General features: G+C 44.1%; 3 protein-coding genes and 3 long non-coding RNA genes across 22 annotated transcripts; 3 read left to right on the top strand and 3 right to left on the bottom strand.

Annotated features, from left to right (window-relative positions):
• Nucleotides 1-758: 758 nt before the first annotated feature.
• On the top strand, nt 759-31488 carry LOC146175293 (uncharacterized). The gene is made up of 5 exons (XM_084584722.1): nt 759-884; nt 1270-1373; nt 2097-2182; nt 21996-22125; nt 31307-31488. The coding sequence occupies exons 2-5, from the start codon at nt 1271-1273 to the stop codon at nt 31486-31488; spliced, it is 501 nt and encodes a 166-aa protein (XP_084440848.1). The 5' UTR covers nt 759-884; nt 1270.
• LOC146175294 (uncharacterized) lies at nt 2214-30496 on the bottom strand. Of its 9 annotated transcripts, none has more exons than XR_014702191.1 (4): nt 30023-30488; nt 28898-29048; nt 28108-28208; nt 18903-19284 (listed from the first exon to the last, which is right to left on the bottom strand). It is a non-coding gene; the product is annotated as an uncharacterized LOC146175294 (long non-coding RNA). The 9 variants fall into 9 exon arrangements; XR_014702192.1 differs by lacking the exon at nt 18903-19284 and adding an exon at nt 24254-26458; XR_014702187.1 differs by lacking the exon at nt 18903-19284 and adding an exon at nt 26537-27172 and having other exon boundaries at nt 30023-30490.
• Nucleotides 30971-68772, bottom strand: LOC146175291 (uncharacterized). 4 transcript variants are annotated; one of them, XR_014702197.1, is made up of 5 exons: nt 68587-68772; nt 68090-68193; nt 48910-48942; nt 31357-32514; nt 30971-31320 (listed from the first exon to the last, which is right to left on the bottom strand). It is a non-coding gene; the product is annotated as an uncharacterized LOC146175291 (long non-coding RNA). The 4 variants fall into 4 exon arrangements; XR_014702198.1 differs by lacking the exons at nt 30971-31320; nt 31357-32514 and adding exons at nt 42368-42987; nt 47180-47242; XR_014702196.1 differs by lacking the exons at nt 30971-31320; nt 31357-32514 and adding an exon at nt 50299-50356.
• Nucleotides 46614-55192, top strand: LOC146175292 (uncharacterized). The gene is made up of 3 exons (XM_084584723.1): nt 46614-46924; nt 48923-49574; nt 53708-55192. Exons 1-2 carry the CDS (start codon nt 46709-46711, stop codon nt 49337-49339), a joined length of 633 nt encoding a protein of 210 aa, XP_084440849.1. The 5' UTR covers nt 46614-46708; the 3' UTR covers nt 49340-49574; nt 53708-55192.
• On the top strand, nt 68765-79644 carry LOC146175290 (uncharacterized). 6 transcript variants are annotated; one of them, XM_084584717.1, is made up of 3 exons: nt 68765-69064; nt 69844-69992; nt 75325-76788. In XM_084584717.1, exons 1-3 carry the CDS (start codon nt 68914-68916, stop codon nt 75703-75705), a joined length of 681 nt encoding a protein of 226 aa, XP_084440843.1. In that variant the 5' UTR covers nt 68765-68913; the 3' UTR covers nt 75706-76788. The 6 variants fall into 6 exon arrangements, 5 of the variants coding, with proteins under 5 accessions (XP_084440843.1, XP_084440844.1, XP_084440845.1 ...); XM_084584718.1 differs by lacking the exon at nt 75325-76788 and adding an exon at nt 79379-79644 and having other exon boundaries at nt 68793-69064; XM_084584719.1 differs by lacking the exon at nt 75325-76788 and adding an exon at nt 70987-73125 and having other exon boundaries at nt 68844-69064; nt 69870-69992.
• A 30393-nt stretch (nt 79645-110037) lies between these two features.
• On the bottom strand, nt 110038-113795 carry LOC146175289 (uncharacterized). Its single transcript, XR_014702185.1, has 3 exons — nt 113583-113795; nt 113088-113152; nt 110038-112190 (listed from the first exon to the last, which is right to left on the bottom strand). It is a non-coding gene; the product is annotated as an uncharacterized LOC146175289 (long non-coding RNA).
• Between the last annotated feature and the right edge of the window lie 8101 nt (nt 113796-121896).

Below are 121896 nucleotides of genomic sequence, written 5' to 3'. Positions count from 1 at the left end.
AGGTTGGCGTTCTAGCGCTAGCGTTAGTTATTCCGTTCGTTTGTTTTTGTTGTTATTTGGCACTGATATGTACTTTGTTTGTTAGCAAGATCTTTTACCCTTTTATAATCTCACCGTGTATCGTTTGGAGGCCTACGCTCAGGTCAATTTGTTATCACGAGGATTTCATGAAGACCGTGACGAATGAGCGGTGGTCGCTTTCCTACACTTGAAGCGTCTATGTAAGTAATCGTGAATTAATAAAGCCTGGCTTTCTATGCAGCACAGCTTCACTCATTTATGCCCTTAGTGAAATGCCTCAAGCCATGCGATTCTATCCATGTGCTTGCCGAATTCACTTGAAGGCCTTTGTTCACAAACGTGCCCGAAGAAATGAGCCCCAGAATGCGTTTACATGACGCGCGACGAAAGACTAGCCTAACGACGACGGAGGCAGAACGATGCTATGATAAGGTGGTTAAAGATGCCATAACATATCAGTGAACGTAAAACTTGACAGTAGAAATCCATGTCAAGTAAAGTTGGCTGAACAGTTACGGTGTCCATTTTTCTGCCTTACCCGAGCATCGTTCTGCCTCCGTCGTTGTTGGCCTTGTTTTACGTTCAGAAGTAGAAAAACAATTTTCCCGCAAAAAGTACGTCACTGTGACGTCACAAGCAACGTCACGTGTTTGTTGTGCCTCACAGTTCGCAGGGGGCGCCGGGAAACTAAAGCCTCGCGTCGACACGCAGGCTTCTATGGGAGTTACGCTACCATTTGTTGTTCTACCATGGTTTGGGCGCGCGCGCAGCGATGGAGGCGGTTGGTTCGTCCCGCGTTGTTTCAGGTCGACCGGACTGGAATGGATTTTGCAACCAATCCCTCTAGTTCCCTTCAGACTTTAGTAAGTACTGCGAATATGCAGCGCAAAGCGGTGTTTCGTACTGGCCTCGCAAACCCCTAGACGATCTTATACTGACGCTCTCCTTGCCATTACAGCTTGTTTTGAAGAGCTTTTCTGCACAAATGCGCTGTTATTTAGTGCTCACAGTTGTTTCTGCGGCATCACGCTGTATTCGCTGACTTCAAGTGAAGGTCCAAAGAAACCATGGACCGTCACTGCGCGCTTGGATGCACCCCCTTGATTGATAACCCGACCTGTGCTTCGATCGGAGACCGGCGGCTCGCAAGAAATAGCTTTCTTGTTCTATTTCAGCTTCGTGTATGTCCCTATTTCTCGCCATACAAGCCCTTTTTCAGCAAGAGCAATTATTCTCATGTCTTTTCAGAATGTGCCGAAATTTTGCTGCACAAGCGACTGTGGAACCTTGCTTCGTCGCAGCTGCTGCTCATGTAATACCCTGCACCATTGATACCTCGTGCTTCACGAAAGGTGGGGAGCGTTTGCTTGAGTTGACCGCTACTATATATGTGTTAGCGAAAACCGGTTGCTCTACAAGGGACCCACAATGTAAAATGAAACTGGCCTTCTTTATAACCCTCCTCCATGGGGTTTTCTCACTGAGCATGAATTTTGCATTAGATCGTCACAGTCAAAGCAATAATTGGCTATTGCCAGCTGATGCGGCGGGTAAGTCTAAGTAATTACTAGCCCAGACCCACACTTTAACATGTAACTTTACCACCAGTTGTATAACCTTTCAGGTGGAGAAGGAACAAAGATGAGCCAGCTTTTTCCCTTGGGATGGTACTGCCCATGTTGCAGGCCTTTCATAGGAAAGAGAAGTGCATGACTTCCCTGAGTGCTTTCCAGTAGCACTTTTTTGGTATAGCTAGTAAGTGCATAGGTGCCATGTGTGGCTCGGCTGTGTGAACTGTCACAAGGAACGGACACTGAGGCACAAAGTTTATTTTATGTATTTTTTTTATCACTGTTTCTTCAGTTTGCACTGCCAAATGCTTTGCAAGCAGGAAATCCACCGCCGACTGTAGGACAAGTTTCCATGCTCATTTCAGTCGTCACCAGTTTGTTAAACTGATACATTTGATCTTTGTATGTCTGCCAAGTAACAGCTATCATAGTCATACTTTTGTGCAGCAGCAGCATCTTTCACCCTTTCCGGGAGTGGGCATTTAACATTCCTATGAATTCCAGGTCCCGTTGGTGTATGTGGTGAAATAAGGATCCCTTGGAGGCGATTTGCAGCTTTTCTACATTATCTTCGTCCCATCTTCACACAGGTAATCCCTGTCACGGTGGCTCATGATTATGGTTCTGGACTGCCGAGCTGAAAGGTGTGAGATCAAATCCTCGCTGTGGCAGCCATTTTTTCATGGAGGTGAAAAGCAACGTTAAAACAGAAGCTTGGGCATGTTGGTAATTCATTGTGTAGAACAGCGCGAAAAACACGACAGGGACGAACGAAGACAACAAGACGAGCGTTGTCTTTCAACTGACAAGTTTATTGCATGCCTGCATCCATATATATGAACACGTTCACACAATAAAAGAAACTAGAACAACTAACCAGACACCGAAAAGTGTAAGAATGCAATCGAACCATGTGTCATCCAGATTTTCACAACGCATCATTTTCTCGTGTTCATAAATCTTACTTCACGTTCCGATAAAGCTATAGACGGGCTGCTGATACAAGTTTCCTTTATCCTGTTGATTTCTTTTGCTTCTAAAATCTCCCGTACTGTCTGGTCATTATGCCGATTGATTATTTTTGCTTCCTGTAGAAACCAGACAGACCAGACAGTACGGGAGATTTTAGAAGCAAAAGAAATCAACAGGATAAAGGAAACTTGTATCAGCAGCCCGTCTATAGCTTTATCGGAACGTGAAGTAAGATTTATGAACACGAGAAAATGATGCGTTGTGAAAATCTGGATGACACATGGTTCGATTGCATTCTTACACTTTTCGGTGTCTGTTTAGTTGTTCTAGTTTCTTTTATTGTGTGAACGTGTTCATATATATGGATGCAGGCATGCAATAAACTTGTCAGTTGAAAGACAGCGCTCGTCTTGTTGTCTTCGTTCGTCCCTGTCGTGTTTTTCGCGCTGTTCTACACAATGAAAAGCAACGTGCCTGTAAATTGTGTGTGGTAACGCATGTTAAATAACCGCAGGTAGTTAAGATTTCCAGGAATCTGCACTACAGCGTCCTTAGTCTCAGTTGATTTTGGACGCTAAACCCTGTAAACTAAACCCTCCACTACTGCGTTTCTCATAGCTAGAATCGCTATCGGACATTACGGCAACTCTAACCAGGCCATCGCATAGTTAATGGTACCATGCCGTTGTAACTCGGTGGTTAGGCAGTGCTGAACTTCTGCACCCAAGGGTGTGGAATCGATCCCAACCACGGTGGCCACTTTCCGATGTAGGCAAAAAAGAAGACGCTCATGTACTGTGCGATGTCTGTGCACGCTAAATGACTCCAGGTGGTCAAAATTTCTTGAGTCTTTCACTATGGCGTCTCTCATAGCCTTAACCGCTTTGGGATGTTAAACCCTCTAAACCAAACCAAGCATACTGAAATGTATACTGAACAAATATTCACGATTATTAAGAAAGCACCACAATTACATTCTTAAGACACGATTGCACTAGTACAGACACATAATTCGGGTTAGTTTTGATTAGGTGGCTGTATTTTTTACGTTTTCTGAGCAGCTGCCTGGTCAGAGGCAGCGCGCTCCCGACTGTGAGCCTACATATATTTGGTGAGGCTACCCAAAAATAATATAAAATAATATGCCTCTGCCCATGCACTGTGAGCCGACAGGTGTGACATCACATTTGCCCTCGGCAATGTCATGGCCCCGAGATCCCGCCGGCCCCACACCTGAAGCTGTTTGACCGGTTACACGCACTGTCGGTTCCCCCACGTCGCACCATGCATAATGCTGCGAAGTGTGGAATGCTGCATACGAGGGAGGTCGAGGGGGACACGTACAGAGGGCGCATATTACGGACGATTGTTTGCGCGCTGGGAGGGAACGATAAATTGTGTGCAGTAACACGAGCAGCACAAAAAAAAAAAATGTCCATCCGTGCGCTTTGTAAATGCCACAGGGGAAAGGAAGAATGAACAGGTGCGACCGCTCACGATGGGGGTGGCTAAGGAAGCATGAGAGGCAGGTAAATGTGTGACGCCATATCCGGTTTTGTCAGAGCTTTCACAGGAGCCCGCTAGGTGCGGTGATTTGAGAAATATTCATTAAAATACTTACTTTCCACTCATTTCTGTTCATAAGTGGCTTATTCTAGTCAGTCCCAATGTGATAGCTACCATCTGCACTGGGAATCTCTGCAGCAATCTTTTTATTCAGTATACCCTTAATAGTGGATAGCTGTGACTGTTATGTGCATATGCATTCCGTACGCTACTGACCCAGCTTTGGTGTGTATACCTGTTGCACTTTTGCTGGGGCAAGGCAGTGCAGTTTTTTTTATATTGTAAGACCGCTTACACTTTATGTTCTCATTCTTATTTGGGCTCAACTGTAGGGGAAGCGGTGCTGAGATGCCGCACGTGGAGAACGCCGCAGAGACCATGTCTGTTGGTAGTCCATACAAGGCATCGTTGACCCATTGAGCCACTTCGCCCAAAGTAGCTCGCTTCAGCCTCCCTGTTGGTGTCTTTGGGTTTTCTTGCAGGAGCCACTCGTTGTAGAATGCACCGATGCGGTCTTTGAATGGCTTGTTCAGCGCCACATCCAGTGGCTGAAGAATAGGTGTCAATCCGCCCGTAATGATGATTAGGTTGCATGCTGCGGGGCTTCAGCAGTGCCCCCGGATGCCTGCACCACACGAGACGAAACCATTTGAGGACCATTTCATCATTAAAAAACCCCTTCTCATTCACCTGCACGATGACTTTTGGCGAGAACTTTCCTTCTTCGGGATCGTTTTCTCTTGAACAAAAGGAATGGCGGCAACTTGTGCCCATCTGCCTTACAGCGTAACATGACCGTGAAACGGTTGTGCGTGTTGCCCGTTTTCAGCAGGCGGACCTGGCGCTCCCCTTTTGCCGACACGGTCTTATTGCTAGGCAAATCAAACCAGACTGGAGTCTGGTCACCATTGCCTATTTGACCAAGCAGGAATGAATGTGTTGTCCGCAGGTCATTCACGTAGCGCAGAAAGACGCTCGGTTTTTCTTCATAGGCTTCAAGCAACCGTTGGCATACGGTCGTTCGTCACCTCAGGCTTAGGCCGTTCCTCTTCATGAAATTGCACATCTTCATGCACATCTCCGCGACAGTAACTGCATCTTTGGAATGAATCCTATAGTGGCTTTAATTGCAAATGCACAAGTAGGTAGCATTTTTAATTTTTTGCAAAATTTTAATAGGTAGAGGAAACATTTTCTTTATTCCGTCTGTAAGGAGCACTTCGAAAAATTATTAGGACATTATTGAAATTTATTTTTTTCTGATCGAAACATCAGTTCAGTCGTTCAGTCGTGTCCGACTCTTCGTGACCCTTTTGACCATGTCACGCCACGCTTTCCGGTCTCTCACTATCTTCCTAACATCACATAACTTCATCTGCAGTGCCTCGAGGATGCCATCTAACCGTTCGCTGCCTACCCCTTCTCCGGCGACCCTCAACCTTTCCCAACATCAAATCTTTCTCCAGCGACTCCTCTCTTCTCATCAGATGACCAAAGTAGCTGATCTTTAACTTTAGAATTTGACCCTCCAATGACCCTTCAGGCTACATTGAGCTAAGGGTATCGCGTATGAAATATGGTATAGCATGCAATGAGGGGTAACTTTCGTCACTTCATGGAGTTCCATAACTTTATTAGCAGGAAATTAATTTTCTGCATTCGAATGATTTTTCATATTTTTGCGAGGTCAAATTGCATTGTATGGCAGACCCGAAAGTGAGCTCCTGCACTTATACGACAGCCTTTGGTAGCCACAATGATAGTGTTCAAGAGTTCACTATACAGTGCACTGACTTTCAAGGAAAATGACTGCATTCCTTAGTTAGTTGGAGGAAGACAAAACTTGACGTTTTTAGAACAAAAGAAAAAGACGATCGAAGACAAAGAAGCTGAAAACGAATTATTTGTACCAACCTATTACCAGGTCATGTTTAGAGACAAACGGTTGAAGGAAATAATCTGCACGAAATAATTAAAAATAAGAGCGCTCCTTAAGGCGGGGGTCCCACTCCGGCAGCGTGAATGTGCCATTTTAGGCAATGTTTGCACGAGCATTCTGCACATTTTTATTTTTTTTTTAAACATTGCAATGTATGCATCATTCAAAAGCTTAATATACGGTCTTTTAAATGATGTACGCTGCTTTAACGTGCCAGCGTTATCAACTGCATTAGAGGTGGTATTGCAGATGACAAATTTGGTAGCGTCGTTGGTATAACCTGCTTCAGATAGGTTTTCTAAAAAACGTACTGCACTTATGGCAGTTTCTTTGGCCTACACATAGAATGGGTATTTATATTGTGCTTAATGGTGTCCAGCTGTTTTAATTTAATCAGTGTTTGATCGGCAGCCTGGCAAAATTTGGCTATTTTGGGCACGAATATCTGCTCTTAATCAAGGCGCACAGCAGGGAAATTTTTACAACTTCGGGCGCACATTATGCTAGTGCAGTGTGCGAAGTTTCAGCAAAATGTATTCGCTAGTTCGTTTTTTTATTGCCTTTTCAGTTTGAAGATTTCTGTAATACTGCCTCGCATCGAATAGCTTGACCAGAAAAACCGCTCACTCTACGGCCTAGGAATTATGCATGGCAAAACTAGAATAGTAGTTCTTATGCCATGTGCTTGTAAATTGCACTTTATAGAATTTTTCCTACACGACGTTCAATCGAGAAGGTCGCCATACTCAACAATGAGAGCCTTGTTTGAGTCTACTTCCTTTTAATATTGTATAACTGTAAAATAAAGTTGAAAGAAGCACAAATCATGGTGATAATTAGTATTTGCACCTGTAATCGCTCATTAAAGGTTTTTTACTTCAGCGCCATCTAGGTAAAAGCAGTAAAACTTCAGTTGTCAGTAGGGGCGCGCGTGACTATGCTCTTTCAAACTGTTTTGAAGCCAGTCGTCTCTCCGCGGTATAACTACTTTTGTGCTGTGAAGCCAAGGTAGGTTGCTCACGAAGATCCTGAACATGGTCACCGCATCGCCCTTTGCACCCCTGCATTGTGTGCGAACAGTGGACGCTCGCCTGCAGTGCTGAGTCGCTAACCTTCACGCCCAATCGCTGAGGGGCTTTGCGCTGTTTTGTGCTTTTCTGAATATACTTTTTGCCCTGTACTTTTTCCCTCACGCATTCATATTTCGCTAGACGCTTCAGGCTGGGATACACGGCTAGCAAAAACCGAACAAAATGCACAGAATCTTCCGGTAAATTTACATCATGTATCTCGGGCGTGCTTTTCGGCTGGCGACAAAAATGAAGACATGCCTTGACAGATTGCAGGTTGCTTGGACGAGGTTCTTCATCCGTGCGTGCGGTTGGTAGCCAGTAGTATTTCTCGCAAAATCTAGACATTATGTGTTTGACAGCGAGTACTACGGATGTCTCCACGTTATGCTGCATGGTGTGCTGGCAAAAGGCTCGCACGTGACATCACGATATGCCAGCTGGCGTACCACGCGAATGATCCACCGTTAGGATGTTATGTGTGCCATGCGACTCTCAAATATTGGTCCAAAAAGGAATAGGACAGTGGACCACAACAAATAGTTTCGGCCAGCGGTATCGAGAGGTTGTCTCTTTCACATCTTCGTTGGTGCATAGTCTGTTCCCTAGAGCTTTCAGTGGCACACGTGCGCCTGTAGCTGTCCTCTCGGAAAGCACCGTTTTGAATATAGCTTCGCAGCCGCTACAAGAGACAACTGCAAAACGGCCAACGTCGCATGCGGAGTACAGATGAAAAAAAATAAAAAATCTAAGGAATTCAACGCTGCTGAATTGAATGTCGAGCGTTAGCTGAAATGAGAATAGACACTGTATTGGTTCAGTGCTTTGCATGCTTATAAACATTGCAAATATGTACTCATAGATAATCAAAAACCAAACGTCATCACCGTAATGAAACGACAATGAAACGTAACCGCCGTTGTACGTCTGTCTAATTGTATTTGGTCACTTACGAAGCTTGTATGGACATCTTCGCAAAGGTGGGACAGTTGACCGCACTACGCTGCGGTGAAAGAGAGAAGTTTCGACTGCAGACAGCGTAACATAAACAAAGTGACGCCGAGAGGGCAGCTGGGCGCATTTCACTTTGACGAGAGAAAAGTGCTTGCCTACATGTAAACCGAATTACCGGATTCCTTCGGCGCACACGCAGTGGCATTAGTGGGGCCAAGTAGGGCTAATGCGCGTGCGCAGCCGCCACTCTCTACTTCTCTGTGCGTCTACGCTATGCTCAAAATAGTAGGCCTCGAAGCCGTAGATTCATGTTTCAAGGCCAGTGGTCTGTTTTATTATTATTATTATTTTGCAATGCACCGTAAACGCTTTCGCAGACATTTAGTGCATGTAGTGGGTTGACGGAATGAAGCGTGTGTCTGTATCGGGCGGTCGTGTTGAACAGAGTACTGATATCCATCGCGGCACACGCACATCGCCGCTGTTATTAGACTCCTGCAATGAAAATATCGGACGTATATATATATATTTTTTTTTGCGAAAAGTTTGCCACAAGGCATAGGACGTACTTATTAGCACAATGACAGCCTCCCTTTACAAGCGCACATGCATGTCATCCCCGATTAGTCATCGCAGTGAAATTGCGAGTTTTTTGGGTGTTTCTTGCGCCTCATTTTGGTTTTGTACCGAAAGAAAAAAATAAATAAACGTCGCGTTTGGTTTTGACTGCGTTTTTGACATAGGACATCGTTTTCTTCGTACCTTCAAACGCAAGTTGTTTTTTAGTAAAGTAAGTAGAAGAGGCTCAGAATTTTTGCCTCCGAATGGCTGAACGTCGATTGACACCACCGAAATGAAATATGCGACGATGTGTAGAGCGGAAATCGCATGGCAGTCTGACTCCGCGTGCAGTTTTGACGTCGAGGTCACCCGCGGCATTTTTCTTTCTTTACTGAAACCATATCCGATAACAAACATGAAAAGCAGCAAAAGTAAATAAAACCAAAGACTAACGCTACTTGTAATCCTTACTGCTTAGCATCAAGGAGCCACGTGGTCTTACTCAAAAAGATTCAGAAATATAAGCGTAGTTGCACAGCTAGCAGTGCGAAAGCAATTCCACCAAAGACTAACGCTACTTGTAATCCTTACTGCTTAGCATCAAGGAGCCACGTGGTCTTACTCAAAAAGATTCAGAAATATAAGCGTAGTTGCACAGCTAGCAGTGCGAAAGCAATTCCAAGCAAACACGCAGAAGACGCGCGGCAAGTTCTATCAAGGCAGCAGTTGTTGCTTCCTTCAGGAGATAGAAGCGTAAGTCTTGTGAAGGCATATTCACAAACTTGGCTGAACCTGTTCAATTCATTTCGAAAAGACTTGATAACAATACCACGTCAATTCGATGTAGACTGCTATATGTCGAGACCTTGCGGTGAAACCCACAGTTGACCGCGTCGAGTTATCGCTATAGCTTCGTTCCCACGTGTAGCGAACATCACCTGTTTTTGCTGTGCACAGATAACAAATGGCAACCACGCCTTGCAGACTACTTTTTTTTAGTGATAGGAAGGCAAATTTCCACCGCTTTGCAATGATAAAATCTGAAATAAATGGGAGAGAATGGAACCATAATGTTCAAAAAACAAAATGGTTTGAAACAGCATCGCCACAGAAGAAACTGCATAAATATTCAGGACGTCTGCCATTTTCATGGTTTCGACAAATTGCTTCAAGGGTCTATCAACTTGCATCTTGAACGTTCACGAGCATGCTTCAGCCGACTGATTGGAAAGTCATTCTAAGGAGTTCTTATGTGGACAAAAAAGCGGGAGGATAAGGGTTAGGTGCAGCTAGTGGCAGTGAACCAGCTCTGCCATTGTTCAACGCTAATCCTGCTGAAACGCTGCATGGCATACTGAGACAACAAAACATGAGGGTGAGGTCAACGAATTGCCACCATGATTGATCTCATGATAGAGGAAGAGAGGGACAGGGACTGGTCATTTTGGGCAAGGGCTAAAAATATACAGGCACGAGGGACAGGCAAAGCACTTTGTCCCATGTCTCTCGACCATCCCTGCCTCTTTTTTGCGCTTTCTCAAAATGAGCAAACTCCACCAACTAGCCCAAGAAACAGCATTGCAGAGACAGTGTGCCTAAAGTTCACAACCACTTTGTGTAAGCCTACAAAAGCTAGTAAATTCAGACTAGATTGACCAAGATTGACCACAATAATCTGGGCATGCACTGGGAAAATGTTTTGTCTAACATGAAAATGAACACATTCTGATGCCTGTGCTGCTTACCATTCTAGTCACGTTTTTTTCTCTCAGTGTAGCGATTGAAGAAAGTATTAAGGCATACCACTTCCCCAAAGTACATCCAAAATTGCGTTATGTTGGGGGTAAAGTGGCTTGGGGTGAAGGAGGAGGAGGAGGAAAAACATTTATTATATAAACTTACTTTTCTTTCTGAGTGGAGCCCTCAGTCGAGGGCTCCATGTGCCGCCTCAATCCTGCAGGCCCGCCAGAACAGCTGTCGCTGGTCTTGCGGGTTGTTGCGAATAAAATGGTCTGAGAAAGAATACAAATCGGTCCATAAGCCCATGGGCCACGGCAATCTTTTCGGCCCGCTTGATTAGCCGGCGTTGTTCGGCCAGCTCCGTGCGGGACAAGGCATCTTCCCAAGATGAGAGGGTGGGGTGAGATACAGGTGGAATGCCGCCGGGTGGCTTTGGGCAGGCCGAAACAGAATGGTATAGTGTAGGTCGGTGTTGTTGGCAGGTGGGACATTTATCTGGGTAGCGGGTGGGGAAGAACAAATGTTTGTGGTACAAATTTGTATACGTGTGAGTCTGCAGTTGTCGCCACGCCACAGCTTTGGCCTTGGTGAGTGTTGGGTGCGGCGGTGGCAGAGTTCTTCTTTGTGTACGGTAATATAGTGTAATGTGGGTGTAAGACTCTGGAACTGTGCTGGCGTCCTCTGTGTCTACTTCCCCCTCCGCTTCCGTCGACAGCGCCCGGAAGGTTGCTGCTCGGGCGAGCGCGTGTGCACTCTCGTTGCCAGGAAGGGAGGAGTGACCAGGAGTCCAAACAATTTTAACAATGGGAAAGGTATCATAGTTTATAGGTGAGAGCACGCGTGAAGCCTCGAAAGATAATGTATTCTTCGCGAAGGCGCGACACACAGCTTGTGAATCTGCGATTATTGTGTATGTCGGACTGGTGGGATGTTTGTAACATGTGTCCATGTGGTGTATGAAGGTGAGTGCTACCGCTATGGCAGTCTCCTCAGCCGTCGTGCTCGAGTTCCTGCCACGAACGGAGCCCGTAATCTTGAGTCGTTGGCGTCCGTAACAGCTAGTGCCATAGCGTCTGTGCCCGATGGATATCTCGGCGCGTCGACATATAAAACAGTTTGGACACCTCTGTACTGGCGCAGGAGTGCCTTGACTCTAGCGGTCCTACGACCAGTGTGGAGTGCAGGGTCCATATTCTTTGGGACTGGCGCAACCCTGATCTTAGCTGCCAGTTTGGGCGAGATGGCATGGTACCTCTGTTGCAGCGGTGTTGTCGGCTCCGGGTAGCCTAGTATACGGAGAACAGTCCGGCCCACTCTAGTGTCTCGAAGGCGCGTGAGTTGGCCATTCCTTTGGGCTTCTATCAGCTCTTCTGCGGTGTTGTGGAGGCCAAGCTGAAGCAGGCGATGCGTCGAGGTGTACGGGGGACGTCCGAGGGCTGTCTTTGCTGCCGATCGTAGAAAGATGTTCAGATGATGAGTTCAGTTCGATTGAACTTGTGATAAGGGGCGTGAAACGTCATACAGCTGATTAATAGTGCCTGCACAATTCGCATGGTATCCCTTTCCTTGAGCCCCCCACGTCTGTTGGAAATACGGCGGATCAAGTGCGCCACCTGCGCGAATTGCTTCTTCAGCAGCTGTATAGTGTAGGTCGCTCTGCCGTTGCTCTGCAGATACAGGCCCAGTACCCTTAGTCGATCCACTCTAGGGATGGGAATTCCTTCGAGATGCAAGTCGATTTCCCGGTCGACTACTTGGGTCCTCGCTCGTGCATGAATCACAATCACTGGAATACATAAGCCCCGACTCCAAACACACACGCGTCATGCACTGCCGCGCCAACGTCGTCGCACGCGTCAGCCAAAGCCGGTCTGCGCATGCGCGCAGCGCGACGCATGCATCGCGAGCGCTGATGCTGCGATCTGTCCCTTCCAGATATCTGGCGCATGACGCGCGCGCGCTACACGCGTCAGAAACTAGCCAGGGTTTTACAACAATAGGAAAGGACCGCGCGGCTGTCCCCTACTCTTTTCTTTTCGTCCTGAAGTCCACTTCGCTCCCCCTGCTTCTTTTCTTCACAGAATGGTTTTCTTCACGGTTTTCAAATTTTCTCAGTCCGCGCGAGAGGGTGAGCGAGCCAGCACCACGAACATACAGGTGCATTCCCCTTTTGTGACGCCTGCCGTGACACCGGCGGTGGCATCGCGTGGAAAGTGCTTTGGGGTACCCGCTTTATTTACGGCAGTTACGAGGGTTTACCTACAGAGGGAATGTGAGGATTGGCAGCCATGTTTGTCAGTTCTTCGATTTTCCGTACCGTTTCCTCGGGCTGTTTTTCTCTTTTTTTTTCATCAATGATGAAACAAACAGTCTGCCTTCACACATTCATGGGGACAATGTTTGCAAACAGTGTAGGTTCGCCAGTATGGAGCGATCCCCCCCCCCCCCCCCCCCTTCTTCCCCCATCTTCATTGGAACCGCTGATGAACCAAGAATATCTTATCGTACGATCCCCAGACGTAAAAAGAATTCCAGGGCTGGTAAATTTATGAAATCATTGTCAAGAAACACGTGCTAGTTGCAAAGCGGCACATATTGGGATAACTGCTCATGATGTCGCACTTTCTGGTCGTCTTATTGCTCAGAATATATTTATTTATTTTATTTACGTTACCCCTCAGGGAGGCATTACATATATTTTGCATATATTTCAGAAAAATCATGTTGTGCTCATGCTCTCGACTGCTGCTAGTATGGCAGTCCGCTTTCTCAACGTACCTTATAGCTAAAAATGTCGCAACAAGAGCGCGGGGGGGGGGGGGGGGGGGGGGGGGGGGGGGGCACGCAGCGGCGAATGGTGGCAGTAGCGCACGCTGCCCTGGCTGCGGAGCTGGTTACGAGAGACAACGCAGACGGCGACGCGAAACGCACGAACGGGCGCCAAAGAGCTGTGCTCTAAAACAAAACAAAAAAGAAGCTGTTCAGCACGCCAAATGGCAGCGCGAGGAAGTACATGTCCGGACAAATTCTAGGGGCAGTAAGTAACCGAAGTGACGTCTTGAATTTTTCTTTTGTTGCACATACAATGACAGAAATGAATCCTTTGACTCCAATGAATGCCTCAGTGGCAGCCAGTTATGCATTTTACCGTGGTTAGTGCGGGTGATTGCCGTTCTATGCTTGTTATGAAAGCAGGTGATGCTGGTAGTGAATAAATAAATAAGTAAATAAATATGTAGAAAGTACACTGGATTCTCAATGCAGCAAAGACGTACCTCTAACCAATGAAGAGGACAGAGGAGATTCAAAGGGGAAGGAGCGGTCTAACGCACTTGCGAAACTAACCAGCTTCTACTGGCGACGTTGCCTCATAACTGCCTGCTACCCTCCCCTCTCCGCTTCATTTCCCCAAAAATTTAGCCTGAATGCATTGCGGCAGCTGCGTGGTGCTTACCCTCTTGGTAGGTATTTCACACCCATTTCGCAATGCCGATTCTCTTCTCTAAGGTAAAATGAAATTGGCCATCACCCTTTTCTCAGCTCTCACTACGTTACCAACACCAGTTTCTATGGTTAGAAAAGCCCGAACTAAAAAAAAAGAAAGTTATTACTGTGGATTGAAACCGACTTTATTGCAATTTTATTATTTGCAATAACGTTTGATAAAAGCAGTTCTGCGCCAGAGAGCTCGCAAGAATATTGTGACTCCTACTATAATTGCTATAACTTCAACAGTGATAACAGCTCAAAAGATGGGTATCAAAGGAAAGACAACACAGGTGTCGGTTTCAGCCAGAGTTCATAATGAAATCACCAAAGATGGATACTTCATCTCACAAAAATGTTTATAGTACTGTGAAAGGCCGGGGCACCATGGACCAAGCGAAGCGCACTTGGACACTTGCGCGCCAACGAGGCTAGCGCGTTTTTCTTTTTTTTTTTTTTTTTTTTGCACTTTGTAAATAATGTACAAAGCTCCCCCTGCACTTTCTTGCCATTGCTCCTCTCTGCACTTCCCCTCGTTATCCTCTCCCCATCATTTTGCTTTCCCGCCGGCTGCAGCTCGGGTGCCAGATTTTAGATAGCAGTTGAAGCGGCCCGCAGCACTCTTTTTCTTCCTTTTCTTTGAATAACCACTACCCACACCACCTATAATAGGCAATTGTGCTCCCACTGTCGCCCTTGTCGATTCATTCGAGGGGTGCACAATTATCTATTACAGTGCGCATTTGAATGGGCCAGGGAGCCCCTGCCTTTCGCAGGGGTGTAAATCTGTTGTGAGTCAAAGTATAGTATACAAGGGCCACATAATTATTTTCCATCATATTGCACCTTTCCATTTTTGGTATATCCACTTCAGCTATCGTGAATGTATGTCGACAATGTATCATCAGCTTGCTCAAGCTTCCTATCAAGAACAGTGAACAACAACAAAACGAGGTGATCAACATACTTTTCATTTACCTTGCACACATATGTCGTCGCCGAATCGAACGGCGGCGGTGTGCGTCGCCGCTCAAGTTCAGCCATGGTAAGGCAAGCTAGCACTCCGCAGTCCTGCTATCAGCTGTAGCCAAGCTATGAATAGGTGAACGCTTCCCTGTGCACGGCGGGGGGGAAGAATGGGGCTTTGAAAACCCATCCTCCAACAAAAGAAAGCTTCTCTACAAAGCAGAGGTTGGGTCGCTCGGCCAACTGGGAGCAAGGCCGGTAGGCACATTCGCAGTCCTGAATCAGTGGCGTAGCCTGGTGGCAGAATTTGAACTAATACCAAGATGGCCACCATGGGACCCCCGCCTTAAGGCCAACACCATCGTGGCACCACAGTGTGCCACTGCGAAATTTTGATTGCGTCATGAAGGGAGCACACAAGTTTTTTGAGCAGCAAAAAAAAAAAATACAGCAAGCGGTCAAGTGGAAATTTGGGCGAACTGGAAAGCATTCAAAGTCATGTTTCTGAGTACTTATGAGTAGATAAGGGACAGAAAGAGCACATACGAACAGGACAGTTAGTCTTCAGTTGATGTTTATCGGAAAAAACATGGAGCCTTCTCAAAGTACTGAACTAGTATGCACTATTGTTTACTTACTGCTGATTTAGATTCCGTGAGGGGAAACAATATAGTATCAGCCATGTTCTATATGTAATGTCAGAAAAGGCGCTTACATGTCTCTCTTGTGAAATTTTCATAAACTCACTTACTGAATTCTCAAAATACTGTGCTCACATGAAGTCAATCGGAGACGCCTATTCTGCTGAGCTGCATGTGCATTTGGCATTAAGGTGTGGGACGAATAGCACTGTTCTGTGTCCTGCTGCAGTAGTAGCTTTGCGAATGTTTTTAATAGTTGATTCTGGCTTGAACGACACGTAAGATTTTGAAATAATGAGTGCGAAATAATTTCAAAGCAATGCAACATTACTTTTCTGGTAATCTCAATTCTTACGCTTGTGAAATAAGGTTTCATCTTTTTAGCGATCTCTTCGAATGATCTATTCTAGAGCTCATGGTGATGATACATTCCTTCTGTTATGCACCATAAGGGTGGTTTCTTGCCAACCATTGCAATAGCAGACGTTCTTGGCATAAAATAAAGATGTCATGTCAGCACAAGTAACATGCATACTTCTCTGCTGGTATCCATGTAAAGTTGTCGCTGGCTCTTGTGCCAAACTTGATGAGGAGATTGGGAGCCACCGGTCAAGCCACAAAACATGGAACCGACACTACAGGCATGAGAAATTGACGAGCAGTGTCAGAGAAGAAAGGTGTTTTTACGAAAGTCTCACTTGTCCGAAGTGCATACTAATTTGTGCACAAGAATGCAACGGGGATTGGCAAGAAAGTGCTTCTCCATGCCGGGCGCAACTCCACCTGCCAGTGTCGATGGCAGCCTGCCCACTGGCATGCATGCGCTCGCTTGCTAGATGCAGACTTCTTACATGTCGAACAAAATGCAATGAAACTAGACATTTTTGTAAAATATGTTTGCAGGCGCCGAAGGCATATAATCCATCAATAACTGCAAAGTGCGCACTTTGGCACGTATGATGTTTTAGGATGGGGACCAGAGGAGAAGTGGCTTGTCCACAGCAGCCCAACCACTGCCAATGTCAGGGACAGCCTGCCCGCCTGCTTGCAACAAGCCATATTGCAAACAAAGCAGTGAAAGGACACTTTTTTTCAAGTACTGTTTTTAAGCACAAAAGGCATTGCAGGGATCAATTATCCCAAAGCGCGTGCTTAGTTTGGCTTGTTGCCAGAAATTTTGCTTGGCCTGCTTATAATGACGCAGCTGTTTGGCGAAAGAACTTTGTTTGTCACTGTTGTGTTGCTGCCGTATGACTCTGCCTTAAATGCTCTCAAAAGTATACTTTCTGCTAGGTGATGTGATGGACATTCTGCTCTTGATGGTTCGGAAATATGTTAGCGGCAGTCAGTACTTTGGACCACTAAAGCCCTCCACTACCAGTGCCTCTTTCTTTCTTCTTTTACTCCCACTTTCTTCCTCTTCCTTACTGCTCGGTTAAGGTGTCCGTGCAGAATTGTGACAGATACTGCACCTTTTCTTTCCTGTAAACCGATTTGAAACGCCGCTGATGCCTGCTGCACTGCATCTGCTTGTATTCTGTGTGGTGCGGCATTCGAGGAAGCGCCAAATGAAAGGCACCACACGGATGTCTGGATCGGACGCCCGGCGAGGTCAGCTTCATTTGTGTGAATTGCTTGATGATGTCATCCGCTATGACCAGACGGGACATCATGACCGGATGTGAAGCCATGATGTCACATCCGGTCATGGTGTCACCAGGTGATGTCAGTCTCGCGAAGAAGTGATACTTCTTGCAGATGCACGCACATGCTGCAAAGTCATGAGCCTTAATAAAAATCAAGTAGCTGTTAAATATTCAGTAGTAGATTACAGAACCACGGCTGCTCAATGGAGGCCTGTCGCGTCGCCCAGAAGAGCCGTATTGCGCCTAGTTCTCATCGCCACAGCTGCGGCGCCACCGCTCCGGGACGAGTCCGGGCGGAGAACTGCGTGCAGCGGCCGTGGCTGTGCTTTCGTTTCGGCGTCCGCGTCGTCGGCGCTTGCTCAGTTTAAGATTATGAGCGGCGTTTCACACATTATGTGATGCTATGTGCAAGTTTGCTATTGATAAGGTGATAGCGGCAAGTCATCATCACTAGGCTTTTCCAAGTCATTCGTGGTCTTCCGTTTACAACGAGAACGAGGCAGTCGTGTGCTTCGCTGAGTGCGCACCCATTTAGTTGCGTTTCAACCACTGTAATAACGTATTAGATATTGCAATCTTGAAATCGGGACATGGTTTGGGGCCATTTGTTCCAGCATGCACCTTTCTGGAAACTTACAATTCAGGACGTAGCGTCCAACATTATTGTTCAGCCTGTTCCTCCGTTTTCAATGGAAATAATATTCAAGTGGGTACCACCACCAAAACATACTAGCTGACACAAACTGTTGCAAAAGAAACAACACAAGACGGCCAGTTCAACGACACGCCCGCAGGCTCAGGCAATTTTTTTCTCGTTTGATTATGAAGCCGCGTGATGCACAGAAGACACGCAAGCTTATTTTACACGCGAAGAACTTTTCTCGAAAAAGGTTTATGTGCAAGCGTGATTTTTTCCACTGTCTGATTGATGTTGCCTGTCCAGTTGATCAGCAGTGGTCGCATTAGTTTGGTTAAGTCCTTAGTGTGACTGCGGTCTTCTCTCTCGCAAATCAACTCCGGAAATTGCACAAAATAGGGAAGAAGGGATGAAATTAACATGTTGCATAGCTTGCTGCTTCTTATGACCTGCGGGCAGATCACCTTGCTAACAAAGGTGTATGGTGATTTTCAGATACCTTAGGCGTCCATCATCGAGAATTTTGACAAGTCCAGAGTTTTGCAGGAATCACAAGACACAAAGTTAATAAATGGATGGGGACTAATAAAATAAAATTATTGACACTCTAAAGTAAACACTAGAAGTTATTTAAACTTTGGTAATATATAAATAATGAAAACACTGGCAGGCACTGAAAACAGAATAAATAAAAATGTTTCACGAGATTCTGTAAAACTATTCATACTTTCTCTTCAAATGGACGTGCAAGGTAACCAGCCAAGAATGCAATCGGTGCTAACTCTATGTCAGCTGCTGGTTCACACCACACACGAATGAATCCAAGCTGACTCGAAAACTCTCTCGCAGCAGACGTGATATGGCAGTTGGCAAGGTACGACTTTCATAATCACGAATGCCAAGTTTTATAGCTGCCTATTGTTGATAGGTGCATTTGCAGACTGATGCTTGCAAGATGCCAACCTGCACAAAATATGGCAAAATGTGTATAACATTAGTCGATATATATTTTTTTTCGCTAGTGGTACCTTCAGTATTTTCTCCGAGGTGAAAACTGCAGCCCTTGCGTCAACTTTGTCGTTCCCGCCTTTGAATTGCCTTAGGCTGCTAAAAAGCGATGCTATAGACCCGCTTTCAGAGCCTGCTTTAGGGCGTATCGGAAGCTGAAAATAAGATTCGGTTAAATTCAATGCACTAGTAAGGCATACAGAAGACATTGTTGTAAGATACTTGATGTGATCAAGAAGGTACTTTATTTGCGCCACTGTGGATCTGGTTGTCATGATTGTTGCTTCGTACGTTTGTTTGGTTAGCCTTTGCTTCGACGTGCCTCTTTGGACCTGAATGTCTTCGATGTGGCTCCTCTTGGTGTCTCCATGGCTTCACTTATGCGATGTTGGGCAAAGCATACCATTTTGATATCATCGTCATAAAAGTGATCGTGGCGCAGCTATCTTGAAACACACATGCTTCAGGATGACACGGGGGGTTGTCCAGGAGGAAATGAAGTGTAGCTATAACAAGTGGGGAAAATAAAGCTATTGACCAGCGCACATTAAGTTTTTCAAAGTTGTTTGGCTCAACATGAGCCCGCGTGAGTAACTTAACTTGTAATGTGGGCAGTTCGGGAACACGGAGGGGACAGCTGAAGGAAGCAGGATCTTCAGTTTTATGTTCTTCCTGTAATCGTCATCTGTGAAGTATAGTGAGTATACCAGCGACTTGTCACTCGGCTCCCACCGGCTTCCTTTTCCATCCTAACCCTCCCGAGATATGTTTTTCAGCCATGCTGCTCGACGTTGTGAATCGCACGGGAACTCATGGTAACCGATCTTTTCTGCTTTCGTGGTGCACAGCGGCATCCAGCAGTTGCCTAGCACAGTGCTGCATATGCTTAGGACGCTGTTATGCTGAGTAGTCAAAACGATAACACGCGCCAACCCAGCCAGTGCGCTCCTTCCGCGTCGTCTGCTCGTCCGTGCCGGCGGCGCCTTGTCCTGGAGTGGTGGCGCCCTCGCGGAGAATGACGGTGGAAACTGTAACTTCTCCCAATACGCGCTTCCCCAGCCATTGAGGCACGACGCGACGGGCCGCACCAAGTGCGCCTCCATTGAGCGGCCGTGACAGAACTGAGCTCAACCAGCCTGTTTTGTGCAGCTGAGCCAGTCCATAGTGTAGGCCTGCCTCCAGTGCTTTCAAGCAACAATTTATAATGGACTAGCTGGTACAGCCCTTGTTGACAGCCTAAGCGGTTTGCTTCTGTCTAGTACGACTTCCTGCAAATTTCGTAGTCCAAAGCTTTGGAGGATTGGGAACACAAAGTTATTCTGTTTTTGATATAAAGAGAAAAAACTTTATTTGCCAGCGATTTAGATGGTTTTTGCGCTCTTGCACTCTTGCCGAGGTCCGGGCGAGAACAGCTTCCCAGTGTCCAGCGAGGGAGTGGTACTAGATCTGCCGGAGGCAGATCCTTTGTGCAGTCCCAGATTATATGGTCTAAGGTGGCAGGCTCGCCGCATAGTTGGGAGTACAAATTTACTATGTCAGGGAAATATTTTGGCATACGTCCAGGGGGGTTCGGCTGCGACCGCGTTTGCCGCCGGCACGTGATAGTCTGTTCTCGGCTGAGCGAAGCGTGCGGAGGAGGCAGGCTCGCCCTGAGCTCCTTGTAATAAGTGGTAATGTTCAGATACGTATCCATTGACTCACCCCGTCGGGCAGCCACGTCCGAGATCCCTTCACCAGCTCAGCTGACAAAACCTCGAGCATACTGATGAGCGGCCTCGTTCTCTGGGACGCGGGACCCATACAAGATCCACTACGTTCCTATGTTTTGGCAATGCGCTAAGAATTTTGAATGCAGTGGCGGAGATACGACCCCTGGTGAAGTTGTGAAGGGTCGTTTTGGAATCACTGAGAATGGTGCTGGTTCCGTTTGAAACAATTGCTGGGGCTATTGCGGCCTCTTCTGCCTCTTCTATCCGGCCCGTGACCACCGTAGCTGCTGCTCTGCAGGAGATGCTCACAGCGAAAGCCTCCTTTTCTGTAATGTTGTATTTTGCCGCATCAACATACGCGGCACTATCATCCCCTTGATACCTTTTGCCTAACGTCTTCGCCCTGGCCTTCCTCCGACTTTCGTGGCGATCCGCTTGCATGTTCTTGGGGAGTGGTTTGACCTGAATGCGTTCACACATCTCTGCCGGCAAAATCACCTGGCTTGAAGGGTCCCCCCCCCCTTATACCTAAGCCTCTCAGGATACACAGCCTCGCCTCAGTATGCAAGAGCCGCTGCCCTTGCGATGTGAATTGTGCCTCTATGAGCTCTTCGAGGGTGTCGTGGACCCCTAGTGAAGTCTCGCGCGATGGACATGTTTGTGGGGAGACTTAGAGCTACTTTGTAGGCTTGCCTTATCAGGCAATTCAATTTTTCACTATTGGCCTTTGTGAGGTCCAGGTAGGGGGTGGCATACACGAGCCGACTGAGGACAAAAGCCTGAACGAGCCGACATGCGTCGCGCTCTCCTATACCTTCTCGCCTAGTCGCCATGCACTTAATCAGTCGTATGGTCTGTTGGATCGAGGTTGACAACCATTCCAGCGTTACCTTGTTTCACCTGTTGGATTGTATAAACATCGCAAGCATCCATATCGTTTCCATCTCCAGTATTTCGTTTCCCTGGATTTCTAGCTGTATCTTGTTCGGCTTTGTTTTGCAAGCCCTTCCATTATTATGGATGACCAACAATTCAGACTTCTGAGGGGAGCATTCCTGTCCTGCCCACGGGCGTGGGCTGTTTTTGAGAGATTGTGGATGCCGAATGAGGCACACCAAGAGACTAGGAAGCAGATCCCTTAGGCTGCATACTTTTGATGGAGCCTGTACATATTTAGAAAGTGGTCAAGGACAAAGAACAAGAAATGGGCAAGGAGGTGCTTTATCTATTCATCCCTGCGTCTCTGCAACCTGCACAGCCAAATCATATTCATGTTTTCCTGCATTGTACCTTGCAAGCAGCAACAAATTTTCTACACTGTATTTATTTATTGCTAATTAATTATCTTCTGCTTCGGCATTAGACACTGCATGTCTTTGCCAAGCTAGAGCTGCTAGCATTGTATCTTCCTTTTGCAGCAGCATCCGTCACATCTTACCCTTTTTGGGGTGGGCATTTGTTTGATTTGTCTGTTTTTAGTGCTCTCTCTCTCTTTGGTGCATTTGCAGATGCCAGGATTTCTCAGGGGTGCGGGCAGCTTTCCCTCATCGTCACTATTCTATCTACACCTCGTTAACAGTGGACAGCTACGGCCAGCAACACCAAATGGTACTGCACAGGCTAGTGGCTTGGTATTCGGTGCGTATACCTTACTGCTTTTATAAAGTATGGTAGATATTATGCCCCTGCAGTTTAAAAAAAAAAATGGAAGGCACCTAAGCTCCGCCTTTCAAGGTATGATGCGATGATGTTTAAACCTGTCATCTGCGGCTTCTTTTGCAGTTCCTTGTTTATGTACGTGCAGTCTCTGCTCTTGTGGTTACAGCCCTTAAAGGTATACTGAATAAACAAATTGTCGCCGAGATTTCAAACGCAGATGGTAGCTATCGCATTGGGACTGACCAAAACAATCCACTTAATGAACAAAAATGAGCGGAAAGTATTTTATTGAATATTTCTGAAATCGCTGCGCCTAGCGGGCTGCTGTGAAAGCTCTGACAAAACCGAATATCACGTCACAACTACCCCCATCGCGGCCGGTCGCACTTGTTCATTTTTCCTTTCCCCCGTGGCATTCACAATGCGCAGGGACGGGCTCTCTTTTGCTGCTCGTATTTTTGCACACAATTCATCGTTTCCTCTCACCGCGCAAACAATTCTCCGCAATATGCGTCCTCCGTATGTGTCCCCCACCTCCCTCGTGTGCAGCATTCCACACTTCGCAGCATTGTGCACAGTGCGACGCGAGGGAACCAACACTGCGTGTAGCCGGTCATTCAACTTCAGGTGCGGGGGCGGCGGCGAGATCGCAGGGCCATGACGTTGTTGAGGGTAGTTGTGACGTCGCACCTGCCGGCTCACAGTCAGGAGCGCGCTGCCTTTGATCCGGCGGCCGCTCTGAAAACGTCAAAAATACAGCCATCCGCTTAAAACTAACCCGAATTATGTGTTTGTACTATACTCCATTTCATACATCAAGTGCGACACTGCCAAAGCTATAGCTCTTGTTTGCGCTCTCCGCATTCGTGATGAAAAATAGTGCCTGCTCTTGACGAGAGGAAATACTATTTGTCTGCAAGCCTAATACATCTTACATTTGCCATCAACTTCATAAAGAGCACCTTTTTTCGGGAGAAAGGATCGAATTCGGTGAATTTGTATGTTTTTATGTCGTTTTCGTTCGTGTCGCGCTTTCAAAGCCCCACAACCTTGCCAGCTGTGCCACTAGATGGCGCAGGCTGTGCCCTCCGCGCTGCGCATCTCTTTTTGATTCTTCAGTGCGCATTTTTTCTTTAAGATCCGCACTGCGAAGATGTCTAGGCATGTGAAGCAAGTTATTGCAAACGTGTATGCTCGGAATAGAGCCTGTTTCTGCAGGAACCACTCGGCCACAAAACGAGCGCGTAGTGATACGCCTTTTTTTCCTTGCGGACTACTTGCATAGCTTTCGCTGCGTTGCACCTGATGTATGAAACAGAGTAATCGTGTCCTAAGAATGCAGTTGTGGTGCTTTCTGAATATTCTTGGATATTTGTTCAGTATACCTGTAATTTGAGCCCGTACTATCCCGCACATTCTTACCAGCATACAGCCCTAATCCATCATGTCAATATTTGCCAGCCCTCTCTCTTTACTTGGGAGGCTCCTGGTTATGACTTGTGATCACTGCCCTAAATCTTATGATAAATGGCCTCTTTTCGCACAGGAATGATTTTGGCAAAATCAACACCAAGAAACTTGCAGCAGCTTCGTAATCACCAGCATCATTGCTTAAGCAGCCGGCAAAGGCCAATTCAAACAAAAGCGAAAGTGAATCAAAAAGAAAAAAACTAAAAATGTGTGCGACTTGCTCCCCACAACACTGAAACTTTGAATGTGCTCTTTGACAAACGACAGTCAGTCACTGCAGTGGCTTCCCTGTGATACCTCAGCGCATAGGAGCAAAGCACAGAAAATATTTGGTATGAATTTAATATGGTTAAACTGAATTTGTAACTTGGTTTAATGCGAAGGGCCATGCTCCTTGCTCCATCTTAAACCTGACTGTCGATGTGGTCAATATCACTGATATGGTCAGTGTTAATGAAGCTAGCTTTTAAAATTTTTTACGTTGTGGACAGCATCGGTTTGATACTTACGTTTGAGTAAATAGCATTTCATGGGACCTTTAAAGGGACACTGCAGCACCTTCTGCAAAAATTGGGCTTTCAGCAGAAACCCACAGATTGAAATTAGGCAGAAGAAAGCAGAAATAGCCTTTTTTCAGCAGAAATATGCAGCCCGTGCGACGGGGCTCACCGCGGATTGCGCTGCCGCCTGTGATTACAAACGATGCAGCACTTCTGTTGTGGGGAGCATAAGTTTGGCATAAAAACTTGCTTTGGTTAGAGTAAGACATTTTTTAAAAAATTTGTGTCATTGATGTAAAAAAAATGGACCCAAGGCTTGGTGTACCATATCCTGTTTTGAGTGCCAGTCATCGAACGAAGAGTTTTATAGAAAGGGTGAAGCAGTAAACAGCTGCCACCATTGTCCATATCCTGAGTGCTTCCATACCTTGGTGGTCATCTTTATTTGCGCTGCAGTTGTGTGGAAGCAAAGTAACCAACTTGCCCAAAAGCTAGTTTCAGCTGCCACCAGACAAATCAACAATAAGCGAAGCGCGGTTGCCGAGCTCTGCAATGCACTGGCAATTGTGCTGGAGATCAAGTCAAATGCACGCAGGATGCTGCTCGAGTCATAGGAAATTTAGCAGACCTAGAGAACCTTTCCCTCTTATCCTACTCTCACAATACACATTCAGTGAATTGAGGGCTGACGTACGTTGAATGCCGAGCTGCAGCTCCTCTGCACCCATACCTTCATGAGAAAACAGTGTTATGAAATGTGTTTTCTTACAAGAGCCTCGTCGTTTTCATTTATATCGTAATTTGCATCCCCAAACAAGACTGGACTGTGTAAAATGACGAGGCAGCATGGGTGCAAAGCAAAAAAAGCATCAAAGGAAACCTAGCTCTGTATGCTCCTTACCTGAATGCGCCTATACCGAGCTGAGCGGTACACTCCTTATCTTCTAATAATGCTCCCGTAAAGGGTTCCACAAACATATCAGGCATGTGACGTGCTAAAAAGGATCTCGCAAAGCCTTCACAACCTAGCTGCGACACAGCAGTGGGCTCTTAATTATCTGCTAGTTCACAAAAATCATCAGTGCGTGCTGCTGATGAGTTTTCCATGTTTAGCACAGAAGCCGTTGCGCGGAGCTTTTGCGCACAAAAAAAGAACTGCGAATACAACCATGCGCCGATGCTGTCTGCCCGTCCCATCACGAGATTGCACTCCATGAACGGATCGCAATCAACGCTAAACGGGATGATTCACATACAGATGACACCTGAATAGTCAGAAAGTAATAGAACTACGAAATACGAGCCTTGCCTCCCTTTTTTTCCTTTAATAGCCGTGGTTCTAGGCAATGGTGACTGTCCTGAATCTTGTGTGCAAGGAAATCGAAGGAACCGCGTCATGGTTCAGCCGTGCCTTTTTCTCACAGCCCTATAGAAATCGCATTAGGAACAAACTGCATGTAGTCACAGTCACGAAAATGCTTTGAGTAGAAGTGTTTCCTTTGGTCGGCTGAAATTTATCTTTCTTCTCAGCAATGCCGCATTGCGCCGCGAGCTTTTAACACAATGGAAGATTACATCGCCGGGTCCACAGCTTAGTGCAAAACATATCAACACTGAGTTGACATGTTTTGTATGTCCGCAACGCACGCAAGACGAGGAGTAGCGCACGGCAAAAGCCACCTCCGTTGGCTCTGAAAGCCCCCAGCTCCTCACATATATTATGTTAAGGCTACCCAAAAAAAAAAATATAAAATAATGTGCCTCTGCCCGTGCCACTACCCAGCTCCTCACAGTGACGTCACGACGAACGAAGAAGCGAGGTTTCTCTCCGCTTTCCTCCTTTGTAGCAGTCACGCGGTTCGCGAGAAATTTGAATTGCGCGCTTTCTGTCGGCGATTGTGCAGGTGTTTTATGCATAATCGAAAAAATAACTTCAGACACATGATCAAAAAATTACTTCAAAAATCTACAGTATTGGCACATTTGAAAACCGCTGCAGTCTTTTTTTAAGGGGACAGGGTAGGCCCTATTTCTCCCAATCATTTTAACTTATGTTTGTGACCTTTTTTCTCGTGGTCTGCTTGGGGTTAGAGCCCCACAAACCAACCAACCAACCATTCATATTGGTATCATTTTTATCAGCAATCTGAGGTAGTCATACTGAACTAGGATTATTTTCTGAAGGTTGGATTTTTTGTTTCCATTTTTTTTTACTAGGGCTACCAAATTTTAACACCCAAAATCTGCTAAGTAGCCTTTAAATCAAAATTCCACCCATGAACGTTGATAATTCAAGTTCAGTAAACAGTTGTAAATTTGTATCCTCCTAGCTCCTGTAGTTTCTGAAAAACAAAAAAAATAAAAAATGGGTCAAATGCAGCAAAATTTTTTGTTTTCAGATAATTGCTTTTGAAGTTAAAGAAAAATATTTATTGCAATATAGCCTTGTATAATTGCATGCTGACATTTTTTTTTTTTTTTAATAGCCACCAGCCTGTCAGTCACCTACATTATCAATACTTCCTTTCTGTGCTAGCTGCCTTGCCCTCCAAACTTACTTAGTGACTAGTTGCGTAGCCTTCTCCAGGAAGTATAGTCGTCGTCAGTTAGCTTTGCATAAACAATGGACCGTGAACCACCCTGGAGAAATTCTAAATGACCTCAAATGTCAGCTAAAGCCATGTCGCTCAGTATTTTTCATTTAGATGTCTAGAACCGGTGCGCTGAGAACCTTTTTACACATTGCTGGGAGAACATGCAAGCAACTTATCAACTTATTGTGCAGCTTCTTCAGCGAGATGTGAATCCTCACCACATGCTTTACACGAACAGCTTTCGGCCGCAGCATACGAGAGAAGGTTAACGTCAATCAGGCCATTGCCACGGTAAAAAAAAATTGCCTTTATGGTCTCCATGCGTTCCGCCTAGCTTGAAAACTTCATGGAGGGTGACCGCGGAGATTCGGTGTCATTGCTGATCGATGCCGGTTGCCATGGGAGCAATGTCTTCTAATCCACTTCTTTGTCTTAGTCATTGGAAACACGCAAAATGTCCAGCTTCGAAATAAAAAAATGTCGCTAAATAAGAAACACCGTGAGCGAAAAACTGCAAGTCGTAATCCAGCTGCGTCTAAATATTTGTTTGGGTAAGCAAAATATGCTAGCTAGCTTTTCACTCTTGTCAGATGAGTTACAACCATTCCGCTAAACTTGAACAAAACAGGCGCTGAAAAAATATTATTTTTCAGCTTAGGAGAGGCATATCTCAAGCAGGTGTGAAAGGGGGATGGGGCTTGTTGCCGCCTAGGTTCCAAAAAAGGCAGATCTCGGAGTAAATATTTTGCGCTCGCATAATGAAAGACTGGACTATGTATAGGATGGAGTAGGGATTTTAAATTGCACAAAAAATAAAACATCAATTATTTTTTTTCCAGAAATTTTGCCTACTCTGTTCCCTTAAAGGGGACACTGACAGCTCGATCACATTTTTTATGTTACCAAAATCTAATCTTATGCCATTGCCTGTGCTTGTTGTTGCCTGTATGACAGCAAAAGACTTTAGTGGCGAAATATTTCAATTTCGAAGTTGAAAGGGATTTTTTTCCCACTGCTGTGGTTCAAACTCAATTTTCCTCTGACACTATAAGAAAAAAGCGATGTAAGCACGGATTCTGTGATTGCTGGTGGACGGTAAGTAGAAATTGAAGCTTCGTTTACACCAGCCCAAATGACTCCTGTTCCCAACTCGACAATGAAGCTGTCGCAGTGAATGGTGGTTCGCACTCCACCAACCTCAGCCCTATAGAGCCTGTGAAGCTTTTAGGCCTGAGGTGGCTAAAAATGTCTGCATGTTGACGAAGGACCACTCTCTGCAGAAGCAAAGCCACGGAGCCAATGATGGGTCGATATTGGTAAGCCATACTCATGGGTGAACCATGCATGTGGCAGAAGAAAAGGAGAAAACACAAGGCCTGCTTTCTGCAATTTCTTACATTTCCTTCACTGTTGTCACTGAGCTGCCCTTCATCAAATGCTTCCTTGGGTAAATGTTTACATCCGAATTGGCTTGCTGGAAGTCTTCAGTGTCATTGCTCTGCAGAGTACATGTGAACATTGTGAACTGATGCATCAAAACAGCTCTGTGTATAGTGCGAATTGTGCATACTGAAATGACACAACAGTAAACATTGAGAAATTAAAACACTCTTTGATACCTCTGGCAAATCCAATGCTTACTAAAGATTCAGTACATCGGTGTCGTAGTCCTATAACAAGCCAAAATAGTCAGCAAGCTAAAGGCAATTATTTAACGGCCGTGGGAGCAACTTCAGCACTTGGAAAAAAAAAAAAAAAATTCTGCAGCACTAGTACCTTTAGCACTAGCACAAGCTGTTGTATAAGGTATGCTGCTGGGGTAGTTGGTGGTGGTTATCAAACGTTATGGTATCACAGCGCTGGCAGACAAGGACAAAGGACTAGGGACACACAACTGCGCTGTTGCACGATGGGGCGAGGAGCACCGCACATCAGCTCTCCGTGTAGGCTTAGGTGACTGGAGCTAACAGAGGGGGGCCACATTTGACAGCATGCCAGCAATATGCAAGTGCTCACTTCAGAGTACAACACTGTACAACGCTGCCCGGTGACGGCGGCAACTGTGATACGTGCCTGTCTCTCACTGACTGCAGCTGTGCAGCTAGACGGTACCTTTAATATTTCCAGTTAAGCTACTGCAATATATATTATATGCTACCATATATTAATTCCATATGCACTGCTTACGCTAGGACTTGGAATGGTTCTCATTGAAGTCAGGTGCCAGGTAATGACAGCCATATTTCCAAGGTTGTATGTGTTATATCCTGCACTTTAGGTCTAACATCAAGGGATTTCTGACGCAGGTATCTGCCACAGTGCAGAATGGTTCATGGCACTGCAAAAAGAAGAGAGAAAAAAAAACGAGACCTGCTGCACCTGCCATGTCCTAGGAGCAAAGAATCGCAGCCAGATTAGCGTAAAGGGCAGGTGATCACGAACACTACCTAAAAATGCATGGGCTGTTGTCCAATTGAAGTTTGCTATATGGAGCACCGTGCTCCAGCACTGGACACGAGAGTGATAGCCTACAAGCAGTTAGTTGCATTTGCAAAAACGTAATTGCGTCTAGCCAATTGTGCACTTCGGCATACTTTCGCCCAATTTTTTTTTTTTTCGCAAACATTTTATGGAATGTTTTACATGGGGGCTCGTCTCTTGTCCTCGTCTGCCTCGCACTATATGCGAGGCATATAGGAATACATTACTCCAATGCATAGTGCAAACAGCGTTTTTTTTTTTTTTTTTTTTTTTTTTTTTTTTTTTTTTTTTTTTTTTCATTACTCCTTATCAGAGGGTCGAAGCACTAGACAGACACTTCACAAAGTGGGATTTAAAATTCGGTTATGTGGTAGTGTGTGAAAGAAACCGGTCAATTTTATAAAGATGCGGTACTAAAGACTTTTGACGGCTTCAGTAGAAAGAAAGTTTAAGAAGAAGAAAGTTTGTTTATTCATGAAAACAGGTATTACATAAATAATACAGAAGGTCCCAGAGCTCAAGGCTGTATCGGGACCTCCTTACTGCAGTGACAGTAGTGTTTTCCAGCGAACTTGAGGTTTTTTAGAACAATAAAAAAATATCAGGCAACAGCGCGCCTTTCAACTCGATCTCAGCAGCAGTTCGCAACATTCGCGTAGGCTCAAGCAGTAGGCACGCAATAACAAGTGTTATCCTCTATAAGTCAATTTACGAAACGAAACATGCTTAGTGCACTGTGGCTCAGGGCATATTCTGCCTTTGACACTGCGTCGTGCAGCAATGTATTTCCCCATAGCACGAAAGCAGCGATATAAATAGTAGCGAACTTACCGAGATGGTTCATTGCGCTTCTCGGTCTCGACTCGCAGACATTGCGTCAGTGATAAATTTTGGGCATAGACTTGTATATACTTGAGTTGCATTTATAATTTGCAGGAAAGCATTTTACGAGCGGGGCAATAGACTTGAAACACACTTCTGAACACGGCGTGACGGCAGTGGCGACGGCGCCATGAGGGGGAGAAAAAAAAAGAAAAAGAACACTGCACCCTCACAGCACATTTACAAGCGAAAGCATTTTTTTTTTTAACAAATAACGTTACGAGCGAAATATTATTCAGATAACATATAATGCGATCTTAATTGTGCTTTAATAGGTCAGTGTCGCCGTCTGCTGCATGCAAATACAACTACAACGGCGCCCTCTTTGAAGTCAACGTGTGGAGCTTTTTTCTTTTCCAATTCTACGCAAAAAAAAAAATAAATAAATAATTAAAAAAATTAAACACTCGGAGCAGCGGACGTAATTTAAAAACTGTTGAGAAAGGTTACTGCATGCATGACCACAGGTCGCGCGATTTCCAGAGTGCGGATTAGACCGGGTACCTTTTTTTTTTATTTTTTTTTTTAATACACAGCGCAACAAACATAGGACAAGCGAGTAGACGGGAACAGCGCTGACTATCAACTGCATGATTTATTGAAAGAACACGAATATATACAACAATGTTCTGACAACCAAGTGCGCATGTTCGCAGATAAAACATTTCACTTTAACCAGTTTCGTCATGATATGAGATTTCTCGGGGATGAATGATAACAGATGGGGTGCTTACGCATTTGTCAGAATTCTTGTGAATGAGATAGGCCTCTTAATTCTCGTTTTAATTTCTCTGTGTTTATACAACACTGTAGTTTCTTTGAACAGGGGAGTGCAAGGAGTGCATTTCGTGCAGTTGATAGTCAGCGCTGTTCCCGTCTACTCGCTTGTCCTATGTTTGTTGCGCTGTGTATTAAAAAAAAAAAAAATGATGCACCAACTAGGTCAGCTCAGTTCTTTTGCAACCGGGTACTTCATTTATACGTCACGTGCGCGCGTTTAAAAGAAAAAAGAAAAAAACGTTGAAAATGTTAACATTATGCTATTACAAAGTCCCTGCAGGTGTGAATAAGTGTAGCGAGGAAAGCAGGCAGCCTAATGCAAATCGGTTCTTGTTGAGCTGGTTCCTTTTTACACATGGCACTTTTGTTCACTGCAGTAAACAAAGGGGCCCGGCCAAGCAGAGATGAGAAGTGAGATAATTTGTATTTTTTTTTTTTATTTTTCTCTTACAGGTACAAGCACAGACCTAGGACTGTACGTGCAACTTAACGTGGAGATAGACCATTTGACCAAGGACCGAAATATTTACTCTCCTGGGGCATCAAGAAGTTATAAATCATCCTGGTATAACATATACCAGGCTGTGGCTATAAAATGTTCTTCCATGCAAGCGAATACTATTTCAATTGAATAAGCTTTATTTCTCCTCTCAGCGAGGGGAGGCTGGGACTAAAGGCACCAAGGGCCTGACAAAAGGTTCCAGCTCCCTGCAAAAACTATCAACAGCAGTGATATACATAAATGCAGAAGGTACATTCCTCTGCAAAGTACAAAACTTAGAAACAAAAAATGGTATACAATACACATGTGTGATTACATATTGCAAAGCCACACTACAGGCATAAGACAGCGGCACTGTATATATAATTTTTTCAACCCCCCCCCCACCCCTTCCCCGGCTGACAAACACCACTCCAGCGAACGCCGTGGTAGAGGAGGAAGAGGAAACTAGTTTTCCACAGCCTTCAGTATTGTGCATGACGTCATGCACAATACTGTGCAAGATGTCATGAGAAAGTTCCGGGCAAAAAAAAAATTACAAAAAAGAATATTTCAGAATATACGAAACCTGGTATGCCTTTTTTTTTTTCTTTTTCAGGACTGCAAGTAAAACAGGAGAGAGTGCCTTGAGGAAAATTTACATATCAGCTAGAACTAACATCAAGTACTATTTTTAGCCACACCATGAAGAAATACGGCAAACTTGAAACACTAAAAGTAAGAAAATGCTTATCAAAACAAAAGCCAAAAGTTATTTAAAAGAAAAGTTCATTACATTCGGACAAGTCACAAGTTGGTCAAAGCTATGGATGTCTGTGGGAAATCGTTGCATCGAAGTTTGACCGCTCCTGTCACAGCCCTTTTACTGATGCCGTTGCGGGACGGATCTCTTTCTGCATCTTAAAAAAAAACAAACGATGCCACCACATAATTTACAGGCTACTGGATCCTGGCTGAGACGACACCGAGGAAGAATGTTCGACACTCCAAATAAACAGCTTGACCTCGGTTCTTCCCTGGCACGGATGTGGTCAGAGCGGAGCCCCGTGAGAACCGCCACAATGCGTTATTGTCAAGAGTCCAGTATCTCGGAGGTGGCGATTGACTCCATTTCAACACTGCAGAATTGGTGCAGCATGCCAGAGAGAGGCTTGGCTTCCTAAAACGAGAATGAACAAGGAATGTTAGGAAGCAGCATTTATAGGAAAGGTGCAGTATATATCACTTCGTGCAAACCCTGCCCTAAAGGAAAGGAGGAAGGTGTAGTGGACGGCTGGGTAGTAATTTTGACCACCCGCACTGACACCGCAAGCACACCTCTCCATTCTGCCTTCATCGAAACGCAGCTACCGGAGGTAGGATTTGAACCTGCATACTCCAGTTCAGTAGCCAGGCGTCAAACTCCCAGCCAACGCAGCGGGGTTGAAAACAAAATGTGCAATAAGATCCCATAACTACTACTCTTTTAAAGTATTTTAAATTGATGAAGGTGACACACAAACCAGAAATGTGACAATCTACTATTGGCTTTCATTATTTAATCATTACCTTTAGCGTGGCAAAATATTTGGTGCATAACTTAAGCCGTGTGCTTGCCCTTCATGTTGTGGTACTGATGTAGATCTGTGAAAGCAGACTTTATATATATTGTTACGGTGCGCAGTGTTGAGACGACGCTCAGGCTAAGCTGGGTTCGTTCTGGTGGTGTGTGCGCCTAAGTGCGTTTACCGCTGTGTACTTTTCCTTAACATTTGGTGGGGAATAGATGGACAATTAGTAGGCATAATAGTAGTTATCTTCCCCACAAGGAACAAGAACGCTTAACTACCATCACCAAGTTTTCCTTTTCTCCACACACAGGCAGCTTTATATGATAATCACATTCTACTTACTTGCCCCTTTGCTGCAAGCGTCTCAAAAGAGTAGTGAGTTCACAGTTGCTTGTTTATTTTCGACCCCCTAAACTGTCACCATATCAGCAGTGCCTTGCAGCACTGCCAAAGCTGTGATGAGTGAAAAAGGTGCAGAATGCAGTGCAGGGGTGCGACAACTGCGCCATTTTGATAAAGCTGCATATTTCGGCACCATAAGCGTGAAATTTGTTAAATTTGCGCCACACAGCGCCAAAATGCGAAGTCACAAAAATTTGCCATACTCAGGGACAACTTTATGCGCCCGTTATATGGTCATTCACGACGTTTCAGACACTGCAGAGAGCGTCACTGGTATTTTAATTAGTTGTTCCAATGCCTATCCATAGTTTTCTCTATTGCATCCACGTGCTTCCTCCACTGTGAGTACGCTTAATCGTTGCGGTTTGAGGATGCTTCACCGCACGAGTACCGTCCTTGTCGTACGTGAAAGCGTCCCATAACGCAAAGGGGCCGTTTGTAATGAGGCGCCACTGCTAATGTGTCGCACTATGTTGTGGTACTGTTTTAGAATCATGCGGCTCTTGGAATTTTTCGGTATCTTTCCGGGCCATTCATGTAGAGTCATGAGCAATATGGGAAAGATCAAACTTTTTGCACAAAATTGCGAACACTCTCGGTATTTCTCTATTCAATATGATGGCGACCTACAGATGTTATGCATCCAAAGGAAACCTCTTCAAAGAAATAAATAATCTGTTCTTGTCAAACAAAATTATAGAGTAATCAATAAATGAATGCTTAAACTTTGCTATAGCTCATATTGCCCATGACTACATACAGCAAGGTTGTTTTTATGATGTCTTGTCGATAGGCTCACCTTCCCGTCGTCAGGTAGCGTAGGAGGTGCGTCAGTTATGATTTCTGTGTTAGTGGTAATATAACTTGAGGTGGTAATGTGAAATTTATTTCGGGCGTCAGCAGGTCGGGAAACGCGCAGCAGAATTGAATTCCATAATGCCGCAGTGTAGCCCTAGATTACCAAAATTAACATTTATGGATGCTGGAACGTCAAAATACTATAAAGTTTGCTCTGTTCAATATATAACCTAATATCCCGAGTCATCGCCTACCTTAATCAAAATATTGTGTCTAAAACCACCGATTCATCGCCAGCCCATAGAAAGCGCAAATCACGGGCTGAAGACACGCTCGCTCATCAGTTTTCTTTCCTTATGACTAGCTTTCTTACCTGCCCTTTCAATTTTTGGTTGCTTTTCTTCTTTTAATCTTTTTTCCTGCGTCTACTTTTGAATCAACATTTTGTTTTCGTACTCTCGCTAGATGCCCCCCCCCCCCCCCCCCCCCCCCCCTGGCCATTTTTTTCTTTAGTGTGCTAGATGCTTTACAAAAATAGTTACACGCGGTGCTGGTGAAAGGTGGGATCAAAATTCCCTCTGAGTCGAGCTGTGGCAGTATAGGTAATGAGCATCCATTGGCCAAATATAGTTTTAATGTGCACTAAACATGGCAATGTGCTTTGAAACAGTCTGGTGAAATAAAATGGAAGAGGCTGTTTTCTTCTGACTGAAGGACCCAGAACATCAGAACTAGATTCATGTCTCCTTGGATTGGCCCATCAGGTAGACACCGGTCGGTTCTTCCAGCGACCCCACGTGACCCGGTAATACATAAAGCAAGAAAAAGGAGCACCGAAGAAACTAAATCACTTCTGACACCAAACAGAACTTGTGAAAGCACAAATGAACTCTACATCTCATTGCGGCGGAGAACGAATGCAGTACGGCCCTTTTCCCACAAACGGCGTTGCCCGACCGAAACAACCCCGCGTCGCTATTTCGACCTTCCCTGCTCAGCGCGTTACTTATGGTGCAGCACCGATGTAACTGTGAAAGATTGAGATGCCGTTTCTAAGATGATTTCTCCGTAGGGTTCGTACCGGGCAGTAATGTACGTTCTCGGCGCATGGATGGATGCGAAGCCTCTGTTTAACCTAGGAGCACTGACAGGACCGAGTCATTGCGATATATTCATAAATATGCCCAGAAGCAAAATATTAGATGCGTTTTTGTTAAGATCCTGCGGCCGTTGAGACCAGGGACAGGAGGGGAAAGCGCGGCCGATTAACGAAATGCGGCCTTAACGCGCACAGCCACTTTCCACGCGGTGCATCCTTGAACCCTGGACAAGCAATATCAAGGGGGAGGATGACAGTCAAGAAATATTTCTTCTATCGCGTTGAACAACGCGATCGTGCATGGTTCCAAGGCCGATTGGCACGAGTGGTGGTCAGCCGAACATACTGCACCACACGAATCCACAGAGAGCGGTGCGCATGAGTGCTTTTAGTATTTCATGAGCGAACTCGGCGACTTGCGGTTCAAATACCTCCGGAGTTCCAGTCCTTCCCGAGTTTCGGGTGTTAAATATAATGGAGGAACCTGAAGAAGTATTCTGTAGCAAGAAGTTTTCAAATCAAAAGGCATGTGCGAAACTCAGTACGTCCCAGCCGAAAGAGCGAAGAACGTTTCTTCACTTACAAAGAGATGCTACATTGACGGCCATGGCTTCACTCGTCGAAACAAGGTGAGAAACTGCGCGAGCGGGCGTACTTGAGGCGGTTTATGAGCAATACTTTAGGAAACGGCATGTAACAACTTCGTGGCACTTCACGAAGCGCTTAATCGGAGGCATTCAATCGAATTTGTTCATCGTATTAACTGCGTGTGCCGCTTTAAAGTGGCGTCATTTGATTCCAACGAAATCTTTGGCATCCCTCTCGTTATAGAGCGAAGAGATTTTGTCAGAACTATTTTTTTCTCGTAGTTTCGTTTCCAATTTTACACACTAAACATGACGCTACGGGCGGGAAAGGCGTGTCCACAACAAGTCATTTTTAGAGTGCAGCTGCGTTTTCGAACTTACACGCTAAGCGTAATACCACAAGCGCAAAAGACGTTTACAAACTAGACGCGAATTTGCGATGATTACACAATCACCAAAAGCAGGGCATTACGAGTGAGATGACAGTGTCTGGCACTTGAGTTCCGTGTTCATTTCGATGAGATTCTTTAAAACGACGAGCAGCTTCAGTGGGCACTGAATTAATTCCCTCTATATCAAAAAAAAAAAAAAAAGAAGAAAAAGCCTCATAGCTAGAGGCTATGCTATGTCGGACGGGCGCGCGCTACGGGTTACGCGGATTTTTATTTTCTTGCGAGAATCGCCCATCGTTCCAGTTTCGTCAACGGACGTACGTACCCCTGCGAACAAAAAGTAAACAGAGCACGCTTTTTGCTTCTAAATTTTTTTCTTTTTTTTCACGCGTTGCATAATTGAAATTGTCAGTCGTGGTATGTGCGAACCGGTAGTAGATGCCAGTGCCTGTTTACTTGGACAATTATTCTGCTTATCTCCAGTGCAGAAGGCGTGATTTTACTTTGAACGGAAAAGCGTGCTCCGTTTACTTATGTCCGCACGTGCACGTGGTCAGCCGGGATTATGATGCTGACTTTTAGAACCGCGCGTTCCAATATCTGAGTGGCAGTAGACGGCCCCAATCGCCCATGGCATGATAAAGCAAATGTACTGAAAACGAGGCTTCACTTCCCCTCTTACATCGTGATGTTATCGCTGTGCAGCATCTGCCAACAAATGCGTTGTGGATGGTGCGAAAGGGAAAGACGCGCTAATTATACCGGCGCTTTTTTTTTTTTTTTCATATTCTTAAGCAAAAATCGGAGGTGAGTGGGTTCACTATGCGAGCGGGTCCGTTACGCGAGTAAATACGGTAAATTTACCGTAATGCAAATGGTTCTTGACAGTTTTTTTTTTTTTTTAGGCCATTCGATAATTCGAACATGGGATAATTGTTTTCCTGGTCCGTGAAGATCCAATTAACGAGCTTTTACTACAAGCCACTGTGTGTATCTATGCAAATTCTTCTGCTGCTAAAATGTGGTTAAAAAAGGAACTATAATACTGCAGGGAAAGGAAAAAAATAACATTACTTCAGTAACGAAATTCTTGTGCAGCAAGACCTGGAGGTAATGGCATCATGTTCCAAACAATTTCTTTATCTGACAGCCTTCAAGGACTGGAAGGAAAAAATGGAAGGCGACACACAAAGTCGTTTTGTAATCTCATCAGGAGGGAAGATCAGCAAGCCTTCAGGAGTAGTGGTGACACACTACCACTGCCATCGATCCGGAAAATTTGTCCCAACAGGTGCGATTCCTAATCTATTACATAACAGTGCTTTAACACCGAACAATATTCTCCAAAATCGGTTTATTGTCCCAGACTGATTTTTAAATAACGATGCAGAACTCTTTCACAGTGAAATGTGGCTGTTCTGCATCGAACACTTACGCAAAGTTAAGCATAAATGAGCTTGATAGTGTTCAGAAACATGCAGCCCGGTTTATTTCCAGTAAATATGGCGTATTCCAATGATTCAAAATGGGCTGAGCTTGCCATTACTGCAGGCGAACAATATTAGTTTATGCCTCTGTTGAAGTACACACTAATGTAAAAAAAAAAAATCCAAAAATATTGCTTTCTCCACTTTAATGCATGTATGTATTAATGCCCATTTTCCAATAAAAAATGGGCATTAATGCATGCATTTATTAATGCCCACTGTTTTGGATATGTTTTTTTTTGCTTACAGTAGTAAACATGGCCATAATAAATGCATGCATTAGAGCAGTCATCATCATCATCAGCCGGATTATACCCACTGCGGGGCGAAGGCCTCTCCCATATTTCTCCACTTAACCCGGTTCTGTGCTAGCTGCATCCACTTGACCCCTGCGAACTTCTTAACCTCATCCGCCCACCTAACTTTCTGCTGCCCCCTGCTACGCTTTCCTTCCCTTGGAATCCAGTTTGTTACCCTCAGCGACCATCGGTTATCCTCTCTTCGCACTACATGTCCTGCCCATGTCCATTTCTTCTTCTTAATTTCGACTAGAATGTCGGTAACTTGAGTTATTTCTCTGACCCACTCTGCACGCTTTCTATCTCTTAATGTTACCCCTACCATTTTTCGTTCCATAGCCCTCTGGGTTGTCCTCAACTTAAGTAGAACTCTCTTGGTTAGCCTCCACGTTTCAGCCCCATAGGTGAGTACAGGCAAGATGCAACTGTTGTATACTTTCCTCTTGAGCGATACCGGTAAGCTGCTAGTCATAATCTGCGAGTGCTTGCCAAATGCGCTCCATCCCAATCTTATTCTTCTTGTTATTTCTTTTTCATGGTCAGGATCTGCGGTTACTACCTGTCCTAAGTAGACATATTCGCCTACTACTTCCAGTATTTCGCTACCTAATGTAAACTGCTGTTCCTTCCCGAGGCTGTTGAACATTACCTTAGTCTTCTGCATATTGATTTTCAAGCCTACCTTTCTACTTTTCCTGTCTAGGTCATCAATCATTATTTGCACTTCATCCCCCGAGTTGCTTAGCAAGGCAATGTCATCAGCAAATCGCAGATTACTGAGGTATTCTCCATCTACCCTTATCCCTAACTGCTCCCATTCCAAGTCTCTGAATACTTCCTCTAAACAAGCTCTCTAAACAAACAAACAAGAGAAACCAAAATTTTTGGATGTTTTTTTTTTTTTTTGTTTACAATAGTGTAAGCCAATAGTTTACATGAGCGACAACATGAAGTTCCCCTAAGCCAGCTAAATAATTTATATCTGATGCGTTTCTCCAGTTCTTTCTTCCGTTTAAACAGCTGAATGATGGCTGTGATGTCACAGAAGAGTTCTGGCAACTTCCAGTTATAAAAGAAACTCATATAATCACTTACTATTTTTACGATTCCAGCGTCTGAGCAGGGTCACATAAAAATTGTTGCAAATTAAAGGGCCATTGAAATGCTACTTGCAGTAATGTTCTAATGCAAGAAATCCGTAAGGTTTTCTTTGAGAGTATCCAAGTGTGAGGCCTACAATTTACAATTTTTAAAGAAGTGCTCCTGGAGACCGGTCGCAACCAGTCTTGGTGACATATCCCTGTGTGCACTGCACCCAAACCTCCCCTGTAATGTCACTGGGGCTTGCTGGGAGTCATTGGGCGCTCCAATGTATGTGGATGCAATGGGGACTTGTTTCCTTCTTCCTTTCTGGCATGAGGTAAGTTGAGGGAGGAGCATAATTTAAATTGCCCTTATAAATTTAGTGGCATTCAAGGTACCTTACAAAGTTTTGCATTGTGGGCACGATTGACGGGATACCTATTGCTCGCGCACGTTTCCCAGTTCGAGCACTGTATGTAATATAAACATAATAAACAATAAGTGCTCTAGTATAGCAAGCTTCTTTTCTTTTCAGTAGACATATACCTTTCAGTGCCACTGTGCAAATTTTCCTTTTATACATTATGAACCATGCCAGTAACCTTGTTCACCCATCAAGTTGCATTAGCAGAACATTCTGAAGCAAAAACAATTGATATTTCATAAATATGCATCACTTGGACAAAAAGTGGCTGTGTCCTCAACATTGGGGCATCAAAATTATCTTTCATACCGAAAACGAAGTGTGTTGTTTAATGTGTACTTTTGATGGCGCCAAGTGATCAAAACAATTACAGGTAATGCTTACTGCATCTCTTTCTTAGGGAGTGGAAAATGTAAATTAAAAACACAAGAAAGCGTCAAATGTGGCCGCATGTGCTTTGCAAGGATCACCACAACTGAAAGCACTAAAGGCATGGACGTTGTCTTCCAAAAAATGCATCGTGGCCACGATTTTAGGCTCTACCATACGTTTCTGTCTGACACAGAACGAGCTTCCATTGCTGGTGAGTAGTTTATCCACAATTTATTTTAAGTTTTAACTCTGAAACACTAGCATGAATTTAAAATATTTTTAGTTATTGCAACACTACAGTTCTTGGCATTTGCTTGTTATGGAGAAAATATTATATTTCACGAATTTTAGGAGGGTACAAAGAGCAAATAAAAATGGTGCATAAACAGTTTTTTCATACTATGTAGCAATGACAGCAGGGTGTACCTACAAACCTACACTTTGTAGGCACTGAACTATTAATGAAGCCACAGGTATCAATGACTGCCTGAAAAGAGTCCCTAATGAACCAGCGAACCGGCTGACCACCTCAACGTGGTGCTAAGAGGTAAGTTTGGCTTGGTTTATGGGGTTTAACACCCCAAAGCCACTCAAGCTACGAGAGATGCCGTAGTGGAGGGCTCCGCAAATTTCAACCACGTGGAGATTTTTAACATGCGCTGACATCACACAGCACACGGGCGTCTTGCTTTTCGCCTCCATCGAAAAACTGCCGCGGCTGCTGGGATTCAATCCCGCATCCGCGGGCACAGTAGTCGAGCGCCCTAACCGCAAGCTATGATCATTTGACCACCCGAAACTGACTGAAATCTAAAACCAGTGCAGTTTCCCTTTAAAAGTTCATAAAATGTCTCCCCATTTCTTTACAGCATCAAGTGAGTTGCTGTCCATTCACTAAGCAATCAGTGCTGTTCTTGATGGCACTTTTTTTTATGCAACAAATTTAGGATATATCAAACTATTTTACAATTTTCATGTGTTCACTATAACAAGGCTTGACTGTACCTTCATGTTAACGACTTTACCTCTATGGCCTGGGTATGTGACAAAAACCTTTCCCTCTCAGGCAGTTATGCCTGCCGCCTATCTCAGGTTATCCCTCTTCATGCCGAACTCCTTGCGATCTGGGGAGCCTTGTCGGGGGTCCTGGCACCAGAGCTCGCACCCCCGTTAGACTAAGAGATGGAATTCTCCCTCAAAAGAATATTTTGATGCCAATCAATTTGAAAATGCTATGGATGTCACATTCGCATGAATCGTTGCACACTAGCTGCCTAATCAAAGCATAGAATTTTAGCATGTTCTTAAGCAGTAGCCAGTCGGTAATTTTGTTTGGTTTTTGCCACCCTAAAGTTCTTTCCTGTTATTGAAATACAGTCATGTCTCGTTAATACGACCCCCATTAATATGGATGACTAGAATTGTGGAGAATGTTTCAAGGGAGAAAAGCTTTTCAATGTATTTATGTCTCATTATATGAAAACTCACTGTCCGGACAATGGACATTGGTGAAATATACAGATCCCACTGGGGCCCATGCATTTGTGTCACGTTAATACAGATAATAAGAACAAAATTTCTACTGCCCAACTCAGATGGATGATTTTCTGCACTCTAAAGAATGCAATCAGAAAGTGTAAATGATTAAAGAAGTTCCGATGTACCTTACCATTTTTCATATCGCATGAATGAATGCGAAGAGAACTCTGTATCTTGAGCAAAGTAAGCAGCTGAATTCTGTAGCTCTTATCCGGCTACAGTGCTAATGTCATGAATGTGAACAGGTTGCAGAAGCTAACTCATTTATTCATGATATGCCGTTATGCTATCATAAGACTCGTCAAGTTGAACATTACTTAAATCATAATGTTGTTCAGGGTAATCGTCTTGTAGATCCAAAAATAGTCTAATAACTAACCACCGATATGCACTAAAGCTGACCTTAATTCTAGCTCTTAATATTTTTTTCATTGTGATTCGTTACTAGGGCCAACTTGCCTTATGAACAGTTTTTCCGGGGAACCAAAGTGTCCATATTAACAAGGCATGAGTGTACTTCAATATTCATAAAAAATTTTAATATTCCCATAACCTTTCTAAATATCTAATTATATACAGGTTATGCTTGTAGCACCACAAGTGCACAACTGCAGAGAGGGATCACTGCAGACCCATAACATCCACACCTGTATTCGAAACGCAGCTGCGGGCCCGCCTGCTGCACGATGTTAGTGCACGCTAAAGTGGACAGTATATATGTTATAGAGCCCAGTAATTAAGTAATTATTTACCAAAATTAGGCAATAAAGTTTTCCTTTTTGATATTAGGGGCTGACGTTAAAAGAAGAAAATGAAGGCCGCCAAAATAAAAGCAGAGTCCAGATTTTAAATTACATTTTGGAATAACAGCGCGAAGGACGAGGACGAAGATAGAAGGACACAAACACAGCGTGTCCTTCTATCTTCATCCTCGTCCTTCGCGCTGTTATTCCAAAATGTATTACCAACTAGCCGGCACCTCAACGCTTTTTAAATTACAGTTCGGAATATTTCATGCCAAAAAATATGCATTTCTAGTTCCTCAAGCTTGTCTCCCACACTGAAATTCTTAACATGGTGTCGCTGGACATAGCATTGTCGCGGAAATCACGTTCACTTCTTCTACGGCATAAAATAGACAAAGCTAATTGCCTAACTACTCAGCTCTGTCACATATATAATGTCCGCATTGCTGTACAATCCATCTACACAGACCGTATCTTTTGTAGGGTTTAAAATAATGACAAGTAAAGCACCCGGTATGATGCAGCCACAGCAAACAGGAGAAGTTTGTTATAATAAACACTGCCCATGAGAGAGCTATGCTTTAAGTTAGAGGTATATAGGTGCAAAGTTCAAATGCATTTCAATAAAGTTGCATGCACTTGACACACTGTCACAGACAAATTTTGGCTGAAACAGCTGTTAGCAGAGCAAAAGATATTCATTAGGTCAGAATTCACGAGAACGCTAATAGCAATAGCATAAGCCTATTCTCACACCACAATGCTCAAGGAGGTTTATAGGACACACTTGTCACTTGCAGATACAAAGTGCTCTATAGTCGTTTATAGCTGGGTGTCTGCCATCTCAAGGATATCTGCAATCAAAAGGAACTAAAAAGAGGATGCTCTGCATAATAACTTCTATTCAGTCCACACCTAACATCAGGTAGCAACAGTCTTGTTAAAACTTACCCCTTAACTTGCCACATATGGCGAAAATTCCTACCCATCATTTGTGACGTGTTGTAACCTTTTTCAATAGTAACAAACGTAGAAATAAGATTTTATGGTAAAAAAAAAAGCATAAAAGCCAGTTTCTCAGGCAACTAGGTTTTTCATTAACAGAATGCTTTCTTTTGCAACTTATTCTTCTTTTAAAGGAAAATTACAAGCTGGTATAGCTATGGAAGCTATATTGGACTCTGTGCGCAGCAATATTGATAAATCTTGGAAACGTCTCCATCTACTGACAAGGCAGCATTTGCGCAACGTCTGCAGGGACTTTAGCATCAACACTGAAGAGCGCATGCACAGCAATGATGCCATAAGTGTAATGCTGTGGGTTGAAAGTATGAAGACGCAGAGTGAAAATCCTGTGCTCTTATATAAACAGCAAGGGAACCCGGATGACCACGAAGCACTAAAGAGGAGTGAATACTTGACGAATGACGATTTCATGCTAGTAATAATGACGAAGCCGCAAGAAGAACTTATGAAGAAACTGGGAAGTGATCGTATCTGCATAGATGGGACGCATGGAACAACAGGCAAGTGCGCAGAACTTCTCAATACGGGTTAATGAAAGCAGGCTTAAAATTTGTACATCACTGCAACCACAAACTTCCAATCACATACATTAGAAGTTTGTGGATTTACTTGTTAATCTCAAACTATTACGAATTCAATGATGAAACTATTTGAGATAAGCCAATATGAAAGATTGTGCAACAAAATTGCTGTCTAAAAGTTGGTCAGGCTGTTCTATGTTAGCAGCTGACTTCTTTCAAGGAAAGAGTGAGAGCAGTGATGCTAACAGGCATGCCATATAGCTTTCACTGAAAGCAGTCTTAAAAAGGTGCAAGCATATAAGTATAGGGGGAAGTGCACGAAGAGGATACTATTACTAATTCTAAATGTACAGGTGTCCCTAAAGTAACCAGGAGCATGTAAGTGGTAAGGTTCCCCAGCATGCTGTGGAAGCACGTGCAAACACAGTCTGGCGCACATATTCTAGTTTTGATGCCTTATCGTTGCCACAGGAGAAGTAGCCCTGCTTGTTTTCAGTGTTCATTCACTTTTAAAAATTGCTTCATGTAAAGATGATTTGTAACTGACACACACCATGCCAAAACATTATGCCTTGTGAACCTGTCGTTTCTAGTTCTAGACACAGACATGCACATTAAAATGCACACATCGGTTCCATGACCAGAACTTCACCACAAAACAATAAAATCGCTGATACACAGCTTTACTTGTTACTACAATGCCAAGGCAATTCTGCTTCAATGACAGAAGACAATAAACAAATCATGAGCGACTATATTAGATTCATTCTTAAACCCCTCATGATCTAAAGCTAACTTACATGCAACAGCCATCATGAATTTCTTGAAAATGAAACCAAAGCTCCATTAAGAGATATGCAGTTATTAATTATACGGCAGAGTTAGAGAAATACATTAGGTTATCCGTATTCACTAACGTCTAAAATGTTACTTGAAACAAGAAATCGTGCAAGGAAAAATCCAGTGCTTATAGTCCTTTAGGGAGAATGGAAATTTTGTGAATTGTTTTCCTTATCTTGGGGTCAAATGTAATGAAACTATAAGGTCTTGTGTGTCAATTTGCAATGTTTTGTGCTGGTTTGAAACATGGAAGTATTTTTTTCAGTATGTCAATTATTTCTCAAGATATTACACATTTACTCTTATTTCTCTGCAAATGAATCTCAAAAAAAAATATATATATATTCAGAAAACAATTATTAATATATGTCTATGTTGATAGCATAATATAAAGGTGCGGCCACAAAAAAACTGAGCATGCTATTCTGTTCAAATTGGATTTACTTTTTCCATATTGGAAAAAATGAAACTTTACTTGTCTTTAACGAAAGGAGCTAGAATCTACACCCAGCCTGCATGTACTACAGCTATCGGTTTCAATTGGGCAGCATGTAAAAAATGTTAAAAACCAATGGCGCACTCCCTTTACTTCTGTCCGCACACGTACGAAGAATGAAACCTCTGAAGTACTTTTCAAAGAAAAGCATCATCAGTTATATGATAGCACGACAACGTTCAGCTAAAGAGAAATGATTAATGAGTAGTCAATTTAGGTGCTGATATAAGTCTGGATTAGGAAATGCAACCCTGATAATGCACGCTTTATTCATTTATCGGGAAGCTCCATAAATGTGCTGCACCTTATCCAAACACACAATAGTAAAAAAAACTGCTTGGAAAAAATGAGCAAAATGAACACTAAAGAGGCATAAAATCATATTACAGCTAATATCTGATCCCAAATATAGAAAGCTTTACAAATGGCTAATGTAAATGCAGACAGATGACAACGTCTGTAAGGTTTTTTTTGGTCCCAAATTTACTTTCCTCCTTAAAGGCTGCCTTCAGTGACGAAATGCCATGATGTTTCTATAAGTACCATTTCAACTTCAATGTATCTTTTCCAAGGTTGGAAAATGAGCCAACAGCAGCTTCACAGTTAGCAACATTGTTTGAAAAAGTCAAGTTTAGATGTTCTTCAAGAAGCCTGCAGAACACAGCATAAGTGAAAATGCTGCCACTGTAAGCTATTGCAGTAGCTTTTCCTCAGGTCACTGGTGTAATGGGGGCAAAGCAGCCGGACGCAAGCAACAAAACAAACTCTGCACGCCATTGCCATTTAGGAAATGGATTTGCTATTAAATCTCTTCCATGCAAAGTACAACGCAAATACAGATTGAGTTCTGCGAGCAGTAAAAAAGGGCTGTTCATATTTTAATTGAAGAAAGGCTAATGAACAGTTAAATTTTCAAAACCAAGGCAGTTCAGATAATATGTTTTTCCAGATAATAAATGTCTACCCTGAAAATGTATCAGCTAAGTTTCACACTCAAGTGGGATGTGCAGTTGTCAGACAACATCAAATGCTCAAATGAAAGACAAGTCCACTTGTCGAAACGTTGGCTCATCTGCGACCTGAGGCGTACCCTATTTACCCTTGTTCAGTTCTTTTTTATACCGTGCAAACCATGTTCTTCCTTTCGTTCTACTTGAAATGCTTATAGACAATTAGCAAAGACATGGAACCAGAAATCATTTTAGTGGGTAGTCACCAGGGCCATACCTGTGGCAGAAATGCATAACGGAAAGGTGGCTACCCCGGAAAAAAAACAAGAGAGCACTCAGTGTGGAAGGAAGAGCAATGGAGTACACATCTGGAGGGTGGTTATCATGAGAACAGTACTGAACCTAGCAACTGTGGAAGAAGTTTACAACAAAGATGAGAAAATGTGGAGGACACGCATGATGTCTAAACATATATATACAGGCTACGTGCTATTGCTACAAGTGCAGATTCATTTTTGCCTGTCTGACTGCAAGACAAAAAAAATGTCTGCAAAATGTCTAGCTATCACATCACTGCTAATATTAAAACATTTGTGCTGCACATTCATAACTGCAGTCTCATTTTTTTCATTGAACTTTTGCAGGTTTTGACTTCCAACTGGTGACACTGCTCTGTGTTGACGAATTCGGAGCAGGCTGCCCAGTGGCATTTTGCATTACAAACAGAGTGGATAGAACTGCCATGGAGGCGTTCTTTGCCGCAGTGCGTGCAAAAACAGGCAAAATCACGGCCAAGGCCTTTATGAGCGACGATGCGCCTGCATTTTATAATGCCTGGAAGTTGGTAATGGGAGATGTAGACAGGCAACTGTTGTGCGCCTGGCACGTAGACAGAAACTGGCGCGAAAACATCAGAAAACATATTCCGGATCAGCAGCTTCAGGCATTTGTCTACAAGGTAGGTAAAATGACATTTCATCTTCGAAAAGTGCCATTTTCCTCTTTTTTGTGGGACACCACATGGCATAGGAGGTTTAACATCCAGAGTCAACGTATGGCCTCCTCAAAAGGATGCAGTAGTGGAGGGCTCCCCATTAATTTTGACTACGTGGGAACCTCTAACATTCACTAACATCGCACATTTCACTTCTATCAAAAAAGCGGCCACAACAGCCACAGCAGGGAATGAAATAGTTCCTGAACCTAAACTCACTGATTCTGTCACAACTTGATTCAAAATGAAACACAGTTTAGAAAGTGGTGCCCAAAATTTATTCTGGAACAAAGTAACGAAACATAAAATGAAGCAGGATTAATGAGCAGCACGATACATCAAATTTGAACTCGGTAAAAATGAAATCATCTATCTATGGCCATTCAATGTAGTGTGTTCAACATGTATTAATAGGCTTAATATTGAATAAGGCAACAAGAAACACATGCGATTACTGAAATAATGTTATCAATAGCCATGGTCACAAGGTATTCGAAGAGGTGAATGTTGCCAGAAGAACCAAGAGAGGCTATGATGCACTGTCGCATCACGCACATTTCTCAAGTGTTGCCCAAGCAATGGCACAGAACATGACCCTGTACAATGAGAGATCAAAAGCAGCTAAGCAGCGACTATGACTGCACCAGACAAACCACCCAGGAGTTGCTGCTGCATTTCACTTTAGTCAGCAGAAGCTACCTTGAAGGGTCCGCACTCACGTCACAATGGCAATAATATTAATGCCATAGCATTAAATGCCTCATAGACAAGAAGCAAACCCCAGAGGTGTCTGTTCTCGCTTGTTATAAAATTCACCAACGGCTTGTGCAGCATCGCGAGACCATGCGACATGGTCAAATTGGCAGGTCACATTTGGCAAGTGTGCTGGTCATCATCGCCAAGCACAGCAGTAAGCTTAATATTGGCAGCTGCAATTGATTGCGTGCAGATGTATCTTGACCAGGGGTTCTCAAACGGGGTTCCACGGAACACAGGGGTTCCGCAGGCTGTCTTCTTGTCTTCCGCGAGAATCCTCAGAGCTCAGGGCAAGCACTGCTCTCAAAAGAAAAATTTAATGGTGAAGGCTTGGTGAAATTTTGGATGGGGACTGCTCCGCTGTTTCCATGCCTCTTTGAAAGGGCAGTGGACATTTTGCTTCCCTTTGCAACTACATATGCATGTGAATAGGCATTTTCAGCCCTCGCCTATCTGAAGAAGAAGCACAGGAGCCGTCTTGACCCGGCAGCTGATATGAGACTGGCTCTGAGGGGGAGGGGGAGGGGGGTCCCTGGAACTATTTGAAGGCTTTTGGGGTTCCTCCAAGCAAAAAAGTTTGAGAACCCCTGATCTAGACAGCATCACATGTGTCTACCATAGTAAAAAATCCCCCTAAGCAGGTACGACAACAATGAAAATATTGTTTTTCTTAAGGGGTACGACAACAATGAAAATATTGTTTTTCTTGCATAAAACCGGCACATCCTTGTAATATAACTGTGGTCGCATGAAGTATTGAATAATGCATTCCACATGCTCTTCTACGCAGCAAGACATCTCTGACATAACTATAATTTAGGTCAAGACAAGGTTAATGACGGTCGCTAATGCTTTTTTTTTTTTTCTCTAGCTTGCAGAACGTACAGTTTTAAAACTTTATAGATTTACCAGTTGTAAATCTACCAGCCTGTATCCATTTAAATATTTTTTCCAATGTCATTTTCTTGACAGATAATGCTTCTACCCTGCTGACTTATTAACCTCTGAATAAAAAATCCCACCTTTCTTTTCATGTGAAAAAAAAGCACAATCTGAAAACACTAAATAATGCCCATAAAAAGAAATGAAAAAGTGCAACTGCACATGGATAAATAAATTCCTATCGAATTAGTACAGCAGCCAATTTCCTCACAATTGAATATGAATGTTGCAAAAGAAAACAAGAAACTCACAACTTATCTGCAGGCGCTCAGGACAATGATGGACTGTGGAGAAGAAGACGAGTTCAAAAGATTGATGGAAGCATTTGCAGAATTTTGTGACGATAATGGGACAAGCATAAATGGATTGATTGCATTTAAAACTTATTTCATAAGTCACTACTTTCATCGATCAGAAGCATGGGCTGCATGCTACCGCAAGGAAGCCAATATAAACACAAACATGAGACTTGAAGCTCTCCATCGAGTTATAAAATACTGCTACCTTGGTGGAAAACAAAACAGAAGAGTGGATAAGCTGATTTCTGTGCTGCTAAGACTTATTCGAGATAAAGTATATGAAAGATTAATTAAACTGAGCAAAAATGCAGAAAGCCCATTCGCCCGCGACACCAGAATTAGGCATAATGTCGGAGCAAAAATACAACAAAAAGACATGTAAAGGACCACAAAAATGGACTGTACGTTCCCAGTCCTGTCCACAAGTGAGCTATACAGTCCTACAGATAGACAGCGCAGCCTGTAAAGGAAGTTGCAGCTTTTCCTGTCCAGGATGCACCTCAGTGTGCATACACAGCATCAGATGCACGTGCAAAGACAGCGCAAGGAGAAACATCTGCAAACACGCCGTATTCAAGGAGAGTGAAAGAAGTGGCTTGACAGCTCACCCAGAAGAGGTATGCTTTTACTTTAGCAGCCAACTTTTTTTGTGCAAGAAAAAGCTAACAAAATATTATTTGAGACTATGTTTTGAAAAATGCCAAGGGTGCACTCATGTGTGCTAGATGCATATTCATTTGCTTTGCTGTTTCTAAAATTCAGGGCTAATTCGAGGCTCATTTATTGCTTCCTGGTATGAGTCTAACAGGGCATTCATTGCCTATGTTTCGTTTTGCATGTATTTCGAAATGCTTTCACTGCCCTCCATTACCTATAACTGGGGACAGCCCTCTAGTTCATATTTATGCTTTTTTCTTTCTCCCTGCTTTGCGCCTCCTTACGTTAGATAAGGAGAATTGTGGAGGTTTGAACACTTGGCTGGAGAAATTCTTTTTTATAATTAATGAGAAAGGTGCAGGCATGCTCAGCTGACACACTGTGATGACAGGCTGTGTCCACGCCACTCATGAAATGAGAAATCATTTCACATTAGAGCAATATCACCATTGCACCAATTACTACAAGCTGACGATTTGGCAGCAGTAAAACAGCCACCTAGCTGAGGAAAGAGTAAATTTAAACAACTATTAAGGGTGCAACTTGCATCCCTAAGTGAATAAGTGCATCTTCTAGGATGTTTTGGTTATACAATTTGAGGTAAATAAAATTTAAAGGAATATTAGGAACTACTGTTGGTAAAATTTTTAAAGTCTACAACTTGGCGCCAAAGGACACACTTACCGCCTCATGACATCATGAACAAACAGAACTTTCAGATCACCTGCTGGTGTAGCACAGCCTGGAGGGTATACACAATTAACTCTTTATGCTATCAGAGTTAGCTTTGTCAGAAGAGACAGTGGTGGCAATATCCAATTTTTCACATTTAGGTATTTTACCCTTTCTAGCTTGAAAAACATATATTTTCAGTACCGCACAACAAGGTATTAGTAAATTTCAGGTCTCGTTCTTCTGGTACAGTGAGGTGGAGTGACGACGAGTAAGAAATACAGATAGCGACACTTGGAGATAGCAAAAAGATTCCCAGAAGTTCGTACAGAAAACTTTACAATATATAAAGCAAGGTTGGATAACATATGGATCTGGCTAGCTCGGCCGAGCTAAGCCACAGAATAGAAAGCTCGACTGGGCTCTTGAGCTAAGTTTTAATGCCTTGGGGCCACACTCGAATTGTAGCCAATTGCAGCAAGCATCACCAAGATTGGTTACTTGCTGCTTGCCTTTCAAGTTTACTAGAACTAACAACTCTCTCCCGAGAGACATGTGCAAGCAAAAAGAGCAACAAAAGAGTCAAAACATACAAATGGCAGGGACCCCAAGGACTATATTGGCACCCTGGTCTCTACCCCACAAACTTAAACCCTCCATTCCCTCTGTTAGAGAGAGGGAACAACAAACAACCAAATACCAGATCCTTTCAACATTTCTTTACAACACGCACCTGGTCACTTCAATGCAAAGGTTGACAATGCTAATTTGACATTGTCATGCATCCTTCCTGTACTGCTTGGCACTATGCACTGCTATAAGTGAAGTGACCCTTGGTGACCATCCAGCATGTTATTGTGCAGGTGCATCTCTCTGTTGTCATACACGGCTTCGTCATTGCAACCTCACTCTATTACACCTAATGGCCTCTGTGGATGCTGTTCACCTAGCATCGCGCGAGCCCCTTTTGGATGCTTAACAGTGTCTGCCACATTGCCGCATACCTACACTGACCCTTGCAGTATCATACAGGCCAACTTCAGTTTGTTTTTCGTCCTTGTTTAAATGACTTATTACTGCTCACCATGAATCTTCAACATTTCCTTACGCACAGAAATCAATAGAAAGTTGCATTTAGTGTTCTGCAAAAAATGTGGCCCTTTTCAGTGTCAATTGGCAATCAATGGTGCGTAACATATGCCTACAGCTTTGCACTGAAGAAAGGATAGAGCGAGTACCAGCATTTAGGGAATTAATATTTTTCACAGAAATGTGTGAGCCTCAACAAGCTTTACAGTTATTAAATACATCTAGAGTAGAATGTCGGCAATATGAATCTCAACACGCACAAGTAAAAAATCTTATCAGAAGAAAATTTTCATCATCAAAACAAACAAAAAACAGATGCTTGGTTTTGGGGTTTAACGTCCCAAAGCGACTCGGGCTATGAGAGACGCCATAGTGAAGGAATCCAGAAATTTCGACCACCTGGGGTACTTTTATGTGTACTGATATCGCACAGCACGTGGTAGCTTTTCGCCTCCATTGAAAAGCAGCCGTTGAGGCCGTGGTTAGATCCCGCATCCTTAGGCACAGTAGTTAAGCGACCTAGCCACTGCGCCACCACAGTGGCAATCTTTCAGAAATGATGAATACTAGCAATGGCCGAGGGCTAAAAGCAAATGCGGTGGTTTGTGGGGTTTAACGTCCCAAAACGACTCAGGCTATGAGAGATGCCGTAGTGGAGGATTCCGGAAATTTTGACCACTTGGGGTACTTTAACATGCACTGACACCGCACAGCACACGGGCACCTTGCTTTTCGCCTCCATCGAAAAGCGGCCGCCGAGGCCGGGATTCAATCCCGCGTCCTTGAGAATAGTAAGCGAGCGCCGTAACCACTGCGCCACCACGGCGGGGTTTAAAAGCAAATGCAAATCAGAATACAGATGCATGGGAAAGACATTCACAGAGATCTGTTTACAGCCGTACGGCCACATCTGGTCCACTCGCAGCATGTACAGCATGATAGATGATCGCAAACACAGTGATAAGCGGGCAGTGTGATGCCGCAAACTTCTCCCTGTACATGCAATTAGCAATCTAGGAGTAAACAAGGTGCGGGCCGTGCACACATGCTGCTTGCACCTCCAAAAGTGCTCCTTGCATTCACAGCGCAACAGGTAACTTGGACTAAGGCGATGATACACCGGCCACATGCTGCCATAAACTGCTCGCAGTGCGTACAGTGAGCCAACAATTGCGAAGTAAATGATATGCAGGCAGTGTGTAGTGCTTAATGCTGTGGTTGCAGTTTGTTCTCGTGTTTGCACCATCCGTAGTGACGCAGGAGGCATGTTCAGGACATCCGAAATTCTGCACAAAGTACACAATGCACATTGGGCGGGGAAATTAACAAATTCGTATCATCCCAGACTTCGTATCAACCGGATTCATATCGCTGAGGTTCTCCTGTATTTGCGGTAGCTTAACTAAAAACAATACCCAAGCACGATATCTGCATAATAAATTTCTACAGACTCTTGTCACTCAAACAGGTGTGGCTAGCCTTGCGAGTAAAATATTCAGCATTGGACATGGACAGTGTCTATGCCTTTACTAGTGCGCTCATTACCTGTCCTTTGGTGTCAGTTTTGTGTTAAATATAATGTGCTAGTAAAGTGCCATGCACAAGGTGCAAGATCTCAAGGCAACTATTGAATGGGCGTGAGGCCTCAATTGGTACTTGCGGCAATACTCTAAATCCTCAGACCTGGTCTCCGAGTATTTCAGTCAAATTTTGAGTGGAGTCTAGAATTCAAAAATGTCTTTTAAAAGGTGCTCCTGGCAACCGCTTGCAACTGATTAAGGCGGCAGATATTTGCGTACTCCCTTCCCGATGATGTCACAAGGGCTTACTAGATGTGCCCGTTCACTGGACACTCCCAAATTATGTGGACGGGACACCATGGTGGGGCACCAGCGCGGCTTATCTTCTTCATTTTTCATTCCATGCCAGCGTGCGCCGAGTTAAGAGAGAGAGAGGAGGGGCAGCATTTTCGATCGCCGATATCTTCCATGCTTAATTTAATTTTTGCATTGCGGCGAGGAATGATGGGGTATCTATTATTATGTGTATTTTCAAGTTTTAGCAAATAGCTTTTCACGAGCCTTTTAACGCCATGCTTGCTATGAAGATATCTAATATAATCACACAATGAGCAATATCATGTACTGCCGCAAAGATCATCAGAAGGCTCCTTGCAGCTGTGTTGCTTATAGTGATGGTACACTAAATCCTATAAATATTGATTAGAATGTTCCTTTATTATAGCATCACTAATCTTTGCCTTGCTCTATGAAGCTTGCAAGCCCAATTAACTGATTACGTCTACAATTACTTTATCCATCTTTCTCCATAGGCATACAGTGAAGAAGTTGAAACACTGAAGGAATCGGCTGCTTCACTGCAAGATGTAAGAAAAGTAGCACCTGCAGGTGCACAACGGTGCATCCTGCTAATGGATGCTATAAGGAGTTATTTAACTGACAAGCCCGACGATCCAGGGTTCTCATCCTGGTTTGAGCCCATACTGGAAGAAGCCCTCCAAAGATTGGCTCCTTCGACAAGCAAGGAACCTCAACAATCTCAATCAGGAACCAAGAAAATTTTGCCACAAAGAAGATTTTATTCCACAAAGAAGAAGTCCAAAGGTAAAGTCAATGTTCAGATAGGAAAGCCCACTCTATTAGAAGAAAGAAAGATGATCAGCGTCTTGAAAGGCGAACAAGCTTTGGAAGAAGAATCCGAAGATGTCGCCGGCTATGACCATGAGTATGCCAGACTAATGAAGTAAGGACTGGGTGCGAACATGAGTGTAGTGGGGCTGGCTCTGCAAAAGGCTATATTGAAAAACAAGACATTGTTTGCCTGACTAGAGGTGTACCTGTCCCATTGACAACAGAGTATTTGTTGAAAGCGCCGGATCAACTGCAGTACCTTAAGTTCATCGTGCGCATAGCGCCATCTCTCATGTACCTATCTAACTTAGTGATCGGCATCGTGCCTATGTGACAACTGTATGAATAAATAAAAAAGGTTAGCTACGAGAGTAACTGGCAAAAAGTAGCTCTTAACTCTTTCGTACAGCCTTAATGGTAAACATTTATCCTTCGTAGAAACCTATAAATACTTAGACATGGCCATCAGTTCCAATTTAACAGGAATGTTCCTGATTCAAAAGTGAGGCATGTGTATGCTAGGTTTTAAGAAAATCCCTGCGATAGTCCACACCTGAAATTAAGCTAACATCCTATAAGACGTTCACTAGGCAAGTCCTGGAATATGCAGCAGTCGTTGGGGATCCATACACCCAAGCCAACATAAACTTGAGAACATTTAAAGGGCCACTGTCCAGGGAAGGACCTTTTAAGCGAAGGAGCCCAGTGCTTCGATCATGTACCGGAGATAGCCTGTGCAAAATGCTACTGTGACAAGCACGCCGCAAAGCAATGAAAATACAAATCAAAGCTTTCATGCTCTCCTTCGGGAAGCCAGCTTCCCCGTTCACTGCGCGTCGAGGTCAGTCTCGCTGTCTGAGGGTGAAGGATGGGTGTCTTACGCACTGTATTAATGTTTCTTGAAATGGCACTCCACATGGTGACACTGGCTAGTGATTGCATGCCTTTCCGTTCCTGTGTTATTTCATTGCAATGTCATTGTGTAAGGTATGCAGCACACACTGTTTTATTGCTCACTGATTTTCTGCCTTCGTATAAGCTGTTTACTGGCGTTACTGCTTTTCCTTCTATATTATTGCCTTGTTAGTTTTTTTTCCTTTAAGGTGCATTTTATGTAATACCCACTCCAGCATCAATGAAATAAAAAAGTAAACACCAAGGAGTGTTGCCTTTTACTGGATGATGCTGATGTCTAAAAAGAAGGCCAGAAGGTGCACAGTCTGTATAAAAAAATATCTTCTATAGTTCTGTGCAAAGGGATGCATGTGATTTCTGGCGCCTTTCGTGGCAGTCTGTGGCAGTCTGCATTCATGTTTCGATGGAGAGGTTTCAACTGCAGATTGCTTTACAGGTGAGGGGCAGGGGTTGTTAGGTTGAAGGTCTGCATATTGGTGGGTTGTGACTCGGAATTCTGAGTAAGTGAAGCCTGGTGGGTGTTTGTCCAAACCTGCGCTGTTGATTGCACAGGTCGGCCTCACTCATTTCCTCAATGTTATGTAAACAAAACTGTATCAGTTTGGTAGCGTTTGCTATGTTAGAACTGCCTGCACAGTTATTCAGTGCATTACACTGAGTTTTATTGAGATTGTGTGTGCACAGTATCGTTTCCTTTGAGAATTGGAGAATTGAAGACACATCTGATGTGTTACTTGGCTGATTAGAGTTTATACGTGCAGATGTATAAAGTCTTGCTGTATGTGCAGGCTGTTGGTAGGGGTGTGTTGTCAAGGTTCATTTGTATGGCAGGAGCGTGAACAGGCGGCTTCAATGCGACCAATTTAAATTTTTAGGGTGCACAGCCGAAGACAATAGATTGTGTGTAGCCTTATACAGTGCTGGTTGAAGTTAGTAGGAGTGTTTTACATGTCCTGGAACTCATAAGTCTGGTATTTTCAGTATATATGTGATGGAGTACCTTGTGGAAAAGTGCAGTTGGGCAGTTGGATAAGGGTGCATCAAAGCCGCCATGCACCAAAAAGAAATATTTGAACATATTTCCAGGTACACGTGCCACTTTGTTGCGGCTAAGGTGGATAAAATGTGGTCTCCGCTGACATTATCGAATGTCTTGGAGCTGTATTACACGGTTAGTATGCATGACAATGATGAGTCATTCCCGCACATGAAAAAACACCTGGATGAACGTAAAGGAGATAGCACGAACGCTGGACTTCAACTGAGGTATACTCTACAAAAAAGTATTTATGGACTAAGTGAAGTAGTCAGCGACCAGATAATATACGGAAACACGCATAGCGGGTATGAGTACCATGCCACTCACTTTTGCCACATCAGCTGCCTACCTAGCTGAATCAACACGTTTGCCTTGATTTTTTTTTTTTTTTGCGTATCCTCACAGAAACACTGATGATGCAGTTCTTTCATTAAATATACTAAAAGCTTCAAAAGTTTGTCCTTTTTTGAGTCTTAAGCTTGCACATTCCGTGTGTCCTATATAGAAATGCCTTGCATGCTGGCTTGTGTGAGCAATGACGAATGCGGTTATCTGGGTGACCTCTGCCAGTGAAAAAAATGAGCTGTCGGAAGATGCTCGAGCAAGTGTTTGTTAATGCTGTGTCCCGTCTGTCCGATGTATGCCACAAGCGAGGGGAATTCTGTACACGACTCCAACCTCACAATTAACGAGAGGCTTGGTGTGCTTAATTTTGGACAAAGGCCTCTTCTTGGCATCATTTACCATGCAGTACATGCATCTTAGCTTTTCCTTGGCTGAAAATACAACACTCGTTCCGCACTTGTCGCCAACATTCTTGAGGTGACATGACATGTGATGCCAATAGGACACAACATGCTGTGAACATGCTGCGCCACCTACCAGGCTTCACCTTTCACTTTCCACCCCAGAGGCCACAATTTCTGCTGGGAACCCAGCCTTCTCCAATCTCCTTAGCTGGGCATGGACGCTGTCACGCACTTGATGCTCGCACGACTTGACAAGAGCAGACAGTTAAGAATGTGTTTCTTCAACCATGGCTTGGACTTCCAGCGCACACATCAAGGAACTGGATGCGGCCTTCCTCTGGTAATTTGCGAGTAAACTTCATGACGAATGCGTTACTAGCAAAAATTTTAAGAATGTTATTCGCATCAATATTCACGTCCACCTTCGTTGTTTTTAATGAGAGCCATTTCATCAAAAAAAAAAGTGTGCACAGGCTCCTGCCTAGTGCCACTGTTAAATTATGTATTTTTATCTACTACTGACAAGCGTATTCAAACGTCCCTTTACAACAGAAACGTGCAAAAAGTGTTTAGGTGTATAGACGATCATCTCGTGGTAGTGAATATGACTGATGCTCAAGATTGATGTATTGACGTGAATGACAGTATTGAGATTTTTATTACCAACGCATTTCCCCAAGGTATGATGCCTGGCACTGAAATAAGAATTTGGTACACCAAGTCCAGAGCCCTGTTTTCTTGCGGGTGGGGCGGGAGGCCCGAGACTGAGGTGGTCGGCTAGTGCATTGTTCGCTGCCCTTCCTTCCCAGAAACATGCACGTCAAGGCTTCATCGAGGGCCATGTAGTTTCTGCCAATAATGACACACACTACTTTACAAAATGTTTTACTCAATACGACAGTAAGTTTTCATGCAAAGCTTCCGCTCCACACAACAGAAGTGGTGTATTGTTTGTGGGCGCATCTGGTAGAAATACATGTGGTGAAAGCCCCCATGATTATTCAAGTGGAAATGGTGTGCCATAATGAAGGGAGTGCTGTTAGACATGCCAGCGGAAGAGGCGCTTGTCCCAGGCTGGTTTGATGACATTGAAGCAACGCTGGATGCCTACAGTGTCCCAAATGAATGGAGAGCGGGCTTAGTATTGCCCAGACTGAACGAAAAGGCTAGGGGACTGCTTGGTCGGCTCTCGGCGGAGAAGCGCAGGGATTATGCAGCGCTCAAAGAAGCGATTCTCAAAGGGCTGTCGTCAGCTGACTACAGGCGAAAGGGTTCAAATGAATCATGGGACCAGTTCGCAACGAGACTGCAAAATTATTTTGCCTATTATTGCAACAGTTATAACGTTACTTCCCTGGAAGAGCTGCAAGAGCTCGTAGTGGTAGACAAATTGAAGGAGATGTTAAGTCCCGATGCCCGGGCCTTTGTTGTTCAAAATGAGACTACAGGGAAGGCAATGCGCCCGGATGAAGTGGCCAACCTCGTGGAACAATTTGATGAAAGCCAGATCGCTAAAGACCCTAATAGGAGCACAGGAGAATCGGTGGGTGGTACAGCGAGCCCGGTAAGGAGAGAGAAGACGACAGAGGGGACTGAACCGGAGTGTCGTGCGGAGAGGCCGCACTCCGAGTGATACGTGTCATATGCACGCAATATGTAAATAAATTCCTAATAATCAAGATATGCCAAGTGTGGTCGAGCTTCGTCGGGGAATGCCAGAGGGGCAGAGCAAGGGACCTGCCTGACTGGCGCAGAGAACTCCGATCAGTACGCAGCACAATGAGGAGCTCAAGCTTCCCCGGTCCTCAAAATGCCACCACGAGACGTATTGGCCAATCACAAACAGTGACGCGACCCGCGGTGAGCCCCACCGCGCAAGCTGAATATTTCTATGGAAAAAAAAAAAATAAAATAAAAAATAAAAAAAGGTAATTTCTGTTTTTTTTTCTTTTTTTTTTTCTGCCTAATTTCAATCTTATATTCCAGTTCACAGGAAGAAAAGCTGCGGGTTACTGGTGAAAGCCCGATTTTTACAAATGGTGCCGCAGTTTCCCTTTAGGAATACGAATTAGGTGTTTAAAATATGTTTAATACTAGTCTTATAGTGCGCATAAATGCCCATTTACAATCTAAAATAGCCCTATGTCAATAAAATAAGCAGAAAATACCGACACAATCCTTTTCTAATTTGTGATACTTTATTGTCCCAGCTTGTAGAATTTGGCTGGTAAAGTAGTAATCGTCCGGAACATGCCGCCTTCGGGGAAGTATTTGAACTGAGTTATAAGTTCACCTGAGCAATTTCCAGTTGACTTCAGCTGTAGGCAACTAGAAATAGCTGCATAGAGCGGCTAGAACCAGCTTAAATGGTTAAGGATTCGACTATCCACCTTATCTCTTCTTGAGCGCAGCGGCTGCGTGTTATCCTCATCAAATTATATTTGGCCGCAACCTCCTAGAAGGACAACATACTGTATATCTGCCAGTTGAGTGTGCATACAAATACAGATTCGTACCCGCACATATACAAAGTTCTCGTTCAATGCTTTTATGAAGACCAATCTTCAATCGTCATCAGCCTGACTATACCCACTGAAGGGTGAAGGCCTATACCATATTCCTCCAATTAACCCAGTCATGTGCTAACTGCATCCACTTGACCCCTGCAAACTTAACCCCTTGACCCCTTCTTAACCTCAACTGTCCACCTCCCTTTATGCCACTACCTGCTACGCTTTCCTTCCCATAGAAATCAGTTTGTTACCCTAAGCGACCATCGGTTATCCTCTCTCCGCACTACATGCCTTGCCCATTTCTATCTAGAATGTAATTAACTCGAGTAATTTTTCTGACCCATTCTGCACGCTTTCTATCTCTTAATGTTACCCCTATGATTTTCCGTTCCATAGCCCTCTGCGTTGTCCTCAACTTAAGTGGAACCCCCTTCATTAGCATCCACGTTTCAACCCCATAGGTGAGTACACGTAAGATGCACCTGTTGTATGCTTTCCTCTTGAGCGATACCGGTAAGCTGCTAGTCATATTCTGCGAGTGCTTGCAAATGCGCTCCATCCCAATCTTATTCTTCTTGTTATTTCCCTTTCATGGTCCGGATCTGCGGTTGCTACCTGTCCTAAGTAGACATATTCGCCTACTACTTCCAGTGCTTCGCTACCTAACGTAAAGTGCTGCTCCTTCCAGAGGCTGTTGAACATTACCTTAGTCTTCTGCATATTGATTTTTAAGCCTACTTTTCTATTTTTCCTGTCTAGGTCATCAATCATTATTTGCAGTTGATCCCCTGAGTTGCTTAGTGAGGCAATGTCATCAGCAAATTGCAGATTACTGAGGTATTCTCCATCTACGCTTATCCCTAGCTGCTCCCATTCCATGTCTCTGAATATTTCCTCTAAGCAAGCTGTGAATAGTACTGAGGAGATTGTGTCTCCTTGCCTAACACCTTTCTTTAAAGGAATTTTGTTCCTTTCTTTATGCAGAACTATGGTTGCTGTGCAGCCCCTATATATATCTTCCAGCACTTCACGTACGGCTCGCCTACATCCTGATTTCGCAATGCCCGCATGACAGCCAAGGTCTCTAATATGTGAAATGCTTTGTCGTAATGAATGACTGGTATGTATAAGGGCTGGTTATACTCGGAGCCTTTTTCTATAACCTGGTTGACGATATGGATCACTTCAATCATCACTCCTGCACAACTTGCCTATCCCTCCTTCGATCCTCCGAACGAACTGGTTCAGTCATTCTTCGCCACAATGTGTAATGCACCTGTAGAAGCACTGCTAACAAAAGAAGCAGCAGCACTGACTACTATAGCTCATTATTTTAATATTTGGCCCCAGATCTCGCCAGGGCTTACCAGCCATGCCAAAGCGAGACCTGCAAGAGTGCGCTGAGTCGGCAGTGGACTACTGGTACACAATGCTACGCTTCAGATGGGGATAATCTCTTCTGCCAACCATGCAGAAAGGTCGTGTCATAGTTAAATCACTGCAGTTAGCCGAAAATAGCGATGTGCTCCACGCAGCTCTTCGGTCGCATTTATTTTATAATGTGCCGCCAGTTCAAAAAAACAGCCTATGTTTCTTCAAATTTATATGCCCATTGCACAACAGTGTATAGGACTCGTTCCACTCATGGCACATTCGGTGGGGGGGGGGACGAGAGCAGAGGCACCGAGCAGTACAGAAGCACGCCGAGCGAGGGTGTAACTGTCCTCCCACAGAAACGCTCTCTGCATGTCGAGAGCAGAGTGCCACGACCATGTGACCGCATTTCTCTTCCCAGCATTCGCCGCCTGCCCGCATCAGCGGCAGTTGCAACCCGAGGAGAGGCCAACGCTCCGTGTAGAACCGCTTGTTTTGTATGCCTTTGTTCTCACAGCGCGGCGATCTGCCTCCTTTGGCCCTTTCGACACCAACAGCAACTCTCAAACATGCATACAGTACCTGAGCAATGCTTTCCACTCGCCGAGCGCTGACATTTTGAACGTCGCCGACTCAAGAGATAAAAAAATTAAAAAAAAAAAGATGGTGCAGATATGACGCTTTATGCCATGTGACTTCCTCTAATCTCGTTTTAGATGACGGAGCAGCCAGGTGTGCACTCGGGTGCTCTTAGCGGAGGAAAAGCCCTCCTCCTCTACTACTGAAAGCCAGTAATTCTACTCCTGCTCTCCAAATGGAGGGCGCCCGCTTGTCTGAGAGCACTTTCGAAGTGTTCTAGAGTGCGCCTGCTCTCTCACTCGAATGTTTCAAAGTAAGTTTTCAAGGACATGTTGGGCATGTGTCTGAAAAAATATGCACGGGATTTCGTACCGCATAATGTGACAACATATTTTTATGCAGCCTTCAGAGTGATGTCTTACCGCTTCTTTTCCAATTTAGCATCCATCTACTAGTCAGGTACGAGGCTAGTTTGAGATAGGGATTTGAACCAACGAAGCATGTATATATACCTCCAACTTAATGCCATTAATTCTAAATGTAGGTGTAGACAGATACTACACCTTACTTTCCCCAAAGACCAACAGAAAAAAAAGAATCCCATATAGAAAGGTGTTAGGCAAGGAGACCCGATCTCCCCAGTACTATTCACAGCTTGCTCAGAAGAAGTATTCAGAGACTTGGAATGAGAGTTAGGGATAAGGGTAGATGGAGAATATCTCAGTAATCTGCGATTTGCTGATGACATTGCCTTACTAAATAACTCGGGGGATGAACTGCAAATAATAATTGATGACCTAGACAGAAAAAGTAGAAAGGTAGGCTTGAAAATCAATATGTAGAAGACTAAGGTAATGTTCAACAGCCTCTGGAAGGAGCAGCACTTTACGTTAGGTAGCGAAGCACTGGAAGTAGTAGGCAAATGTCTACTTAGGACAGGTAGTAACCGCAGATCCGAACCATGAAAAGGAAATAAGAAGAATAAGATTGGGATGGAGCGCATTTGGCAAGCACTCGCAGATTATGACTAGCAGCTTACCCGTATCACTCAAGAGGAAAGTATACAACAGTTGCACCTTACCTGTACTCATCTATGGGGGCTGAAACATAGAGGCTAACCAAGAGGGTTCTACTTAAGTTGAGGACAACGCAGAGGGCTATGGAACGAAAAATGGTAGGGGTAATATTAAGAGATGGGAAGCATGCTGATTTGGTCAGAGAAATAACTCAAGTTATTGACATCCTAGTGGAAATCAAGAAGAAATGGGCATAGGCAGGACATGTAGTGCGAAGAGGGGATATCCGATGATTGCTTAGGGTAACAAACTGGATTCCAAGGAAAGGAAAGCGTAGCAGGGGGCGGCAGAAAGTTAGGTGGGTGGATGAGGTTAAGAAGTTCGCAGGGGTCAAGTGGATGCAGCTAGCACAGAACCGGGTTAATTGGAGAAATATGGGAGAGGACTTCGCCCTGCAGTGGGTATAGTCAGGCTGATGATGATAATGAAAGGCATCAGATGTTTCGAATTTTAAACACACTACAGTCGTGCCTCGTTAATATGGACACTTTGGTTTCCGACCAAAACTGTCCATAAAGCGAGTCATCCATAATAACGAGTCATGAATAAAAACAAAAAGGATTTTATTGAGAAAAGAGAATTGCAATTAACGACTGCTTGTGTACGTAACGGTGTGCACTGGACTCAAACTTCCACAGAACACCGGCAATGTTGAGTGCATTATCCTTGTCATTGTTGTCTTAAAAAATTTTAGTGCAGTCTGAAGCGACTCGCTTACCATGACACCCGTGATGTTGAGCTTTGTGTTGGTCGAACTTTCGAGCACGAACTCCTCACTGGCCGATGAATCAGCGTCTGATTCTCTACTCACCGCCACTTCCAAAATGGCCTCTTCACTGAGCAAAGTAGCCGCTAAGTAGCTGCTTGAGATTCTCCTGAGGCGAGGAAACAGCTGAGCTGTCGATACTAGTCCCTCGCAGCTTGGATTGACTGAGATGGCTTTTTCCGCTTGTATTCACAGATTTCTTCGCGTCTACGTTCAGCTCTGTTCTTTTGCGTTTAACTCCTTCCTTGCCAAAAGCCAGACTCAAGTTGGGGGCTACAGGCTCCTGATGCTGTGCACTTTTTTGCCTAGTTAACCTTTCTGCCTTTCCGTTCTGATTCTTTCTTTTTTGCCTTGTACTGTTTCTGTAAGGAAGCAAGGGAGTCAAGTTGGCAAGCTGCTATGCAGAGGGCTATCAAACATCCCATCTTCTTGGCACCGTTTTTATGTGTTCCCATAAAACAAACACTGCAAGCTGAAGTACAGTTTAGAACGACGGCTAGCCGACTACGACGGGCTCAGACCTTGTCAACCGCATCATTGACTCAAAGCGAAGCCGACATACGGACCGCCTAGTGTGCAAAGTTTGTCAGTTCGGCAGCGCAACAGGGACGAAAACCAGGAGCATGAAAGGGAAGCGTGTCCAGGACAGGACACCCGGTCCGGGTTGCGTGTTTGTACGTCGCCTTTCTTTTGTTGCTCTACTTTGTGAGTGTGTCTTAACTCTCACCGAAAAGCGTTAACGGCTTCATGGAACACACACTGCGCTTTGGGAAAGAAAACTTCAGTTCCCACCGACACTGTAGGCACTTGTCTTTCTTCCTGTCATTTCTTTCTTACGCTTTTACCGGCCTCTCTGTTCACGTTCAGCAGAATTTATTGCAACCACATGTTGCTGTTTTCCCGACTGCGGCGGCACTTCCGCTGCACCCAGAAATCTCCTGGTTCCCCCCTTTCGGGGTCTTTCTTACGCAGACCCTTGGTTTGCTGTGTACGTTCCTTTCCACTCTTGCGCTCCGCCCCCTCCCCCCCTCCCCCCTCCCTTACAACGGCGACACGCCCGCTTTGGTTCTTTCAAACCCCACAGGACTCCTTCAGGCATCCCGCCGTATCGGCTGTCGCGTAGGTTCGCGGGCGGCACGCCCTTCTTTAACTTGCGTTCGGACTACTCTGCTTTTTTTCAAGCACTGTGCATATTAACGAGACAAAAATACATGGGCCCAAGTGGGGCGCGTGCATTCTTCCCCTGTCCATTGTCCGGACAGAAAGTTTCCATATTAACGAGGCATAAATACAAAAGGTTTCGTCCCCAGAAAAACTGTCCATAATTCGGGTCGTCCATATTAATGGGGGTCATATTAACGGGGCACGACTGTACTGCACCATTCGTTGATTTGAGCATTCATTTTTAGCATACAACCTTTTCTGAGTTTAAAGGGACATAGAGCAGGTTTTTTTATCGAGTTTAACGTCCAAAGTACTATGAGAGACTCCGTAGTGGAGAGCTCCGGAAATTTCGACCACCTGGGGCTCTTTAGCCTGCACTGATATCGCACAGCAGTTGAGCACACTTAGCGCTGCACCACCAGAGCGGGCCTATTATGAAGGGGATAGCGTTTCCATACTAATGATTCTTTAAATTTAACAGTTATTTCTAGATACACTGTTTTTATTTACCATGCGCCCTCCGCGGACATATGTAGGCGCACGCAAAGCAATCTATTTTTTGCGGCATATTCTATGTCAAGCAACAATGTACAGCAACATTTTCTTGCATCAGGTATTTTGGTGTCCCGAGCCTACTAATGGCAAGCACCAGAAGCAGCTTGTGTGGCCCAAGATGCTTGAAGCCATTAAATACAAAACAATATTCACATAAAAGGCAACATAATTATTAACATGGAAACAGTGTGTATGTTCACAATAAATAAGATTAATTCATGTACAATAGAAGATTATGAGCTCTTATATGAGGCAGTTTAAACTGAGCTTGGTTTTCTTTTTTTTTTTCTTTTTTTTTTTTTTTAGGAGGACAGGACAATTTACGTGCTAAAACATAGAACACCCCACCATTTAGTAATAAAGATTATCAACAGCTGGATTTGCTATTGTTTGCTTCCAGGCAGGTCAAATGTGTTGTAAGAGGGTTTTTAACTATTCCCAGAAGCTTCTCGTGGCAGACCATGACCAGCCCCTTTGCTTTGCTGAAGCACGTATATTGTATGATCTGTTGCAGAACAGCTTCTAGAAAACTACTTCTAAGGTTCATGCATTTATTGAAGTCTCAAATCAATGCACCTTATTTTTTATTTTTATTTTGCAGCACTATTGTGCGCAGATCAGATTTTATATAATATTCTGTTTTGATAAAGTTTATAGTGCCTATTGTTTCTTTCAGTGTTTAAAATGAAATTTTACCTGCGTATTTTAGGCACCTAAAAAGCAAATTTTTACTGCCTAAAAATTCAGCCTGTAGAAATAACATATAACAGTTCCCTGTATTTTTTCATCATAAATAAAGGATTTCAGTACAACTTCATATAGTAATTTGGAGTACACTGTTCATGACAGTCTTGCCTCCTTAGAGTATTTGAAAGTAAGTACAGTAAAGCTATTAATTCGATCCCTGTTAATTCAGAAAATTCAAACTAGGAGCACAGTCCCGGACCACGCTCAGGTAAATATGTACGTCAGACATTTGCTAATTCAGCCATGGGTAGGCATCGCTCTAGTTAATTTGGATGAGAAAGCATCGGGGTACGATCTGTGCAGCCAGCTATGACCGAAACAGACCACCTGTAAGCCTCAACTGTATGGAACAGTGGTTCTCACAACTTCATTTACGCAGGCATGACGACTATGATATGTTCCCCGTTTCTGAAATAAAGCTCAGTCGCCTAGTTTCAGTTTCAATTTGCCCAACGTCACGCAATCCTTTAACTGCGATGGGATGCACGCCATCCAGCTACACGGTTTTGGACGCTGGTTTTGTTTCGGGATGGTGTCACGCTGTTATAATGCTATACATATATCCCTCGCGTGCATTATGAATGTGTGCATCCACGCACTTCTTCCAATACACTGAAACTTAGATAAATTTATCACTGTAGCCACAAAAGCCATGCATTATCCTGAGGCACCAGCATGACAGGAAAATAAAAAACAGAGGCAGCATATCATATGCATCATGATGGAACTGAAGAACTTTAACTTAAGCTGCTTAAAACCGAAAAAAAAAATTGCAGAATTATCATGCTTCGCAGTGACTAAAGCACTGGCCAGACAAGCATTGGACCAAGTGCGAAATACATTTGGCAACACATTCCAGTTACAGCTGTCCACTGGTAACTAGAAGACGAAAGCATGGAAGTCAAACTGCAGATTACACCCAAGGGATTATTTGTAGGAAACGACTTGGGAATCGGAAGGCTTGAATAAATGAACACTGCGAGTAAGGATAAGACATGTGAAGGACTCCGCTGCATAAGGAATGCAGCAGGGTCCCCGCACCTCCACCAAGATGTTACGTGGAAACTCTATGTATTTACAGTATATTTACAGCACAGTTAGAACTGGCACAGCAGCGAGCAGCAACATGGAACCAGTCCCACTTCTTCACCTTGTCCCTTCCGCGAGGCAAGAGGACACACTTCGTCGTCGTCATCGCTTAGCAGTATGATGCCAGTAGCTGCCACTTGGCACACACATGTAAACACCTAATGTATCTACACCAAAACAAAGTGGCGGCAATTAAAAAGAATATGTAATTTTGCCCACACAGTTGGTGGTGCATTTTCTGCTTGCAAATAAACATACCCGAAAGTGTGAATATGATTTCGCAGCCTAAGCTGAAGAAACACAGAGATGAAATGGATAAAAGAAACTTGGCACCCCACTGCTCCTTCCTTGTGTCCTTAAACAGTTTGCACAGCCAAACAACATTACAGCTTTGTACCAGCAGCCAGGTTCCTTGAAAAGAAATCAAGCCCTTTGGAGTGACTTCAAAACAGCAATTCCACCACTTCCGTTCGCCAGGTACCAAAACCCAAATTGCTGAATTCACGCTTGGCCAACAACAGCCATAGCATCAGGAGCCAACCGCAGGAGAAAGCAGCACCCGGCTAATGATCAACCGTTTATCTACATATAATGAATATATAGACAAGAGAAAGAAAAAAAAAAAGACATGAAACGCACATGTAGCACGGAGCTCAAGTACCAGCACTAGTCTGCATCTAGTTCAACTTTGCTAAATGCAACTGGATTCTAACAATGGATAAATGTTGTCCGAATCTAGTTGTTGGGACAGACTCCGAAGATAGGAAACGAATGAGATAAATACTGCCACAATCATCCCGCACATAGAAGTGATGAATCAGTTTCTAGACTTCTCCACTGCAACTGGCCATTTGAATTTTTGGCTGCATTAACACTGAGTTAAGTGAATGCCTAGTGGTCCGACACGAAACAGTCCGGCTCGGATTAGCCATGTCTTCTAAGCTCAATTCACTCTCACTGCATTCAACAACTCCTGGAAAAGATGCACAGGCCTTCATTTCGTCACAGTGCCACTGCTAATAACCATCTGCTATACAGATTCCTCCAATGCAAACAAAGCTTTCAGGGCAACTTCAAGGCAGCCATTCCACCCACTCCACTCCTCTGAAAACCAAAAGTGATCCATTCAATAATGGCCACAGAGGTGGCTGTCAGGGTGTGCAGGTTCGCTAATAAACGTTCCCAAACGTTTCATCTACTTACAGATACGAGAAATGGGAGTCCAGTGAAGCACCTGTAGGTCCTTAAGATGAGACGAATATTGCCACTCCAGTACCACCAAATTACTTCTAGACTCCCCCGCAGCATCAACTGGCAATAGCCAATTATTGCTTTGACTGTGACGATCTAATGCAAAATTCATGCTCAGTGAGAAAACCACATGGAGGAGGGTTATAAAGAAGGCCAGTTTCATTTTACATTGTGGGTCCCTTGTAGAGCAACCGGTTTTCGCTAACACATATATAGTAGCGGTCAACTCAAGCAAACGCTCCCCACCTTTCGTGAAGCACGAGGTATCAATGGTGCAGGGTATTACATGAACAGAAGCTGCGACGAAGCAAGGTCCCACAGTCGCTTGTGCAGCAAAATTTCGGCACATTCTGAAAAGACATGAGAATAATTGCTCTTGCTGAAAAAGGGCTTGTATGGCGAGAAATAGGGTCATATACGAAGCTGAAATAGAACAAGAAAGCTATTTCTTGCGAGCCGCCGGTCTCCGATCAAAGCACAGGTCGGGTTATCAATCAAGGGGGTGCATCTAAGCGCGCAGTGACGGTCCGTGATTCCTTGGGACCTTCACTTGAAGTCAGCGAATACAGCGTGATGCCGCAGAAACAACTGTGAGCACTAAATAACAGCGCATTGGTGCAGAAAAGCTTTTCAAAACAAGCTGTAATGGCGAGGAGAGCGTCGCCATGAGATCGTCTAGGGTTGGCGAGGCCAGTACGCAACACCGCTTTGCGCGTTTTGCGCTGCATATTCGCAGTACTTACGAAAGTCTGAAGGAAACTAGAGGTAGGGATTGGTTGCAAAATCCATTTCAGTCCGGTCGACCTGAAACAATGCGGGACGAACCAACCGCCTCCATCGCTGCGCGCCCAAACCAAGGTCAATGTACAACTGGTCGCGCAACTTGGAAGAAAACGCGTGCAGCTGCCGGGAGCGGCTAAAACTCGCCATGAATAATGCCAGTGTTGCCTGGATTTTTGCTGGACAGTCGCCCTGAATCCCTAGCAATCCCTAGGTCGGATTGTCCCTAGTTGGGGGCACGGCGTGCCGACGGGCTACCGCTCATCGCCCGCCACCCACCCTGCTTGGGGATGCCGCCGGTGCCGCGGCGGCGGTTTGGTGCCGTGGCTTTTGTTGTAGTAAACGAGACTGTGCCTGTTCCACGGACGGGTGCGATCGAACTGACTGGTGTGCGCGCCGTGAACAACCCTGGCACATCTGCTGCGGCTTCGGTACAGAAAGGTTAGTGCCCGTTCTGTGAAAAGATTTGTTTAGTTGTGGACAAAGCATGCCAATGAAGGTGCCGCCATGTTCAAATTTTAGCTGCCCCTTTTGCGTGCAATGTTCGTGGTTATATGCTGTCCGCTTACCGTTCTTATTTGTCACATACTGCAGGGATTTGTGCCAAGGTATGCACTTACAGCACGCGCCAATTTAGCACGGTTGAAGGCGAGCACTGCACTGTCTTATGATGCTGCTGACTGGCGCTTGATGCTTTGTCTTTTATCAACCAGATACTCACGGCACTCGTCAGTGATTAGCTGCTTAGGGCGACGAAGCTCATTTTATGCTTTTTTCGTTCTTGGCCCCGATTCTCCATACGCTGTTCGTTTTGATCACATCCGGGTGAAGTACTTGCCTATGATATCGCTCGAGCATCACTACGAGCACCCTCATTTCCCCTTAATTGATCTGTTTGTAGCTTGAAACTAGTGATACATATTGAGCACCAAAAGCTCGAAACTAGCACTGAACCTTTTACAGCCAAAAGCGGCAGCTATATGGATGATATTCTGCGTACCCTTGATGAAATTTTACCTAGTTTGCGTCGGGTACGACAAAAGGATAAGCTCTGTTGAGACAACAGAAATGATAACGTAAATACCGTTTAGACAACTCCATTGTAGCACGGAGACCACGTAGCGGTGCTTCGAAGTAATGAACTCGCTACTGAACTCCCCTTATGTGTGTGTGATTTTTCTTTCCTGTATGTACCTTTAGTTTCTTACACTCCTTACTAGAGCCCTGCACGGGTTGGATTTTCCAGCCCCTTCCCTGGCCCACGTTTGAAGACCATCCCGGGCCCATGGTACCAAGCCGATCGGCAATGATTACATGGCCGTGGACCCGGCCTGCGCTTCCACGACAGGGCCCGTGCCAAACCTGCAAAGTAAGTCTGAGCAGACGCCATAAAAATGTATTGCTTAACTAGCACATAACAATAAATCAAGATGAGAGACAAACCTTGCAAAATATTCTTGGTAGAGAAGGGCACAGTTAAAGCACCGACAGAAGCAAAGGCTTGGTGAAGAATATTTTGAGAAGACATTTTATGTAAAGCTATCTAGCACAATGTACATTTAAAAGGTATGGATTACGGGCATTTTAACTATGACCCCTTATAAGCAATTGGCTCTTGGTGCAAGTTCTTTGCTTAATCACCTACAAAAAGGTCGCCCCTGGCAACTTTGCCCCAGGAACATGAGTGGGCTAGGGCAGAAAAAAACAAAATTTACATATTCATTGAAGAAATCACAGCCACATTGCCACATCTCTGTGGAGACGAAAAGCGGTAGTGTCTGTTCATTGTGCATGTATATGTTATTGGATATGTAAAGATTCCTAAAGCAATAAGCTCTTATCCTACAGCATTTATTCTAGCGTAGAGACATTTTTTGGAGGGGGGGGGGGGGGGGGCAAAGCAGACAGTCAGAATTTTTATAAACAGATGGCTGCCTGCCGAGCAGTCAATTGAAGGTCCTTGTCCATGGGCTGTTATGAGGCTTCAAATGTCCAGCCGTTAGCAGTAACACAAAGGTTAGAAGCTACCCTCTTGCTCACTGATTGCTGAGAAATCCTAAGCTGATGGCGTTGAGTACTTCAGTAGGCACGTGCTTATGCAAACGGGCTGTGTCATGCATGACAGGTTACAGCACTTCATAACACCTCCATTGTAGTACAGTTCGCTATCGAGTTTTGAGCCTTTCCTTTTTAACTTTTTTCACTTGTGTCATTGAATGTAGCCCGGCATGTTCGTACTAAATTACTTGGACAAAGTACCGAGTGGCACTGATTAAACTCTGTTTACAAATGAGCTTTCTCTCATTCTCTGTCAACATATGTACTAGTAGTGGTTCATTCATAAACCACTGGAATGATTTTAGTGCTCGAATTCCATCTCCAAAAGAAGCCATACACAGCTTTACCCAGCCTGGCCTGGTTCCGCCACTGCAAGCTGCAAGCCCAGGCCTGTATGTCAAGCCCGAGCCAGGTCCAGACCAATAAAAATGGCAATTTTCCAGCCCGGCCCAGGTTTTCGGGCTGCCCGAATTCATGCTCTGCTCCATACACTGTTGAAATTATTTGCCGAGAATAAGTTCTCAGCAGGCAGTACTTTGGTAATCTTTGTTAGGGAGAAATTACATGCCATAATTTTTTTGCCCTAGAAACTTGGGCGATATCTGGCTTACACGACTACCTCAAAAATATCACCCAGATGTGTCCCTTGCCTGCGGTCGCTTGCTGTACAAACAGCATTGCAATTTATTTGCTGACACTATGGCGCATGTAGTGCGAAACAAAAGCAGGTCATTATTTGCTAAGTGATGATTGTGAAAGCATGAAAAATTTTAGTCACTGCTATTTTCATGGGAAAATGTCGCATGGCCTTGTATAGCCAATTAGGGCCAATTGATGAGAAATTTTTGCTCAAGATTTCTGCCAGCAGAGTAGGCACTGCTGTCATTTCTAATAGCTATTTCGTTCATTCATTTGCAGCGGCAGCAACATGTTCTGTTGTCTGTGTTTTGTGCACCCATATTCTGTTCGTTGCTTTAAAACATTTCTGGGTAAGTGCAGTCGAGACCGCGAGCATAGTGTTGGGCGAATTCACCAGGCGGCATGACAAAAGGAGGCAGTGTGGTGTAGAGGAATCCACTTGTGCCAGACAGACTGCAACCATGCCAGACAGGTTGCCAAGACATCGAACGAGAAGCCAGACTAGCCTATTGCCAAGAAGCTTACCAAATGCGGAATCAAGCCAAGACTGAAGCGGCAGCTACAAATGCGGCACCGGCCGATGGCTAATGCTCTTGACTTGGTTCAAAGAGAGCTGAACCTCTACAATTTTTAATATTTCATAACAAAGGCTTCAAGGATTTGCCTCAAGTGATTCCAGGTAGCCCTGCATGCACAAACCTTTTTCACGGATACACCTGCAAGAAACAAATAGTGGCGCGTAATTGCTCCAAGCGATGTTCTCTTTGTTTTCCTTTTTAACTTGATACCACAAAAAGCACCCTGTGTGGCAGCACCTGCTGACTTGGTCATGTCATGTGGCCTTGTGATGTCACGCAACCTGACGGACAGTCATTGCAGTGCTGCGTCACCTTCCTGCCACTTGCCAGATACATGCCCTAATTTTTCATGCATGCCAGATTTTCTGCAGTATGGGACCCATCACAATATTTTTTGTTGCTAGAATCTAATAGTGCAGTGTTTCGTGACTTTTTTGTCGCTTGTCCTGCAGCAAGACACATTTATTGCTGAGATATTTCGATTTGAAGTTGAAGAGGTCTGCTTTCCTTCCAAGGGATTTAGACTTGCGAAAATGACGCAAACGATGGTGTAAACATAGACTCCGTGATTCTTGATGCATAGCGAGCAGTGCAATCTAGCAGCAGCTGAAATTAAAGCTACAGTTCGCCAAAGCCGTCTATTTGTTTGCACCAGGCATAGATCCTGAGCTTGACTGCAAAGTTCTCGCAGTGAATCTTGACCTTGGCACCCACAGAGCATGCGGTGCTTTTTAGAGTTGCGGTCACTTGACTAACAGGATAGAATGTACGAGCGCTGACGTGGCGGCAAAGTTTGTAGCTAGCGAAGCTATGGATGCGGCCACTGACATTGCCGAGCTACCATCACGAGTGACGAGTAAAGACTGCTACAGATAGATAGATGGATTTATTGATAGGAAAAGGCAGAGAGGTTGGCCCGAATAATTCAAATCTGGCCTGCTACTCTGCACTGGGGAAGGGGAAGGAGAGAAGAAAGAAGGTCATGATGGGTGACGATGTGGGAGAAGGCATATGAAATATATATACAGACACAGCAGCTTGCTTTACAAACGTGAATCAAGTCCACTGGCGCTCAAATAACGGCAAAGAGCGCGCACTGCCTGGATGCCCTTCCCCTTGTCCTGCCAAGCGCCCAGCAGCAGTTCCTCCGACAGAGGCCTCTTGTCTAAACGCTTCAAGGAAGCAGCTAGCACTTTTCTTTCGTTCGCATACTCTGGGCACACCAATAATACATGGTCCTCAGTCTCTGGGATGCCACAAGTTAAACATTCCGGTGAGTCCATCTGTCCAATTAAATGTAAGTACTTGCGCGTGAAAGCCACGTTTAAACGAAGTCGATGTATCAAGCATGCCTGATGACGCGGAATATCACGCGGAACAGTAAATTTAAATGTTCGATCAAGACTGCTACAGATGGTCTTTTTTGAATAGCAGCAAGGGGTGAACAATACATTGTGGCAGAAAGTTAAAATAAAAAAGGGGTACACAGGGCCTGTTTTGTTCAATTTATTTCGTTTCCTTCACTATTGTATTTCTTAATATGAACCAACTGAGCTCCCTTTCGTTCAATGCTTCCTTGGGTGTCTACACCTTATGTGGTGTACTCTAGCGTCGCTGCCCTGCAGATGGCAAACTGATGTGCCAGTAAGGTCTGTGCATGCACGCTGGGACAGCAGACAATAGAGAAATAGAGATATTTTGGCAAAATCCTATGCTTATCATAGATATGAGACATCGGTGACACTATTAACAGCCAGCAAAAGCATTCAGCACACTTGGGATGCAATTGTTTAGGGGTGAGTGAAAAATATGTAAAAAATGCAAGTGCACTACACAAGTAATGTAATGCGAGAGGTCTCAGCTGTTCGTGTGGCGCAATGGCTAAGACATTCAGTTAAAGCTCCAAAGGACTTAGGATTAAATCCCTTTCGAGGTGTTTTTTATAAGCATCCATACCATTTTAAATCTTACTTTTTCCAGCCTTTCTTTTCTTTCCCAGCTCCACTCGGGTCTGTGGGGGTTTATTCTGCCCAGTAAGTTATAACTTAATCCTGTGTGCATTTCATACCAGATTTTTCAATAGAGAAGCGCTTACTGAGGCATGAACTTCATCAGAGGAAAACTCTGCTGCTCCGCACTTGTAAACCAAAGCATGTATATCAAAAATGAAACCATGTGGTGATGCCAAATGCATAGCTGTGACTTCAAAGAACCAAAACATACCAAAACGAAACTGACTGCCTGTGGCACTGCCAAGTGCAAATTTATTTTTGGCTTCCAATATTTAGCCTGTCTTTTTGCCATTTTTGGAACAAAAGTTAACAATTCAAACATGCAACCATAATACATGTTAGGCAGCCTCCGGGATCCCTTGCATGTCATTGTGCATGCATTTGCGATTTCTGTATTTCTGCAATGCCTGCATTTCTGTTCTCTTTTTTCTACCTTATAAGAGTTGTTTTCAGTGAAAGTGGTGTTTTTGTGATTAGGAGCCAGTATACCATCGCTGCAAGCCTACTTTTTCTTTCAGTGTTCCTTTAGCACTACTTGCAGGTCTACTGCAGGTCTTTCATATTGCACTCTGAACTTTTTACCCATGGTTTTCATTAAGGTTTTCGAAGCATGATGGGTTGCAGCGAATAGATTTGATTGCACCTGAAAACTTCAAACACAAATTGAGAGCCTGTAATTTCTTTTTTTTTTTTTTTGCTCACTGCGTGTTCTTTGCGAATGATGAATTTGACCACTTACTTCACGAGGGAAGGCTCGAGGATGTTGAAGCTACTTCGATTGCCCGTCACTAGGCACAGTTATAGCAGTCTCGTAGCTCACTGGTACATGAGGTATTTGACGTTACTACTCCTTATCGCCATAGACACCAGCAGGCTCAGCATATGTATCTAGGCATGCGGCTTCTTGTTGGTTGACCCCTTATCATTTATACTGCGCAGTTTGTTGAATAATGGAAGCGTACAAGTTGACGCAGGAAATGAAACGCCATGCAGTCCTCGTCGCACTGGCCGCGCGCCATAGCGACTTGGAAATTGCCAACTTTCTGAATGTAGCGAGGTCTTTTGTTAACAAGGGGCGAACAGAACTGATGTGCTGTGACGGTGACGTGGCATCTGTGGCGAAAAGGAAAAAACGCAATCAGCGGTCAGACGTCGTCAGAACACCTGATTTTCTTCAGAGGCTGCAAGTCATCGTGAGTGACAACCCAGAGAAGTCAATGCGGGCCATTGCAAAGGAGCTCGATGTCGCAGAGTCAGCTGTCAGGCTTGCTGTGCACGAGGACGTGCGGTACCATTTCTGTGTCATGAGGAGGGCGCAATTCTTTTGTGGTAAAGCTCGGGAGAATTGTCTGCTCTGGTCCAAGCGCTTGCTAGGCAAGCTGAAGAGCCTGGAATGCTTTTTTTTTTCTTTCAGATGAAAAGAACTTCGATCAAGACCAAAAAGCTAATTGCCATAATGAAAGATGGCTTTACGGAAGCGCTAATGAGGTGCCGACAGCATTGCACACAAAATTTGTGTGTGATGGTGTCAGCAGCCGTCAGCAACAAGGGCGATGTCATGCTGCCACACTGTTTTGCAGAAGGACTCCGCATTAATACTGCCGAGTACGCAGAGGTGCTTGCCACCGTTGTGAAGCTTTGGACCGATACTGTTTCGAAAGAAAGGAAAACCTTGTGTCTTTCAGCAACATTCGGCTCTCGCCCACACCGCCCGCGTCACCCACGAGTGGCTGGCCAACAACTTCCAATAACCACATCACTCCCAACTTGTGGCCTCCTAGTTGTCCAGATTTGAATCCACTCAGCATCGTTGAGAGAGAAGCCGACAAAAGACCACATAATACAAAAAACTCTCCGCCTTGACTGGTGGGGTAAACCTTCTTTTCCTTCCTCATTTCTTTTTTCTGGACTTTTGACCAATGCACAGCAGTTGGTATAGTTTTTGTTCTTTTTCTACTCCTTTATTTATTGGCCTAATGAAGAACTCTGTGATCCCTCGCTACAAAGGGGAGTGGCCGCATCAGCATCATGCAGACAAGGAGAATTTTGATGTGTGTTTTAACTCATCCTCACGATAGACAAGGCAGTGGTTACGGCGCTCGACTACTGTTCCCAAGAATGCGGGATCGTAACCGGGCTTCGGCGGCCGCTTTTCGATGGAGACGAAAGCAAGGCCGCCTGTGTTCTATGCGATGCGAAAGAACCCCAGGTGGTCAAAATTTCCGGAGTCCTCCACTACGGCATCTATCATAGCCTGAGTCGGTTTGGGATGTTAAATCCCGCAAACCAAACCAAACCACTGTAGACAAGATTTATGTGCAGTTCACGATCCCGGGCGTGGCGCAGTTGGTTAAAGCTTAGGCTGGCGATGCGAGGGATGCAGGATTTTTATTTTTCCGATGACATTAGTTTCGGTTTCAGGTGATGTAATTTGATTGAAAGCTATATTGTGACCGAACGAACGCCGACAGTATGAGCCATTAAAGCGCAGCTGCCTCACTTTTCGAGAATTCTGCGACATTCAGGAATTTGACTCTCCATAAGCTGTCGGTAATGCTTTGTGTTTGTGTTTGTGTGCTATCTTTAAAACTGATGAAGTAATCAACGATTACAATTCGAGCTTCTCCTCACAGCACTGAAGGACTGCGTAGAAGCTCTATGATGACATCAAGGACGGTAATATTTTTTTCTTTTCGTTACCTTCGCCCACATCATGCGGTCCTTTTTTTGATGCCATCAAACAATGTTTCTGGGCCTTCAATTTTGGTAGCCTTGTTTTTACTTCTTTCAACCAAGCCATTCTACACGGGAAACATACCGGTGCCATCAATGATGTCATTATGTTCCCCCCACACGTCGCTGTGTGGTGAGGAGAAGCTCGATAGCTGAAGCGGTTTAAATCGCTATTTGCGCCATTGTTTGAAACGCTAGCGCAAAGATATCTTGCATGTTTAACCTGGAAGCTGTAATCATTTGATTCCTTGAAACTCATCAAAATCTACAACCAGTGCAGTTTCCCTTTAAAGGCTTTCGCCTTAATACAGCGCTCGATGTCATGCTGATGCCACATGTAACGGAAAAGGACAGCCTCAGTGTCACTGCCTACATTCAGCGTGCAGAAGTAGCCCGACGACTCGCCCAGCTGCGCATAAAAAGCCAGCAAGGCACCAATGCCTAACATAACCTACAATGACAATGAAGATTACAAGCCAGCAGACCGACTCTAGGTTTGGATGCTGAATCACCATCGTGGATTTAATGAAAGCCATAAATTTTATGCTGCTGTTTCCGCAAATCAAGTTCACTCATCTAGATGAAATGGGCTATGGAATTGTCCCCAGATGCTGCTGACAGCACCCCAGGGATGATACATGTCCAGAAATTGTATGTTGTGTGCCTATAGCCCTATTATAACTGATAGACACTGTTTATATTTTGCTTGATGTTTATTTTTGCCTACCTTTCTATTCAATGTAGAGCATTGGGCCATTGCTTCTTTGAGAGGGAAGTCATACCGCAAAGCTTTTTTTTTTTTTTTTTTTTTTTTTTCACGCTTTACGCTACCTGGACGCAGCTTTTACTCTTTTTGTTGTACAATGATGATGCACAGAGATTTACCTCGAATAATTGCCACAACACATCACTGCTTCTGCATTGTTCTTGATCATTGTACTTGGCAGGTTTACCTCTGTTTCCTTGCTGCCTTTAAACTGAGCACTGGGCATTCTGTTGTTCGATGACCAGTGCCTTTGTCGTGATTGGCACCTTGTTGCAACGAAATAAAAGTGAATCCAGTGTGCAGATAATGCTGTCAAACAGAGTACTGAGTTCTTTTTGGCTGATAGTAAATGATGGAATAAGAACACAAGGTTGCAAAGAGCATATGTAGGCTCTTGTAGCTTGTTAATCGGTGTGATGAACCACTAGTTTAAGAAACACTATCACCAACCAAATTATTTATTAGAACCCAACATTTCGCGACCAACTCGGTCCCTTCCTCAGGGGCGACTAAAGTTCGAGGCCCGCAGTAGCAGGCAGCGGCCTATGCTTGGCCGATCTGAAGAAGAATGGCTATACACGCGCCTTTATTCCAATGTGCTTCCCGTCGTCGAGCTAGCAGGACAAGAGGGTCGGTCAGCACGGAAACGACGAAGCGCCCTCGCATTGTCCTCCCATACGTGGCGGGCACCAGTGATGCGCTTGCACGCATCCTGCGGAAACACGTCTGTGTGTCGCACAAACCTACCTCAACAGTCTGCCGTTTTCTGCCGCTACCAAAAGACCGTATTCCCAAAGAAAAATAACCAGGCGTTATTTATAAAATCTCGTGCTCCGAGTGCTCTGCCTCGTATATCGGCGAAACAAAAAATCTGTCGGCGCATATTGCAGCACAAAAATGACGCTCGGCAATGGACCCCTTGCAAAAATCGTTAAGTAGGCTTTCCCACGCTGCTTCTTTCCCCAAACATGGCGTCACTGGCTGCCAGAAAAACGGCGATATAAGACCTGAAATCGCGTATTGCTTCTACACAGATGCATTTAGTGGTAATAGGGCAGTTATGCGAATATGTTCTGATGCATAAATCATATGAATTATGGCCATAATACAATGTTTCAATACATTGCAGTTCTGCCATTAGTGGGGAATGCAGCATAGAGGTGAAGCCGACTTAACATTTATGAAAGGGGTCTATTGAACTCGAAAAGCAACCCCCCTCGCCGAGCACTGCGAATGTGCCGACCACAAAATCACCTTTGACGAGGTGAACATACTTGATGTGGAGACGAATTCTTTCAAAAGACGTCACGTCTTTTTTCGGTTCATCCGGCTGACAGCTGCAGCAGTGAACAGGAATCCGGGGACGCTACCCTGGCTCTGCTACACAATTGGACTTCGCCACGTGTGCCTGCTACTGCGGGCCTCAAACTTCAGTCGCCCCTGAGGAAGGGACCAAGTTGGTCCCGAAATGTCGGGTTCTAATAAAAAATTTGGTTGGTGATGGTGTTTCTTAAACTTTTGTTTCAAGTACCCAACCAGGCGGAGTTACACCGAAGATGTTCAAGTCAATGAACCAATAGGAAAAGCTTTAGGCCTTTCCAGTGACAGGCTTTGTAAAGAACCAATGAGTGCGGAGGACAAGTCTATTTGCCATGTTTGAGCCTAGTCAGAGCCTCTATGAAGGCACACAAAGGACAACAAAGGAAAAGTTATCTAGCTCATTTTGGATATGTTGACATTCATCCAGCAGTAGTTATGGCTGACTGCATGGCAGTGTAGCCTAGCCTCTGAAATCTGCTTCCAAAAATTGATGTCAACATACGCAGTTTACTTGTGCAATCCGCTGGTGTTGGCAATACCTGTACTTTTTTTTTTGTATTTTGTATTTTCCAGTCTACAAGAGTTCTGTTTCTAGCTGTCTTTTTTTGAGACTCACTTTTGACAACTTGGAAAATCTTTCTTTTTGCAGAGTTCAAAACCTGGAAGGACCATATGGAAATCTGTGAAGTGGCTCATTTTGTTAGTGGCAGGAATGGCTCATCTGCATACCATGCAGGTTTTTGCAAATGCACATCTGTTTGTTAGCCGACTCTGAAAAATATGAGGGCTAAGGAACCTGTTCCACGTCATGTTCAAAATAGGCTGTGCTTATATGCCTAAGCTGCTTCTGACATTGCCATGGTGCTTTTGATTTTGTATACAAATGCTGTCTGAATAAAAGGTGCCTACATATTTTGTATGTTTAATGAACTCAAACATGTGATGGCTCACATGCATGACATTGTTAATGATGGTCCCCAAGATACACAGCATTTAATTGATGCTAAATATATGGAGTTAGCTGCACGTTAACCCTGCAACTGCCAAATTAACTCCCGAAAAACATACTAACATCGCCAGGTTTAGTTGTAATGTTTTTCATACCATTCTAATTCTAAAAAGTTTCCTTCATTAGTAAAGCATGCTGTCACTTCGCCATCTTTGTTTTGTTTTTACCAGTGTATGCACATCGCAAACGGGGTCAGAGTAACTGTCAGGTACAAATTCTAGATTGTCAGCGAAGCTGCTGTCTGAACTACTTTACGAAAGAGCTCTTTTTTTTTTTTTTTTTTAGGCATCACCGCCACCGGCACTCTTTGTGTGTGGCACTATCATAAAATGACTTTTGTCATGCCAAAAATATGTGCTAGACTGAAATGTGCATTTTTTTTCCATGGATAACTATGGCTCTGTAGAGTTGAAAATGCAATCAATGTATTTACCAGATCTATTCCTTTTTCATTGGCAGTGCAAGCAATGTAAGAGCAGGTTGGACAAGTGCCACTTGTCACTGGCAATACTGGCACAATTGCCAATGACAAATGAAGCTCTGAGATAAAGGACTAAGCCAGCATATGGTTTTGTGGATGCGGAAAGTTATGTGTAGTTAGTCAAGTTTGTACACAGTCGTCTGAAAGATTCTCAACATTTTTACAATGATTATTGCAGACCTGCAATGAGACACTAGAATATTCACTTTTACATAGAAAAGTGATGCTGCTTCAATAGAGGCAATATGCGAAGATGCCCGTATGATATGCAGCAGTATTAGTAGTGCACAATAAAGGTTCCCAAGAGGCTAAAATTGTGGCCCTCCTACAGCCTGGAAATAAAACCCCATATACTTTGCTGATATGCACAGAAATACTGCCTGTTGATAACCAGACATACGCTGCACCTACCTCCACCATCTGTGCTTGCCTTGGATTGCAATGCCTTATGTAACGTGCACAAAGGGATTGTACTTTATTTTGCAATTAATTTCGCATGTATATTTTGGTGAACTGTCTGCAGCCACAGGGCCTGCTTTTGAGCTGCATAGATTGTTTTCTCCTCATGGAAGTTTACAGTTGACAAGTGTTCTGTTCGGTTTATGGGGTTTAATGTCTATTGGCTATGAGGGATGCTGTAGTGGACAGCTCTAGAAAATTCTGACCACCTGGGTTTTTTATGTGCACTGACATCGCAAAGTACAAAGCCGCCTTGCATTTCGCCTCCATCAGCTGCCACCGCAGCTGAGAGTAAACCTGTATCCTTGGGATCAGCAATCAAGCTCTCTTATCACCGCAGCAGGGTACAAGTGAACATGGCTGAAAACAGATCCATGGCATGAAAAGTTTTCCCAGCTGGTGTACCTGTAGGCATAGGTTCAGGTGCAGAAACATTTTCTGCAAGATTTTGCCTTGCAAACAAGCAACATTTGTGCACAACCTGCGCTGTGTGCAAGGAGGCTGCAGTGACAAAGCTAAGGTAAAGCTTGGCCACAAAGCTGCACATGCAGAAAATGAAATGATGCATTTTGAAAAGCCCAATGCTCAGCTTCATTCAAAGATGTGTACAAAGCCAAAATTTCTTTCGCCAAACATGAAATCCATGTTTCCTGTACAGCTGTTGTGCATAAGATGCCCATCTGAAAACCGATAATCAAAAGTTTCGCACCTTGCTTAACTGTGAGGAATCCATTTTTATTGCATGCTTCAAGCTTACTCAAGCTGTTGGGCTGTTCCTAATTTGTTAGCATTGTGCAAATTTGCCAGCTGGCTAATGTGCATCATTTAAAATGATGCACTCTAGCCCGCAACCAAGCTTGAACAAAACTAGCCAGGGTTCTTCAATAAATTTGCATTTCGGAAACACCCTGGAGCCTGAAAGTTGCAAGGAATGGCGATTGCTAAATGGCTTTTTTCAGCTGCACAGTGCCTTCAATAAGCTCAAGCTTATGACACTATTTGGCAGTAAAGTCTTCTACTGGCCTGATTGGTGCACTATCCAGAAAAAAGCATTGGCACTCGTGCTGAGCAGGTCTAGAATAGGAGATGTTAAATGGTTCACAGGGCAGAGCACAAGCTGCTTTATTCTAGGTGTAGGAAATTACCAACATTACAAAATAGAGAGAGGGTACGTACACAGGACAGGAAAGGAAATGGCTGACTAAATATTCTCAGCCTGTGGAGTCATCTGTCTGACTGTTGGGTCAAATGCTATGCAACCACTACATAATTCCATTCTTAAAAGCTTGGGCTCGCCTCATGACAATGGCATTAATATTATTCTATTTTGCTGCATTAAATAGCCGTATTGCTGACACAAGCTGCAAGTCTGCGAAGTGTTCACTAGACAAACTGCTTTCAAGCAATGTAAACCGTGAACGCCACTACTACTACCGTTCCACTAGCACAAGCAGCAAGCATCGGTGCCGGAGAGCTTCTAGCAAAGAACACTCAGAAGCATAAAAGTCGCACAAAAAAGTGCCTCGGTAGTAGTTAAACCGCTTGCGTTTTTCATTCCATAAGGTAAATGAACATGCGGTGCCGTTTCGAATGTCATCAACAGAGCGAGGGGTGCAGACAAGAGTAGTAGCCAAAGGAGAAATCTTCCCTACCGTGGTGGCATTCTATGCCATCAAGAGCAGTTCCCTCTAATACCGCGCGATGGGCCCTACGTAGCCGCAGTGCTCATCAATGTGCTGGGCGAGGAAAAAAGGTTAATAAATTATATTAAAAGCGATGGAATTCGGGCAAAAACAGCGGTAAGCAGATCAGAATAGAGTTTGGACAGCCAGAGAAAAGCCTACATTTTTTGTCCTGATTCAACCTCCTTAGTCCCGGCGTCACCCATTTCTTGGCACTTAGGTGCACACTTCTGAACCTAAGCACAAAGATATAACTTTCATAAAGCACAAAACAACCGGCGCAACAAAACGCAACATCTCGTATAGCGGGAACAATCGCGCCGTCGCGAGGACGTGCGGCGGCCCTTTGACGTCTTATGTCCTTACCTGCAAGAAAAAGCAGCACCTTGGATGCGGGACGTGTTATTTATTAGCGAGGACCGTGAAACTTTGTTATGGGTAAACATTCAGGACAAGATATCTTCAAAAAAGACGGTCACTTATGCGTCTCAGCGCAAAACATGGAGGCAGCCATCTTGAATGTTTTGGTCTTTTTCTCTTTTTGGTGTACATACACAACAAATGGCGCGAGACGCTACAAAAACGATAATGATGATAATGGCCGCGAATTTTGAAATTTTAATTTGCGCAGAAGGATGGCGTTTTTCGCTTAAATTAGGCGCAAATTCGACGAGTTTATAGGCAGACGCCAGGCATGAAAGGGAGATTCAGTTTGGCTACGAAAAAAAATTTACGCCTTACATAGCATAAAAACAAATCCCACTAATAGTCATTTTCGATTTCAATTACACTCGGAGACAACTTATGGCAGTGTGGCCAAGGCTAGGCAGAAAAGGCAAGATAGGCCAATGTTCCCTAGCCTTGGAAAAGGAGCCAACTCACCCCTAGTGACCTTACACTTTCTCTTCAATTTATCCCTTTCACCCGTCCCCTCGCCTTCCACAAGGCAAGAGTACCATGGCCTGTCCTCTTTCCTTTCCTGTCTGGCCTTGGCCACAGTGAGAGAGAAAAAAAAAGGGGGGGGGGGGGGGGGGGGTATCCCTTAGTATATACATAAAATATACTGACAATGAAACATGAACTGATCGGGCAGCGCCTAGCTTGTCTGTGCGACCCTCCAAAGCAGTTGCAGATCCTGTATGGCCCGAGAACTTGTGTTCCGTCCAAAAAGCAAGGAAAGGCACAAGCTTTCTAAACTGGTTTATTTTATTTCATACATACTGCTAGCCTCCTTTTGGAGGCTGTTGCAGGTTTGGGGCATAATATAGAAACAGCAAATGACAGGAATACTGGCAATCCACACTTGTCTAATTTTTATATAATTCTATATGGCAGTGTGGAACAAGGAATGGAAAAGAAGGATATGGTACAATACAATCACACTGAAGACACATGTTTCACTATATTTGTACAGAGGTCAGGCTACACATATATAGGGTACTCAAGGAACAATTGCCAGCCGTGAACTGAACCCATCTAGTGATGAGCAATTAACCACTTCATCGGCTAAACCATTCCATTCGCGGACCGCCAGGGGAAAGAAGGAGAACATGAACATATCACAGTGTGCTCGATACTCAACTAAATGCTTGGAATGACGCATTCTTTCGTTTCTCTGTGGTGACAGTTTAATAAATTTGGAAGCTGTATGCAATCAAGAACATCCACACCGTGCGTGCTGCATAGCAAACAGCCTTCGGATACTTGCCGTTGAATCAAACTATAATTGGAGTCTCTATAAAAGTCCTGACCATGAACTACAGTACTTTATGTTGCTTTTCACCTCATCTTGGTTTGCAACTTCAGGTTTAGGTTCATTGCACAGGCAAGTTCTGAGTGTAACTATAGGCAGGGGTGTTGAAAGAGGAGGAAAGGCAGGGAGGTTAACTGAAGAAGAAACCGATTTGCTACTCTGCACTGGGGGAAGGGGGTAAGTGGATATAAAAGTGATGTGTAAAAGAAAGTTACAGAAATATGAAGTCAGTACTGTCACATCACAGCCATATCACGTCGCATCGCAGCAAAATCACAGTCTACCGATCAGGCCCGTGGTTTTCATGAAGCAGAGCAGTGCCTGGGAGGTCTTTACCGCAGACGATCGCCGCAGCCAATGGCATATAATCTTGATTTCTGTCAGCGGGTGTCCATATAGACACTCTAGTGCAGGGCAGAGAAACTGTTTTTCCGCATTGTATGTGGTCCACTCGCAAAGAATGTGGCCTATAGTCTCGTCAGACCCACAGGTTGCACATGCAGGGCTATTAGCCATATCTATCACAAACGAATGAGAATTTGTGAATGCTACACCAACCCACAGGCAGCACAGCAAAGTTGCTTCACGTCGGGGTAGGCCGTGTAGAATCCGGAGCTTCAGGTCAGGAGCAGGGGTGCCGAGAGGACTGTTCTGCTTATGATATAATGACAGCACCACATTTAAGCTGCAGTGAATATGTTTTGTTAAGAATGTTGCAATAAGCGGGTACCGCACGGTTGCTGATTTATCTATACATAGGAGAGTGTCCCCCTTATATGATACAGGGAAAGAAATAACCACATAGCGATCAAAAGGATGGAGGAAGGAGAGACTGATGACAGCATGCTTTCTTGCCACTGAAAAACTGTGGAATAATAGAAATCAGGCTAGTGCCAAGAGACGGTTGGTTGGTAACTGGTTTATGGGGTTTAATGCCCCAAGCATCTCGAGTCGTATGACATCAAGAGAAGTGGTTATGGAAAAACCAAGCACATATAACAGTAGGACAAAAAAAAAAGACATAACAGAACTTGCCCAGACATAACAGGTGCCTTACAACATATTTACAAATTTGCTTCCATGTGAATGCAGGAACTTGTTATAGCCTTTTCAAGATCATGGAATCAAGCATGTTGCATGCAAGGGCAAAAGTGGCTGTAAGCGTGGGAAGGTAACACAAGCCGCTGACAAGGTCTCCTTGAAACAGTTCACAAGAATAGGGAATGTAAGGCACAATGAGCAGGTACAGGTCTGGACAGTATCAAGGAAGTGACAGTGGCTGCGCACGATTACGTCGCATGAATGTGAAATGTGTAGCCTCTCAAATGACGTCAATGTATCCATATGCATTTGCATTTTAGCGTGCTGTTGCTGTTTGTTTTCTTTTCTTTTTTTTTTGCGAAGTGGGGGCTTGACTATGGCAGGCCTGAACTGTTTGAGATCAAGTTAAATATTTATCTAAAGCATTCCCGAGGCCTAAAACTCCATTTGTGTTGTATCTGTGGAAATACGATTTCCCATCACCATTCTGTTGTTCTGTATACTGATGTCCATTTAAAGCAAGAATAACATCAGGAGAATGTGGCTGCTAATATTTAATTTCGCAACAGATGCTTAAGCTAGGGCAGCGCAAAATGCTGAAGCCAGTCTAGTGCTCAATAATACTGGGTGAGGTTAGAGCATTGAAGAATACTGGTTTATATCTACGGCACTCACACGCCATGCACGACTATCCTACGAGGGTGTGAAGGAGTAAGCAGTCGGAGGTTGTAAGCCCAAGCCATGGATGACAACAAGGACAAGTGAGCGGATGTCTATACCATGAGGTAATGCTAATTTAAGCATCTAGATCGTCATCATCATCCTCAGCCTGACTACACCCAATGTAGGGCGAAAACCTCTCCCATATTCCTCCAATTAACCAGGTCCTGTGCGAGCTGCATCCACTTGACCCCTGTAAACTTCTTAATCTCATCCACCCACCTAATTTTCTGCCGCCCCCTGCTACGCTTTCCTCCCCTTGGAATCCAGTTTGTTGCCCTAAGTGACCATCACTTATCCTTTCCTCGCGCTACATGTCCTGCCCATGACCATTTCTTCTTCTTGATTTCCATTAGAATGTCAGTGACTTGAGTTATTTCTCTGACCCACTCTGCACGCTTCCTATCTCTTAACGTTATCCCTACCATTTTTCTTTCCATAGCCCTTTGCGTTGTCAACTTTAGTAGAACCCTCTTTGTTAGCTTCCACGTTTCAGTCCCATAGGTAAGTACAGGTAAGATGCAACTGTTGTATGCTTTCCTCTTGAGCGATACCGATAAACTGCTAGTCATAATCTGGGAGTACTTGCCAAATGTGCTCCATCCCAGTCTTATTCTCCTTGTTATTTCCCTTCCATGGTCCGGATCTGCTGTTACTACCTGTCCTAGATAGATATATTCGCCTACTACTTCCAGTGCTTCGCTACCTAATGTAAACTGTTTTTCCTTCCCTAGGCTACTAAACATTACCTTAGTCTTCTGCATATTGATTTTCAAGCCTACTTTTTTACTTTTTCTGTCCAGGTCATCATCCTTTGCAATTCATCCCCTGAGTTACTTAGCAAGGCAATGTCATCAGCAAATCGCAGATTACTGAGGTATTCTCCGTCTACTCTTATCCCTAACTGCTCCCATTCTAAATGTCTTCTTTCTTAGATTCTAGCATCTAGATGTCACTGGATAAATTGTTCATGGTGTTTTGTGCACCTATTTCTGCTTACAGCTTTTTCTTTGCCTGTAATGTAAATTATTTGTGTTTATGTGATGAATCCCCCCCTATGTAATGCCCGCAAAGGCCCTTAGGGTATTTGAAATAAATAAATAAATAAATAAATAAATAAAAATATATGGGTGTGTAATGCTAACAGTAAGCGCTGGAGTAACTCGGTGCAGTAAGCAGCCAACAAGTGTGGCAGTTACGAGACGTAGTGTTGGGTTGAGTGCTGGGGTATTATAGCGTATAAGTGTGTATTGCAACCCAGATTCAATTTCAGTTTGGTGGAATGACTATATTCATTGGGTATAGGGTGTGGCATGTCCAGACGATACCAACGACAATGGCAACAATGTGGCCTCACAGATTGACACTCATATGTTTTAATTGTTGCTATAAATGTTTTTCAGTCACTTAACAAATTGCTATCCATAGCAGAAACGATACTCATGCACTGAAAAATAAAATGAAAATACTGAATATAATGCACATATATATACCTTGGTACATGTACTGTACATGTAGGGAGCCAAGGATGCAAAAGTTGTCCAAAATAAACGAGCGGCTGCGTCTCCAAGACTGCTGAAAGTAAAAACAAAAAATGGCATAGACACATGTAAACACTGAAATGAAGTGAGTGCTCTACCAAGCAGCATTGCATATGAGATATCAGCCCAAGTTTATAGTCTACTAACACGTATACAGTAACAAGGCTGCTGCAAGTGACCTGAAGGAAGTTAAGCAAGCTACCTTCCTGGCCGCATTTTGGCAGCTCGCTGCATTCGTTACTCTGGGCCTCAAGCGAACTACTGTATATTGTGTCATAGTGTATATATATTGTGATATATTTTTATATTTTATATACAATATATTTTTTATTTTTACCTACCCTGTCCTTTCTCCCTATCGTTCACCTCTTTGATTTCATCTACCCCTTCCTCGCTATCCCTTTAATTCCACCGCCCTTGTTCAGGTGCTCCAGATATCAGATACCGGGGCTGGCAAACATCTTTTCTTTCCTTTTGTATATGTAATAAAATAACCACTAAAACAATTCAAATGCTGCTAATGCTAATCATCTTAAATTAGAATCAGATAAGCAGCAAGCTGACACAGTATAGTGCCTACGTTGTCGTGTTGCGCTGTCGCAAGCTCCTGATAGAAAAAAAAAAATGTATTTGCGCAAAGCTTTGTTGGAAACAATTTCATTCCTTCCAAAGTCATTTTTGCTATACTGCTTATATATCGATACATGTTCTGATAAAACACACGAGTTTTGCACCGTCTTCAGATTGCTTTCCGAAGCTAGAAGGTGGCATCCATGCCACAGAGATATAAGTAATTGACAAATTGCACGCTAATTTCGATCTGTCATATCTGCAAGCTCAAAAACAATTAAGTACCAGGTTGCTGTTTACCTTAATTCACTACTGAATGACACCTCTCGCATTGATTTCGCGGACAAAAATGGACACGACACCCACCTACCGCTGCACTCAGCGCACTATGTCAAAAAACAACAGCAATGACAATGGCTTACGTGAGAAGCGACGGCCGATGTCAGATCGTTGACGCAGACATCGCAAATTTGCTCGGTACCCATGAATCGAACGTCCGACTTTTGCTGTTGAATGGTTTAATGTTTAAGGGTGCGTTGCACTACCTCCGCTGCAGCAAAACCACGCCAATAAACTGGGAGACTTTACAAACACTGCCCGAATGCGCCGACGACGGCGTCGTCCAGAGCTCGTCAATCCAAAAGCTCTGGACGCCGTCGGCGACAACGAGGAAAGAGCCGAAAAGCCCGCCAGCCCGCCACGAATCTGGGGACAAATTCAGACTCAACTAGGCACATAATAGTCAGCATTTAGGTACTTTGTAAAAACATGGCGTTCAACGCGTTTGGGGAAATCTAGGGACAAAGTTTTAGCCGAAAAAACCCTATTCATGGCGGGTTTTAGTCTCGCCCCAGCTGCCTACTGCCAGCGGCATCAACTCGATGATGAAGGCTTCTGCGAACTGTGAGGCAAATTACTAGCGCACAGAAAATAAGATCTGCCAGAACTCCAAAGAACTAGAAAGTAAACATAATATTCGCGCTCAGGAATGAATGCAGTTATAAGTTTCTTGCGTAAGAAAAACGTGTCACATTTTTAATAATATTTTAACTTGTTTCTAACGGCCTCTCTCGGCCACTTATTATCCGCTGCGTAGTTGCCCAAAGCTCAGAAATGGCTCACACCAAAGCTTTTTTCATCCGCGGAATGAGTGCGTCGTCGGCCCCGGTATAGAGCACTATAGCCCCGGTTCAACGTTCATCTTTGCGTGCTGCGTACGGAGTGGGTTATCTGTAACAAACAGTCAGTATTTCATTCTGCTGGTTGTGGTAGAGCTTTACAGCAAGGCGAAGACTGTGTGTGCTCGATGAGAAACTGATTGCCGCTGCATGTGCGCATTTCCGGACGATGGGACAATGCTGCGTCACAGCTCGGCGGCTCGGCTCGGCCTCCCAGGCACGTCGCAAAAGTGGTGGCTTGTTTTACGGATACACGTCTGCATGAGCGGCGTATCGCTGCATGTTTTAGTTGAGTGGTGAAGGTGAGATTTTATTGCCCCCAAGACGCGTGTCGCGTTGCTCAGAGCCTTCCGTTCCGCTCCCTTTGCTGCGTGTTTTGCTTACTGCGTCGTATTACCGCACCAACGTTCGCTGAACGTGCTTTAGCTGTTATTACAGTGATGTTCCTATTGTCAATGGGATATTTCTCATGAACATGTTAAATGCTTAAGTTGTAAATTTGTAACCTCACATTGACTCCTTTCAGTGGCAAATAAAGCGCGAGTAAAATATGGGAATCGTGAACAGGGCGAGATTTATTGGAGCGAAGCTATATCGTAGATATTTTCACTTCTCAGACGCATTAACTTCTAAATACTAGCAATCCCAATTTGAATTGCTTACCTAAGCTCTTGCAGGTTGGCTTCTAGCGCTAGCGTTAGTTATTCCGTTCGTTTGTTTTTGTTGTTCTTTGACGCTGATATGTACTTTGTTTGTTAGCAAGATCTTTCCCCCTTTTATAATCTCACCGCGTCTCGTTTGGAGACCTACGCTCAGGAAATTTTGTTATCACGAGGATTTCATGAAGACCATGACGAATGAGCGGTGGTCGCTCTCCTACACTTAAAGATTTCATTGTCGTAAAGCGTCTATGTAAGTAATCGTGAATTAATAAAGCCTGGCTTTCTATGCAGCACAGCTTCACTCATCTATGCCCTTAGTGAAATGCCTCAAGCCATGTGGTTCTATCCATGTGCTTGCCGAATTAACTTGAAGGCCTTTGTTCACAAACGTGCCCGAAGAAATGAGCCCCAGAATGCGTTTACATGACGCGCGACGAAAGACTAGGCTAACGACGACGAAGCGGTGGCCTTGTGGTAGAGCATCCGCCTCGCAATCGGGAGGTACCGGGTTCGATCCCTGGTGCCGCCGGGTACCCACCGGTTTTTAAATGGGTACAAGCTTTCCCCCGGCCTGGTGCTCGGCTCTTCTGGGGTGAAATGCTTGGGGAAAAAAAAAAAAAAGGGCCACATAATGGGCTGTTGCCGCGCAAGGCGGACTTATTGTTGTCCGATGGCGGAACGAATCACTGCCACATCGGCGCAACTATTTGGGCCGTGACCCCTTTTCCCAAGCATTTCACCCCAGAAGAGCCGAGCACCAGGCCGGGGGAAAGCTTGTACCCATTTAAAAACCGGTGGGTACCCGGCGGCACCAGGGATCGAACCCGGTACCTCCCGATTGCGAGGCGGATGCTCTACCACAAGGCTTCGGTGGCCTTGTGGCACCTCACTGCTCCCATTCCAAGTCTCTGAATACTTCCTCTAAGCAAGCTGTGAATAGTACTGGGGAGATTGTGTCTCCTTGCCTAACACCTTTCTTTATGGGAATTTTGTTACTTTCTTTATGCAGAACTATGGTTGCTGTGCAGCCACTATATATATCTTCCAGCACTTCAACGTACGGCTCGTCTACCCCCTGATTTCGCAATGCCTGCATCACCGCCGAGGTTTCAACTGAGTCGAATGCTTTTTCGTAATCAATGAATGCTATGTATAAGGGCTGGTTATATTCCGAGCATTTTTCTATCACCTGATTGATGGTATGGATATGATCTATAGTAGAGTACCGTTTCCGAAACCCTGCTTGATCATTTGCTTGATTGAAGTCTAAGGTTGTCCTGATTGTATTAGCGATTACCTTAGTAAATACCTTATACGTAACAGACAGTAAGCTGATTGGTCTGTAATTTTTAGGGTCCTTAGAGTCCCCTTTCTTATGAATGAGGATAATGTTTGCGTTCTTCCATAGTTCCGGTACTGTCGATGACACCAGGCACTGCGTATACAGGGTAGCCAGTTTTTCTAGCACGATGTCCCCCCCGTCCTCCAACAAATCTATAGTTATTTGATCCTCTCCAGCTACTTTCCCCCTTTGCATAGTTTCTATTGCTTTCTTCACCTCGTCCTTCGTCACTGGTGGAATGTTTGACTGTTTTCCCCTGCCGCCAATCTCATTATGGTCCCGACTACTTTGGCTACTGTAGGGATCGGTATGGAACGCCTCGGCTACTTTGACTATCTTGTCCATATGACGTTGCCCGCCTTGTCCCTTGGCGCATACATCGGATTTTTGCCTATGCCTAATTTCTTTTCCACTGTTGTAAGGCTTCCTCCGTTCTTTACAGCATGCTTAATTTTCTCCATGTTATACTTCCTTATATCTGCCACCTTGCGCTTATTGATTTGCTTTGATATCTCAGCCAATTCGATCTGGTCTGTTGGATTGGAAGCTTTCATACTCTGGCGTTTCTTAATCAAATCTTTCGTCTCCTTAGACAGCTTACCGGTATCCTCTCTAACTATCCTACCGCCTACTTCTACCGCGCACTCAGTAATGATATCTCTGAAATTATTTTTCCTTGCTTCTAGGGTAATGTCGCCATCCTCGGTTAGAGCTGAATACCGATTCTGTAACGAAATCCTGAACTCTTCTGCCCTCCCCCTCACCGCTAAATTCGTGGGATTAGGGGTACACAAAACACAGGATGAACCATGGGGGGTGGGGGGAACTACCACCATTCCTGATCAGGGTTAGCTTTTTCTGCAGAAGACTTGTGGCTGCTGTGCGGTTTCCATACACTATTAACAGCGTTTCTACATATGCCTTTCCTATGCCGTGGTTATGTAATGCATGCATGATTGATGCTTAGACTGAATCAAATGCTTGTAATATAAGCAGGTTGTATGTAGGGGTTGCTTACCGTATTTATATGATTATAGCACGAGTTACTTTTTTAGAAATTGCATCACTGAAACAGCACTTCATGCTATGTTCAGAAGCAATATCTGAATTTAACACTTTTCTTTTTTTGCTGGTCATCAAGATAGCTTTACCACCAGGCAAGCCAGTTGCGAGGAGAAGGCAAATTTCTGGCAACTTCGAGGCTGTAAAATGAGGCAAGGTTAAAAAAAACGTAACCATGGAGAAAGACAGAAGGTGGAAGTGAAAAAGAAAATAATAAAGAGGTGTAGTTATTGAGGGTTCGAACTCTCCTGTTTAATATCATTAGATCATGGCCAATGGGCAAAACATGCAGGGAGCGATGGGGGATTCTAAGCGAGAGAAGAAAGCATGTAGTGATTAGCAAATAGTGTCTAATCAAGAGGGAGGAAATGAGTGGGGGCATGTTCATGAACAGCGATAAGGAACTGAGTAGTGACAGTGAATAAACCACTCGGATACTTTTCTTTTGGATTTTTAAATGCAGTCTCCTTTATTGTCACATCCCCAGCTATGGTTGCCCTTAATGTTACGATTTCATGTTATAATCGTGAGCTTGTGTTGGAATCGTGACAGAATTGTTTTCTTTTTATTCTCGACACAAACTCTTCCCTCGCATCATATATTCATTACGGAATTGTTTACCTGTAGATACGGTATATTCTGTGGTTCCTCTTTCATCTGATTGATGCCGTGAACATCAGCTGTGGTCAAGTGGTGTGCCTGAAATCCAGCCTGGCCTTTTTGTTCACTAAAGTCTAGGTTTCCTCTTAATCTATCGGTGATTACCTCATTGAATACATTTAAACCCAGTTATAACCTAACTAAGACAGGTCTACAGTTTTATTTCTTGGTTCTGTGAAATTTTTTCGTGAAGAAGAGTGGAAACCAAAATAAGGAGTGCATATAAGTGAAATCACCGTGGGAATGTTTACAGCAAACCCTAACTTCTCGTAGTCATAAACTTGGGGAAAAAACATTTTGCAATTGCACTGATAGGGCAACTGTGGCAGCAGCCTCCACCATCTCCGCTGCAGTTCGCGCAACATGGTTATGAGAGGTGTGAGGAGGGTGGCCAGAGACACCTCGCCTGGGAAATTGTGAAGTCATGCCACCACTGCTTGAGCTTGACTGGCCGTGAAGGCACCTGTGTCTTCACGTATGTTCCCGCTCTGTCTGCCCAGCACAGCCGCCCCAGGAAATACATACTTGCCACTCACATTGCCACTGCTTTCCTCCGTCCCCATTCCAACATGCGAGAGCTGTCATTGGAATCTTGCGAGCAGTTGCATGGTTGTGCTGTTTACTTTTAAATCTGTCAGTGAAGAACTTAGTGATAGATACTGATTGATAATGATAGTGACAGTGATCATAATGACAGAGATTACTATGATGTCATGACGTTACCAGGCGACTCGAGCACATGTGAAGGTTAACCCGATCCAGTCATCAGTGCAGCGTCTTTCATTTGGCGTTTGCTCAAACGCCACATGACACAGCATACAAAAGCAGACGCAGTACAGCAAGCATCAGCAGCATTTCAAATTGGTTTACAGGAAAAAAAAGGCGTAGTATCTCACACTTCTCCGCGAACACCTGAATCGAGCCATAAGGAAAACGAGGAAGGAGGTGCCATAGTGGAGGGCATCAGACCACCATGCAATAAAGGCTTTCACCTCATTGCTCTTTAGTGGTCCAAAGTGCCCCTAGAGTTTTTACTTTTTGCTCGTATGAGCATTCAGTTCAGTGCTGCATAGTGTGATGTTAAAAAAGCACAAGTACCAGGGACCGATGCATTTGTCACCTGCAGTCGCTCATTGCGACCTTGGCTGTTCCTTTTATGTTATTTTGTGTTTGTCATGACACATTCATGTGTTACCCCGCCGGGGTGGCGCAGTGGTTAGGGCGCTTCCTAAGGATGCGGGATCGAATCCTGGCCTCGGCGACCGCTTTTAGAATGGAGGCGAAAGGCAAGGCGACCGTGTGCTGTGGAATGTCAGTGTACGTTAAAGAACCCCAGGTGGTCGATATTTCCGGAGTCCTCCACTACAGCGTCTCTCATAGCCTGAGTCGCTTTGAGACGTTAAACCCCACAAACCATTCTATGTGGTTCTGCCAGATATACAGTAACTTGGCACTAGCTAACAGAAAGTCGCTGTAGAGAGTAGTGATGTGGTACTAGCTCGTATTATATTGCGCAGGGCCACTCTAGCATTTTTTTTTTTTTTTTCCCGGAAGCTTAAATGGAATTCTTTTTGACTCGGACAGAAAAGTTTCGCAATTTGAACGCCTATGCTCTTCTCCAGCGTAGCTCTGTGCCTGCACTTCACTGCAGTGCAGGCTTGAGCCAGCGGCAAACGTATACATAACCAGCGCTGCCAGCTTTGGCGAATTAGTCTGCTCGAGGTTGCGGTTACAAAAAATAAAAATAAGCATCAAGATACCCCGCATGCTCACTTGAGATGCAGACTAAAGGTCGTTCCTGCAGGAAGCATAATCAAATTCAAATGTAGGTTTCAGTTTGAGCACAAGCAGAGTGGTGAGTGCTTTTCCACATTAACAGTGTTGAGCTGCCCTTCTGCCAGGAAGTGCTCTTTGCGAACTGATAAGTACAGTAGAACCCCATTATAGTAAAGTCACCGGGACCGGCCAACATCTTACTATATCAGTTGTTAGTGATGACATGGTCCTGAAGATATCTCGTAATTAAAGTGTGCTTACTAAGCAGATCTTGTTGCTTTATGAAAAGAACGCTCTAAAATGCCTTCCATCTCTCTCTTATCATCTCTGTGCCATTTCTCATTTATTTTATTTTTTATTTTATTTTTTTACAGCTTGTAGAAGTACCTGTTTAGCATGAATGCAACATGGATACGAATACAGCCGAGCTTGATTTCAGCTGAGAACCAAAGCATTGCGTGAGCGCGGCATCATCTTCCGCTGTTTTCATCTTTTAAGAGGCAATAGATGAAAAATGCGCGACAGTCCAGCACTGCAAAACCACACAAGCCACGCCTCCAATTCTTGCCACTACTCCTTCGTGCTGAACAGTGTTGTGTGAATGTTCGGCCATTTCTTCGCTTCCCTTTTTCTTGCTGCACTTTTACTCTATTTTTAAGTGACCGGCCGTCTTCTTTTTGTGTTTGTAGTCAGCTTCACATTTTTCCCCCTACGCGCTGCATGCCTTCCCTCACGGCTCCAAGGCCTTAAAGTTGGCTTCTTCTCAGTGCTGATGAGCCTAGCGGTAAAACAAAAAAAAAAAAACAGCACTACTTATTTTTTTTTTTTTAAGAAAAAATTTCCTCGCGATTCTATGTAATGCGTGTGCAGCAATGCCATTTCGTGAGAAGTCGACGCCACGGCCAGACGTTGTTTAGTATAACCTAGTTTTACCGAAAGCACTACTATGATGGGACTTCAGTTTCACTTTACTATAGCAGGGTTCTACTGTACAATGGTAACCGGTCATAGAGACTCCTCCATATTTCACGAGTGGAATGAAGTCCAGTTTTGTGCCCATTGCAGAAACAAGCTGAACAAGCTGGTCATTCTATGTTTCAGTTTTCTGGAGAAGGTGCTTTGTAGCAATACCTAGCCTTCAGGGGCCATACCTCCTAAGAGATATTCAGAAAAACTTGTCCAAGAAAAAGTATAGACAATGAATACGATCTGTGCAGGGGAGTATGAGCTAGGAGTTAGCATTGCTGTTCTCAATGCAGCTGATGGGTTACGACCATGCAAGCGGGTTGTGCCACCTAATCTACAAATCACAGTGCGACACATTGTACCCGTTCTCCACCCTCTGCCTCCTACCTTCTCTTCATCATCCCTCTTGTCTCTACTTTGCCACCTGCCAATCAAGGTCTCAAAGGGACGAACAACACAAGCTGTCTAAAGCCACCGCTTGAAGGAATCCAAATTTTGGTTACATGTTGATATGACAGCGTTAAAGGCTGCCATTCACCATAAAATTTGGTATCAGGGTTGTGAATGAAAAATTGTGGATGATAGCCGGGAATTGATTGGTGGCAAGGTTGTGCAAAGTCACTTGATCATATGATATGGCAGATTTGGCAGGAGCTGCGAACTCAAGCTTCTCGAATCAGATGGGTAGGTGAAAGGAATCGAACCCTCCAGGACTCTTGCATTTCAAGTCAGACATGCTACCTGTAGGCCACAAAGGCACTTCATACGGCTAGGTTAAGGGAGGCTTTATATTTGTGTCAGGCAGTCTTTCACATAATGTGGTAGTTCATGACTCTATGCTAAAGAGTATGTATAAGATAATGGAAGTACCACCATTGCCAAAAATAACCAGGCTGCGTGCTCCGCTTTTCAGCCAAGTAGCAGATAATTCGTACCACTTCTGAAACTGTAAATCTGTGCAAAGTAGTAAAGGCAAGCTGCAGTCCTCACTTCTCAACAAGTTGTGATCCTTTAGGAATTCATGTTTACCTTAGGATACAAGCGAAAAGCTAAACATGCAGCCTGGTTACTTTTTGCAAAGATTGTACAAAGTAAGGGATTAGTGATTAGGAGAGTGCATGTACAGCTGCCGAACTCTTTACTAATGTGCATGATGGCCGCCTTTTCTCTTCTGCACATTGAAAAAGAGCTAACTTGCGAAAAGATTAAGTCTAACCAGAGGCTCAAGTTAGCTCAAAGAGCTAACTTGCGAAAAGATTAAGTCTAACCAGAGGCTCACCGAGGCCTTGCCTTATTTTTACCTCTCTGCAAGTTCGATCCCTGCCAAGGCACAGGGGTACAGAAAAAAATTAAGGCAGATTGCAGTCGTGTACAAGACTGATGACACAATGATGCTGTTTCTGTTTGCCTCAAGTTGTCCGTGATTATACTTCGAGACTCATCGTGGCTATCTGTTGTTAGCGGACAAGTGTAACAGATATTATGCCTTTTCTTTCCTGTAAACCAATTTAAAACACCGCTGATTCCTGTGTGGTACGGCGTTTGAGGAAGCGACAAATGAAAGGCGCAGCACGGATGCCTGGATTGGATGCCTGGCAAGGTTAGCTTCATATATGCGTGAATCGCACGGTGAAGTCATCGGTCATGACTGGACATGATGTCATGTGGTGACCTCAGTTCTGGTTATTAGACATGACTGGATGTGACGTCATGATGTCACATCCGGTCATAGTGACATTACTGTGAACACATTAAGCTGCGCAGAATAGATGAAACAACCTCCAGCTTAAACAGCATCACTGTTGAAAGTGGCCGTTGTGCAGTCTAGTTGAAGGTTTGGGCGGCTGTATGCGAGCAAGGAACTGAGTGCTGTGATTTAACTTCCCAAAATAAATGCCACCGAGTGGTACTTTTTTTTTAATACAGGTCATACATTTACTAGAACAACCTTACTCTGTATTTGACAGCTGTAAATGCTGCAAAAAGCAAATTTTCTAAACTTGAGAATTTTATTCTGGCATGGCTTATATTCTCTAATATCCAAAACAATTTTCTTGGGTTCCTTTACTTCTGGAAAACTTGGGATATTGTTGGAACAACTACGATGAGAACAGCAAATTTTACAAATTTGAAATTAAAGTGTATGAGAACATGCAAGATGGCGACCATGGCACAAACTTTTTTTTTTCCGCCTAAAACAAGCTGGGGTAATGTTTGTCGTAGTAACCCAATACAGTCCTTTTCTGAACTGACGGCGGTCGAGCGTAAAAATTGCGTCAAATGGCATGATATGGGTCTGTGGCATTATATGGGTCTGTGTGCAGGCTTCACACAACTTGTACTCTCAGGCAAGTCCAGTAAAAGAATCTGACTGCTGAGCTGCTACCCGGCACAACAGAACCCAGAATGCAACCTAATCCTAGGTTAGCCTGAATACTTAATATTTTTGAGACAAAGCATTCATAGAAGGTTGAAAAAACTCGTACATGCAGAATGCAATCAAAAAATCTGGAACAAGTTTCATGACACGCATGCCATTTTTCACAGCATATCACACAACTTGGAAGAAAGTCGACAACTTCACTTTGAAAGCAAATTTTTGTGAAAATGTACAACACCACTGGGAAGGAAAACAATTGAAGCAGTTGAAACAAAAAAAATTTGGTAGCGTATGTGTCAGTGAACCCTCAGTGTCTATTAAAGAAAGTGAAATCCATGATCTTCGACACTAGTAGAACCTGAATAGCGCTGTGTGATAAGGCTGTCCACAAGTGGCAATAAGCAAAGTTGAAATCAAAACAAAACAAAACTTGACAGAGCTTGCACCAATATCACTGCTATGCTAAAATAAAATACACAGACACCATATAACCACTGTTCACAATACAAGTTCTACAAACCTGATGCGAATTTTTATATCATAGCTGTAATGATACTAGCACAGCCTGATAATTACAGTACACCTAAACAATCACTCTACCTGCCTCTATGCATATATTGTACTTGACTACAAAGTTCAGCATGGTAGTTAACAACCATGCACATGAAACAGCTCGGGTATTGAAAAGCCTCTTCCAATCATGTTCAAAACCAATATATTCTGATCAAATCAACATGCAAAATGTAAATCTTTCGTAAAAAATTTCATTTTGCACACAAACACAAAGGTAGCTTTACTGCACATACTGTAGCACGAGTTGAATACTCCGGGCAAATTTTCATAGTGCAGCAGGGTTTTTATGTGTTTATTATATGAACAATGCAAAAAAAAAAAAATCGGTGAACTCCATAAAAGGTGCCACATTAGAACAAAAATTAGCAGTGCTATGCCTAGATAATTCCACTGCAAGAATGTATCTGTGCTGACTCATGTTCTATTGCAATAAACAAAGTACAGTATATGAGGAATACAAGGGATGGAGGTTTGATTCCCAGTGGAGACAGTATTCATTTTATTTACCCCACTAATCACACATGTGCTCTGTGCTGTCGTACAGTACAGCAAGTAATGGCATATGGTACCTGTAGCAAGACAGTTCATGCTGGTTACATCGGCTGTCATGCAAAGATGTAATCAATGCAATTCACACTTTTTGTAGTGGCTTGAAATTGTTGACGACTGCGACCCCGAGCAGCTCGCACGTGAACACTGGCAACCACTGTGATTTCGTAGTATCGATGTCAGTCGCCGCAGATGATGAGAGGAATGTCTGGTGCCCTCACAATGCATCAGCCATCTCGCAGATAAGTGCTGCCATTCAGCGCCACCATTGCAATTCTTGTTTAAATGGCTATGGGTTGTACAAACTGGAAACTCTAGCAGACTAACAATCTTGTGCATTCACAATGCCGTAATAACAACATTGCATGGGTAGTAATTTAGAAAAAATAAATACATTCACAGTTATAACTGGTTCACTGGACAATATTTTGTAAGTAATAATTCAACAATACTGCACAAGAATTTTCAAAACTCCTCTGAGCCTCACTAGGGCACCTATGAATGTCGTGCAGCCTTGGTGGATGGAACCGTGACAGATTATTGTAGATGAAAATGTAGCCATTAAATACTGTCCTTTTTAAAATGCGTGATAGAGCGTTACACTGCAGTGCACAGGTGTAGAACATAAAAACGTGGCTGCAGCTGCGAGCTATCAGGTGGCTGTCGCACATACTCCATGATAGTAAATCAGGTATAGGTATCTTCCATGGGGCAGGTAGCTAGTAGCAGGCTAGGCAGGCAAACAGGGTTCGTTCATGGCTCTGGTCCACCAATGTGGCAGTGCTGCAAGTCATCTATACTTGGGCAGATTACCTAACATGCAGACAACTACTGTAAAGTCAAACACTGAACTTACAAAAAAATTAAGTTGATAAACGAAATGTACTGCCTTTGGATCTGAGCAAGAATGAGAACAGAAGCAAGCCATTTGGCAAGCCTGTTTCGATGCATTCCCTAAAGCCACATCTCTATGCTGTTCTGACCAGTTTATTTGTTTTACAAGAATACACTAGGAACGAACCAAGCGATCCCACATTACATCTACGTTGTGCACTACAGTTATAAAAATAAAAATCATAGCTAACGAGTACGTGACCCCGTTCGGTAATGAAGTACATTTACTTTGCTGTACAGCGTACCACTCGTCTCGGGACTGACGGACAGCGTGTCAGGCCCTTATCATTTGCCGAAAAAAAAAGCGAAGCTTAATTTCTAGTAAATCAACATTACACACTATTAAGAAGCGGTCAACACACTTGAAACACAGTTCTATATTCAGCTAGTCTGCAAACTATTACCACAGTCATCATACATAAAAGCAACAACAGGCGCATACATGCAGCATGTGCTGAAAAGGCGCGTCCGATGCAAGTGCAAAACTGACGTTGGCCTCGGTGATCTTACGACTGCTAGGGGAAAGCTACATGCCTCACATTCACACTAAAAAAGCACTTCTGACACAAACTTAAGCCTTCGATGTCTCTGTAGTCATTATGCCTAAACACTTTCAACGGAGCGCTTTATTTAGTTCTGCGCAGGCAAGCTCAGAACTTCTCTCAGACAACCTCAAGTGCAGCAAGAAAGTAACCTTGCTGCAATGTTCACAGTTAAACGTCCCGAAACAAATCGTTCCCAGCTAATTTCACACAGCGATTCGGGGAAGAATCGCGGTTCTAGCGCAGGCACCATGCTTACCAACATGGCACTCGAGTATGTTAATGTTCCACAAATCAATATATTAATTCATTTCCTTCCAAAGAGCAATCAGCTGGCTTTCTATTCGACTTACCAAAGTGATGCTCACCGTGCGAAGTGCGTTGCCTGTGCTGTATAAACACAGAACACAGCCATTTTATGGGTTGTTAGCATTAGCAACAAATAGATAAAGCGCAACACAGGCTCCGTAAAGCACTGGAAGGAGAATAACCAGAGTCAATAACGCGTCAAACATTTTTTTTAAAACGTTTCATGTAACGCGCCGCAACTCAAATAATTTAGCAGAGGGGGCGATCATGATGATAATGGCGCACGCACCATCGTATCTAAAATTGTTGCAAATGAAACTATACAGTTTCAGTTAAACAAAGGAGGTGGTGACGCACAAACTACAACTGCAAATTTTAATTATCTAAAGGTTTCCTTTTACTGAATTAATTTTTGTTGGTATTGGACGTTTTCGCCATCTGCAGCGCTGTCACTCAACCGTTGCAACGGCGCGCCATTTGAATCGGCTGGTTGTACGGTGCTCGCACAAGTCTCTGCTGTTCTCTCGAGTTCTCTCTTCTCAGTTCAGCTCTCCCTGCAAGCCTCCCAGAGGCTGTATGACTCATTTATCTCGCCACAAGTAACTTTTAAACCACAGTTCAGCAATGCGACACTAGAGCCATTCAATGAAGGACTACACTTATTCCTAGTCTGGCATTTATTTCCTTTGCGCATTTTCACTCTGTCCATTCATAACAAAAACTTGGAAGAAAAATCAAGTGGCTAAGTGGGCTTGCCACAGTGCAGTTACATATCTATAGTTATTTCATAAATTGGCAACAGAGTTTTGATTCATCATCACTGCCTGCATTAGGTATGCTGAAGGGAATTAATGGCCTGCAATCATCGCTGCTTCATGCGTTAGCTGCAGCCGCCAACCTTGGCTCATTTGCCGACATTATCTCTTCATCCCAGTGTCTGGTATCCCTTGCTTGTTTCACTCCCTCGAAACCTAATCGATTAGCTGAAAAGCCCTATTTCCTGGAGTACATGTCCCACTCTAATGCTTTTCAGTTTTCTGCATCTTCATACTCAAAGATGTGCACCATGTGCTGCAATCTCAACTGCAGGTACTCTACTGCAAGATGCCCAGCACTCTGTGTCATATGGTACGGTGTTGCAGCAGCATAGAAGTACCACCCACACAAACCATCAGATGAGGACCTGCTTATGCCCTCACCTTTTTGGACCAAGGACGCCACCTGCCTAGGGCAAATAGGGCCTGCTCATTTCAATAGCTTATTACTACTTCCTTGTTATGATTACCTTGAAACTGTACTTTAATCCACATCTGTGTTTGTGAAGGTTTTCCAAATTATTTTAGTTTCTATAACCTGCTGCACTGTCCTTTGCTTAGGTATTTTAAACTAATGCTTTAATATCCACTTTTCAGCCTTTCAAATGATCACATGATAGCAAGCTGCCTTTTATTACATTATATGTACAGCACCTTCCAAATTTACATTCACCTCTTTTTGCTCTTGGGGAAATGTTTCTCATGGTTCAGATTCAGAGTGACTACCTGGCTTAAAAACATTACTCCCTTCCTACGTCCGAAACCGTCCTACCTATGTGCAGCAGTGACTTTGTGGCTACGCATTCGACTGCTAATCCTAAGGTTTTAAGATTAAATACATGGCTACATTTTGGCAGAGGCAAGATGTAAAGACACCTGTGGGCTATACAATGTCAGTGCATATAAAAAGGACACCAAGCAATCAAAATTAATTAGCTCTTTCCCATGCTTGCCGTCTTTCATAGACCGCATTAGGTTTTGGCATTCCCGATCCCTGTGTGCCATGTCAATACCTCTACCTGTTGTAAAGTTGCTCTCATCACAAAGGGTTGAAAAATAAACTTTCATCTTGTAGTTTCTTTAGGTCCTTGAGCATGTGCTGTTATTGAGGCAGTGGGCAATATTTGGCTGGGGCCTTAGACATGCAATAGCCCAAACCAGATTCGAAATCTAGGAAACAGTTTAGCTGAAACAAATGTCGATTTCAGTCTCATCGACATCAACTGCAATGCCCGTTCTCTTTTTCAACAGGAATATAATGTAGACATGATGCAATGCTGTTCTCCCAAATGTTTCCCGATTGTCATGGCTACTACAGTTCAAAATAATGAGACCAAAGAGCACGACACACAAGGAATGCTTATTCGCAATGGAAGCATTTTATTGCAAGCTATGAAGTAAATACATTTGTCGTGAAGAACAAGCAAAAGATTGCAAGAAACCATCAAAACAAAATTTAAAACCCCATCTAGAAAAGCAAAACTCTAATGCCATGTTTTCATGGAAAGCAGCCATTTTTTAAAAAAGGCTGCTCTTTGAAGCTACTCACAAAATTAATCCAGCATAAATGCTCATTTGCTACAATTCTCTTTTTTTCCAACTAGACACAAAGTCTACAAGACCTTGTGTATAAAATGTCACCAACCAGCATGCAGCTGCCATGCCATCAGCAAAACCATGCGCCCAACTGCTCATTGCACACCGGCCAAAACTCTGCACTGCCTTTGGGCAAGTGGAAAACAGCTGCAAAGCATCTTAAAACCCATCCACCTTTTGTTTCTATTTTAAGGTGCTATCATTTCTCCTGCTTCAATCATTCCTTTCATTTTCAGGTGCAATTCCATAAACTGAACTTGTTTATGAACCACCCTAGATTTGAAAATGTGTTCAAACCTGCTGTCTATGAGGCAGCGCCTTCAGAATGCGTGATGGCCAAAAATACTTTTGCAGCAGACTCGTTAATAACAGAGCTACAACCATCAAAACCGGTATGTTTCTCTCCTTCCCTTCCATCACCAAAGAGTCTCTCCCTCCTCCCTGGTTGACTAGCCTCCAGAAGAGACAATACGAGCAGGGCTGGTACATGTAGGCTCCCTAAATACGCGAAATGTGGAGCGCCATCTCTTAGTGCTTTGAGAAACTATGCCCGCCATGTTGGTTCGGTCAACAAAATGAAAACGCTGCCCTGTGCTGGGTAAAAACAGCTACGAGAACGCATTAAATGCAGTCATTATGGCCCCGACTTTTACAGGCATTCTTTTTTTTTCTTGCTTGTTGGTTTGTGGGGTTTAACGTCCAAAAACGACTCAGGTATGAGAGACGCCATAGTGAAGGTCCCCGACAATTCCGACCACCTGGAGTTCTTTCTTTAAGGTGCACTGACATTGCACAAACACGGGTGCCTTGCTTTTTGCCTTCCATCAAAAAGCTACCGCCGCAGCTTTTTTTTTTTTCATGCTTTCTGCTACCCAAGCACCACCAGTGACCTTTGTTTGAAGGTTGAGAAGTGAGCTTTGGCTCATCCAGCTACAATGCCAATAAGGAGGAGGAGGGGGAGAGGCTGAGCTCAATGGGTGGCCGAAGCATAGGTGCGAGGCCTCTGGCTTTTCTTAGGAAACCAAGCCCGTGCATGTATGGATGTTCTGTGTTTTCTGTATTCATGGTTATGCATGGTGTACCATGGCTTGATTCGAGTGGCGACGGTGCGCTCTTTACGACCTATGCAAGGAGGGTGCTTCCTGTCTGCTACAGCTGCGAAATCGTGGCACTGTGTGGTATTGACGCGTCTACTCAGTGATGCCGTCATTTGGTGTGCAACAAGCTGGAAAAAAAAAAAAAAAAGCGGAGGCTGGCAAAGCCTGCGGCTGCAAGCCTGCACTTTCACCCGGTTGTGATTCTTGCCAACGAGATGTCATAAACTTGAGCGTTCAGAGCGACCTGCAGTGATTTTTGCTGCTGTACTGAGAGTTATAGATGATAGGTGTGCCGGCCATGAGCCATCCTTACAGGCTCTGGCTGTGTATCAGCATCTTGCCGAAGAGCCAAAACCAGGCAAAAACTCGCATAAAATATAGCTAAATTATTGGAACAGAGTTTTCTATCACTCGGAAATTGATGAAAGGAAACACCGCAAGTTTTTCAAACTTGCAGGCGTGGGCACGTCGTTCAGAGGAAATAAAGTTCAAATGTGTGGCAGAAAACATACGTATGGGTCCGGACCGAAGGAAATACCAAAAGCACACTGCGGCCGAGAAGCTCAACTATTGTCATGAAGTTAGCTTCGTTACAAACTAGCCGCAGAGTTTAGCAACATAGGTGGCAGGCAAAGACAAGGGTCGGAAGGCTTTCCTACTATCCTTATATGAGGATGGTAATGAATGTCTCCTGTTATTTCGAGGTGATGTTGCGCACGCCTCAGAACAGGAAAAGCAGTTACAGTGAATGCGCTGTTCAAAGTGCACAAAAAGTGCAATAAGAGCAGGTTACCTTTTTTTTTTTTAATTTGCACTAACAACTTAAAACAGGTCAACGACCAGCCTGACTTGCAGACACGTGAAGGCGCCCGAAATTTTGGTACATGTGCAGAAGCAGACAGAAATGTGCCCAAAAGCGAAAAGATGCCGTCACAATGGCATATCATTTGAAATAATGCATGTAGGCAAACAGGTACTCCTCCTTGTTCGGCCACTAATTGTAACAGGCCTGGCAGAACAGGCCCGAGAGGCCAAAAATGCGCATGTGATAAATTCTGTGCTTCTGTAGCCATGTCAATGCATTTTTGACAGTTCCCCTCATATCATGAAGGAAACAAAGTTACAGCAGGAAGAAAAAAATCAGCTTTTGTGCAGCATAATGGGACTGACCTTACAATAGTATGCTGCTACTTGCCTTACTGCAGACTGATAACCCAAATCACTGTTGTATTCAGATGGTAATTAGCACATGTTGCGCACTGTAAGAAATAAGACAAAGTAAGTATTACTACGATCAAAATGTGCTAAATAATACTGTTGCCTGAGCCTACACTGCACCGCTTTTGCGCACACAAAATTGAGTCTACATAATTTCTCTAAGTATTTCGCTCACTCCGTAAACTGAACACTTGAACGCTTGAAGGCGCGAACGCAGGTGCGCACCGGGCGCCGCCACAGAAGCGAGTGGCCAGGGTTGGGTAAATCCTGCACTAACTTCACAGGGAAGAGAGCACTGCTTGCCTAGAAGAGCTGCCATTATATCTGCGGCGAATGCGCAGGCTGTATGAAAGTGCGCGCCGCTGCCACTTGAGTCCAGCCGTTGGTGTATGAATAGCACAGTGCACAGAACACGCTGAAGCATGCAGAGACAAGGGCAAGAAACTAAAAGCCTTCTTTCTTGTGTTAGTGTATGAATGAGTGAAAACGAAATGCAAGACAAAAAAGTGCGTGACATCAGCAGACCAAGTGACACCCCTCGCCCATCAGTCAGAGAGAAACCAATGGATGCAGTATCTGTTGGTACCTCATCGACAAAGTTCGATGGCCAGCGCAAAGGATGAGGAGGTTTGGCTGTTTTAAAAGGACCACGAGAGCTTTGGTTTGCATTTTGTTGCTTTCCAGTGTGTGCATCGCTGCAGTATTTCGCAGAGACCATGTCCAACGCCTTATCGGGCTTGGTTAAAATGTCAGCCTGGTCAGTAGCCCTTGAATATGTTAGCTCTCTTAAATGAACAATCTGAAATAAGCAAGGACATAAGTTGTGCTGGCCATATTGTGGACTGCTTTCAAGACAATGTGTGTAAAGCCAAATAATCTGAGAAGTTGAATAAACCGTTTGGGGTGCCCTGTTTTGTTTTCTAAATATGCATTGTTATACCATTTAACACAGCTTGGCCACCCAACTTGTGCACACCAGCTAACACAAAGCTTTAGCTGCACTACACTAATCCCTCTGTCACACAAACACTTCCGATCCTCATTGAACTCAATCTGCATTCAGGCTTTCAAGAAGGATTGAAGCATCCGGTGCTACACGGGCGTTTTCAGTCAGCATTGAGAAATTTCCTACGTGGTCCGTCGTCTGCTGTCAGTCGCAATGAGTCTCAAAAGGAAATTTAAGATTGGGGTAATGATTGCACGATTTCAGTGTGCACAGCAGCATTCCGCTTTTGGAGCCTCAGGTCATCTAACCTATCTTCCCAGCAGTCAAGTGCTACAGTGCAGTTTCTCTTCCGCTCCACAGTTTCCACGCTGACGCAGTCGAGAACGCCACCTTAGCTTCCACTGGCGGTGGACTACGGTGTCAATATTATAACATTAGCCGTTCTACCAATGTTCTATTGTGCCTTTTAATGCATTTATGTGTTATTAAGTGCAGTTCCATTGCATTTATTCGATTTCAAGTTTTAGAGCTCGTTGACGACGAGGGTGTCAATGACCGCTTTTGAGTGTGCTTGAAATCTCGAGAGCGATTGAGGAAGCAACCTTGAGTCAAGCAGGCTCGAGCTCGACTGCACTTGACAGTTGCTGTGTGACAACCTCGATCTACAATGAGTTGAATGTAGATCCAGTTCAATGAGGATCGAAACTGTTCGTATGAGAGCGGTTTAACTCGCATCTTGCAGGAACAAGCAGTCTATATACACCTTTTCATTAAGTGTTACTCGGTGCCACCATATTGTTCGCTCCTCCTCTCTGGACTGCTGCAAACCGGCTCTGCTTCCACTGTGCTAGCGCCAAATGCACAAAGCAGTCCAGCAGGTAATATGGTGACACCCCGTGACCACTTATTGGAAAGGTGCACACTACTATGACTATGCTACAGTATGCTAAGGAAGTGAACACACAAAAAAGCCAGGCAATCATGTTACTCTGGTAACGAATGTTTAATTGTGGCTAGCCTTGCATATGGCGGGCAGTAATGCATGTACCTCTGTCTTCGGACAGGACAGCAGGGTTGTAAGCATCTCCAGCAAACACTGTGCGGATGTTCGTTTTGTTATAAAAATTTAGGAGACACTTGAGATCTGTCTTTAAGAGTATAGCATGGCAGCGTCAACAGCTCCCATCTGCAGCTTCCCTTGTGGATCCTTGATCGCATACATGCACCTTGCTATTTTATAAATGAAGTCTTTAAAGAACTTTGCTGCAACTTACAAAAAAAAAAAAAAAATGTAGGAAGTGCTTAAGAGCTCTAAGATCGCTAAGGCGAACACAACCTGGCACCAGAATTAGAATATGTGACTAATAGGTACGGTGCAGGGAATGCAGCCTTATAGTTACGCGCGTCAAATGACAGATCGAATACCGCACGCACATCCTCCGAGGTCCTGTGAATAAGCGCATAAGTGGCCCGAGTATGCATGGGGTTGCCATTAGCCTCTTTGTCACCTCTCCGCGGCAGTTTGCACAGCCAGGATGCCTCCTTTCCTCCTCTCTGCAACGCAGCAACAGAGCACGCACCTGCCAGAGCTCTTCACACGCAAGTTCCATATGAAGGACGTTTTTTGATGACAATTTCTGATCACACTTTCTGTACATGACGCACATGAGCCAATTAAAATACAGCTATTTAAATGCCCTCTAAACACGTGAATATAAGCATAATACATAAGATAAATTCTCAGCACTGGGTAAAATATTCACAAAGTATTGTCAAACATGAATATAAAAAGAAGAAATTGTAATAAAATCTTGAGGATATACAAAAGGCAGAAAAATGCTCATTTCTTAAACTACAGCCTGAAAATGAAGAAGTTTTTTTTTTTGCCTCAGCTCCTTCAGCACCATGTAATTTGTTTATTAAATAAAATATTTACACAATCTTGCTATTAGATAATACTAAAATGCAGGTATTTTGATCCTCAATTAAATAAATGCCCATGTTTTTGTTTTGGCTTTATACATAACATAAAAACCTTTTTCTCCGAAATTTGCAGAAAAAATCCAAAAAGTGAAAGAAAAGGGGGCATGAATATCAAAATAAGACAGCAAGAAAAATAATTCAGAATACTAAAAATATGCTACACTGCCTCTTTTATTACTAGTAAAGATATGGTGCACCTATCGGCAGATTTCTTTTTTTCGTAGTGCTGTTCGGAAGCAGTGGTCATTCTTGACTTCCTGCAGCAGTTGTTGAGAGTCTCATGTACCTATTCTCCAAATTACACTAACAAAATGTAGCGAAGCCCAACTGCCAAGGAAGTAATAATTTACGTTCTGAAGTTCATTTTACCTTCAAAATGAACTTCAGAACGTAAATTATTACTTCCTTGGCAGTTGGGCTTCGCTACATTTTGTTAGTGTAATTTGGAGAATAGGTACATGAGACTCTCAACAACTGCTGCAGGAAGTCAAGAATGACCACTGCTTCCGAACAGCACTACGAAAAAAAGAAATCTGCCGATAGGTGCACCATATCTTTACTAGTAATAAAAGAGGCAGTGTAGCATATTTTTAGTATTCTGAATTATTTTTCTTGCTGTCTTATTTTGATATTCATGCCCCCTTTTCTTTCACTTTTTGGATTTTTTCTGCAAATTTCGGAGAAAAAGGTTTTTATGTTATGTATAAAGCCAAAACAAAAACATGGGCATTTATTTAATTGAGGATCAAAATACCTGCATTTTAGTATTATCTAATAGCAAGATTGTGTAAATATTTTATTTAATAAACAAATTACATGGTGCTGAAGGAGCTGAGGCAAAAAAAAAAACTTCTTCATTTTCAGGCTGTAGTTTAAGAAATGAGCATTTTTCTGCCTTTTGTATATCCTCAAGATTTTATTACAATTTCTTCTTTTTCTGTTCTCTCAGAAATATAGCTAAGTTGCTGAAAAGACCCATTTTTAAGCTCGGCCTTCCGCTACTCATTTTACTGTTTATAGCAGTGGCATTTGCAAACCTTTCAGGATTTATGACTGGATTATTTGGTGACGTTTTCCAGAAGGTGGGAGAGTTTGCCATCAAATTTGAAAATCTGCAATAGGAGCTCGGTGTTCAAACTCCACTCGATTTGCTTGAAAAAGTTCCACACTTGAAGTTCTGGAGAAGTCATATCAAGTAGTACCAAGCTTTCATTGCTGCTGAAACCCAGCGAATGGAAACAGAACAGTGGGAACACAAAATGAGCACGTGTAACTGACCAAGAGTGATCAGAGATTGAAACTAAGCTTTTCTTGGCCACTAGCTGAAGTTCGAGGCTGACATTTGACTGATTCATCATCTGAGCTGAACTGAGAGCTAGTAAAATTGTCTTCAAGAGAATTCGCTACTGCTCTCATAAAAAGAAAACTATAGTAGAAGCAGCAGAATCGTGTGAATGGCGCCAAAGACCTCTTTATTTCGAATAATTTTTTAAATGTCACACTGTGCCAGAAAGAACAAAAAAAATAAATAAATAAAAAAATAAACAAGCTGCACACAAACAGAAACTATGGTTGTCACAATAGCCCCACTGCGGTAGTGCAGTGGTTAAGATGTTAGATTACTGTGCCTGAGTACCCATGTCCGAACCCGACCGCTGGCGGCTGCTTTCGATGTAAACGAAGTGGCACCCGTGTGCTATGTGATGTCAGCGCGCGGTAAAGATCCCTAGGTGGTCAAAATTACTTCACAGACCTCCACTACAGCACCCATTTCTGTCTTTCCACTTTGACTCCCTCCTCCCTTCCCTTACGACACAGTTCAGGTGCCCACAGAAACAAGTGACAGATTCTGTGCCTTTCCATCCCCGTGAACTAGTTACTATAATTACTTTTGTCATACTATCTGCCTAAATGGGGCTACATGTTCCAAACACGAAAATTTACGTCTGCCAGTGTGTGAGAACCATCATTCATATATGAACGATTGGCTTAAAGCGGTCCTGAAAGGTATAAGCCCTAATCCCTTAATTTGTGCCGGTATTATCTCACACATAATCATCAGCATACAACCATTATCTACCACATTGTGCCCAAGACCACCCAACATGGGTATAAAGCTCTGTTTTAACCAAGCTGTACGAATGTGGAGTAGCATGTCTGATACTAGATCCAAGGGTCTCGGAGGGTTCTATTCCACCTCACCCTCTCACCTCAAAGGAGCTGCCTGAGTTAGCAGCTCCAGATAGCGTCGTCCTCTCTTTTCTCAATCCTTTGTCTCTTTTGCGCTTTTCCACAATATGAGCTCCAGCCAGTTCGGCCATATCATGTGGCCTCATGACATCGCAGAACCAGACAACCAATCAGTGCATGGCCATGTCACCTGCCAAAGGCATGGTTGTGATTTTTCTCAAGGGTGACGCCTTTTATGCTACCGCAATAAAGCAACCATTCTACAATAAGTCACTTCTTGTGGAGCACTTTTCACTACTGCTGCTGCATTGTATGATATGGGCAGTTCAAATTATGTCCCTTCTGTAAAGAGCAGTTTGTTTGCACAGCCTCCTATCCAATGTGGATGTAGGCTACAATCCAGCACACAACAGCGGCAGGGCAGACACATTAAAAAACATGGCAGCCCTTACGAAAGCCAGCTGCTCCTTCAGCTGATAGAAAGTCCAAGATTTTCCCAATTCTATTATCTTGTAGGCAATGGACAGTAACCCGATCAGTTTAAGTTTGCAAGTGCTTGACAGCCCCTTTCTTATAGATTATGGTACTGTTAGGATCCTTCCAAGATTTCAATACGCTTGAGGTCGTGAGGCACTACGCACTACGAGAAAAAGCAAGCAGTTTTTCTAGCACAATCTCCCTACCACTCTTCAAAGATCTGCAGTTGCCTACCCATACCAGCCGATTTCCCCCTTTGCATTGCTTCTAAGGCTTTTTTACTTCCTCCATGACCAGCATGACGTACAACCTGCTCACATTACTGCCCGTCATCCTGACTGCTTCAGCTGCTGCTGTGACTGCTTCAGGGCAATGTCATCAGCAAATTGCAGATTACTGAGGTATTCTCCATCTACCCTTATCCCTGAAGGCATGTCACCTAGCACATAGTACAATAGATGCTGTCAAGAGAGTAGAAGAAGTGGCCGATTCCATGCCAAGTTACCTAAGACAATGCCATGTTTTAGACACCATCACACACGGATAATTTTTTCTCGGAGAACCACAGCTGTGTACATCCACAAGGGATCAAGTTTTCTTCTATATGACAAACTCTCCAATAAATGTCAGGCCTGTTCAGGTATTAATCTGTTACTTTAATTCGCAAGGCTAGAAGCTAGACTGGCAAAAAATTGCAGTCACACATTTGTGCTTCCCACCTCCCCCCACTGCAAATCATGTGTTTCAAACCACCCGGAATGATTTTCAAATAATAGCATATCAGCAAATGCAAGGGTGACAATATACAGCAAGATTAAATACATTGCAAGCAAGGTGTTTTAAACTTAACTGGGAACACGCTCTAAACCTGTGGAAGCAGTGAGAATATCCATTTGGTCACATCAGTCGCAGCTCACTGCACTACCGAGGTGGCGGTGTAATCGAACTGGCGGAGGGAACTCGTTCGTCGGCACCAAGAATTCCTTGCCTCTGCAAATGTAAATAAACGAGAGTAATGTTGCAATTACATTTAGTTTGCATAAATTCAGCAAACTCACTCACAGTAGAATTTGGTTTGAGTAAAGCAAGTGAGAGTGCCTGCTGCAGAAGGAAAAAGGTAGTAAGGAGACTGGCTGTCAATGCTAGCACAAATACAAATATTTAGCACACTTACAAAACACTGAAATAGCAACAAAAAGAATCTAAGTTAAATCACTTGTGCAGTAAGTGCCCAATATGCTGCGGCTTGCATGGAACTGCAATGGAGAGCGCTTATAGCAGCAACTGCCAAGCTTTATGACAGGATTATGAGGTACTAGCAATGGTGCCTCTCTCTCCCACAAAACATGCCAGCTCAGATTAATTATTGCTCTGCTTTCAAATAAGCTGTCAATGGCCTAGGCAGCAGCTTGAAGCCAAGCACTGCCAACTATTTATGTTGGAGCAGGCAAAATATATATATATTAGGGAACTCTGCGGTAGCAACATGCATCCAAAGTGTTAAATCTATATAAACAAGCTCATTGAGTTCCACCAATGCAGTTATTTCGGCAGTAAAAGGACAGATATTGTCACAGGCATGAAGCTATGCTAGCTGAGGAGTAATGAAGTCACCCTCATTTCTGTATACACCGAAATAAGTGAGTACTTGACAGTGGAAGGTCTGAGCAAATAAGCACATGAATTCGGTCATGTATATAACCATACTTTTGTAGCCATTTCATGCTGTGCAGTAGGCTTGTTGCACTTCGAGGCTCATTCCGCACAGGGCCAACTCACGTTTAAACCATCTCTCAGCTGGCCAGCAACCCCCCTTTATCAGTCCGCAGATATACTCATGTATTGCAGCACTACCACGTATGGTCTGTACAGATGAGTGCCACTTACCTTCCAACAGTTTTCCGAAAGAAGCCCGACATTTTCTATGGGCTGAGCCGCTCCATCGGTTGAAGCTGCGAGGAAGGCAATAAAACCTCCTGATTATAAACCAGCGCGTTCACGCTGGCGCACGCAAAAATGCCTTATACTGCCCAAACAAATATAAGCGAACTCAGAAATAGTTTTACGTTATCTTTTAGTCGCCTCATATGTCCCAATACTCCAGTGCATCCGGAAGACAACAGCAACCGGCGACCGATCGGTGCACAGCAGCAGGTATGGAAGTTGTTCCAAGCGCAATGAAACGAGATCGTGGACGCCATTACGCAGTCTCCTCGTCTCCTCACCCGGAGACTGCCGCGCGATTACGCCGCGTCAATAATTGAGGCTAACGCATGCTTGAGCTGCCGTGCAAAAACTCGTTAAAGAAGCTGCAAGGAAGGTGATGGCAGAAAGACGACAAATGCTTTACTTAGAGTTCGCGGGCATGTATGTACGACTCACCGCAATCAGAAGGCTGCAAGTAGGACTGCACGGAGGGCTGCGCCCTTGAATTTAAGGCTATAATCCACGAACTGAATCCGCATATCACCGAGTTTGCATCTACCGGGATGATGGCCCGGAAACTGCAGCAGACCGACGCATGAAAGACAACGCAGGGTGCCTAGGGCTCGCAAAGCGCAAATGCTCGTTGTCTGAAAAGCGCGCCAGCCTTCCATACTTCGGGCCTTCGGGCGGCTCAGTGAGCGATGGGTTTGAGGTTTACTTCTAGAAAAAAACAAGCACTAAAAGCTATTTGACGTCACATCCGTCCAAAAGAGCAACATATCCTCCTTTCCACTTTGGTCCTGGGCGCGCATGCGCAGTTCACGGAGCCGGCTCTCTGCAAGTTCAGGTCACTGATCCCTAGTGGAGATCAGTGACTAGGCAGACTAGGCACTATAACCAGACCATCTTCTCCGTGCTCCGTCGCTTCTGCGCATGCGCCAGCTGAAAGAAGTGAGGAGGAATAACTTGCCGGACATGACGTAAAACTTGTTTAATTTTTTGTTTGTAAAATGTCTGCCGCGTCTCGTCGCCGTTTCTAGCGATAGGCCGATAGATGGTCGCCATGTGTCGCCGGCTCCGTGATCGCTCGCAAGCCGGACTTGACTGTGGCGATGGTGGCGGACGGGTTTCTTGGCATCGTAGTTTGAATATCGTAGCCAAGTGGCCGTGTGTGGCCGTGTTCCCAGGTGTTCCTTTCCACTTGTTATAATACTCCTTGAGCTTCGGCCTCGCGTACTGCTGCTGTTCGTCAAGCGGCATCCTGTGATAGCACCGTCTCCGACCTGTGGACTCTGTGACGCTAGTTCTGCAATGCGTGTCAGCCCGCCCTTGTCGATGGAACATGCCTGCAGTATGTTGCAAGTAACTGGTGTATTCAGCATTCCATATACTTACTTGCATTTCCCGAAATTTATACGAGTCACTGCCTTTGGATCATCCGAAAGTACAGGAGGGGTCAAAAAATCCCAGGGGCCTGGTGCGCTGCAGCTTTGGCCGAACATGTGGCGCCGTCTGGGAGGCGCCGCTGTAAAACGCGGCTGTCTGGATCCGCAACCGTGGGTAGCACCGACGCTGTGTTCCGATTTTTTTTTTTTGGGTCCCCGTAAGAATAAAAAAATAAACACCGACTGAAACAAGGGCCTGTACTTACTTAGTCATTTCGAATCTCATATCGCACCCATTGCTTTTCGTTAAGGCTGCGCATTTCCCACGTTTGTTTTTTTTGTACAGTACTTCACGCTAGGTTTTTTTCAAGCATGCACGAGCGATCGCTAGCACGCGAAAATCACAAAATATATAAACGTTTTTTTTTTTTTTTTTTTTTTTACTTCTGGACCCAACTTGAGCTCTAAAAGGTGTGACAACTACTAAAAGTTGTTGTAACCAAAGCTGGCAGGCCTTCGGACACGGCCTGTATTGTAGAGAGCGCGGAGCCTTCCTGCCCAACGGGAACTTTTTTTTTTTAACGAGTTCCTAATGATAGTTTCCAGCTGTTCTCGGCGCTCGCTTTTGGGAAGCCTAGCCTGACGTAGAAGACGTAGAAGCACGACATGGAGAGCGAAGCACATTGGAGGAGTGCGCGCTTTCTGTCTTGCCACACGTTCAGAGAAAACGTCCTTTTAAACTAACAGCTCGATCTGCTCTTGTGTTTATGGGTGTCATAATAGCTATAAAAAAAAAAAAACCATCGGGAAGCAATCGAAAATAGTTTTTTTTTTGCGATTTCCTTGGAAATCATACGAGAGCAATGTGTCGCATCGTTAACAGTGGCACCCGGCCTTGCAGACGCAACTGGCATCCGTGATATTGCGTGGGTTCGCCAACAACTACATAAAAAAAAAGAATTACATATGTGGTGAAGAGATGCCGAAAGGGCCGAATAAAACTTACCTCCAAGCTGACGTCGTAGAAGGCGGTTTTCATTTCGGCAGCGCATTTTCTGAAGATATCCGAGGGCGCTGCACTGTGAAGTTCCCCGCGCACTCCATGCACGCGCTGGCTTCGTACAGTTTCTTACCGCGCACCAAGCAGTTATTCTTAAATTAAGTCTCAACATTCCCGATCGCCCGAAATCCCCCGAACAGCACGCGCTGTGGAGCTTGCTTAGCCATGGCTGTTTTTCCGCGCACTGAACCGTCACCACTCGTTTCGACGCATCGAGTAGAAAATAAAAACTACGGTAGAAATGCCGAGCGCCGAAAAAGCACGTGCACGAAAGGCCCGACGCCTTAGGGTACATCTCCATATACAGCCTGCTTGTCCCGTCCTGGGGAAGACTTTTTTTTTTTTTTTTTTTTTTTTTTTTTAGAAGCCTTTCTATTGACCAACGGAGCCCAGCTCTCGGCTGTCGCTTCTGGGGGGTCTAGCATGCCGTTTCCACATACACTAGCTGCCACCGAAGCGAAAAGCCAGTGCTGCGCATTGCACACTGGCTTAGTTTGTGTTTTATTTGTTTTTTTTTCTTTCAAAATACCATATTGTTCGGGTTCCGAATTCCTACTTCAAAGAAGAAAAAAACCCGTAGAGCCGCCAGCAGAAGCGCTTGCGCGCCGACGATGCGCTGCGCCCAAAGCGCCGGCGGCCTTCTGCCAGACGGGTCTGGCATGAATGGGTAGCAGCTTTCTTCGCTTTGCTTTTGCTTTATTTTTCAACACACACACATGGTACATGTGTCTGTTATGTACGCGTGTGGCAGGAGGCAGGAAATGACCGACAAAAGTTTTCTTCTCACAAGGTTTCTGCCGAGAAGAGTAGACTTCGCGTTCACTCCGCCGCCTCTCTCCGACGAGCAGACATACCACATATGGGTGCGCCGGCGGGAGGTGGCGCTACTTGTTCTGGAGCAGTGGCGCCTCCATACCAGCGCACTAGGGGCGCTGTTATCGCACGCATGCCTCGCCGCGCTCGGGTTGCCAGGGTATAGTGCTCTAGAAGATTGGACAGTGTGTCGACCGCGCCGCGAAATGCATGGGAGCGGGGGGCCGCTTTTGCGATGACGGAGGCGCCGCAGCGCAGTGGGCGCCACCAGCAACTGGTGTGTCAGCCGTCCGGGCGCCCGAATTTGCGCGCTGTGCAGCAGGGTGGATACCGCGCGCACTGTACGTTCTTGTTTGCTTGTGCGTCGTCTCGAGCTGTTCGCGACAAGATTTTATAAATATGCCAGTTAATGGGGCTCAGTACTGTTAGCAATCACCTAATTTATTTTCCCTTTTGGCCATCGGCAACACCTCGCGGAAGCAACATGTACAGGAGCTGGGCTCCGAAGAAAACAGCTTGGAGAGGGCGTACAAATTCACACTTGCACACCACGCTTCACTCGCCGTACAGCTTGCTTTAGCATTCCTGAAGCACCTAATTAACGTCCACAAATGCACTCGTTTTGAAAAGAAGGCAGTGTGGAGACAGGATGTATGAAGAAGTCAAACATGCAACATGTGCGTTCGAGCGCTGACTAAAGCTGGCCACAGTAACCCCATTATCAAAACAGCCAAAAATAGTATATTCCGTTGTTTCACGCGCAGACTATGCCGACTACATTAAGTTACCTGAAGCCACAAGAAAAGTCGGCATTCAGTTCGAATGAATCAAATATGGACTACCCCGCATAGTGGTAGAGACATGAAAAACGAACGACACTACGTAAACGGCTACTAAACAACTAAACACAGTGGGTCAGTAAAGGTGGAAGAAGTGGGAAGTAAAGGATGCACAGAAAAAAAAAAAAAGAAAAGAGACGTGTCGCCTACAAGGGTGGGAGAAAGGAGGCACGCAGCGCCGTGAAAAGAGCGACCGCGAATGTCAACAAAGGTTTGGAATTGTCGTGCGGCGCAGCAAACGCATGACGGAGAAGAAAGCAGGCAGCTAAAGACGAAGAAAAATGGAGAAATATGACAGGCAATAAAAAAAGGGAAACAATCGAGCTTAAGAACCAAATGGATGCCTGGGAATCAAGAAGAAAGCACACAAAAAGGCTGCAATCGAACGCGTAGATATAAGCGTCTAAATTTAAGTCAACAGCTTCGTAAAACTGCACTAATATAGGAACGAACCATTTTATTTTCTTTCCATAAATTGGAACATTGCTGTAACGGGTAACTTTAAGTTCCCAGAGATGCGTGCTATACTTAAGACATTTAATCTCAATGCATTATAGTTTGACAATGACCTAATTGTTCCAGAAAATGTTTTCATTCTAGGTAGTTTTTATTCTGCGTGCTCAAGCAACCGGTAATATGTATGTCATTGACCCCAGAAGATCGCTCTAGTCCTGTTTTGGTGCACATATAAAATGAAAAAAGGAAAAAAAAGAATAGCTTTGAAAAAAAAAAAGAACGATGGAAAATAGAGGACGCAGAGGTTATAGTGTACGCCTAATTCTCTTCCGCTACATAATTCTAGCGAAAGAGAGGTTGTGAGGTCGGCACGGTTTTTCGCCACGAACAGAAACTGCGCCATAGGCTCTAAGCTATCGTCGCAATTTGCCCCAAAATTTGGCTCGGGTGTACGATCCTTTTGGACGCCTTTGCACTTCAGATTTTGCAACCTTCATCTAAAATGTGGAGGTTCAAAAATGTTACCTATTAGAGCACCAGAAAGCTCACACCTGAAATAATGAAAGTTCTTGTGTTTTTGCGGCTTCGCTCTTTGCGAATAAGCGAACCACGACAAGAGTTCTCAAAGGGAAAATAACTGAATTCCCTTGGAGTATTCCACGTGTAATATCAACCTTGTTAACAATTATAGCCTCATTAGTTCTGCAAAGAGTACCCGCGGCAAGTAGCCCGATTATAGTCCCGCAAGCAGTAGTTGGCGAGTTTATCCAGTCGATTACTCACATTTCCCATACCACACACTCGAAGAATAAACACGCATTAGTGTCCGCATCTGAATTCGGCCTTATACTAATTGCATCATGCATTTGGTGCCCGTCACCGTTTTCGCATTTTTCGTTTTCTTGCGGTGCGCGCCAAGAACTGCATCATATCTGCCAATACGACGCGCAATTATAAGTGTTTTTTTTTTTTTTTGCTCTGTACCATTTGATGCCAATAAAGCGTCCGCTCTCAAGTGCCCACTATGAACGTATTCCCTCGTATACGTATGTGACAGGTTTAATTCTTCAAATGTTATCTGAAGTATTGTCCTATAGCTGTACTTGACATTTTTTAAATCTAAATAGCTGATTCACCCTTTGGTCAGTGGCACGTAAACAAATGTCCGCGATATATGTATTTTTTAATCACGAACAGAGAATAAATGCTTGAGTCACGTATATTTTCCTTTTTTTTTTCTTTTTGCCGCTAAATACCGCAGTGCTTTACATTAGAACGGTAATAAATAAATGTGTTTTGCTCGCATACTGTATTTGTTATTTCTATAAGCGGTGATTATAGGGCACATAAAGAACACCAAAAAAGAGATATATTACAAATTACTGACGATTTAAGATAAACGTTGTTATGTATTAATAAGCACAAGCAGCAAAATGTAAGCAGGTGTTCGTAAATAAGGTTCATAAAAAATAAGCTGTTCCTAAGAGACCTTACGAAGCACAAGCTTTGATTCGCATGTATACTGTTATTCTCCGCGTGTTAATAGCGCTCCTCGGCAGTAGCCTTTATTTCCTTACTGGAAGAACGAATGCAAAACACCACGCTTCGTTGAAAACTTTAAGTGCAAGCTCACCTGGGCGATATATGGCTGTCCGCAGGAAGAAATGTTGAAAGAGTTTGAAATAGTGATTCAAACATCGCGCGCTGCTTCGTAGGACTGTCCAAGCGACCACGGCGTCTCCAGATTAACGTAATGAAATGGCAGGGATGAGTTTAAGCACTTGTAATAAGTGTAGCCCCTTTATTAAATATCGCACCATTTGCGTAGCGTGTTAAAATAGCTCCAGAGAGAACCGGGCCCCTCCTCTGTACCCCCGCTATCCCCGCGGCCGCTACGCGCCGAGCGGCGAACGTGGCACCCCTGTTGCACGTCGCTCCCTCTTGCGGGAGTCGGTTCCTGTCATCACAAAAGCGGCCCGCTCTCCGGCGCCGGTCGTCACACTGCCCAATATTCTAGAGCACTATAGCCAGGGTATACTGTGAGAGGGGGTGAGGCCTCCCTCTTTTTCGCTCTCCTCGATAACGAAGATGACAAATAGATAGTGCGGCGTGCGCCTTTACGTTTCGCTCTTCGAGCACGGCTGTGATGCAGCGCTTCGCGGAGCAGGCGGCTGTTTGCCCAAAAGGAAGCTCAATGCTAGCGGCTATAAAATTTAGCGTCTGCTTCATCCTACTTTTCTGCTTACGATATCTTGCGTTTACTTTCACATAAGCTCTTTTGCGGCTCTCTGAGCCAGTACTTTGGCTTTCCATGGGATATAGGACTGGTACTGTTGCTTTATGTTCTCGGAATTTACTACATTAAAATCGCACCGGAGGACGCATAGTTAGATTGCATGTCCAACTGGTTTTTTAGTGCTCCTTACTTCGAGGTTGTTTTCGCAAGTCTTGTATTATTGAATGAGTTTAGTGCTTCAGCGCAGGTAAAGTAAATGAATTCGCTTGTGTCTGCGCAGTTAGGACGTGTCGCGGATGGTTCTGTGGGTACTTCACGCTTTGCTATTAATATTCTGCAGCTTTCATGTTTACATCTCGGGCCCTAGCACTCATCCGCCCATACTGAAGATACCGAGAATAGGAGTATTCTACTATTATGCCAGAAAACAAGCGCTAACGTCTAGGTTTTAGGACAAGCCGTCATATGACCAGTAAAATTTGTTGAGTTTAAACGAAATGCTCGTATGCCCTTCCCTCGAAATCAGGTGCCGCGTTTCTCTTAGAGGCACCGTTATACATCGTTAACTTCGGATTGGTATAAAGATAGAATGTGGGCTTGTGCCTACATTCTAGCAATTGGAGGGACACACCGCACTTTAACAGGACATTATTTTTTGCCCAGGTAAATAGATCCTCTAGGGCTTGAATTCGATCCTGATGCGGCCTCTGGTATAGCTTGCTCTTGGTGTGAGACTTTTCAGTATGCCGCCAACACCATCGCATGCACATTTTCCGTGTGCAGTGGCAAATAAATTCCATTCTCCAAAACCTTGCAAACTCCTCCGTGGTAGCAGAGATTCAGAAAGCTATTTTTGTTCTTACACTATGATGCACCTCCATCACAAAAATAGCGCATTTTTTACTCGCTGACCTTGTTTCACGATTTTGAGCACTGCGCTCTGAAAAGCATATACTGTAAATGCATCATGTTCCAAACAGCCGCAAATAAAGGCGAAAGACCTCACGAACCTTCTGCAGTCTTGCTTTGATTCCTGGAGTAATAAACAATTATGAGTGTATGGTGGCCTGCGTGTTTACCCAATGGTAAGAATAGGATGCGTTTTGAATTATGAAGCTTTAATTTTCTGCGAAGTCCATCATCATTACGGCCTCATGTCGATTTAAGTTCGCCTCCCGATTCCTAAAATGGGTAGCTTCCTGCTTACTGATAAAATGGTGGATTTTAGGTTGGTTGAAACTATCTGTGCACTTTTCTTGCGCAGTGGTTTAAACTCTGAATTTATCGCTATCAACTTTCCGCTTACCTTCATACTGAGAAGTAGGCGATGTAGGAGGACTTGCAACTGCAACTTGCTTCTCATCTTCCATTTTCAGAGTACCAGAGTACAGAACAGAAAATGTCGTAAAAAGTATTTCTAAAGTAACGTGACCACAACCATGTCTGTTTAGAGAATAGAACGCAGATGGAAACGTTTCCGTAACCAGGATGTGCCACATGACTGTTGACTAGCTTGTTTTATGAGATACTCTAACACCTCACAGCTTTTGAAGATCTTATCTTATGCCATCCAGGCCGATAAAAATGATTCTGTTATCAGCACCATCTGCACCGTCTGCAAGGAAGCAAAGGCGCGCGACTAAAGCGGTCATTTTGCCAGCTCCTGCGATCTGTTACAGAAATGTGGTCAGCGGTGAGTTGAAACCCCTGCTTGCGGCCTGGATGTATGGCAGAGACGCATGCATTGCTGTGTACCAAACCTGGACCGGATTGTAACAGTTGTCACTTTTCTTGAAGAACTGCCCATAATCCGTAATGTGAAGGGCACGTCGCGTCCAGTTGCGCTTCACGTTTATGTCCGATCTCTATATAGGCGGACGTTACACCATGTTCATTTGAATTTGATTTGGATTTGGTCCGGACACACTTGCAAAGGAGTTTCGCTTAATAAGAGGTTTGTATACAACACAAGCAAAAGAAT

This window comes from Amblyomma maculatum, chromosome 11, assembly GCF_055883805.1.
Source record: "Amblyomma maculatum isolate TAMU_Amacu chromosome 11, ASM5588380v1, whole genome shotgun sequence".
NCBI lineage: Eukaryota > Metazoa > Arthropoda > Arachnida > Ixodida > Ixodidae > Amblyomma > Amblyomma maculatum.
The sequence above is the reverse complement of the archived record's forward strand: the minus strand, read 5'-3'. Positions and strand labels throughout refer to the sequence as shown.

Coding starts and splice junctions, on each gene's coding strand:
- LOC146175293 (XM_084584722.1), top strand. CDS start 1,271: ATGTGCCGAAATTTTGCTGCACAAGCGACTGTGGAACCTTGCTTCGTC. Junction 2,183..21,995: donor TTCGTCCCATCTTCACACAG/GTAATCCCTGTC, acceptor GTGCATTTGCAG/ATGCCAGGATTTCTCAGGGG. Junction 22,126..31,306: donor GGCTAGTGGCTTGGTATTCG/GTGCGTATACCT, acceptor TTTCTCTTACAG/GTACAAGCACAGACCTAGGA.
- LOC146175292 (XM_084584723.1), top strand. CDS start 46,709: ATGGAGGCGTTCTTTGCCGCAGTGCGTGCAAAAACAGGCAAAATCACG. Junction 46,925..48,922: donor TTCAGGCATTTGTCTACAAG/GTAGGTAAAATG, acceptor ACTTATCTGCAG/GCGCTCAGGACAATGATGGA.
- LOC146175290 (XM_084584717.1), top strand. CDS start 68,914: ATGCCGCCGGTGCCGCGGCGGCGGTTTGGTGCCGTGGCTTTTGTTGTA. Junction 69,065..69,843: donor TGCGGCTTCGGTACAGAAAG/GTTAGTGCCCGT, acceptor ACTCCTTACTAG/AGCCCTGCACGGGTTGGATT. Junction 69,993..75,324: donor GCCCGTGCCAAACCTGCAAA/GTAAGTCTGAGC, acceptor TTTTTCTTTCAG/ATGAAAAGAACTTCGATCAA.